At 48.5% G+C, this 124720-nt stretch overlaps 1 protein-coding gene across 2 annotated transcripts; it reads right to left on the reverse strand.

Moving 5' to 3' along the window:
* Nucleotides 1-6949: 6949 nt before the first annotated feature.
* Nucleotides 6950-109350, reverse strand: GAS7 (growth arrest specific 7). Of its 2 annotated transcripts, none has more exons than XM_075110892.1 (14): nt 109053-109350; nt 68556-68676; nt 46039-46110; nt 44714-44799; nt 41605-41658; nt 33071-33160; nt 30529-30644; nt 24238-24312; nt 20921-20999; nt 17210-17338; nt 15099-15222; nt 12631-12710; nt 10254-10352; nt 6950-9523 (listed from the first exon to the last, which is right to left on the reverse strand). In XM_075110892.1, the coding sequence occupies exons 1-14, from the start codon at nt 109233-109235 to the stop codon at nt 9410-9412; spliced, it is 1422 nt and encodes a 473-aa protein (XP_074966993.1). In that variant the 5' UTR covers nt 109236-109350; the 3' UTR covers nt 6950-9409. The 2 variants fall into 2 exon arrangements, with proteins under 2 accessions (XP_074966993.1, XP_074966992.1); XM_075110891.1 differs by having other exon boundaries at nt 68556-68679.
* Between the last annotated feature and the right edge of the window lie 15370 nt (nt 109351-124720).

Here is a 124720-nt window from a genome sequence, read left to right on the forward strand (position 1 = left end):
CGTGCACCACCACCTGAAATAGCAGTCTGAGATTCTTTAACAGATTTAGGCCACTTCGGGCAAGGTGCAAAGACTCTGCTTTGAAAACCATGCTTCCACCTGGAACTTTTTCAGTGTCTTACCTTTTTTCTCCTTTTCTGAGAAGAGTGTGCAGACCTCTGCAACTACTTACCACATCGGTGCGCAAACATGCCACGGAGCTGCGCGAGGCTGTTCTGCAGGTGGTTGCAGAAACTCAATTTTGATGTGAGTTCGAAACCGGACAAATGCTTAGAAGAAAGCTCCACTGAGGTTTATGAGCTGTGTGGATAATGCCGTCACCTCCAAGGCCCCCAGGTCACATGCTGCTGGGAAGGTGGGCTTGTGTTCTGCAGAACCGCAAGCCCCGCTTGCTCTGAGCTCTGCTTCTACAGCAGCATCCCATGCTGGTCACTTCTGAAGACAGTTGTTGGATTAGACGGGGTTTTGGCAAGGCTGATTTTGACTTTGTCAGAAACCTGCCAGCATGCGTGTTAACTCAAATATTCAAAGTAGAACAATTTATTAACAACAACATTTTATAACAGTGTTTTCTCTTAAACTAAGCCTCAAGATGCACATGGAACTTGCAGGTAAAGGACTGACTGGGTGTAGAAGACTTACAGATCATTTAAAGCATGCCCATTTTACAGCAGCTGCTTTCAGACTGATCACAGTCAGCTTGCCTGCTTGTTTAAGAAACAAAACCACTTAACTACAGGCACTTCTTAAATTGATTTCCTAATAAAAATGAAATTTGAGTGACTGTACTCATCTGAATATCATGCAAAGATCTGAAAAGGATGAGTACAAGTAGATTACACCCGAGTGATGTGATTGCAAATTCAGGCTGCGTTAAGCCGGTCTCAGCAAAGCAGTACATGTGCAGATGGAACCCCAAGTGTTCTGGGATGATATTGCATTCAAAAGGTGGGTGGCTTTGGTAGAAGAAAAAGCAACCGGGTAAAGACAATTCCATGCTCAATGTGTCTCTGTACAGTTTATTTTACAGGAGATGAGATGAGCACTGTTGTGCATATAAACTTGCAGAACAATATAGGAAAATACAGTTTAACCATATGAAATTGTTTTACAGTAAGACAGAAAAATTATGTATAGGAAATGCCTTCAACACTGAAGGACAAGATCCACAGCTGACATAAAGTAGCTTCCACCTGACTCTGCCAGTTTACCCGAGCTGAAGATCTGCCCCTTAAATCCTTCCTGCATTCAACGTCTTAAGTTCAGTGATTCCTTCATGTACCCTTATGGAAAAAAAGCCATCCTATAGTTTGCACAATGATCCATGATATACTAGTTACGCAGACAGAGGCTGCATGATATATAAACTATTTAAGGGGTCTATTCAGCCAAAATTTATGGAAAGTTATAAAATTTTGGTTAAACATCTTTAAAAATAAGTATTAGTACTGGCAAAAGACAACTTTCCTAGAAATTCAGAAGTATTTAGCAAAAGTTACACAAAAAGGACCAAATAAGCAACTTCATTTCCATAGAAAACTCTGTTTTAGTGTATGACTAGTGCTCTGGCCCGCCTTTGAATCCCTGCTGTTAGAATGTTTAGAATGCAGAACTGTTTAGTGGATTTTTTGCACTACCTTGGGCTGCCAAAAGAATGGAAACCATCTAAGTAGGAGAAAATATTTGTCCAATACTAGTACTTGCTTTATTCATAATGGATAGAGGTTGCTGTCCTTAAAGAGCGTTTTTGACCTGCTGGAGTAAAAGACTGGTAAATGGACATCCAAATTCCTTAGGCTGTTCTGAAAATCTCAGCCATCACACCAAAGAACTCCAAAGGAACAAGGAATTTCAGGTCAAGCATTCCCAAATCCAAATGACTAAGACTGTCATGTCATGCAGATGTGAGATTCCTGAAATCACTATTCAGCTTTAGATTTCCAGTAACCGAAAATTTCTTCTCAGCAACTGCTTTGAAAAAAGTCCAGTTTTTTTTTTTTATTTTACACAGTAAAGGCCTACTGAGGCCCCAAATGCCACTTACTCAACTGTTTTTATGCAGAATTCCCTGCTTATTCTACTAAGACCCCTACGCTGGAGGATATACCAGAAGATTAGGTTAGCAATGCTCCTTCAATGCCGTTGCTTTTAAGTCTAACCTTTCCAACTCCATCTTCAGCGCTGAGAATTTAGGATGACTGTGCTGGACAGTAAATGATCAGTGAGACAAAGGCAGGTCTCCCGGGTGTGTGGATGTCCTAGGTGAGTGCACGGTGCAGAGCAAGGAAGGAGGGCTGTGAATCCTGCACAGATCCGTGCATACTGGCTGCTCCTGAGGTTTGGAAATTTGTAGGGTGAATCTGTATATTTTACATGCTTCTAGCAGATACAATTTAAAGAGGCACTTCAAGGGGAACTACTAGCAGAATTTTAGTAGGGTTGTGATATAAGCCATTACTCAGTTACTTGTTACATCAGTAGCCCTGAAAGACTGCATATATTCAAAATTATAGTCTTGTCCACTCACTGAACATGAATACAGGAGCTGAAAAGCTTTTGTTCTGAATATCCACTGAGTTAGTCTCTTACGACGCACCCGAAATACTTCAACTTAATGTAAGTTGAGGGAATTAAATTTGAACATTTCAAATTTATATATTTGTTCTGTAATTATTATGCAGTTCACATAAGACTTATTTTTCATTGGTCTGTGAAAGATTTTATCCATGTACAATTCTTAGAACCAGATGCATCATTAGGCACAAAAGGTTTCTGCCTGGAGGAACACATGGAATTAGAAATTTAAGTCAAAATGTGCTATGTGTTGGTCCCTTCAGAAAAAATGTCCAGGAAGAATAAATAATCTGTGACTAGCACAAAAAAGAGTCATTGCACTTCCAAACCCAGTGGCTGATAAGACAAATCCAAAACAAAGCCCAAAACAACCCCTCCAAAAAGCATGCACTTACCACTCTCAGCAAACACCCAAAAGCTTGAAGTTTGGTCAGCCAATTAAAGCAACAGAGATGTGATATGAAAATTCAAAATTAAAGAAAAGATTCTGAAAACTGGTGTGTCTCAGTGACAGAGGGTTGGCTACAGTAACAATGAAGAGAAAAAAATAAGGCTTGAAAGATGCACATTTATATAGATAAGATCTACTGTAAGACAAAGTAATTAATATTATTTATACAATAGCTCTCCTCAGGAAAAGACAAGGATTTGCTGATGGGAATGACTCCATCACTATTATGCAACAGAAGGACTGCATGCTCCAAGCTCCCAAAGGACACCTGCACGCCAGGCTTGACACATCTCCGCCTGACTTACAGTCAGTTCAGTGTAAGGGCACAGGACATCACAGCGTTGCCAAATACCAAAACCTACGCTGGAGTCACCAGTGTGGGGTTGCCACACAGGGGCCTCCTGGCACAGCCAGATGCTAGCTGGAGAGCCCTGTATCAAGGAATAGATAAAAAGGGAACGTTTCATCACCCATTTCATGTGCTAAACAGAATTTGAGAGTGATGAGCCTGTTACTGGACCCATCAGGGTCTGCGGGAGACCAGTGCCTTGTGTCGAGAAGCTCAAATGCTACCAGGGCAGCTAAATGTTTTCCTGCCCTCTGTGTCTGTTTTTGATTTGAATCTGTCTGTGACTATTGCCCTGGATAAGTTCAATGTGACCAGCAAGCTCCTCTGGCAAAATGTCAGGCACCTCTGCCGTGCACGGATGGACGCCCGTCAGCCGTTCCCTGCCAGTGTGAGCATGGCAGGAATGCCCAGGCAGCAGGAACTGTCCGCAGCAACGCTTCGGCAGCCTCTGGGACCCCATTCTCCTGTTCCAATGCATGCTGGATAGCAAAAAGCCTACAGACTTTCCAGACAGGTCTGTGATCAGGAAACCTCGTTATTTTGAAAACTGCCTTTCTGATACTGTCTTTTGAAGACCTAGGTCTCGCAAAGCAGAAATGTGAGGGTGACCAGGACTGCCTCCAGGACGCCAGACTCTGACTGACAGACCCAGCAGGCCAGGCTAGTGCAAAAGAGCACACTAGCTGCTATAAAATAGAAAATATGTTTTCAATTCAGAAGGAAACAATCAATTGTTCACACCAAGAAGTCACATCTACTCATTCCAGGGGGACCTTCAAGGTGCTGGTCTGGATTTCTTAAGGTGCTTGGTAGTGAAGGACCCACCTGGGTAAGCAGTGCTCTTTTTCTCCCTGTGTGTGGGCAGCCTGACACAGGGTCACTCGTGGAGCTGCTGGGAACTGCACGTGTAGCAGCTACATCTTATACATTAAGTATCTGAAGTTCTCATTTCTTAAAGTTTACCTTATACATGTACTCAATGACTAAGGAAGAAAGAGGCTTGTGCCTTTCCATCGGTTAGCCTGATTTTCAAAGTCTCTTATCACCTACACGCTCCTTGTGTTCCAAGAAATCTGAGTGCCAAGCACTTCCAAAGAGCAGGTGAAAAGAACAGTGTATATTTCTACATAGAGAGTCTAACTTGCAGCAAATATTTAAATAATGACATCAAAAACAGGGACAAATTAAAAGATTCTGAGAAGGTCTGAGAAATTACAGCTGCTACTGCCTGTGTAATTTTTCTGTGACTGCTTACAGAAAATTCCTGTTAGAAAAAAAACCCCAAACCCCCAATATAGGGACGATCTGACTGCAGTTCTCTGTCACAAGGCAGCTACACACACCGACATTATAGCATGGGGCTGTCAGTTAAACAAAAAGTAGCTAATTCTGCACCACGAAACTGCACAGATGCATAAAGAATAAAGAGAACCAGAGCACAAGTTTGCATGCTGCCTGTTGGCATGAAAGAAAGAATGATTTCAGCGTTCACTGTAGCTGTGCGACACAAGGGGGAGCACAGCGACCCTGCAGCAGCTCAGGCAGGGCTGCAGATGGGGAAAAGTGTTCTAGAAACGTAACAGGGATTTCCATATGACTTTCACTGGTGTTACAATATTTTAACATTAAAAAAAAAAATTAAAGCTATCTCTAGAGATACCAGTGTCAAATAATGAAATAACATTCCTATAAGGGTACAGCCAAAGCCTTCCAAAAGATGTTCAACACATTGAAGAGATGAGCAACCTGATCTAGTTGGGGATGTCCCTGCTCACTGCAGGGGGTTGGACTAGATGGCCTCTAAAGGTCCCTCCCAACCCAAACTGTTCTGTGATTCTATGATTCTATTCTATAAATCAAGTGTGAGTTACAGATGTGAGTGAATCTAGAGCAGATTGGAAAGCTGAGAATTAGGCCTTTTTGGATGTTGCTCTGTGAAAGCAACTAGAGTCTTGCCAGTGATGTGAAAGCAGCGCACTTGGCCCACGGGGTAAGGAACTCATCACTTCCAGCTCCTGAACTCCAACAGGAATCAGCCAATGGCACTGGATCCAGAAGGAGATCTGTTAGGAAATAAGATGAAAGACTTCCAACAAGGACTCTCTCTTGAGTAAACTGTGCCAGGAGATGGCTTTGAAAACATAGGTGGGCTGATATGGATGATAAATAAAATGCTCTCATTCCGTGCAGTAGCTGTGGTTACAGCTGGGAAGCACCTCACCAGCTCTGGCACCAGAGTCGGGGCACCCAACAGATTTAAAGCCATAGGAATTCACAAAGCCCTTGAGCTCAGACAAGGGCCAAAAGGCTCTGGCTGAAGCACAGATTGCCAGGGCACCAGAGCCTTGACAGCACAAGACAAGTATGGGACAGCATCGCTTAGCACGAGCAAGCTCCGCAGGAGTGTCTGGACTCCTGAAACACAGGCAGCTTCAGCAAAGATGCAGGCAAGCACAGTTACCAGGTAAGAACGAGAGGAAAACTCCCACTAACTGTACCTCTTCAGGTGAAAGCAAACAGTACTAATCGAAAGCTCACCTTCTGCTCTGCGACCCAGAGTCATATGAAGATGTAAGACAGCCTTGTCACTCACAAAGAAAGACTCATACCTGTAGTGACTAAAATAGTAAAAACTTGCATCAAGCGTCTGAGCCCACCTGCCAGACGAAACAAGATGACCCTTAAGCTCAGAACCTATGGAGACAAGAGACTTAGTGTGCTATTCCGATTAATCAGCTACATCGCAACATCCTCATGCTTTTCACATGCTAGCTATTTTAACATAACACAAAGCTTGATCTTGCTCCAAAGGCATTCAGGATGAGCCTATTGCATGAGGAAAGACTGGGTTCGACTGCACTTTCGCAACTCAATGGAAGACGAACAGAGAAATGCCAAAACTCCCAAAGTTACCTTGTTAGGAATGAACATGAGGGCAGACACCCGTGCTTCCCTTCAAACACGCCACTGTCTTTTCTGAAGATGCTGTCTGTTCAGAAGCACAGGGGCTCCGCCACTCCCTGACTCGTAAGGTGTCATACTGTCCAGGACCCATCAGCCAGAGAAGTGGATGAGCCCAGTAACACCGATCCCACCGTCCACAGTGTCACAGCACAAGGGACCACCATCTTTTGCAGGAAATAGCTGGAAACTGTCTATAAGCAACAGCAAAACCTCCTGAACACTTCCACCGATTACCGGAGTGCTGTCGCAGAGGAAGCATCTCACGCATTGCAGAGCAGCACTGCGTGGGTTTGCTGGGCCTGGTAAAGATTAACAGCCTCAGATTATCGAAGTGAAAAGGAGATACAGACTCCATCAAGGGAATTATTGTTCTGTGCAGCTCACACATTCCTACAACAGTTCAAATGGACCAAGAACTAGAAGCAGGAAAACTGTCTGGAAATAAAACAAAAGGGTAAAAAAAACCCCAGAAAATACAACTGAGCATTGAGAGCAGCTTAAATACACCTTAGCAGAGGAACCAAAATACATTTCAGTCCTCAGAGAAACCTGTGCTAATGGACAGTCTTTCCAGTCCAAAACAGATAAAATAACAAAATTCTTTAAAGAAAGAGGAAAAATAAAGTTTAATTGATAACAGATTATTTCACATATTTATTAAGGAGAATACTGTATAAAGTGCACAACTAGCTTGGTTTTGCAAGCAAAACAAGAATGTGGTGAGGTGTTGTCAAGATTGGTCATTTTAATTTACAATACAGCTTAGAATACAGGGGTTGACCTGAGATGCAGCTCTTAAGTATTTTTGGCCAGTTATTTTTGGCCACTGAAATTTTGAAAGCTCACCCTGCACCTGTGGTTTAAAAAAAACAAAAAAAGTAAAAAGTGCCTGTCCTCCAAAGTGCATGGTAGAGATCGGAAAAGCATGCGTTGGTATGCCAAAAAATAGGACAGAGGGTGAATCAATAGGAAGACTGAAGAGGAGAGATCACGATGAAGCTTCCCCGCCTGCACAGCAGAAGAGGAGTCCAGGGAAGCGTAAGTACTTTAACTGAGCTCTAGGTCTACGTGATGCTTAGGCAAACTGTGTTTCTTTGAATTGCAATGGCCTTCGCAGAACCTTAGGAGAGGCTCACATAACAGTGTGCTGGATGCTTCCAACACCAAGAATAAAACAGCGGTTGCAAATTCAGAAGTGAGTAATGGAAGTGCCGTACGGATGGTGCCACACCAAGAGCGGCGATGCTGAGCATGCAGTGGTTGTGGCATTGCACCTGCAAACGTGCAAACGTTCGTAAAGGTTAACGACGCAGCAGAGAAGTGGGTTGCAGAGGCATTTGCAAGAGAGGAACGGATCTATCCTGGTAACGAGATGGTTGAGAAAAAGGGAACAATGGGAAAATGCAACAGAATTCAGTTTGAAATAACAAACCAGAAAAATAATCACTGCATCAATATTAAAAATGTGTTTCAGGCAAGACTTCTGTGTGTCTCAGTTTGTGTTTGTAAAGGGGAATATTGATTCTCAATAGTCTAATTACAGCATTTTGAGGCTAGTGAACAAAAACCTTGAAGAGTGGAAGAACAAAAGAAGGATGCAGTCTCGGTGCTGGGGAAAAAAGGATGGTAACAGTGAGATAAAGTGGAGCATAACTGTGGATCAAATGACATAGTATGGTTTGGGAAATTGTAGACCACAACACAGTAAACACTGAGTAAAGGCCACAGTGGTGAGAATCAAGGTTTCTGCTGGATCTAAAGCAAGAATGTTAAGAATCTTGGCTTTCTATGAAATGCTGAAAAATATATTAACAGCAACACTGAATAATCCATCAGAAATAACGACAGGAGAATAAAATGAATACCTTTTCAAAACCAGTCTCCGAACTACATAACACTACGTGCCAAGAGCAGCAATGAAATTTTTGGTAGTTTGCGCTAAGGGTAACAAAAGGAAAAACCTACGGTTAAGACTCTGATGGTGCAGAAGTGCTGGGCACCTACATCTACATTTAATGCAATCCAGCATCGCAGATTCATGGCACCTTTGAAAATCAGGCTCTGAAACGATAAAACCCACAATTTAGCTGGACCAGCTTGGTAATTAAAGATACCTAAAGGCTGTGATATTCACCTAAAGGAACCAACAAACGGCAATTTAAACTTGGATCCCAAATAAAATGTTAGAGGACTGCCTTTAAGGAGATTCTGTGATAAAACATCTTGCATAAGCAGGACAGGTTTTGAATATCTCATTTATTCCTTGGTATATAACCTCTTTCTGTCATTGAGGGCACTCAGACAGCTAATGAGGTAGGTATAGCACGACCAAGTCTTTCCTGATAAATAACGGTGATGGTAACACTTTCAACCTTATTGATTGGCCTAGAACATAGATCATTATGACAATGGGTTTATGTATCCCTGAGAGGGAGCATAGAACAGGAAGAACAGGAGTCTTCCCCATAGATTTTGGGAGAAGGGCCGTCACTTCACTGTCATGGTAGGAAACTGTGTAATATGAAATAAATGCATTTGCACAACCTTGCTGCGAGATATGCCTGTGTCGTGGATGCCGGGAGCCAGAAAAGTTAATTGACTTGCCTATGGCCATGAAAGCAGTCAGTGACAGACCTGGGATTCATGATGGGACTTCCTTGCCTCTTGCATCATGTTCAAACTGTTATCTACTTGCTGGCCAGAGGCTCACTGCACGGTTGTTCTAACATACTGTATAAAAATAGTCATGCAAGGGATGCAGCACAAAGTCACTGAAGAACAAGAGCTCTCTCTGTACCAGAAAGCAGATTTCTTCTGGAAGCTGCGTGCAATTGGGAACCTCCTGTAGGAAGCACACGTCTGGTTTCTTCACCCTGGAATGTCTGGTGCTTAAGGCTTAGCACAATTAGGACCATTTTAATGACTAAATGTAACAGATATAGCCCATACAGGCATAAATTACAAGGTGTCTGGTAGTGGAACAACCTTTTCCCTATGCTCTTCTGACCCCTACAAGACAAACATTAGCCTGGTTAATTCAGTGGGCTCATCACATACAACTACAGATCAGTTTATATTTCCATGTCCACAGGTCGGATATCTCCAGTTTTGTGTTCTTTTACCCACAGTTCCCTGTCTTTGGCAGGATCCACTTTCCGAAGCAATTGATCCACGAGCTCTACTGTCTAAAATGAACAAAACAAGAATCCAAATGTCAAGGGCACATTTCAAGCAGAGACAGTCATTGCTACGAAGCCTGAGGCAGCTATGGCACGCCTACATTGCGTTTGCAGACAAGTGAGAACTGTGCGTCCACGAGACTTGGTGGACAACAGCCAGATCTGAACGTGAAGCCTCTCAGTGGGAAGGAAAGAGGCAGATCTTTAACATCAAGCAGAGACAGGCTTCCTATGCCAGGCATTGGCCAGTTGTCTCTGACTCCTGTCCAGCAATCTGGACCTTACACCAAATAAAACCATGTACTAGAGTCAGCATGCATCCCCTGTATTTTAGTATTTGAAAACTAGCCAGTTTTTTAATAAGAAAAAAATATATACTCCCTCTCCTAACAGTGAAACTATTTACCGTCTTCCTTGCAAGAAGAGATGACCTCAAGGAGTAAAGCGTCACACCGGGAGAGCTAATAATGGCTCACGGTGGCCAAATGTAATTCAACTCATTGTGTCTCCCCCAGCAAAAAGCTGTGATCCAGCAGCGTGAAACGTAACCAGGATCAGAGAGGCTTCGAGGAGCAGGACTGTAGGGTGGCAGTACAGTATTGCTGCGAAGTAACAAGCTGACCATATACACTTTTCACATCTCCTTTTGACACAGGCCAGTCAGGTCAGGACAGGGACCGTTCTGCTCAGCTGAAGTGCAATAACACTAGCGGGACTGAACAAAAAGCAGACTTACACTTTGGTTGAACATGTCTGTCTCGTGCCGCAGCTGTGTGTACTGGCAAAGATGTTGCCGAATCATCTCCACCCTTTCAACTTCTAGTCTCTCAAGCTCCTGGACACAAAGAAAAAGAGGTCCATATTTTTCTTGGAAGCTGAGCTTGAAGGCCCAGAGAAAGGAAGACACAGAAAAGGCTGCCAGTCAGTGCGAAACTACCCCAGTGCTGCTGGGGCTGAATGCTGTGGTTGCACATCCCTCTGATTTGCAGAGAATCAGACACAGCAAGCAATGGAAGTCACTTCGGCCTGAGCCTCGCAACAGAAAAGAAGGTTGAAACCTTTCCAAAACTGACACAACCAAGGCAGAGAGAGGAGATACCGTCTTCAGGGATGCCACACGCAAGAGGGAATCTGTTTCCTGCAAGAAGCTTTGCATGCTTTGTTGCTAGCTCCAGAAGTTGCACTGATTCCTTGTGGAAGCAGGAGACCATGCTGAGGCTTATGGCTCAGAGGACCTGGCTGCCCTTGGTCTAACCAGACACCTCTAAGTGTAGTTTATATCTGTTTACCAGATGAGGGGCTGGGACGAGGCTCCACCTCATTCAGCTGGCAGTAAGCAGACCCCAGCAATGCTTTAGCTGGAACCTCAGGTGATTTCTAACTTTCCTCCTGATTTTTTCTGCCTCCCTTTTTTCCTGGATTCCCATATTATACTCCAAAATATGCATTTAGTCCCTCCTTGTCCATCAGAGTGGCAGCAGTGGAAGCAGCATGCTATGGAAGTCTGCTGTTAGACACATGCTGTAATGGACCTTGTTGTTTCACTAGAAAGCTCTGTATTCGCTGGGACATCAGTGGGGCCAAATCTTAAAAAATCCTGCCTTCAGAGGGCATTTCTGGTGTCCACTGATTGGTCATCATGGTGGTGTGCAACCTGAGTGTCTGCGAGCAGACAGGCTGCTACGCTGCCCTCCCTGTGCTATCTGCAATTTGCTAGATGACTTTTGGGAAACAGACCCTTCATTACAGCCCCAAAATCTCAGGTGGCAGACTATCTGCCTGAGGAGGAAGAAGAGCAGAGGAGCTTATGGTGTGGACAGGACTGAAATCAACTGAGCTGCTATTGCTTAGAACGTGGAACCCAGCGTGCTAGAGCAGAGCACCACACGCAGAGGTGCCCTGTATCTGCAACCAGAAACTTCATGGAGGAAAGTATGCAAGGAAACACAAAACTGCAGACCTTGACTCTCTAGACTTTGTATTGCATAAGAACTAACCTGTATCTGAGCTGATCAGACGCAGAGTGATTTTCAATTTAGATTTTACATACTCGTGTACCAAGACTTACTTCCAAATGCTTCTCAGCCTGAGTTTCACAACTGACAAACCTGCTGCGCAGCCTGCAGGCTGCAACTTCCCTCTTGCTAGAGTGCTTATGAGTCTTAGTTCTCCGGGAGCAAATATGCAGCTAACATACACCTGACCGTATGGGGACACAGTGGCGCTGGTGGTCAGCGTCATTTTGCATCAGTGAGAAACCACCGGTGAAGTGAGAGGAGAATCAGATCCCTTATGTATAGGAACGGCCAACTTTCTCTCTCTTGTTCTGCTTTTGGGAAGATATCTGCCTAGTGGTTTTCCACTCACCCACCTGCCTTTATTTATTTACTGCAGTTTAAATTGCACTGACACACTTCCAACCACTGAGCAATTTATTACCCTGCTACTTAAAAGGAGGAGTTTACAGTTTTGTGTTTGCCCAATGGGAAAAATACATGCAAAAGACATTTCCTACTTCTGAAAGCAAGTGGCTGTTGTCCAAAAGGGCTCTAAGGAATGACATGAGGGAGGAGCCCTAAAGCCAAAGTACAGGTATTTCAAGGAATACAGCACATCAAAGCTCTAGCCTGGCATCTTGGTGACTAACCCCAAAGGTACACGCCCTTAGGGTGAATACTGTGAGCTGTGTTACCTACAGCGAAATAGAACGATAGGCAATTAAAGTGTGCCTCTTCTGAGCTGGCGACACTCGTGAAGAAATTGTAAAATCATAAAATACAAAAATTCATTAATGTATAAATGGATTCAGTGATTTACCACGTTTTTCCACGCCTTCCTTGTGCATTATGTCACCCTTCCTGGGGACAATTCCAGCGTTCTGGCCCCTAAGCAGCTCTGAACTTGTTTAATGCCTTCTGCAAAGACACAATTATTTCTTCCTTCCCCTAATGATATGAGTTTTTCTTAGAACTGAGAAGGGGAAATACAATGGGAGATTTATCACCCATTTTTTCCCATTGCTTTGCACAGTAGCTAGCTGTGAGCGAATAATGCCGCACGCTTTTACAATTTCGCAGTGCTATACATGTAAGATGCTGCACACAGTTACGTACCAGAGTGGTGGTCACCATTTCCTCAAACCACTTGGACTGGGCTTGATTGTAAAGATCCACACAGCGCATCAGGTCGTCTCCTGAAAAGTTCATGATAGCAACACATTAGTCTTCTCCAGCCAGAGCGATGGAGCTTAGGGGGAAATCCCAGTTGAGGTTTTACATACAGACCCACAGGGCTTGAAGGTCAGTCCTGGTGGAGCTGAAGGCAGAGATGTCACGTGGTATTTGTTAGGTGCAGCAAAATTTCAACAAAATGCATGCACTTGATGTGTGGTGAAAGATCAGGTGTTTGGCAGGAGAAAGAATAAGGGGGAAAGACAAGATTATAAAAGGAAAATATGAACATTAAGTAATATTTTACCAAATGCCCAGAACTATGAAAGCAAGTTACTCAAGTTTTAAAAAAAAAAGGTCATAGACAGAATGTTATATCTGAAAAATAAAGTAATTAAAATAGGAAATCAATAATAACGAGTTATTAGGCTGCAGGGAAGCACTCTGTAGGTGAGACTGCATTCTACTTAAAACAGGAGCAAAGCATAGGCTCAAGCTGTCTGAGGTCGAGGGACACTTATTTGCAACCTCAGCCCAGTTGCTCACTCATGCATTCTCCAGCCTCTAAGGATGCACAATTCCAGTTGAGCTCTGGCTTCCTCCTGTGTTCAGGGCAGTGACACAATAAGCCATGATTATTTCGATTTTTCCTTTGTTGCAGGACCCTGCTCTGACAGAGAGGGAAAGGTGGGTGGAGAATCTGGAAGGCATGTCTCAGAGGTCATTGCTTTCCAGCTAGTAAATTCTCTTTCTTCTTTAAATGAGGCTCAGTTATGCTTTCCCTAATGGTTTGATGCCTTGGTCCAGGGCTGAAATTCATCCTGTTCTTTTAGGTGCAAAAAGGTCTTTATGCATAAACCGGGAATGAATCAACCTTTAGGAGCAGTAGCCCACAGCCCAAACAAGTGGCAAAGACGTAAACGCACCTGGAAGTCTCTCATGGACTTAGACTTGGGGTGGCAACCAAACTCTGTGAGGAAACCATGACTCAGGGCGTACAGCTCGGCAATAGCTTACTGACCCAGATGGGGGATGCCTGGTCTGACACAACAAGTCCAAACTAATGGCCCCCGTGCTCCAGGAGGCTCCCTGGGAGCTATCTGACTTGGGGCTGTCCTCCACCCACACGGGTGAGTCTGACCCACTCTGCAGCCAGGAACGTGAAAGCCGTGAAACACATGAACAACCCATGGGATCAGAAAGCGAATCCACATGTCAGTAACCAGTGGGCTCTGGTCTAGAGCTCTCTAGTCTGATCGTGGGCTTGCAGCACGCCGCAGGCACACTGGCTGGGCCACTGGGCAGCACTGCCTGCGGGACGGGGCAAGTCCTCCCCTGCCACGCGTGTAACGGTGGCACAAAGTGGAGGAGAGGTATGGGGAGATTCACACCAAGCTCTGGGTCACTCTGATCTGACCTTCTGCTCTCCCCTGCTTGTTCAGTAAATATCTATTACAAACAATTTATGAGGACCCAAGAGAACAGAGAGGCTGTGAATTTGGAGATGGATAAGGAGCTTCTCTCACGGAGCCTCCCGTCGCTAACGTGGAACTTTTGTTTCCCCTCAAACAGCTGTCTGTACACATGGTCATGCTGCGAACGGCTCTGCCCAGTTTCCTCAAAACCCAGACAGGCTGTCCTGAAGCTTTAAAAGCCTCAAAACTACGAAGGACCGCTCTGCCAAGAAAGGGACCTATGAAGGGATGAAACACGGAGCCCCAGTTAAAACATATTTTCAGCAAAGGTACTAACAGAGCTGCACGTATCAGCTTTGCAGATCCCAAGAAAGACAGCTCCTGATGGATCTGGTAGAAGTGGTTTGAGCCTCTGTAAACCATGCATAGGCCACATCAAGTAGCTGTGTCCTCAGTACAGTATAGAACACTCTACTATATCCTCAATATCCTTTCAACAGAAATCACTTTAATCACTGAGTAGCAACGGAAAAAAACCCAAAAGTTCACTTTCAAGGAGAGACAGTAATAGGAAGCATAACAGGCACCTGCGTAGTTGTGGGTGACTTTGATTTAGGAAAGAACCAAGGAAGGAACTACATTTTAAGGAATAAACATCCTCAGCTGAGCTTCTTTGAATCTGACTTTGAAAGTTTCACAAACATTCAGTTATCTCAGCACACTTTCACAAAGCAAAAGGACAATTCACCCTCCTTTTACTGTTCTTACTCCAATTATAAAAATGATCATTTTGTGACATCTGACTTGGAAAAACCGACCTTGTTTCTTCAGAGGGTTTAATACCGAACAGATTTGTAGCACAGTTCACTTTGACTTTGTAGCCACTGTATTAAAAACCAGGAAACATGTGGGTGGATGGGCAGTTGCATCCCATCTTGTTGATGCCATCTGTGGGGCTGCGCTCGTCTCCAGCCGCTGACAGACACAGGTACTCACCTGCCTGAGTGGACTTCCGTCTCGCCTTCTTGATTTCCTCTTCTGTCTTGTTGCTGAGCTTCACCTCTAGCTGCTGCGTTTTCATTTCCAGATCCTTCTGTCTCTCTGTCAAGGCTTTCCGGGCCTTGGAGTAATTAAAGAAGAGTCACATATTTTAGAGGAAAAGAGCTGCCAGCTGCTTTCAGCCACCTATGACTCCTTCACACAAGTATTTGTCAGTAATAAGTCAGGGACTCTGCATAAAACTGGGTCCTAACTGGGATTCAAGTTCTTAGGACACCGTGTGGTGTTCAAAGAAGTGGCCTACGACCATACAGAAGTTGCCACCACAAATCACAAAAGGATCTGGACTCCTCATAGGTTCTTAGAAAGGCACAGTACAAAAGGCATCATCAGATTTTCATGTTTCTTAGCAAATTTCTCACTGTTTCTGGAAGAAAGGGGAGATGGAGCTTCTTCTAAATGTTTTAAACAGCACCACCAAGACCTCTTCCTTCTGCTTTTCCTAGGATCTAAATTGTTGAAAGGTTTTCAAGATTTTACAAAAATTATTTTTAAGTACCTTTTGGATTCAGTATACACTTACCAGAATGTCCAACGACAGGAACTTTTAGACTTATTTCAAAAAAATTAATTCAGGTTCACAACAACAGCAGTTTCTACTGTAGAAATCAAGTACCTGAGACCTGGTTACAGCTGATTATTTAAATTACTTTACTTCAAAGCTCTCCAGGCTTTTAAAACCTGATTTATCAGTACTGTTACTGAACATACACAGGCAAATTAGTAACGTGACTTAACAAAGAAGCATCATTATTACCACATATGCATGCTGTCGCCTTATTTGCTGGGATTGCCTAAATACATAAAATAAAACCAACTTGTTTTGCATGGACTAACAAAACAGGCAACTCTTGTTCTTTACCCAGTTATAGTGTTTAAAACTAAATTTGTATGATTATATTTTGTTAACACCTTGCAGTTTTCTACAGTCACAGCAGCCTGCAAGTGACATCACTCTTGAGGCATTGCCTGAACTTTTTCCCTTTGCAGTTTTAAAGACCCTGTGCTTGGTTCAGCAGGTCACAAGAGGGAGCTGCAGAAAAGCAATCCAGTGAGAAGCGGTGCCTTCATCAGGCACACTGCAGGCACGGCTTTTCTCTTTTTTTATTCCTTCTTCTCAAGGCTATCCTAATTCATTCTTTTCAATATCCCTACTGAGGACTGTGCTTCTTTGCAGATATGACTGTAAAGAATTTATTGTTTTGCAGAAAAATGCTTTCCCTGCAAACATACAGTCTAATAACCTTCTGCGTCCCGCAACAATTCTGTCCCTGAGCGAACTTTCTCATGCGTGCTCTCATCTTTAATGAAAGCCCCAACAACCTTCTGGGCTGACTGTGCAGGTACTTTCATTTCCAACATACACCCAGGGCAAATTGCACGAGGACACCGTGTGGCACCAGCGCCTCGGCAGCCGAGGCACAGGTATCCCGTTTCCTGCCAGCTGCTGCTAAGAGAGCACTTTCTGTGAGTGTAACGCTCCCTAAGTCATAACCTCAGCTGCCTACTGGATGTTCATGTTAAAACAGCCCCCAAGACTAGGGAGATGCTATGTTTGGGTTTTTCAGGTGAGGATGTTTGCTGTGAGGCGCAGACACAGAACTGGGAAAGAGCTTGTGACCTGCCGTGCCTTGGGCATCTGCATGAGAGGATACTGAGCCAGGCGCGCCCTTGGCCTGACCCTGCTGATGCTCTAGGGCAAGGCCTTTTTAAATTTTGAGGGCAATAGACGTGACTTCCAGACGCACACTAGGAGTATTTTCGTCAAATGTATTAGAAATCTATTGTCCCAAACTGGGAAGGGGAGGATGAAACAAAAAGCCAGTTCATCGCTAACACGTTATCCTTGCCTGTAGCCTCCAGTTTCCCAAATCTCAGCTAAGCAGGGGCCACATTAGGGGCCTGGCAAAGCATAGCTAATAGCAGAAAGCACTCAGCAGAAACCTTTGTGTTTCTTTGTGGCAGAACAGAAGCTTTTCACGGGCAGCTGCTTTTCTGTCCAAACCAGCAGTATCTCATGAACTCTCCAGTTTGTCCTCTGCTCCCACCTTTTCCACTGCTGTGTAGCGGCTGGCCAGATGCTTCCGTAAGTCTGCAATATGATGGTCACACTTCTTCATGTCTTTCTTAAAGTTCTCTCTGAAGTTGAGCAGGGGCTTCTCTACCTCGCTCTGAAGCTGGCAATGAAAACAAAGGAAGAAATGACGATGAGGAGCCAGGCAGTAATTCCTGGCTCTTCTGCTGAGTGGAGCTCAGGACAGAGAGAAAACAATACATAATACATGCGCTGCAGCCAAAGGCAATGTCAAACAGCAACATTTCTCTTCCCAGAGAGCTCCGCTCCGCAAAACTCAGCTCTTCACAGGACAGCTCTGTTAAAGGAATATTTACTGGAGGGAGCAAAAGGACAGAAATCTTGGTTTCCTCTCTCTCTGTTAAATCATACCTCTCTTCTTACACGTAAGATCCAACTGGAGGCAATGTCCAGAGCACTACTTGAGGTACTCTGACTCTGGCCTAACTGATACCACTTGCTTAAAAAAACAAAGTACACAAGCGAAAGCTGCTACCCCTGACTGCAGTAAGGTGAGTCAGTGGACTGTGGTGACACGTCTGTGTTTCTTGTACAGTGGAAAAAGATCCAATAAGGGTATATTTTATTTATTTCTGCCAGGAATAAGGGAGCCTAAAGAGAAGTCCGAGTATGCAGCTGAAACTCTGTAAGTAGCGGGAAGAAACCACGGAAGTGAACTCAGGACAGATCCATCAAGACTGCACATGTGACTGATCTACAAGCAGGACTTGACAGTTGGTAATACTCAGCTCTGACAGAGTTTGTTGCCTATTGCTCTTTGCCCTTATGATACAGTTTTGACATCTAGGAAATGTACTCTGAAGGGGTACAGACATTTCACCTCCCCAGAAGCAACCAAATACCTCTTTCCTAAGCCCCTCCTGCAGGGTGTTGGACTCCATCAATGCAATGGTGAGTTGGGTCCGTAATCCCCTAACATGGCCCACAGTGGAGCAGTATCAAACACCCCCTGAAAGCAAGTATTTTTGGCCTTTCTTCAGTGTTATTTTAATGGAGAAGGAAAGCTCATTCAAGCTCAGTACAGCCTTTTAATGGAGAGAGGCTACAAAGCCAGCCAAGGTCCTACAGCACACATCCTAGAGAGGTTAAGCAAGCCTAAGGCAGAGCTTATTTAGGCAGAAGAAGTCTGGCACCACAGTGATCTACTATGGACTACAGCTATCTGACGGTCAGCTGCAAGGGTGACAGAACCAAAATCTTCTTAGTAGGGCCAGGCCATATCACAACAGGCAATTCAACTTTGGGAGGTTCAGGTTGAATGTAATTTTTAAAAAAAACAAAAATCACCAGAATGGTAGCTGGGCACTGGAACAGGCTGACCAGAGAGGTTATGAAATCTCTGTCCTTAGAGGTATTCAAGACTCTGCGAGGCAAAGATGTAGCTGACTTGATCCGCTGTGGGTGATAGTCCTGCTCTGGCTGGGAGGCTGGACTAGAAAATTCTGGACAATATTTTTATGGCAGTCTCATCAGGATGGCCCCAGGCAAGCTAATAAAGCCGTGTTCACAACTCTGTGGTCCAGCACGGTTACACAAGCCCTCTCAAGAAGAGGGGTACAAGGAGAGAGCTGTGCTGGGACCATTGTCAATGCGCAATGAAAGAAGAACTGGAACAGAGAGAAGTTCAGGATGGCTTCAATGAACACCAGATGCAACATATTATAATTGATAGAGATGTCTGTGTCCAACTGAGTTTGAAGTAGCTGAGCAGTCTGCATGCTCTTCAGACTGCTCCATTAATAAATGGATTAACCTGGGTAAATGACCTAACAGGAGTCAATCAGCCTCAGTGGAAGAGGCGGCAATGTGACTCATCTGACATAAGAGGCATTGCTGTGAAATCCCCAGGGACAGGGACAGGAGGGCATTCCACTAGTAGCTCTACTTGCCTAGTAGAAAGTAAAGATATTTGTTTATTTCACATGGTTTATAAGGGGACGAGAAATTCTGAGATGCTCATGAAGACGGGAAACGCAGCACCAGGACGCTCAAAATGCCAACGAGGCAACTGCTTTCTCCAGTTTTGCATTTCTGGGAATCAAAGAGGCAGACTTCTCAGTGAAGGCAGTCATCTTTCCTCTAGCATCATTATCCTGCTTGAACTTCCATGTTGCAAGAGGAACCATAAGCTATCAAAATAGACTTACATGTGAATGACGCAGGCTTTTAAGTGTTGCACTATAGTTGCAATAGTTATTGTTTTTTCCTTTATTTTTTTACTAGAAGATCTTGCTAAAAGACTTTCAAATGCATGCAACAGATGAAAAAATCTATAAACTACTTTCCTAAGGTGAAGAGATTTAAAGCACCAGTGTATACATACAACTCTGCCACTTACCCATCACTGAATGGGTGAGATGGGACAGAGAACTGGAAACCTCAAGGAGTTTACTAAAACAAGTTATCAGGTATAGGACAGAGACCCTGTGTCTCCGTACCAGTACGGTAGAGACTTAGGCAGGAAAACACAGGCATAGGGTTAATCGTAGTGTCAGATGCTCATGACCCCCCATGCAACAGTGCCATGGAGGACTGTCACGGGAGCTGTTCAGTGTCTTCATGGCTGGTGTTTATGTTTGAACCCCCTTTGTGTGCTCTGTGCTCTACTGGCTGCTTGTGCCAGCACCGCCTGATTTCATTTGGCTATCAATGAGGAATAGAAATACTTCTAAGAATAACTTCTCTGAAAGTAATAGGAATAATCAATACGTTTAAAAGCATATTCTTTTACTAAAAGAAAGCCAGAACTAGGAACTCCCAAAGCAGGTATGGGAACAGCGGGGAGAGTTCAGCGGATGATACAGGAGTTTCTGTGCAGGGCTTAAGGAAAAGTAAAATAATGAGAGAGTCCCTATGCACTGCCTGCCTGCCTGCCAACACCACTCCGGGTGCATTTCTTCCTCTTCGAAAACAATACAGGAAAACAAGGGGGAGCAAAAAGTATTTCACTAATTACAGCCCTGAAGTAGAAGTTTGAACAGAGCAGTGGGTTACCAAGGCAGCGGCTGGTTGCCTGAGTAACCTCTGCATAATCGCTTACAAACAGTTCAGAGGTATAATTTTCCTCCAGAACATGGCTATTGTGCCGAGATATCTGCCATTGTATTGAACTCGATCACCCACAGAGGTTAACAAATGTAACAGGGTGCAAAAGTATGTCACATGTGGTGGAAAAAAACAGATAAACACCATAATTTGTACAAAGAAACCTCTGTTGGCACCACTTGAGAGAAGATCCAAAAATAACATGAAATTCCCAGCGCACTTTTCAGAAAGGCTAACGATATGAAGAAGTCAGAGTCCTGGTTCTCTTCGTTCCAGACAGATACGGTAGGTTCTTGTTGAGAAGCCAAATATTATTTTTTATCTCTTTCTGTACAAGCTCTATGTAAATTTACTTAAAGAGGCTGGAACTTAAAGCATCTAGGTGAATAACCTCTACAATCAGTTTTCTTTTTTTCTTACAAAAAATTAGGGCTAGATGTGTTTTAACTTATTCATCAGGTAGATTAAATAAACTATGATTTTGGCAGGAAGAATGGACAGGGTTTCAGTAAGTTTGTTCACCAGGTCATTAATCCTTCTAAATTTGTACCATATGCACTGAAGGAAGATCCACATCAGTTACAGGGCAAGAATCTTTGCAAAAGAAAGAACTATTTACCTTAGAAGAAAATTTGAGATGAACCTCTGCTTCATCAGCTAGACTCTTCTTTAGCTGAGCCCAAGCCTCTCCTAGTGTGCTGAAAGAACCGAGAGCAACAGTGATCAATGCCCCGTCTTCTGCACACCCTCCCAGCGAGACCTGTCAGATGGTGTCACACAGATAAGGCACAATGCTTTGCACCGTATCATGCCCAGCAGAAACACGGAAATGGGATAGCAGAAATCTGGGAAGATAACCAACCCCTGTGACCAGAGCTGAATTACATTGCATTGTACATAGTGAATCTTTGAAAACACTGCTTATAACGATCTCCAGTTGCAGAATTGACACAGTCTCCATAAGCAAGATATTTCCATTTCTTATCCTTACCAAAATAATGTTTTTCTTTTCTAATCCTTAAAATAAATCTTCACCAATGCTGTTTTCCCATTGTCTCTTCTACTTTACACCCTACCTTTGGTGAACTGATTATTCTACTTCTCCTCAGAGAAGCCTTTCAGTATTTGAAAATCACCATGTCTTTTCTCCACCTTCTTTTTCATTCAGACAAATTATTTTCTAGATGATGGCAGTTTAGGTACGCTCCTCTAGACCCTCTCCAACAATCTAGCTTCCTCTTACTGAGTCATAACTAAAACTACATAGTCTTCCTGCAGAGGTCTTTCAGTTGCTAAACTGGTAACATTATTTTGTATCAGATACTTTCTTCTCCGTATCTCGGTATGACTGCTTTTTTAGACAACAGCGTTAAGTTGTTGATGAATAAGCTTGTGATTCACTATAGCCAGATCCTTCTCCCACAGACTGTTATGTAACTGTATCTTTCACATCCTGTGAAAGTATAAAACGTGGTACTTTGTCCTCATTGAAATGCATCTTAATTTTTTTCAGTTCACTTCTCTAGTTTAACAAAATAATTTTGAATTGCCATCTTCTCTTCGAATCATACACACCACCTCTCCTAGCCTTCTCTAATCTCTGATTACAGTAAGTCCATTATTTATTCTATCATAAGTCATTAACAAAAACATTGAAAAAAATCTGGACCTGGGACAAACCTTATGGGATCTCGCTCCATAGCCACTTTCTGCACTTTTTGTAAGTAGCAGGTATGATTTCTTACCTAGTTTTGTACCTTAGGCTTTATTTAGGCCATGTTTCTCTTGCCTGCCTACAAGAATCTCCCATTGCAAAAAGCTGCACATAAGAGCTCTGATGCTCACTTCACTGGAGGAATTTGGGTCGGTCTGACATTGTTCTATATGCATCCACAATAATTGCTCATCAGCTTAGTTTTCCGCTGAGTGCTTCTAGAAAGCTTGATGGCTTATTCTTCCGCTTTGCACAGGTTATATAAAGCTGACTGATCTACAACTGCCCAGCTCCTTCTCTCTCTCCCCCATCCCCTTTTCAAAAATGGTCATATTTGTCCCTTCCTGGTAGCCTGAAAAATTGCCTGTCATCTGCAATTTCAAATTACTGACCTGTAATCTCTGATGTTGCTCCAATGAGTTGAGTCCTCAAGTATGGTGTTCATCACAGCTGAACAACCTGAGACGGCTTCACCTACATAAGTGCTCCCAACTCTTCTCCTTCCTAGTCCCACCCTGAGGTCCCCTCCCACTGTCCAGTTCTCACTGGTACTATTTTATCTGACCTATTTAAGTAAAGAAGGCATTTCAGTCTGCTAACCATAGCATCTTCTGCATCTTTGTGGTTGGATGTCCAACCACAATGACTGAAATGACCAGGGATTGGATCATCTCCTGTGTAGGTGCAGCACTGCATTCACAGAAACTTGGGACAGAACCATCCCGATACCACAAATCAGTCCCATCTCGTCACCCTTGTGTCCCACTCAGGTACACGATGGTGGGTCTTCTTACCACTAGAGGAGGGCAGAGGACCCTGGAGGGACAGCCCATGCCTTTGTCAATTCCACAGACAGCTGGACAGCAAAGCTGGAAAATGCTCTGTGGAGAATTAAACCAGCGGTGGTACCTGGTGTGTTCACAGAGCAGTTCGTGGTGTTCCCCAATTCACACCTTCTGAGAAATGAGAGGAAGGCCCTGGCAAGTGTGTTAGGCTGCAGTCCTACTTTTGGCTCCTTCAAATCCTCCTGTGGACTGCTCTTCCTCCCTTGCTTTTTTAAATGGATTCTTCCCTTTCCTGGGCCTCACAAATAACCAGGATCTCCTCATTAGCCTCTTCCTGGTCCTAGCCATTTTGGCCACCACAGCACCTTCCATACCCTCCTCTTGCCACCTCTCCAGGCAGAGCACCACCGAGCAGTGCTCCTAGCTCCCTGCACTCGGCTCTGTGTCCCCTCCAGTTCCCTATTTCAACATTTACGCTTCAGTCCTCATCCCCTCTCTTTTCATCTACTTTCCTCCAGTTTCCTTCCCCTTCATTTTTTCAGGCATTCCTGCTTCTCCTGTTGAGGGTAGGAGAAAGTGGCAGGATGATGTGGAAGAAAGCTGGTTTAGCTTTACTAGGAGCAGGTTAACACCCACCCCTAAAGGGGAAAGAAGAACAGAAACCACCACCAATGTAGGTGCCTAGAGAAGTAACAGCCTAGTTAGCCTCTTGCAATTTCTGTCCTTGCCTACTGGAAGCTGAGTGAACATGTTGTGGTGCTTCACTACCAGGAGAAACATACTGTGTCACAACTAGGGTGAGGATGGTCATCTCCAACCTTGGCTTTCAGTGCTTAGAGGGTTTGTGTTGGAACAGGTAAAGCTAACAAATTCTAATCCTTTAGGAGTGGTGTCTTTTCATTAGTACCAAAGAACTGCAATCTGCTCTGAGGTGCATTGCCCAATACCTTCTTAATAACTTCCACAGTGTGAACATGCTGTAAATAAGGGACAACCTGCTGCTTTTCTTGGAGGGCCAGACCCAAGATGAGGAGAGATGACTTCTTCCTCCCTCTGTCTGCACTGCTCCAATGCTACTGGCCTGAACGTATGCATCTACTATCAGCAGTGCACATATTCTGTATATTCTTCCATATTCAAAGTCATTTAGTGCTTCTACATGCTAATCCCCAAAGGAACTAGTGCTGGCTAGAGCAAGGGTAGCATAAACACGTTCTTGGAATTGCAAGGTTTTATGCAGATATTCCTAAAAACTTACCATCTTCAAAAGAAAAATATTCCAAAGCAATTCTAGCTTCCTCAATACACCCAGGACGCCAAGCTAAATAAACCTCTACTCAATGGGAGAACTCAGGAAAAATACACGTACCTGTGTGGGAGGAATGCCTTTTATGTTAAAATTCTTGTCTTCTGCAAAAGTCACAGAGAAACACTTACCCTTCTTCCTGAGCAGCCAAGGAATTCTGAGACAGTTTGGACAGGTTCTTAGCATATTCCTCCTCAATCTTTATCCTACACACACATACACACACACAGAGAGAAAATAAAAAGACAGCAGCAAGTAAGCTTTTAGGCAGAAACCCACACACATAATTTAAAGAAATTCTCTGCATTTTAACAGATCTTGCCACAGAATTTTTCCTTTCAGTTTCCAGGGCTTGGCAGTGCCAGTTTCAGGATCCATCTCTCCCCTCCATATGCTAAAAATGCAATGGCAAGAGCAGGGATATACGGAGAATAGCATGTGCAACAAAATTAGAAGAAAAAGCTACAGTTCTGGAGAGCAAATAACAAGGACAAAGTGTTTCTACTGTGCAACACGGAGTGTCTGCAAAACTGGGCTCCCTTGAGAGGCATGAGTTTCAGATTGCTGCTAAACGTGAGGTCGCACATCCTCGAAGTGAAGATGAAGGAGTGCAGCGATACAGGAGAAATCCAAATGAGGTTTGGGGTGCTGGAATGCACCTTCCTTAGGAACACAAGTGCTTCCTGCCCCCATTACAGACAACGAAGCTGGTGAAGGTGTGGCAGGGGCTTCTGTCACCAGCACACGGTGGTGCAGCCCCTGCCCTTCACCCGCCCCACCCGCTGCCCTGTCCTTCTCTCTGTTCACTCAGCAGCACCACAGCAGAAACAGGACCCGAGCCTGCCGGCGGCGGGGGTGCACAAGGGGAAGCTGTTGGCACACAACCACTACAGCAGTGGCTGCGGGGAGAAGAACAAGTGTGGCTGTTGAGCGAGGAGATGAGGGTAAATGCTGATTGCACAGCAGGGAGGGAAGGAGCAGCTGCTGGTTCAGAGATGACATGGATCATGCCTGAAACCCGCCTCCAGCTCCCGAGTTCTTCTCCTAGTGAAACCTTTGCAAGGTATATGTGACCCCAACTAGGACAAACAACCAGCTATTCACTGGTTTTCAAACCAACTCCCAGAGCGAGCTGAGTGGCATCCAGGTGGAGCAAGTCCTGAGTCTGTGCTAACTACGTACAAGCAGAGGAGAAACCTGGCTGGAAATCCATCTCCTTCCAGTGAGAAGGCAGAGGTGGGATACTCTTGGCATGCCTGTTGGCAGTAGCTTATTGAGCAGGCACTGTTACGTGTGGCACGTTCGAGACAAAAGGGGTTCCTTGAGACAACTAAGAGGGGTTTGATGTTCTGGGCTGCTGAAAATATGCTCTGGATGTCACTCCATGGGGTGCAGCTGGCTGAGGCCCAAGGTGATACCCAGCTCAGTATGGCACACTACAACTACAGACCTCGCCCAGCATGTGGGGGTCCTCTTCTCCACTTCCTGGGAGAACAAGACCACCCAGCTCCCCACGCCTGCTGTAGAGAGACCAACACACACAGCTGCCCAGCACCAAAGGCTACACTGTGGTTAGGTCCTCGCTATGAAAAGGGCTTTATCCAGGCACATTTCACCTGACCTCCTCTAAATGCCTACTTTAGGATGAGACTAATCTTGTCTCAGAAGCGACAGTTTCTACAACTGGAAAGGGAGCAGCATAGGTCAGCTATAATGAAGATGCAAATGTCTAAATGTAGCTGAGATAAATACCTAAGTATCCAGCCCAAAGCCAGGGCTCACTGCTTCTGCCTGATTTACTAGGAGTTCCCAACCAAAGCTTTAGCCTACAACCTTCACCGCGCAACTTTATTCCTCCTGGGTTTTGGCTTAAGGATGCCTTTGAGTGATTTACTTGTGGATGGCAGGTGTGCAAAGGTGCTATCTGATCTGCTGGCTGTTCTGAGCTGCCCATACAGACAGTCCCACACAGAACCTGTGTCTCTGTCCGTCATCTCATGAACAGAGGAATAACAGGTCTTCCATCATAAAGGTGTGCTGTAAAAATGATGAGTTGAAAACCCTGTGAAGTTCTTGATACTGCTGTAGCTGGGGGAGTATTGAACACAACAAGACAAAAGGAAGCCTCATGATTTTCACAATCACACATAAGACACGCTATTTAGGCTGCCATCAGTGCCTGTCCTAAGTGTGGCACCCTAGCTGCAAGGCCACTGGCTTCGATGGAAGCCGTCCTCACCAGTCCCACCTTTGGCCCAGGCTCTGGGATTTCAAGTGTTACTTGTACTGCAGGTGGACGGCACTGCTAATAGGGCAGACTGCCTTGGCAAGCTCGAATAACAATAAGACAGTGAACCGGTTATTGCTTAAGAGCCCCAGTTATAAGACATAAATTGTTCCACTGGTGTTCTGTCATCATCTGTGGCCAAAACACCTTGAACACCTCAAAAGAGGCTAGAAACCAAGATGAAGATATACCTCAAAGAGTGAAAAAATATATGCCTCCTGGCCCCGGCCTATATAAACACCCAGCAAACTCTGGATCGTGCTGCCTGTGAAACGCCAACACACTGGTACACGAGGACTCCTGAGCCTTGTGAGCCTACCTCCAGAAATCCCAGTGTCTCTTTCACAGCTACTCCAGCCTCACACCGGAAAACCCCTAAGCTTCTTGTTTCAACTAACTTGCCTGAAAACTTTCAGAATTTCGCTCCCTGTGTAGTCAGAAGCATTACAGATTATAAGTGCATTTTGACCCATACTGTCTTGACTTTATTAGTTCTAGTTGCTCTTTGGATGTTTATTCCCTGCTCTCTTACGCTTCTTTTTTTTAAATAAAGTACTTTGTGTGCCACACTCAAACAGTTTCAGTCATGCCATGTTATAATGGATGAAGAAGACAGCTACAAAGGGAGGCAAAGATGATCTGATGTGTCTACCATGCAAGAAGGAGCTAAATAGATTAAGACAACACAGGGAACATGGGGAAAAAGTGATAGAGGATATTTGACAGACATCTACACAACTGTCACTGCGTGAAGACGGTGACTATGAGTCTTTTTACACTATTTCTTCAGATTAGGAGGCCACAATGAAATTATGACAACAGAAACATAATGCCTTTCCCTGTAGTGCATAAACTGCAGAAATCTGCTACAAATTGTTGCACAGGTTGAAAATATAAAAAGACTCAAACAGATTAGACAAACAGTGGAAGATGTTTACAAGTATCTGCTGAACATGGGAGACTTAAGGCAAACTCTGGCTCTGGAAATCCTCAGATTCTGCTTACTGGAAGCTGGGAGGACAGAGACCTCCATGCTCTTTTCTTCTTACGCAATCAGTATTGCCATGGTCAGATTAAAGTCAGTGGGCTAGACAGACCTTCATCAGACTCTCTACAGCTGTTCTCCTGCTTGTGTTTCTTTTCATGTAGTAAATAACCTGCTATTTATTTTAAATTTTCTAAGCACAGACCAGCTCAATTAAAAAGCGAGTGGCCAAAAGCTTAACAGTGCTCCTTTGCTAATAAAAATTGTACTTATACTTGGAGAAACTGATGCTATGCAGGGCAGCGTGCAGGTTTTCTTGGATGTTTTGGAGTGCTTACTTGAATGCAAATGCTGGACCATATTTTCCCTTTTGACTTTAAATAATTCTTTCCTTCTTTCACACTCACGTCCTTGATCTTTCAGTTCAGTCAATTTACTAGTTATTTTCCTCTCTTTCTTGAGGTCTGTCTTATTAAAATTCAAAGTCTGTATTATAACCCTACCTTTGTCAACAAGAATGGAATGAACACATAATTGCTCACTCTAAGACTGCTGTTTACAAGTAGCTCCTCTAAAAGCTTTAGTTTAGCTACTTGACACACTAAATTTAAGTCAGTTGTTGGTTATTTGATGAAAAAATCGAGTTACCATGTCTCATCCCGGCTTCCTATCTAACGCTATTTTTAACTGCCTGAACCTCACCTCCAGAAGGCTGGTTCTGCAGATGGAGAGAATTCGTTTGGACATGAAAACCTCTCGTTAAATATGGTCTTGTATCCCCTGAGCCACCTGATGGTCATCAAGAAAATCTTATCAGTACTTCTTCTCTCTTAGCTGGGAATGTAAAGGTTCCCCTGATGGCCCGAGCTCTCATTTCCATGAGTAACCTCTCCAGCTCAACCCTGTCCTCCTCCTTTTCCACACAGAGCAATCCTGAATCATTTGTTCTAAACAGACAAAAAATATATCTTTTTATAACTCCCATCTAGATTCTCTTCACACTCAATTCCAAACCTTCTTTGTTTCCAGCACACAGTGAATCTTTTCTGTCTTTTCTTCTGTAACATGGCTACTTCTTCCTCTACTGAGGGCAAGAACATGCCTCTTCCCAGTGTCAGAACTGCTCCCTCCTTCCTCTCTCTCATTTCACACCAACTCTCCCTCCCTCTTGCACAACGCTTTCTTTTGTTTCTGTCAAATTTCATCATATATTACTTTTTTGGAGCAGTTTTCCTCCTCTTTTCCTTGGCCACAGCTATCACAACTCTGCCTGCCTTCTCATCTTCTAGCCTAGCAAGACTGCTTCTCAATGTATTCTTCCTTTGCCAGCTGATTCCTTCTTCTCCCTTCATCTTCTGGTCACACTTTGTCATGGATCACAGAGGCAAATGCTTCTCAGACCACCTTACGTCGAAGGCATTAGGAACCACACGTGGATGCTGGGCACCCTGCACCTGTATCGGACTGCCTTATTGCCTGTGCTAATCTCTGCATTTCAGTGCTGCTGCCATTTGCCTAATACTGAAAAAAAGACAAGAGGAAGAAAGAAAACAAACCACAAATGAAAGCAACTATCTGCAAGTTCTGCCCAACCGAACTGCCCCCAAATGCCAGCACAGGTGCCTGTTTGTTGCCCGGTTCATTGCCTCCCCACTGTTGACTGACATGGCACAGCCACACTGTGCCCGCAGCAGCAGAGCAGGAAGGCAGTGCCAGCTCAGCAGCAAGCAGCAACACAGACGCAGTAACAGAGGACAGCACCTCCTTCAGCTGCTGCAGTTGTCTCCAGGAGCAGATACCCATCAGCATGTTCTGCCCTGCTCCCGGGAGTAAATGCTGCTTGTTCCCTACAGGCTGTTCTCAAGTTTTGAGGGTCATCCTCAAGGTGATTTACACTGGCTTGGACATTTGACAAGTAATTTCAAGTAGTAAATACATTACTTATGAGTAACAATGTCACATCATCTCCTGTACATGATTGAACTGAGCATCTACCGACTGCCTGTTTGGCGCTCAGTGCACTTCCCATGTCAGCAGAGCAACAGACCATTAATAGCATTCTGGCATTTTCCAGTAACGATGTCTGCCTTCATGACTTGGGGTTCACTCTAAATATCTGTACGTGTAATTTAGCTCCACAACCAGCTTAAGCTGCAAGCGATGCCTCTTTACATCTTCCCCTGGGAAACTGAGCCTATGCTCCATGTCAACAAACTGCTTCTCTGTTTTTCAGACAAAATATTTCCTTTCTAATTATCATCTCTGATCTGTTTTTTCCATATCCACATTTTTCCCTTGCATCTGGAGCCTAAAATCCTCTTCGTTCCCTCTATCTGAATAGACAGCTTGTGTGCAATACGACTGAGACGGGCACAGGAGGACAGACGAGTGAGTGCTGGGGAAGGCTGGAGCATGTGAGTGGATGTTAAAGAAATAGTAAATGTTCTTTAAGAATTGGTAGCATATTGTCCTGGTTTCAGCTGGGATAGAGTTAAATTTCTTTGTAGTAGCTAGTATGGGGGCTATGTTTTGGAATTTCGCTGCAAACAGCGGTGACAATGTGGAGACGTTTTAGTTGTTGCTAAGTAGCGCTTACACTGGTCAAGGCCTTTTTCAGCTCCCCGTGCTCTGCCGGGTGCACAAGAAGCTGGGAGGGGACACAGCCGGGACAGCTGACCCAAACTGACCCACGGGATATCCCGTACCATACGACGCCATGCTCACGATATAAAGCTGGGGAAGAAGGAGGAAGGGGGGACGTTTGGAGAGATGGCGTTTGTCTTCCCAAGTAACCGTTACGCGTGATGGAGCCCTGCTCTCCTGGGGATGGCCGAGCGCCTGCCTGCCCGTGGGAAGGAGTGAATGAATTCCTTGGTTTGCTTTGCTTCCGCACGCAGCTTTTGCTTTTACTATTAAACTGTCTTTATCTCAACCCATGAGTTGCCTCACTTTTACTTTTCTGATTCTCTCCCCCGTCCCACCAGGGGGGAGTGAGCGAGCGGCTGTGTGGTGCTTGGTTGCTGACTGAGGCTAAACCACAACACATATCTTTTACACAGTTTATGCTATGTCATTAATGTACTGAAGGAATATCTAAGTCAGGAAAAAAAATGCCATAAACAGTTAATTTGTTAGCAAAGTGCTAATTACCTTTCTCGAATGAACTCTGCCATTTCCTTCTGCATTTGTTTCCCTTTAAGTTGCTTTTGAAGAAGAATTTCAAATCCAGACACTGTATTGTTCCCTTGTGAATCCTTCTTGTCAGCCTGGAAAGAAAAAGGAAGTTAAAGAAAAAGATTTGGGTATTGAAACCACCGGCACACAGTTTCCAGCAGCAGCTGCCCAAGCCATCCAAGCAACAGGCTGCGATGGTGTTCCAGGTGCCCTCCTTTGATAACAGCTGATGGTCACAGCACCTCAGCCCCTCTCAGAGGAATAGCCCAACACTTTTTCTTTCCCCCTACTCTTACTCCTTTTTTTTAATTAAAAAAAAAAAAAAAAGAGAAGTGTTACAGTTATCTTTAGCTAGCATAAAGCTATGTTGGGGCCTATGCAGCAGTCTTGCCTCCCCTCTGTCCGTGGCCTTTCCCACCCGATAACGCCCCTGGGCTGGCTCGGGCCAGCTCAGCCCTGCAAAGAGAGCCAGGGATGCTGAGGCCAGTACAAGGCAATGCTTGGGGCAGAGGGGAGGACACTGCCGCTCCTTCCAGGGGTAACGCAGCCCTAAGTGACCTTTAACAGACTGTACAGTTCAACCCTGATTTGCGCTTAGAAAAATGCAGCCAGTCTGCACAGATCTGCTGTGAAGCAGGGTCAACCAGCAACTTGCTCAATAGATTCCTGCCATACTCCCACCTTTCACTGTCTCCTACATAGCCCTTTTCACCTCTTGCTTCACTGACTTCAGGGTTGCTACGAGGACCAACAGTCTTCTCTCTGCTGTCTCTTTTCTCCCTCTCCTCTCTCTCCTTTCCCTTATTTTAGAATTTCATTTCTGACCCTCTTACAACAAACAGGCCCGGAGAACACTTCCCGAAGGACTGTAGGTTTTGCTCCAATACCCTCGGTACTGCCTAGTTGCCCAGAGGGAAATGCCACATCAGTCAAAGCAGGAGACCGGTAGGACACCATGCCAGGCACCAGGCGGCTGGGCACTACCAGCCCGGGACAACAGGAGGAGTGGAGTTCATCAAAGAAGGAGGGGAGTCATGGGCAGACCAAGGCTGAACAAGAGAGAAGTCCTGGGTGAGGACCTATGGGAGGATAAAATTTTGCAGAAGAAAGGCAGCTTTAAGTGGAGTTATGGCCCCAAGCTGCGTCAGGGGAGGCTTAGACTGGAGATTAGGAAAAATGTCTTCACTGCGAGAGTGGTCAGGCACTGGCACAGGCTGCCCAGAGAGGTGAGGGAGTCACCATCCCTGGGGGGGGTCAAGCAATGTGTAGATGTGGCACTTCAGGACATGGCTTAGGAGGCCTGGGGGTGTTGGGCTGGCGGTTGGACTTGATGATCCAAGAGGTCTTTTCCAACCTTAATGATTCTACGATTCTATGATCCACTGACAGTGAGATATGACTGAACCCAAGGAACCAAGCAGTGGCCAAGCATAAATGGAAAGAACCATTTCAATATGAAGCAGGGCAGCAACTTCTGTAAGACATGCAAAAAATAATCCTATACACCATTTGTGATTTATTGTTTGTTGGGATCAGAAGGCTGGAAGAAACTGAAGAAACTTTGATGGTTTGGTAACGTGACCATTTGCAAGTATGGCAAGTTACTGCCATTAGTCCTCCCGCCAACGCTGAGCACGCATGAGGGGAAGGGATGCTGTGCCTCCAGGAGCTACACTTTTTCATAAGTGAAACTTTTTTTTTTTAAATGGAAACACTTCAATAACTGGTAACTGAAAAACATGTGAAATTCATAAAGTCTTCATGGCTGAGGCTGTATTTCTCTCCCCCAAAAAAACAGTTTTCCAGTGGAAGATTTTTTTCGATCAGGTCCACACTCAAAGGACTACTGTATCATTTTAATCTGATTCAGGATCCTGAAAGCGGAGCTAAGCATGAGAGGGCACACACAGGATCAGCCACTGGAGACTTCCTGTGCTGAAGGCTGCACTAAAACTACTCAGTTTAAGAGCTGCTAATAGGCCTGTCCTTCGCAAACCTCATCCTTTAAAAAAAGGCATCTATCATCCATCCTCCAGAACATCCCGTGGGAGTGAGTTTTACAATTTAACGCAACGTTTTTAACTAACTGCTTGGTTTAAATGTGATACCCCCAGCTTCCTTGTGCATCCCTAGCTCTCATGCTCTGGGAAACACTGAAATAATATACCCTTTCAGCCCCCTGTCCCCGCTATCCCTCCTCCTGCGGCACATCTCTTTACGGCTGAGGTATTTTGAGATGTGTAGTTTGTCCTACATACTCCGGGTTTCCTGACCAAAGCTGTCTCCTGACAGCTGACCATGCCTTTCTGGACTCTCTTCTGGTCATCACCCACATCTGAGACTGGTTACATGGTCTCCACCTGACCTTCACTGGCACCCTCAGTCTCCCTGGTGCTGCCCTAACACACTGCATTTCAGCCCAAATTCTTCTTTACCTTGTACCACATATCAAGCTGTTTGTTCCATTTTTCAGAAGCTCAGGAGCTGCAATATGCCATGTGGCTGGCTGCCTACTTACCCAGAAATAATCACAGTAGCTCCACTCTGAAGGTTTTAGCAACTGCTGCTCTGGCATTATGTCAGGGTGGGGGAAAGTCACACAGTTTATCTGTAAATAAAAAAAGGCAAGAGAGAGTTAGAATACTGAAATTTAGCTGTTGATGAGAAATATGCAAATGAAAGGTTATATACATGTGCTTCCAATCAGAAAATCCACAGTGAATGCACGTCAGTGAAGAAAAATTGGTTGTTGCATGGAAACAGCAGCTCAGTATTCCCAGAAAGCTCCTCCGATCAAGCAGGAGTGTTGGCTCAGAGGAAAATAAACTACCCATTTCACATGAGGAAAATCTGCTTGACTTGGAAAGCGCCATACAGGGAGTCCTCCTAGATCCGTAACCAACTGCCGTAACAATCCTGACATGAAACACCCTGAGCATGCCCTGAACACCAGAATACTGCGAGCAGCAGAGAGCACTGAAGGCACTATCCGTGTATCTCATCAGGAAATCCAGGCTATGCTAGTCTGTTACAGGATTACGAAAAAAGATTATTTTTCCAGCGTGCAGCCCTTCCATCTATCCCAGAGACCCTGCAAAAAGGAACAGGGGCTCTCTAAAGTCAGCTGGCCTTCAGTGTGCGAAAGCCACAGCAATTCGTGAGACAGGACTCATCACACAGTCATTAAACAAAGGCATAAAAAAGTACAAGTGCTCGTTAAGTTATCGCAGTATGGCCTGATAAGAGCACACTGGAAGTGAAGAGCGTGACAGCTACAGCAGGACGTGCTGCAGAATGATGCTGGGCACAGCTGAGCCCTTGAGGGAAAGCATCAGCGAGAGTCAGAGCTTGCTGCTGGTACGTAACACTCTCCTAAAATTTCTGCTGGGCAGGTACACCAAAAGCAGTCCCTCTTGTCACCCCCAGATTCGCTGGACACTAAGAGTACTTGTGTATTAATCAGGGAACCAACAGAAGTTGGGGATGGAGGAATCACAAATGTAACTGTGGGTTTTTTGGATTGGTTAACGTTCACAGGAAAGTCAGCACCAAAGCCGTGGGTAGGGTTAACACAGCTGCACGGGCAGAATAAAAGGTATTGCTTACACGCAGTGAATCTGCCTTCAGGCTATTCAGAGAGGATCAAAGAGGACATGGCAACATGCTGAGAAGTGCTAACACTACGCAAACCACCATGCCAGGGCGACGCAGAGAAAGCCTTTAGCTGATACAACACTATTCCTGCAAGCCCACATCAGCTCTGCTGCTGTCTGCCCATGCTGAAGTTCCGGTGGCTGCCCTGTATGTAATACAAGAGCTTTCTCCACCCTGCTTCTTCACAAAAATCACCCTGTCCATGCTTGCCAAGTTCATTTCAAAGCAGGCTGAGGACCCTGTACCTACAGTGTCTTTGGCTGTCACCTCGGCTAGATCCTTAACCATGTGCCTAACTTCCAGCTTCTTTCCAGCTCCCACTGGGCTTCAATCTGATCTGCAGGAGGCCGGAGACCAGAGGTCTCGCTTCACCGCCACTTTGCAGGCAGCAGCTCCGCTCCGGTGAGCCTGCGTCTCCAGCCAGACGTGCCCGAGTAGCCCCACTCAGCTGGGCTTGCCCGTGCTGCAGCGATGGGCCCGTGTTATCCCAGGCTGACCTCTGTCACCACCACAGCCTCCAGCACAAAGCCCCCATGAGGGGCATTTCACTGAGGACACCTTCTGTCTGCTAAAGTTTTCCTCTCCTGCCTCTTCCCTGTCAGCTCATTATCTCGGGACAGCACCGCAAGCCCACCTTGCTCTGTTTATTTGATTAGGTAGGTTGGGTTACCTTCCCTTCTCCATTCAGCGATCACCAGATCTAAAAGCCTGCAAGCAGGTCCCATCCTCCGCTGGAAGCAGCCCAGCCACAGCGGAGGAGCTAGCACCTCTCCCTCTGGGTGCAGCCAGCACAGCAGCGGCGTGCAGAGCTGCTCGCCGGCACTGCAAAGCTCTGGTGCAAGGGGCTGCCAGTGTACACTGGTTCAGCCCCCCATTAGGAGACCCCTCTCACCCCACCAGGAAGCTTCACAACTGATCCATCCAAACATCTTAAAAATACCGGCTAGAAACCTTAAGCCAACTTGCTACTTTCAGGCAGCATCCAGCAAGCACCGACCTGAACCAGCACTGGACCGGCACACAAGGGCAGAGGGAGAAGAGGCTCCACTTCGCTTCACACATCACGAAATCCCACGCCGCTGCTGATCACGGGCTTCGCTGGCACCTGGGCACACCTCTGAGCTGTCACAGCCACACGCTATTTCTCAAATAACACAATAGATTGTAGTTTTGCCTTAAAAAATTGAAATGGCTGCAGAACACATGCACGATTGCCCTGCCACGTATCGCAGCAGGCTGACTGCTTCCCCTGAGCGAGTGACGCCGCAGCTCACCCTCCCTGAGCAGGGGAGACAGGGGGAACAACGAATTGTCAGCAATGACAATGTTACAGGTAACCAGGTGAAGGTACGGGGTGCCAAGACAAGGTTAAACAGCTTTGGCTTTGAGGATTTCTGGCTTTGAAGCTGCATTTCAACACTGAATGAAAACTTGGGTGACAGCCACAGGTCGCTTGGACGCCAGCCGTTCCAGCCCCTGCAGATCTTCCAGCCCCTCCAGCACCTCCAGCATCTCCAGCCTGGCAGCCCACACAAAACACTGCCCAGTGCACGGCTGCTGCGTGCGCTTACACCGCATACCTCATGGGCATCCAGCACAGGGTGCCGCCTCTTGAGAGCAGACTGCCAAGCTACAGGAACTCGGGAATTAGCTCCAGTTAAAAATAGCTAGCAGCAGAAGGTAGAAGAGGTAAAGAGACTGCATGGAAGTCTTAGGGACACTGGAAACGATCACATCTCCACATCAGGAGCACCAACACTGCAGTGGTGAAAGGAGAAGCTGTTCTGGGTTTCTACCCATCCTTTTACTGGTGGTCTTGCAAAGAATGTCTAGGAGTAGGGTTTTGCATTGCCCAAGACAACTTATTTCAACTGAGAAAAGACCAAATGCTTCCCATGAAGACAGCAGTGTTTTCAAGGCACAATACTGTCGCACTGGATAATGAGAAGTGGGGGAAATAGGCATTTTCCAGCTTTCACCAGAAGACGGAGCGTCATCACGCTATGCACCCAGACACGGAGCTGACAAGCAACAGGGAGCACATGCTGTGGCACACAAGTTGCTCCTGCAGCTCAAAAATCTGCAAAGGGAAACTGCAAGGGAAATTTGTATTCCCTGCTAAAAGCGGCACCTGTTTCATAAAAACTAAGCCTTTGTCAGTTGGAAGCTGCTTATTAGCTTTAAGACTCTCTGTTACATCACTAAGGTCCTGAAGACGTACTCCTGGAGCCACTGGAAACGCCCACGCTCGGATGGGTGAAGGCGTCCCAGTGTGATGGACCCACCATGCCACGTCCACGCATACAGCAGGAAGAGAAACACTGATACACACGTCAACAGGTGATGAGCGTAGGGTCAGTTCATGTGTTTCTCAAAGAGTACCATCACACTCAAAGTTTTATGTATAAATCAAACATTCTTCACTTCTCAGAAGCTCATACTTAGTTGTCTAGAGACGATGCTGAATTGTCTGGAAAAAGGCATGAGGCCACTGGGGTCTAGTATCACGTTTAAAAGGAAATTGGTGTCAGAATTAAAAAACTAAAATGCAGAAACTTTTGCAATCTTAAAAAAAAAACCTATTACTTGTGTGGTAAACAGAACTTAACAGAACTTACAGTTTTCTTCAAAAAATTGTAGAGGGGGCATACAAATTTTCAAAACTCCAGAAATATTACTAAAAATTATACATGACTGCATAGGAAATCCTGTGACTCTTTCTCTCCTTTCATCACCACAGATTTCTTATACTTAAAGAAGAGCTCTCAGATCTGTATTTCCAAACATTTCTAAAACCTCTCAGGTTTCCCAGCAGGGAGGGTAACACTGGGCTGGCACTGAGCAGGACATGGCTGCATGCCAGTAGTGGAGCGACCACATCCTGCTCCCCCCACAACCCTCCCCCTGAAATGCCCCTTTTCTTGTTTCTAAAATCAAAGATAGCAAAAAAAAAAAAAAAAAAAAGCTCTCTGATTCACCAGCTTAGTCCCACTGACGAGCTTTTTAACTGATGCTGAAGACAGCCAAAGCATCTCGCAATGACATTGTGATGTTTAACAGCATTAAGTAGCTCTATCGGTCCCACAGGCAGCGATGGCCCCCTCCCCGCGCGAGGGACCACTGCTCCCACTAACTGCATCCCTGGCAGCCGGTCAGGCCGTGTGCAAGGCCCAAATTCAAGCACAGGATAGACCACCGCAGCGCTCATCTCCTTGCACAACGCTGACTAGCCAGCAAGGCCCCAACAAGAGCATGCAGAAGCTGACTATTACAGCTGTAACTGCCAGTAAGAAACAAAACAAATTAAAATACATATCACAGCTAATGATGGGAGCCACAGCACTTTAAGAGAAAACAAGGCGTTATGACCTGCTTTACACTCGCACAGGCTCCACTGGGACAGCCAAGGGGATAATCAGCCTCACCATGACATTAAGTCCTCACCCAGCCTCTTCACCAATAGAAATAATGGCTGTTGTCAGCCTCCAAGAAAGCAACGCTAATGACAAGACACCAGCAAGGTGTACTCCTCCAAGCATAAGCTAAACAATGCCGGAGGAGAGCAGCCTGTCCTTCCAGCTGCTGCTGGACACAAGCGTGAGGCACCTTAAAGCCTGCGTGAGGGAGCCATGGATCGCCGAGGCTAGGAGAAGGTATGCAGTCTGAGAGACACGCTGTGAAAACCACGGTGACAACAAAGCTCAGGGGAGAGGGACAGAAGAAAATCAGACAAGCAGCAAATATTGATGCATTTCTCTTGACAAGCCTGCTGTGCACCAAACTCAATAAACAGATTAAAATACCTTTGCCTGTATAATGATCATGAGCAAAAGCTGTTACACTCTGAGCAGCTAAATACTCTGACTAATATTGCATGAGTACATCGCAGTGGTACATCGGCAGTGATGACAAAATGAGCTGTTTACGCTGTAGGTGACTCTCGATTACGTCTGAGATGCAAAAGGACGGCAGAGGAGTCCCAGGGAGGCAGGTGAGTGCAGAGGATTTGCACAACGGCAGCGTGCACCAGAGCAAGACGCTTGGTTAGGTTGGACATGCACATTAATTTCATGGATTTCAAAGTCCTCTGGAGGCTTTGAAGTTGGTACCAGCACTCACCAGTAAGTGAGGCATTTCCAAGCAACATGAATAAAACAAGAATAATTAGATCAAGGCTTAGATAATCAACTACATGTTTATTACATAAGACACTATATAAGTAAATGAGCAGACAGTGGGTGAGCTTACTGTGCCGTGCTGAAGTGATTCAAGTGGGGCAACATCCTTGCTCATTTCTTCAACTTAAAAATGCAGATTATTTTTTCCAATTTCTGCACATTCACAGCACCTTGAACACAGCACAGCTGTGTCAGACCACCTAACTTCAGCATCTGCTTTACAATTTCAGCTGAGACCCAAAAAGTGCAATGGCCAACTCCACTAGACTGATGAGTTCACCTGCCAAGTGGGACCTTTTGGGCAAGTCAGTCAAATGCCAAGGCTGGAGGAGATCTCAGAAGAGCCTAGGCACAGACAAAACCTCAGGCAGTTTTAACTCTACCCAGACAGGGAAGTGCAAAAATGCCTAAACGGTGCCTAGGTAGCTTCAGCATCATGAGTTTGCACGTGGTTTTAGCACTGGCAGGGTGATGCTGCAGCTATAGTCTGACAGAAGGGGAGAACAGACAACTGAAGTCCTGCGGTCTACCTGTAGAGTCTGCAGTCTACCTGTAGAAAGGTCCAGAGATGATTCGGTCGGTGCCTGCCAAAGCAGGGGACTTCTGTCAGTGTCTGCCATGCAGTCAGCCCCAGGGCAGGCAGGAGAGCGGTGCTGAATGCGCAGCCTTGTACTGTGCTCACCACATTGCGTCAGACACAGAGCACAGCAGCAGAAAATACCAAGTTACCGCACGAAGGCTGCCCCTCTTCCCGTCCGCAGCACGTGCTTGCTCGCGCGTCCAACATACGCAATACAAACCATAGCATTTTCCAAGTCATGTGGTATCTTGACAAGTCACTAGAGCATTCTTCAGAAGGAAACCCACACTCATAAATACCATACTATCAGATTTCTTGCTCTTCAAGTGAGATATAGCTGTGTTCCGAGTCGATATGCCCCTGTACCTTCTCCATTTAACTCTCCCTCACCTGTGGTAAAGGAGTTCCACAGGAACTCACGGCCAGAGAGACAGCTCTTCAGGAAACAGACAGCAAACCACCCAGCCTAAAACTAATGACTCACTGCAAAATCAAAGCAGACCGCAGACCTGCACTGCTGCTTCCTACGTGAGCATCAGTAACTTATGCGAGCAGCAGGTTCGTAGCAGCCTCTGACAGAACCCAGCAGGGGTTTCCCTTCCAAAGAAAACAGACAACAGAGTGTTGGTAACATTAATTTACCGAAAACACCGCCCTCTTCTTCCTGTTGGGCGTATATATAGATGAGAAATACTCCAGCTCCCACCTGACATCAGGATTTCCAGAAGCTGTGCTCCTGAATGGCTACTGGGATGTAGAGGAGGCAGATGTGTTCCTAGGAAGATGGGATTGTTCCCCCACCCCTCTGCTGAAAGCGGTGAGACAGAGACAGCCAGGCTGCAGCCGCTGGTCACGCTGGACATCACCTGTCAGGTTGCCACAGTTTGGGTATCACAGGATTTCAGTCCGGGGGGAGGTTTGCTGGACTGAGTGCCCCGAAGTCAATCACAAAATTCCCCTCTGCAAGAAGAGGTTCAGCCTGAGCACTGCTACGGACAAAGCAGAACCATCTGACAGCAAGCTCAGGATGTGCCCTGCAGCTGTTAACCACAGCATCCCAGCGTAAGCTTGAGTGGCGCTGAATAAGTATGACCTCCTCGGAGATGGGGGAAAATTTACATTGCTTTACAGTTATGCTCCGTATGAGAATGTGTTTTTCACAATCCTTCCCCGATGCAGGCAATGGCTTGGAGCAAACAGCTCTTAAAATTAGCTTGTTTTTGTCTGTCTGATGCATTGTACTTGAAAGCTTCGGACTTTCAGAAACGCACGCCCAGTGACCCTGACATAACACACAACACTCAGTGCTTTGCAGATGCTACCAGATGACAGCGAAAACCACCCTCAGCAAGCGGCTGGGCCCTCACCCCTGTCAGCAGCGAGTACCTCAGAAACACCAGCGCTGCCGCTCTTGTGCTGCGCCCCGCAGCCCAGAGCAGCCTGCTGGGAACGCGCCTAGTCCCTCTGGGCACGACGTTCACCTGTGGCTCCCTGGCCCGGGTGGGCAGGGGGCTGCGTTAAGGGGCTCAGACGCGTTTCCCGCCCCAGCCGTGGCGGCCCTGCAGCTGATTCCCCAGGACACTGCAGATCTGCCCCAACCAACACAGTTACACTTACTTCATGACATGTCACTCTCTCAATACATTAATTAACATTAACAACACATTTTTTTCATTCATAATGACTGATTTTGATAAATTACTTTTTTTTTCCCCCGAGAAAACTGTACCTCCGTGGAATCAACTGACCTGCGCTGCAGTCGGAGACACCTGTACGTGCTCCTTTTGAACCCTCGTCCCCACCACCAGAACCGGGGAACCGTGCCCACCAACAGGCCGCACGTGATGATGTAGACAACCACCTCCTCCCCACAGAAACAGTTAACAGTGATGCATAACGTTAAATTATTCCTTTTGTTCTTGTGGACTTTATACGCTCCCAGTGCCTGCAGCTGTAAGCGTGCTTATTGCCTCTCCTTTATCACTGCAATTCATTTATCTGTTCACTTTTCTTCGTTATTTCAATAAACCTTTCTATTCCCAACCACTTCCATTAATCTATTTTGGTTTCCTTCCTGTTTTTAAACATCTGTCCTGCCCCGAAGAGTCCCAAAGTGCAAACTGTGTCCCAGATGAGGTCACCAGCCATACAAAAGATATTAATGTCTGTAAACATGATACCGAGAACATCATGATGGAGTCAGCTCTATTTAATTACTAATATTAAAAGCAAATATAAGATTAACTTCACACCGAAACCTAAAACCTTTGCCTATCGTTCCCAGCAGAGATCTTCACTTGGACGCTCCAGCACAGAAAAATATCTTCTGACACCTCTTTGAGAAAAAACCACTTAGACTCTGCCCTGGCCGGGGGGTGACCGGCGCCTCAGTTTGTACGCGCCCAACCTCCCCGTGCTCCTCCAAACGCGGCGCTGTGGGGGGCGGTTCCCACCCGAGGTCTCCCCCGGACCCCTGGCTCGCAGGCAGCACCCCCGGAGCACGCGCGTGCCCTGCCTGGGGCTGCGCCCGGCCCCGCCAGCAGAGCCGCCGGAGCCCGCCCGGCCCGGGCATCCCCCGCCGGCCCCCGGCCCGGGGTGCCCAGCCCGGAGCCCCTCCCTCGCCGCCCCCGCCGGACTCACCGTCAGGCTGCTCTCCTTGCCTTGCCGCCGCGGCGCCGCCGGGGACCCCGGGGTCTGTGGAGACAAACGGGGCGCATCGTCACGGCCGCTCTCGGAGCCCAGCATGGCGGGGGCGGGCCGCGCGGCCGGGCGCTAGGCGGACCCCATGGCCCCGCGGCTCGGCTCGGCTCGGCTCGGCTCGGCTCGGCACGGCTCGGCTCGGCTCGGCTCGGCTCGGCTCGGCACGGCACGGCACGGCACGGCTCGGCTCGGCTCGGCTCGGCTCGGCCCGGCACGGCACGGCACGGCTCGGCTCGGCACGGCTCGGCTCGGCTCGGCACGGCTCGGCTCGGCACGCCTCAGCACGGCACGGCTCAGCACGCCTCAGCACGGCTCGGCGCGGGAGCAGGAGGCGGCGCCGCCGCCCGTCAGGGCCGCCCCCCCCGCCGCCGCCGCCGCCGCCAGCCCCGCGGCCAATGGCGGGCCGGGCCGGGCCGGGCCGGGCCGGGCTCAGGGACCGCTGCAGCTCCTGCTCCGAGCCGGGCGAGGCGGGCCCGGCCGTGCCGCCTGCGGCCAAGCCCCGGGGCGGTTCCGGCCCCGCGCTCCGCCTCTCGCCGCCGCCGCGAGGTGCGGGGGGCCGAGCGCTGGGCTGTGCGGGGTCCGCAGCCCCGCGTCCCCCAGCCCCGCGTCCCCCAGCCCCGGCACCGCGCCCCAGCCGCCGCCCGGGGCGAGGGGGGCACGGCCCGGCCGCGCAGCGCCCGCAGGAGCCGCCCCGAGTCCGCTGGGGCCGCGGCAGGAGCGGCGGCGCGCCCAGGGCCCGCAGGCGCCGGCCGGGCAGCGGCGGCCCCCCCCGGGGCGCCCGTGGCAAGCCGGGCCCGCGGCGGGTAGCTGCTTTCTAGGAAGCCTTGGCCGAGGCCTGGCCCCGTGCCCAGCACAGTACAGCCCCACGTTGTTCTCAGTTGTGGCTTTTCCCCCTTGACCTCTTTCCAAGAAACGTGGCTGAGTTTGCCTGAGGGACCTTGCCAGCGTTTGTTTGCACCGTGGCAGCTGCCCAGGTCTAAGAAAGCCTCCTGGAGAACGCCTGCAAACTGCTCTGCAGCAGGAGCCAGCCTGGCAGTCAAGGCAAAGCAGCTTGGGATGGCCCGAGACGGGCAGGTAGGACAGGGACTGGCCAAAGTGTACCAGAGCTTGAGGGTGTGGAGAACAGCTCCTTGCAACCAACAGCTTATTTTCAGGTATTTTCCTTCCTAAGGACGCTTCTGCAAAAGCAGCCACAGCTCCTGGGAAGAGCAAGCTCCCAAGCGGGCGTGGACACAAGCTGCTTTTAGAATTAATGGCACCAGCAGGTAGTTTTAGATTCAAAAAGTAGTTACAGGTTCAAAGCAGGAATGGAGCTAGGACTTCAATTTGGAAAACCCTGTAATAAAGAAGGATGGAAAGAAAGTATCACAGAGGCTGTGGAAGTGAATGAGAAAAGCCATGAAAGGGATTTTTGTCAGCCTGATGGTTGAGTCAGCTGAGAAAACCAGTGCATGGCCGTGGACCCCCCCTTGCATCTCAGGTGTGAGTTCGACCAAAAAGGCAGCTAAAAGCTTGAGTCAGACTCGGCACCGTAAAAATGGAAAGTGGCAAATGTTGTACAGAGGAAGTTCTGGGGCAGTCAGTTAATCTGACCTGTGTGCCAAGCCAACGGCAAGAACACTGTGAATCAGATACCTTGAGAAATGAAATTTGTTGCACAAGGATTAGTGTAGGGTTTTTCAAAGGAAGTCACAGCCTGCAAGTTTATTTGGGTTCTGTGAAGGACTTGCAGCAGTTGCGTGGACAGGGAGTCTGGCAACGCACTGCATCAGCTCCTAAAACGCTTGTGACCTAGTTTGGGTGCCTACATGCTCTGCCTCCAGCCTGTGCAAATGGCTCGGAGAAGCAGCAGCACAGGACAGTTCAGTGCAAGATGTTTGATGTAGATGTGGAAGGAACAGGGAGTCCAGAGCACTGGACTGTGTCACGGGAGATGCCAGGGACCCACTGGTGGGCAAGCAACACCAGAAATGCTGACGTAGCTGAAACAGCACACATGGGGGCAAGGCTGAGGGCTACTACCTAGGAGGCAGTGGGAGAGAAAGTGGGTTGAGGCAAGGAGGGGCAGTTGGCGGACAGCACAAAATTTAGATCAAGAAATAGGGGACATCAGAGGGATGCTGAGAGCGACAGGCAACCCAGGTCAGCGCAGGAGCAGCACACGAACCAAACATGCATTCCACTGAGTAGTTAAGTAGTTGCACTGCAGAAGAACCTACCAGTTAATAGAGAAGTGAAACAGAGAACTCGGGTCTGGTACCGCCAGGGGAAAAACACCGGCTGGCAGGGAAGCACAACCCGACGGGAGTGCAACCCACCCGCTATCCAACTGTCGCTGTTTTGGCAGGCAGCGAAGAGGTTCATGGGGGAGCTGGAAGAGGCCCTGTGCTGCATCTGCAGTGCAGCAGGGAAGGCTCCCAGGGACATGAAGGGGTGCAACAAGAAGTGCCGGGATATTTATTGAAAATATGGGTAAACAGGCGGGGGAGAATGGCTGTCCATGAGTCAGTGTCTTGAACCCTACCCCGGGGATGATGAGATGGGTGAGGCACGGGCTATGGAAGGCACAGAGGAGGGCCTGTGAAAGGACATGCAGGAATGGATGAAGTAATTGAGAAAAAAGCTTTGGACAAATTCTTTGTGAATACTGTCTTTGGGAGGGAAGGCTGGAGCTGCAAGAAAATACAATGAGATACAGAGATGGGCAGATGTGCAAGTCTAGAGAGAGGACTGTGCTGGAGACAGGCCCAGGCTTCAGGCTGGAGTGGCAGGAAAATTTGTAGGCTTGTTAATAGGGACTGAAGTGGCCTGGTGGATTTTTCAGAAAGGAGCGATAGGGCAAAAAAATCCAAAGTATTTTGGCATTTTACACTGTTTTACCAGCTGGACACAAAGACTAACTATTCTAGATGCAACAAATCTGTCTGATCTGACAGTTTCTAAAAGAAAAGGCCTCTTGATCTCCTGCTCTGGGCAGATGCCTAAACTGCTTCAGTTGAGACCCATTTATTCGTGGGTACTGCTGTCTGGCTTTTTCCCCATAACTTACCTGGGGGTCCCCACTGGCTTTTCGGAGGCTCATGTGACCAGAGTCGAGCTGGTGTACTGGGGTCCCAGAAACATGGTAGCCATTCACTGTAAGAACAGACGGGGAGTTAGCAGGCTTGCTGCCAGTAGCAAATTAATAATTGCACATTTTAAAAACTAATCATGTAATTAAATACACAGACACAAATCATGGTGCCTTTTTCGAGTCACCAGTGTTCACTGCCTCCAGCCTAAGAAGCTACGGATGCTTTCCCCACCCCAACAGGCTGGCAACGTGATGTGCTAGCTCCAACCCAGAAACACCCTGGGACCAGACCCTACAGAAGCTCAGCCCATGGGCCCGCTGCAGCTCAGGATCCTGCAGCAGGCTCTTATCAGAAGTTACGACAGGAGTTACTGAGCTAGAAAGAGCTAAGAAAAAAGAGACCCCCAAACTCAAAACAGTTCCCCTAGCACTCTTTGGGGAAAATGATGTGCTTGAAGAAGCAGGGCATGTAAAAAGCACAGGTTTAATGGAGATGGGCTTTTCATGTCAAGAAAGCAAGCCTTGTAAGATGTTTGTGGTTCATGTATACAGCTGTAGAGTGCTTTATTTTTTAAATATTCTGAGCAAAGAATAATGGTCAAAGTAGGGTTAAAACAAGATACACAACTACATCACAAATCCTGTGGTCACAACAAAATGTGCAATCTTCATGCAATACTTCCCACTCAGCTCTGCCGATAGAGGGGCATCAGGTCGAAAAAATTCTGTGAAAAACATCCTTTAGACTGCATTATTTACAGTCAGCTGGCAGCAATGGCCTTTATATGTAACACTTTTTATTCTAGAGTAATTTTTGCTTTGTCTTTCTGCAGTACCCGAAGCTTTTCAGGACAGTTATGCAGCTGATTCTCTGTTACTTGATTCCCTGCACCTTCAAGTCAGAACAGAGGTGAAGCAGTCAACCCTGTAGCTACCACTTGCTAAAATGCTTCATTGTGCACATGTGCTCTGCGTGGAAAAGCTGTAGCCAGCCCACATCCCTCTGAAGCTTTTTGCGTCCCCTGCCCCGGCAGAAAGCAGGACTGGGAAAGGCAGCCCGTCCTTCCCTGACGTGCTGGGCCACCATCTGCCTCTGTGCTCTGAGGAAGGAGCCATCTCAGCCCTGAGCAGGCACTTCAGATAACCAACCGGCCAGGAAAGCCTCACCATGTCCACTGTGCTACACTCACATGTACATTAAATACACCTCCCATGTAATCACAGCATTTTCCTTTGCTCGGCTGAGTGGTAGAGAAGCAGATTCACTTAACGCAGTGTTCAGGCACAGCATCAAACAGTACCTGCAGAACTCTTCTGTGACACAGGGCTCTTTGGAGTCCCAGGCACGCTGCTTGGCCACTCCCAGGTCGTTTCTGTTGAAGGGAAACATCAATGTGAGGGTGATGGAGGCCTTGCACACACATCAGAGTTACGTCTGTCACACACACACAGTCTGACCCTCAGTGTTCTCTGAACCAGGTTCTCACCCTGTGAGGAAGGTGCCTGCACCTCCCTGCACTCCCCATCTCTTCCCATCTCTTTCTGCTGTTCCCAGCCGCTGCTCCCTTGGCAGCCAGCTGGGATGGGTGGGAACAGGGCAGACTGGGAGCTGCATCACTGGTTCTTCCAGTGCAGGTCTGCCCCAGGGCCGTGCTCAGGAGAGCAGGGGTACAGCTGTACGCACAGATCACTGCCTGTAAGCTGCTCCCATGACCTGCATGGACAGCGTTTCCAGGTGTAGTTAAATCAAGCCCAGCGCAGAGTCTGACCTGCAGCGTACTGCGGACGGAGCTGCAGCAAAGCCAGTCGGGACCCTTACCCTAGGAATCACAGAATCACAGACTGGTGGGGGTTGGCAGGGCCCTCTGGAGCTCATCCTGTCCTACCCCCTGCTTGAGCAGGCACACCCAGAGCAGGGGCACAGGGCCGCGTCCAGGCGGGGTGTGAATGTCTCCAGGGAAGGGACCCCACAGCCTCTCTGGGCAGCCTGTGCCCCTGCTCTGGCACCCGCACAGGGAAGGGGTTTGTCCTCATGTTCAGGTGGAAATTCCCGTGTTCCAGCTTGTGCCCGTTGCCCCTTGGCCTGGCGTTGGGCACCACTGAAAAGAGCCCGGCCCCATCATCCTGACACCCACCCTTCAGATATTTACAGGTATTGATGAGATCCCCCGTCAGGCTTCTCTTCTCCAGGCTGAACAAGCCCAGGTCTCTCAGCCTTTGCTCACAAGGGAGATGCTCCAGTCCCTTCATCATTCCTGTAGCTCTCCGCTGGCCTTGCTCCAGCAGTTCCCTGTCCTTCTTGAACTGGGGAGCCCAGAACTGGACGCAGCACCCCAGATGTGGCTTCACTGGGAGCAAGGACCAAGCGGTGGCAATGCCTTTGCCCTTGCTCTCCGCATTAAAGGCAGCTGTGAATCACTCAAAGATGTGGTTTTTGTGACATATACACAGGCCACAGCATTTTTTCCCCCTCAAAAAAATATTTCCCTGGCAGATTTCCTTTTTTCCACTTGGGTCCTTTAGCAGCTGGGATATGCACATGTATGTCACACCAGTTTTGATACTCAGAAGACTGCTGCTTCTTTTCCCCTCTCAGTTTCCTCTGTAGTTTAACTATTCTGCTCATTTTCTCAGCAAATGGAAAATTATTTTGACCACATGGTGAGTACAGAAGCTTTAATTGCAAAACTTTGTAAATGTTGCAAACAGCAGAAAGTGGAGTTGGAGCAGCAACTTCTGGAGAAGTCCAGCTAGAAAGCCCCAGCCACCATTGCTATTGAATGAACATATTGGTACCAAACGCAATAAATAATACTGACTGCCAATATGAAATATGAAAATAAGCAGGTTAGTGTAATCAAGTCAAAGGACTGCTTTGGCCACTTTTTATGGAACTGTCATTCCCCAAATCCCAACCAACAGCCATCTAAGCCTGCCGAACCCTGAAACCTTGCACTCTTTCAATATTCTGGATGGACACGGTCAAGCTGTAACGGGGCTGGAGAGGCTGAGAGAGCCCTTGGGCAGAACAGTTTAGGGGCTGGCTGTCAGGGCTTCCATCAGGGCACAGGAGGCCTCCTATCCTGGGTAAGTGCTTATGTGAGCAACGAACAGGATGCTAACGTGCTTCAAGAGCCACGAAAGGCCCTTGGGCAGGAAGGGAGCACTGTTTTATCTGCCCACATACACATCCATGCACATATATACGCATACCGATGTCCCCAAGGGCTGCATTAGGTTCCTTATTTCAGGAAAGGGCTCAGGATTACTCAGGGAAGGTGCCACCCCCCACACCCGGGATGCCCAAATCCTTGAGACACATGCCCTGCTTCCCACCTCCCCCGCTCCCCTTCTTCCCAAGCCACAGCAAACTTTTGCTTGCAAAGGAAAATGCTTTCATCTTTTTTTCCCTTGCAAGTGCACAACCTGGTTAACTAGAAGCTTTGATGGATCATAGGGAAATAGATAAATTTTACTCAGATTTTTGTGAATTGGGTAGTAAGCTAATAAATTCCATGCTAGGTCAATGAGGAAGAATTGAAACATGTTTTAACTAAACAGAAGGAAAATCAAATGCTAAGGGTTGTCTTTTATGAGTCAGCTTGGCTGGGCTTGAAATACACAAGCGCATGGTCAAATAAAGACAAATTCTTATTTACATTTATTGTAATGCAAAGGTAAACAATAGAGTGTGCTACCCACATTTCTGGTACATTCTTTTTTTAATAATGTAAATTGTTGAATAATGAATAATATAAGTGAATTGACTTGAAGACAAGTGTCTTTAAAGACCCTGTCTTTAAAAGAACAGCTTTTGGAGATCTGTGTGGAGGAGTTGCGATGTCCACTCTTGCTATGCCCAAGCGCAATCGGTGGGGTAACACGTTTTTGTCAGAACTGACACTGACATTAGCAGTAAATACTGTTACCTTCATACTTGGCTTGGATTTTTTTATGCAAGCATATCTGTCTACAATATTTTTGCATTTTTGAGACCGTACAAAGGAAAGTACCTAAAAACCTAACAAATATATTTGAAATGTAATTAATCAGTTAAAATTACCAGCTGCTTCTTGTAGCTGATCTCGACTTTGCCTGCTAGCTACTGTGGAGCCGGTGCGAAGTACCTAGTGCTTCCCCTCTGCCAGACCGAACGCCCAGATGCAGAACTTGAGGGCAGAGATTTTATAAATAGAAGAGCAGTGCCCAGTGGTTAGCATATTTGTGAATACAATCCAAAACACTCACTGTCTTCGATGCATTTTCTAAAATAAAGTAATTGTTGAGTTACGCACATGCAAAAATAAAGTAAAAAATGCTATAATAATGTGTAAAATAGAAATAACATCTTTTACTGGATAGGAAATTAAAAGAACAAGAATGGTTTTAACCCCATTTATTTTGAGTGCTCAGAGAAAAAAAATTCCGCTGTACAGAATAAGATGGGGATTATTCCTGCAGCCCAAGCAGGGATAGGAACTAACTGACCTCGGCAGGACTGCTCTGCTGGAATGCCATCTACTGGAAGCAACTAAAATTGCCAAGATAATACTGTAACATTACAATTTCTTTGTAGCTTAGTCATCATTAGAAGTGAAGGGGGTGGGGGGGCTGTGCTGTTTTTTTCCACAATTAGAAGAAACAAACAAAGTACGGGCTAGGGGCAAGGGAAGGAGTTCACTGCAATGTTAAAACTTATAACCTGGCCCAAAGGGACCAGGGTGGAGATTGTCATGGCTATACCCTTACATTGTTGTAACCTGTGATTTGAGTTGCATGTTGTAGGAACCACCTGAACCAACGGAGGACAAGCCTTTCAAGAAGCAGTGCAAGTGCAGCAGTGACCCGACCTCAGCTGGCTTCAGTGCCCAGTAACTCCACACAACACACCACCTCTCCTGTCCTGCGTGATCCCCAGAACAGATGGAGCCCAAAGCCGTGGAGTGGATGAACTCAGGGGACATTTTGTGGACATTTGTGGACATTTTACAGACATTTCACAGGGGTGGTCCATAGACTACGGGAATGATATCTGTGTGTTTTGTCAAAGGATGGGAAGCGGGGTGGTGGTTAATGAGAATGTATTGGATAGTGTGGGACCTGAGCGTGACATAAATGGTATGGAATAAAGGGATGAGAATGTGCTGCTTTTGGCTGTGATAGAGTTAATTTTCTTCACAGTAGTTAGTGTGGGGCTAGTTTAGTTTTGGATTTGTGCTGAAAACACCGGGATGTTTTCATTACTGCTGAGCAGTGCTTACACTGAGCCAAGTCCCTTCCTGCCCCTCACCCCACTCCACCAGCGAGGGGGGTGGGGGTGCACAAGAAGTTGGGTGGGGACACAGCTGGGACAGCTGGCCCCAACTGACCCCAGGGATGTCCCACACCACATGGCATCATGCTCAGCACATAGAGCTGGGGGAAGAAGAAGGAAGGGGGGATGTTAGGAGCGATGGTGTTTGTCTTCCCAAGTCACTGTTACATGTGATAGAGCCCTGCTTCCCTGGACATGGCTGAACAGCTGCCTGCCAGTGGGAAGGAGGGAGTGAATTCCTTGTTTTCCTTTGCTTGTGCACATGGCTTTTGCTTTACCTGTTAAACTGTCTTTATCTCAGCCCACAAGTTTTCTCACTTTTACCCTTCTGATTCGCTCCCCCATCGCACCAGGGGAGCGAGCAAGCGGCTGCGTGGGGTTGAGCTGCCGGCTGGGGTTGAACCACAATAGAAGTGAATGGGGGGGTGTGTGTGTGTGTGTGATTTTTTCCACAACTAGAAGAAACTAGAAAAGGCTTGATGAGAGAAAACACCCTGTTTGATACAGCCAAGAAGCCAAGACGGAGCCTCCTCTTGGAGTACCAAATGCAGCCATTGATCCTGGTGCTTGGAAGATCTGAAGACTACTTGTAACCCTGTGGTAAAACGATGACAGGTATCAGACAAGATTTTATATCCTGCTTAATTTTCCAAAGAGGATGTTGGAGACAAGATAAAACATCTCACCTGTGAGAGTGTAATTTAGCACTGGCAGACCAACACCGACAAGTTCTGTCCTCCCTTATCAGCCACGTTAATTATTCTACTTAGCCAGTGAGGGGGAGGAATAATCAGTTGCTTCCTTGTCACCCTCTGAACTGTGCAGGAGGTCTGTGAACAGAAAGAAGTCCTGCAACCCTGGGAGATAACTGGGAGTGAGTTACTAAACAGTAAGGCAATAGAAAGCCATTTGTTCAAACTGAAATTATGTAGTGTGAGGAAAAGTAGTTACAGGACCCAAGCGGTATGTGCCAACAGAACCAAAGAGGGTTTTCACAGATGTGGTTAAATATTTCCTCCCAAAGAAAAGCGGAAACCTGTGGTGTTTGGGGTAATAAAGTTCACTATGCATCTGTTTGGCAGAATGAGAAATGTCATGATGTGTCAGGCCTTCAGAGAGCCACGCACTCCGGGACCTCCTGTTAGTCAACAACCACAGCTCTGAGCAGGTCCTGATGCTGACAATATTTGTGATCAAAGTGTAGCAGCTGAGGAAGGAATTTTGTGTCCCTTCATGAATCCAGCAGCACTCTGTGGTCAAAGCAGCTGCTTTCCAGTCTGAACACAGAACATCAGCCAAACATCAGGCCTTTAAGGTCCAGCGTAATCCCTCCCGAATGTGCTTATATTGCTTTCAGGAATGGATTTAGTACCTCTGCACGGTATCACGTGTGGTGCTATTTTAGGAGGTAAATGCTCCATAATTTCATTGGCCAAACTACAAGCACAGGGCACAGCAAGCCAGAGGACCAGTAAGCCACAGGTCTGCTTACTGTGCAGAAACTTTCCCTGGTCTGAAGGATCTGTAGCAGCTACATGCCACCCAACTGCTGGTGCTATCTCATGACTTTATAAATAGGTTTGGAGTTTGCTTTGGTTTTAACAACAATAAATCTGTAATGCTGAGCAGCTCCAAACCCAGTTTCTGCCCTGAATAACGTGAAGCTGTGCAGGCTCACAGGTCACTCTGACATGGATGAAAACAGCAACAGAACAGGTTCCTCCTCAATGACACAAGAAGAAACCCTGCTGCTTCTCCCAAACTATTCCTGAAAACATGCAGAATTAGAAGTGATATTCACAGTAGGGTAGGACAGGCCCCACAGTCTTACCTCATCTTATTTGGATGCACTTTGCTCTTGCCAATGGCACGTAGGAATCACCCGTATGTGCAGTTGTTTACAAACCTCGTAGCCTCCCTTTGCTGCTCCACTGCATCTCCATAGGCTTTCAGCAAGGTTTGCTGCCTGTCCATGGCCCCCCAGAGTGCAAAGATTGGTTGGACCTGTGAGTTGAAGGGAGCGCAAACAGCCCTGCTTTGAAAACAGGCTTCCTTTCACAGCGCAATACTGCACTCCCCAGTCCAAACCTCTGGGTTGCTTGAAGCCGCCACACTCCAGCTGGCTTTGCTGGAAGCAAACCTCACCTCGCCAGCGGAAAACAAAGTGCTGTCAGTGCTCTCGCACCTTATCTCTCATTTCTTACTAAGATCATCCCCACAGTTGTGATGAATCAGAAAGGGTTTTATGGCACTTCATTTCTTGATATTGTGTGTGGGAGAAAACAGCCCAGAGGAGAGGCAGGGGGAGTGCGTGGGTTTGTGCACGTAAGGAGGGGAAACCACTTGCAATGCCCTGAGGCTGGAGTAAACCACTCAAAACTTTAGAAGCAGGAGTGGGTGAATGAGAGTACAATTAAAATGTTTTACTCCTGTTCCACAGAGGATGCGTAGCACAAGGATATTTTGTTTCACTGGAACAAGGAGGTCTCACCTCGACTCCAGGCCAGGAAGAACCGTCCTGGCTCTCCCCTCCTGGCCTCCTGCAGACCAGAGTCTGAGGGCTCTCCTGATTCAGCACAGCAGCTCGTCTTTGTGCTCCAGCGTTCTGGTTGAGTGAGCCCTGCAGTACTGGGGTCACCCACAGCAACATAAGCTCAAAAGGCCCAAACAACCAGCCCATGCACGTGCTTCTGAACTGATACAAGGTCCTCTACAGGGTGTTGTCTCATTGCATTGCGAGGCCACACTCCTTTGTGGGCCCCCCAGGGCCCTGACCTTTACTTCTTACTTTCATCCTCATACCTAATGAGACACGAAAAGCAGGCAGAAGTGACAGATCTCTCTGCACCTGCATGAAACGTGAGATTCAATCTCACAAGTGCTGAAACCAGAGCACCATGTAGTGCGTGAACTAGTTCAGCAGGAGCTGCAGTGTCAGAGCTGAAATCCAGCTCCATCCCACAGGCAGTTCAATAAAAAAGAGCCTGAAGCTGCCGTACAGCTTTTATCCTCGGTCCCGAAACAGTGCCATGGAGACAGGCCCCATCCAAGAGTTCTTGAAATATTCTGTCCATGTGTTGAGGGTAGAGGTGCTTCCTGCTACCTCAACAGCATGGGAAAAGCTGCTGACAATAGTCCTTACCTGATAGTTCAAAATGAGCATCTGTACCAGCCCCTCCTTCTCTGAACACCATGCGACAAAAGTGAGCCCTTCATTGCAGGCTTAGTAGTGATAATAATGCTATTTCCAGCACTTTCTGAGACACACTTTGCTTTCCAGGTTTTAGGCCACTTTACCAGGGCAGGTTTCTATACCACGCTTTAGCTAGGGCATCCTGTATGAGAGGGAAACTGTCACTAGAAAGTTTTATCTGTACAAGAAAAAATGTAATAAAAATGCTTGACATCTTAGGTGTCTCCAGAGATGACTTATTATTTGAGCTGCAGTTCACAAGTTTAGTTGGAGTAAGTGTTGACCGTAGCTGGTGAGATATGAAAGAAAAACCTCAACCCACAGACTAAATCCTTCCAAGCTCCTTAATTGATTCAGAGAGGTGGAAAAACATTAGGCAGAGGAAGTACTAGAGTAGGTTGCGGTTATATTCCTTCCATCCACTGATCCCTCACTTCGGGTCTAGCAAGTGCTTCAGAAGAGGCAAGAATTGTTGGCAAGTGGTGAACTTCCTCGCTGCTTTCCAGCATCACAGCACTGGTTGTCTTCAAGGAGAGACCCCTTTAATGCGTCTGGCTTCCCTGAGCCCCAGGCTGACATGGGCACCCTGGCTCTCAGGGACATGACAAGGTGTGCTGGGCGAGAGCTCCAGCAACATGCCAGTCTACCCAAACTACTGGGTCATCTCTCTCAAACAAATGGCATGCTTTCAGCTCACCTTGAGGTTGCTTTCTAATCAAGTAAAGATAAAATAAGTCTTGTTTATCCTCTGAAGAAAAAGAATTCAAGATTTGGTAAAGGTTGGAGGTAAAGTTACGAAATGACCAACTGTTAGTAATAGCCTTAGCGCCACCCTTAGCCAGATTCATTCCAGGCTGAGCTTGGGCTGCCAGGACAGATCTCGTGTGCATTTCCTCTGGAGAACTGGCCACTCTCTGTATTCACCCAGCTCCCTTCTCCACTCACAACAGCATCAGTGAAAATGCAAATATCACTGTGTGATTGCAGGGTAGGAAATTCTCTTGCTTAGTCTGTTGTCATCCTCCAATTACCCAGTGAAATGCAGCATTATTGAAATTGCTTTCATATTCTTGATTAAGGTCTGGCTTATGATGGTGCAGTAGGGAGGTTTCCTTTGCACCTAGGTGCTTCTTAATTTAATCCTTTTTATGAGCTTACAATGCTTAGAAACTATGTGTCTTAGGAAAGAATAGCTGAGTTTGCAACATACTGACGTTACAGTGCTCTTGGCCCTGGCATTGTGTAGAAGCTATGAGACATAAATGTAGTGAATGATATATTTTAGGATGGAGAACCTCAAAACACACAGAAGTCCCTTCAAGTTTCCGTGAGTGTCCTAATGACGAAGGTGTTGCATACAAGATGACCACAACCACCATTACCATCTCTTGTCTGCCCATGGTTGTGCCAGGCACTGCCGATGACAACAGCCTACGGACAAGGCACAAGGAGGACAAAGACTGGTGGAGTTTCCAGCTGTGTTTTCCAATGGGGCTTAGACATGTCAGCGCTTAACCACTCAGACCAGGACGTTTTAGCAGATACTGGTTTGGTGCCCTTGGGAGTTTACTTGCAAGACAAAGACAGTACCCCGCTGGATGGAAGGAACCCAGCTGCTCACTAGCCATAGGATGTTTAAGGTCTCTAACCACTAGGTTTGAGAGGGAAATGCAGTGCGTTTATGGCACTACGTTTTCAGCTTTGTTTGGGCACCGTCTAGAAAAGCACGATCTGTATTTTCTGCTTTTCCTGGGATCAGTAGGCAGGCTGCGGGTTGCAGTGGTTGCACAGAGACTTGTTTGGAATTAGGAACTTCAGAGGAAGAAAGGTGAAGGGTAAATCAAGATAAGCAGGAAAGGGTACCCGAGGACAGAAACAGAAAAGCTGGCTGGTGGTACCAGCAGGAGACTAAATAATATATATTTTTTCAGGCAGATGAAGAAAATTTTCCTAAAACTCTGAAGTGCTGGGCTTGAGATTCCTTTCAAGGAAACGACCACTTTCAGCTATGCTTTCCAGGTCTGCCTGAAAGTCCATGCCTCAGAGCTTGCTGTTCAGATGGCATTTTACTAATAATTGTGATGATGAGAATATATGGACCTTAATTAGGATCAAGGTAACATGAAAGCAGAATTCCTGCTTCCCAGGAGACAGAAAGCTGTTCAGTAATAGGAAGAACATAACACCACAGACCAGAAAAGCCTGGAAATAAGGACGCATCATGTAAGGCTGACTTCAGCTGAGAATGCAAGATGGCAGCAAGCCACATGCACACTTGTGTCGTAAGTATATAAGTAATTTTTAATGTGATGGACAAGGTAGCTGGAGTGCTATTGTTTGACTAATTCAAGAGGTATTACAGCTGCAGCACATCAGAGAATTGCTTCAGCATAATAAAATATTTTCCTGCTCAATCTACCACCCACGCACAGTTGTAAACCACTCCCAAAGACACTGCGCAACCATATGGTTAACCACATAGTAGCTGTACATTCTGGGCACATGGTACTTTTGAACTCAGCATGGCAGTATAATCCTAGGGCTCCCGTTTCAGAAAACACACCAAGGCCACCCTTGCCGAGCAGCCCAGAAACTTCCGCACAGTCCAGGTTATGTGTAGTATCCTCCGCTCTGCTGGTACCGTTCAGTCATGGCTTACAACAGTCTTGTATCTGAAAAGATGATTAACAGGATGTCAAAGCAGAGGAGGCTGCTCACCCCAGTCTTCTTAAAGATGGATAAGTACTTTCCATGCACAGAAGATGGTTTTAAGAGGCTATGTGAAGCATACAATTCTTTACACCTCTCAGAGACTGGCTAGCATCTCTATGCTCCCACCCTGACTGCTTCTCACCTTCTGTGCGCCTTCATTTACCTGCCCTACCCTATGTCTTTTCGTCCTTCCCCAACATTTGTGCCCAGAGTCATGTCTCCTGTCATTTGCAGTCATGACACAGAACCACAATTATTATGAGAAGAAAATGCCATACTAGGGAATTACTTTAGAAATATACGTTTGTTTCAGATGATGCCAGTGTAGTCCTGGGAAAGGGGAGAGGCTCAGCCCTAGGAAGCTGCATGAAGTTGCCAGCAGTCCTGGCACTGCCTGAACCAAATATAAAGCGTAAAGAAGTGCAGGCAGGGGAAAGCAGTGCTATTTTCCTTGCTTTGTGCTCTGAAAATGCCAGCTAGAAGTCTGCTGCTAACCCCCCAGAACAGCGGCAGGTAAATAGTTATTTCACAGGGACTGTCAGGTAGGAGATATCCAGGGCAGAAGTTATTTCACCTTACCTGAACCTGCCTCCAAATGACCCACAGGTTGTCCAGATGTACTCAGGGCTGAATGTAAACACCAGAGCCCTGTCTGTCTGCCCTCTCTCCCAGACAGGGTTTCTCCCTATTCACAGTCTTCCCATCAGCTCATATACATGAAAGGTTTTGAAAGCTTCACACAGGGTGATTTTGCAACCCAGACCAGCCTGGGGACATTTATTTCTTGAAATTCCAGTGGAACAACAGAGCTTCTCGCTGACTTGCTGCAATGGCACCTGCCTTGGGAAGGGAGCAGACAGGGCCACTGCTGTGCACGGCCAGCCACGGATGCTCTCGGCTGACCTGTGAAACAGGCGCAGGGGCCCAAGCACTCCACGTAAACGGTTACTGGCTTTTCTCTAGTACGAGCACACACAACAGCCCCTCACCTGAGTCCAAACGGATGGAGGAGTGTGCATAAAGCACAGGGGTATTTGTCAGGCTGGGACTTGAGCTAGCTCACTTGAAATACAAAGGCCACAAGGTAACTGGGTTGTCTGGAGGCCTCATTTCATGTTTCTCCAAACAGGTTAACACTGGAGCTGGCCTCTGAGCCCAAGGAGAGAGCAGACGGACAGTGGGCCTCGAGGTTTGGAGCCCACCACTGCTTGCTGAGGGAAAACCAACAAAAGAGCCGGCATGGTTCTGGTGAGGAAGAAACAACAAAAGCTTGTGTTTGTACTTTTTTTGAAGAAAGTAAGGCAAGTCAATGGGCAGCCACATTGGTTCAGAAGAAGCATGGAGGCTGTGCACAAGGGTGTTTTACACACTCCCAGTCCTCCTACACTTTTTTCAAACCTTGCCTGCAAAGAGGACCCCTAAACCCATCAATCTTGGGATGTACAGACCCCCTTCTCCCTCAGCCCTTCAGCTGCCATCACTCGCAGCTGCCAACACCCTTCCCCATCCCCGGAAAGCAGAAGCAGCCATCTCTACAAACCCCTCTTGGCCACTGGGAAGAGTCAGGCCAGAGAGTGGTGGGTTGCACACCATGCCCTCCCCGTCCAGAGCCTCAAGTGCCATTGCCTCAGCCCAGACATCCTCTGCAGGGCAGCAGGAGCTTAAGGAGATGGCAACAAGAGATTTGGGCTGCTTACACACTTCAAACAGCCAATTCCTCTTCCCTTGGCACATGTAGTGGGTGTGGGACAACATGGGCTGAGCACAGGTCCTAGAGCACTTGTGGCAGTGCAAGGGACTGTGTGCTGTGGGTGGTAATGCTGAGGCTGGAGAAACTGGGGAAGCATGTGCATGGCACATGCTTCCCAAGCACTGGCTGGGAGGAGATTCTAATATCTAAAATTTCATGAGTAAAAAATCCAAGGCAGAGTAGTATTAATCACGGGCACAGGGACAGACTGCTGAGGAACAGCCAATACTGCAGGTCTGGGAAGGACCTTCTCACCCCTGAAGAGTTACTTCTCAGAGTAATCACTGGTCTCCCAGTCATTGCTCCAAACAGCAGAAAAGTATTTCCTCTCCATCTGCTGAATCAAACCTATGAGTACTGCACACATAAATGTAATTTTTCTGAGCTCAGACCTGGTAGTTTCTAGCTCATGGAAAAGCTTCCTGTGGGGCTTACAGCTCTGTAACACTGAGCTGCAGCTTTGGCCAGCTCTAACCCATATGCTGTGGCTACCTTGAATGAGGCCAAATGTGCTATGGGGAAGGTGTTCTCCATCCCTGAAGCTGTTCTTGCACAGCCTGCCTTTCCCTTGTACTGCCTTCCTGCCAGCCCCCACAACACCTCCTAGGTTCTGCTTGGTACTTCTGCAATTAAGGTATCTAAAGACATATTTCTTTCCTCAACCACTGCTATGCCAGCAGGCCATATTTCTGATATTTCTAACATTTCCTAAACCTGTCAAGGCTTCCTGCCCCTGGATAAATATTTTTGCCCTGGTCTGACTTGCAGAGCTGTTGGTCTGGCCTTCCAGCTCCCGTTATTCAAGTAACCCCCAGGAATACTGCAGCTTCTCAGTGCTGAATCTCCCCCAAAGTGCTGTCTGTCTGAAGTGTGAGTACACGTGCAGATGTGCGTTTGTGTGCATGTGTGAATGCGCCTGGGTGTTCGCAACGGCTGTAGGAACTAAGTGTAGAAATGGGGTGCGGCATTGTACAGATGTCCTATGCATCCTACGCACTGTTGGGGAAGAAAGCCAGGGCGGATACTGTGGGTGCGACGGGAGGTGTGCTCACCATATGACCTCACAGGAAGAGACTGTTTCACTTGCAGTCCTTTCTGCAGGACAGGCTGACGGTGTCAGCAGTCATGCCTGCGGGCTCCACCATGGCTGCATTCTGCTATGGGGGTAGTAAAGGGCAGTAATCCCTTGCAAGGAAACTGAGGACATTTTTTTACATTCCCTTTCAGTTCTAGGCTGTAAGATCAGCTCCCCAGTGGGATCACTACAGCCAGCTTTACCTGTCTGTGGAGTTGGTATTGTCACTGAAGCTCTCCTTAGAGTCAATGACGAGAGACTGGCACTTACAGGGTGTAGCTCATGTTAGCTATTTTAGACACCTACGTCAGGACGACAACTGAGACGTAAAGATAATTATTTCTTTTCATGGATAGATAGTGAGATTGGAAGATCCCATTCAAGTGGAGTTGTCCACCCTGCGGATGGTGCCTTTGCTGGGTGAATCAAACCCTGCCCTGCTCAGACTGCGATAGGGATGGTGAAACCTGAGGGCACAGGAGTGAGCATCCTAGAGGCCAGTCAGTGCTGGGGACGCTGATGGGTGGCAGCCCAACACCCAAGAGCTCCTTTGCACACACTTCTTTCCAGTTTATCATCCTTGCTTGCTGGTGTCCTGATTATAAAGAGAGAGTGCGAACATGCACTTAACCCCCTAAGTCCCAGGAGGGGTATCCTGACTGTCCTTCCAGACAGCCCAGAACTCCCTGCAGAGTTAATGATGCAAAATGAGGACCATGACTGCTACAGAGAGGGGTCTTCCAGACGCTTTAGAATGGCTTGCCATCTCTCTCCTCTTTCTCATGTTTTGACATGACAAGCTTCGATGTCTTTGTATGTTGCACAAGATAGACGCCAGGCATCCTGACTCTAGCATAACTGATGCAGACTCAACCTTCCTACATCAGGCCATACTGTGAAAACAAATTTTAGGTACATTGAAATTCTCTCAGGCTTCATTCTGCAGACCTTTTACAGGTCAGAGGCCTTTAACATGGTTTCAGGATTGAGTCCAACCAGTTTCAAAGGATGATAAATGTGGAGTGTTTCTCTCATTGGGCCATCAAGTGGAGACAGGGAGGAATGCTCTGTCTTCGTCAGCTGGCTCATTTACCTGTGCAAATCTGTTTGTTCCATACAAAGTCACCCCAATTCTTTCATTACAGGTTTTTGTAACATCTTTTTTCCACATAAGGCTGCTGTCTCTTAAATTCTATTTCTTTCCAGTTAAGAACCAATTTCCATGGGTTTTTCATGTACAGACAATGAAAATTAGATCACACAACAGCACACACGGTGGAGATACTATTGTGATCAGATAAGAGGTATGGATAGCACAGGCAGATAATCACAATGGGGAAGGACACAAACCACTGGAAACGGATGGCAATACTATTAATGCCTCACAAGGGAGGAGGGTTCTGTTGTATTTTGAAGGCTCAGAAGAATCAAGGTGTTACTTGCCCCTAAAATCCCATTTCCCCTCCCCAGGAATGGGAATACATACTTGACTTCCCACCTCTGAACAGCTCAAGCACCAAGAGCAAAAACCCTATTTAATCCCCAAAAAAAGCTTCTGCACCATGTGAGCAAGGAAGCAAATGGTGCCAGTTGCTGGGTGAAGCAGAGATGGTGCAGTGCCAGGCATGTTCAGAAAGGGAATTTGTTGGACAGACCGGTCACCCAACACCTCCTGTTTTCAGAAGGAGGGAGCAGAACTACACAAAGGGTTCACTGGGGAGCAGCATATAGCCCCGCTGCACCAAAACTTGTACAGCTTTTGCTTGTTGACCTTCTTCAAAGGCCGTGTGACCTCCCTGCTCCCAGCTGTGCACCACCCCAGCACGGCGCAGAGCCCTCCAGCTGCCCTGCGCACTGCTGGCTAAACCTGCTTTTCCCTGGGGAGCAGCAGGGCAGGACTGTCCCGAAGCACAGTGGGAATTTTCAGCAGAGGTGCATGTGGGTAAACATTAGATGAAGCACAGTAAATGTTCCTCTGAACCCATATTAAGATTCTGTGACTTAGACAACCAGAAAAAGCAGAGCAGAGATTGAGTGACGACAGCCTAGTTTGATGTGATGTGTGTAAAAATTGGGGAAACACAAAGATACCAAATAAAGAACAACTCCTATGTGAGTCCCAGGCATTTGTCATCCTTTACATTGATAAATATTTTTCATATAGGTTAGGCTTTAAAGGCTGAAAAAACAGGCCTGACAGGGATTTCAGGAAGTCATTTTGTCCCCGCTGTGCCCCAAGCAAGGCCAAATGTGATTTTTCATGGGTTTGTGTAACCTGCTCTTAGAGACCTCCAGTGATACAGACTCCCAGGCAACTCCCTACGCCCACACTTGACTGTTACAGAGCTGGGAAGAGCTGGAGTTGTCCTTGTGGCAGCTGACGTGTGTTGCTGTGTGGCACTGGTAGTCCCACAGGCGCTGCAAGCAGTCGACTCCGCAATAGCATTTTATGTGCTTGAAACCTGCTTTCTTAGGGCAGATAGCCCCAGTCTCTTAACATTTGCCCACAGGCCATGTTTGCCACATCTCCCGTCATTCTTGCTGCTCTCTTCTGGGCTTTTTCCAAGCCACGGATGTAAGCCACATCTTTCCTGAAGTGTAGAGCCCAAACAAGATAAAATATTCCAGCTAAGGCTTTATAATTTCCTTGTAAAGTTGGAGGCTTACTTCATGCCTTGCAGACAACATTTCTATTTATACAACAGAAAATGCTGTCTGTTTTTGTACTAGCACAACACTGCTGGCTCACACTGTTTTAGATCCTCCAGAGCCTCTACGTCTTGGTCTGTAAACTGCTTGTCTTAGTCACTTAATTATTTCTGATGAAACCTCCAATCTTAAGTGCATCTTTACTGAACAGCATCCTGCTCTTCCAGCGTGTGCCCTCAGCTGCAGGATGATTGTGAATTCTGAGCCTTTTCTGTGCAGCACACCATGTTCTCTCCCAGCTTCAGTTAAAGTTAATGTTTGAATAAGTACTCTCAATGTCAACATGCCATTCATTACTGGAAATACTGACTAGAACAAAGCCTCGGGCAGATCCCTGCAGGATTTCCTTCAGTGCAAACTTCTCTTTGACAAGGGACCATTGATTACCATGCTTTGAGTATGATCTGCCAAACAATTTTGCGCCATCTCATTGCAATTTAACTATGGCCCCCTTTCCCTTTAGTTTGCTTTCCCTCCAGCCAGCTTTCAAACTGCCTTTGCTGCTTTTAAGACCTGTCTTCCTGTAAATGAGCTGCCTTTCCTGGATGCAGGGCTCTGCTCTCAGCCCTGCCCGGAGGCTGCGTAGATGTTTAGCCACAATCCTAACACAGGAGAGGGCACGCACCCTGTCCAACCACTGCTCAGCGATGATGGGGGTGCTAAAACTGCCATGAACCTGCCAAGAAAGCCTGCTCTGGCTAGCACCCACTTTCAGAGGAGCAATGCTTTCCCCTGCAGCCCCAGAGCCAGGGGGATGCTTTGTTGTGCTCTTACACAAGCCAGGGCTCAGCCCCAGCCCTGAGCTTGGTGAATGCCCCCCACCCTGATCGGCAATGTGCCGCCCACTGGCTGGTTGGGCATGCAGGACAGCTGGAGGGCTGCAAGAGAAGGACATACCACTCAGAGGATGTCCAAATACAACATTTAAAAGAACAGACAGTGAACCCAGTGCCTGGAGCTTCCACATATGCTTAGCATATGGCTGAGATAAGTGATTGTCTTCTGCCTCATGCATGAGAGCCGTATGATGGAAGGGACAACCAAAGGGAGGATGCATGATAGCAATGCCTACGGGATGTGTTACATGCGTAAAAAGAGCAAGAGCAGGGGTTTGTGGGCTTCAGGCTACAGAAGACCTGGCAGAGCGCTGTTCAACCAAAAATGCAGTGCTGCATTTGCTACCTGACATCAGCCCTGAAGGAAGAACCGCAGTGTAGCACTCTGGCAATTAGCTGAGTTTAGTGGCAGGCCAAGCCTGGGTACTTCTGGACTCTGGAAAGGGTGGGAGGATCAGAGAGAGCTCCTGCAGCAGTACGCAGCTAGTGGAGGCTCAGCAGCTGCACCCTGGGGTGGAGGCGGCTGCACAGGGTCCCCAGGGTGCATGGGGTGCATGGGCAAGGCACAGCTAGAAGGAACCACTAGCAGGGCTCCAGCTGAGGAGAGCTGAGGATACTCCTAGATGCTCTGTGTCGTGGAGAGGAGCCCTTCCTTCCTTCTGCTCACCGTCTGGCTACTCTTCCCCCCAGATCACTACCTATGAAAGAGCACTAGCATCTCCCACTCTGTCCACTGAGCAGCTCTGTGCTTCTCCTAGCTATTATTAGTTTCTCCTCTCAAATTTCTGCATGCTTGAGTAGAAGTAGACAGCCTCTTGCCTCTACTTCAGCTCCACTGCCTCGCTCTGCCTCAGTGGGAAGAAGAAACACAAAGCAAATAATACAGAAAAGCTTCAATAGGAGGGAAATTCTAAGTCATTTAAAATAAGAGGGGAAAAAATCCATAAAAAAGTATCCACAGCAGCCAGAGGGACCTGCTGTAAACTAGAAGATTAACCGGTCACATTTATCGTCTCTGAAATCAATTGTCCTCTCGGCAAGCACAGCTCAGACCATGGTTGAGATATAGAAATCCCTTCCTGGAGTAAAAAATTTCAAGGGAAAAAAAAAAAACCCCAAAGACTACATAAAGTACAAGCCGCTACAACAAAGCTGAAGTTGTACAGTCCCTTTAGAGAACTTGGTGCTTCAGCACCTGGAGAAGACACCCTTGATCTGGCGCAGTGATTCTGATCCAGGTCCAGATTCTGCACCTGGAAGCGGAAGGAAACTCCACAGAGCACTTCAGAGGAGCCTGGGAGGGACCCTACCTTTGATCGATGACAGACAGCAACCACAGGGCCTTTCCAGGACAACTGCATGTTTCTTCCTGTTGAATAGGAAGCTTTGTAGATCCCAATAACAGGAGACATGAGACATACGTAGGGACACGCCTAAACTGCTCTGAAGTCAGAGCCTCTTTCCACTTTGGGACTGAAAACTGAAGTCTTCTCTGACGGAAGACTCCAAATGGAGAAGAAAAACTCATTTTTCAGCATAGCCCAGTGTAACGAGGTCCCTGGAAACCCTTACAGTCCAAATAAGTGTCCCAGGGTTTTGCTGCATGTCAGAGGGTCCACTCCTCTGGTGCAGCTCTCCACCTGCTCTATGCAGCAGGAGGTCCTGGGAGTAGCCAGTGTACTGCCTGAGGTCCCCCAAGTGAAACAACTCTTGTGAACAGTGCCTTGCTGTTTTCCAAGTTTCCTTAAACTCACCTTCCAGTGCAGCTATGTTAATGTACAATTCTAATAAAGTACTTTACTCACAACATTTAGTTTCAGCAAACCAGTTACAGATGCTTGTGAAAGGCAGAAGCGGAAAAAAAAAAAAAAAAAGAAACCCACAATTAAACCACTTAGACTAAAAATAACCAGAAAGTTTTTTCAGATTCCCTTATCACCCTGAAATGCTGTCTTCTCCTGGAAGGGTGCTACACAGACCTTCCTTCTCTGAGCACACCTTATGCCTTGTTGCATCTGTTAAGGAGTGCCCTCCATGAGAAAGTCTGCATCGTAATGTACACTCATGTGACAGCTCTGGCAAGCTCCTTGGAAGCTCTTTGGTTTGGGGAAGGCTCCTTCCCAAGCCCTTTGAAGGGGGTTCAGACAGATTTAATCTTTCACACTGAATCTCACAGTACTTACTGCTTGTCCAGGATATAATTTGGCCATTTGTCTTCATTTAAATAAGGACTGCTTCACTTCCTTGGAAATTCCTTCCTCGGATGGGTGGGAACGACTCTGTTTGACTGACTGGTTAACACTTTGCTGCCTTGAGGAGTTCCCTTTTCTTCCCCCTAGTGACTCACTGGCACATTTAACTATGAAATGTATCTTACACAGAATCTTGTATTTTGTAATATTCTGTATGTTAACAAGTGTACTTGTTGCACACATCTATATGGGATTAATGCATGTAGAACATCGCTGGCATTTGGCTGAGACCAGACACGAAAGTAGCTGGGCGGGTAATCCCTAACATCTTTCTCTCCTAGGAGACTCAACAACCAGATTCAGCTAGGTTGCATGGACCGATCCCAGAGTTATGCTATGTTACTTCCCAAACTATGCTATATTCCAAAAGACCCTACACTTCATCAACCCCGCTGAAGCTGGACCTCTCTCCAGCAAGAATTTATCAGTATGGCTTGTCAGGATGTGCAGTGTCCTAGCACGAGGAGTGCTCGTGCCCTTCCTGGACGCACTGTTGCCATCAGCATCCAAAGCAGGATTCCCTGACCCCTCAGTCTCTGCTGCATGTGTGGGGCATGAGAAAAAGCCTCACTTCATATCATCTCAGCTGTGGAATCAGAGGGGAAAGACCACAGGAAAGCAATGTGCACAGGTTCTACAGTATTTCCTGGTGGGTTAGCAATATCCCTTCTCTTTCAGCTGAGACCAGATGTACATTCTAGCAATGGCTGTCAGCCCTACAGCGGTTTTACAGCAAGTCAGCCTGCAGTCAGCCAGTGAGTCACTGCGTGAAAGCGGCTGAACACCCAGACTTCCCCGTGGTAGAAAAAAAAAATTGAGATAATTTGTGAAGAGTGTGGAGGAGGTCTCAAAACACCTTCATCCATCTCAGTAAAGAGATGACTCGTCCCTGGGAGATCTGAGAAAGGTTTATGACCTTACAAACCCAGAGTTTACATCAACTGCTGCTGGTGGGTAATGATGAGCAGAAGACCTTTAACTACAGGGACCAGACTGAAGGCGAACCAGCTAGCTTCCACTGCCCTCTGAGTTTCCATGCTGTGCACTGAACAGTGGTATCTCTGAAACGCTCCAGCATACTTTCATCATCTGGTGATAGCTATGATAAAAAGAGAGCAACCAAGGAGTACATCTACACAAATAAGACCTTGATGGAAAAGACACCTAGCTCCTGCTGCTGAAACAATGGTGCTATGGAGGCAAAGCAGGAAGGAGGCCCAGGAAACCATGTGACAGAGATGTGTGCTGGCACCATGTCCCATGACAAACACTGCCAGGGTTTATCTTGATACCCCCAGCAGCAGCTGCACCAGTGACAGGACAAATATGCAGTTACAAGTCAGCAGGTGCAGGCAGCGAACTGTCTGGTCTGAGAGACTTGCGATAGACGTTACCCACACCGATGCAGCTCTACCATAGGAAAGATGGGGACTGCAGTTTTCCAGCATATTGTCACTGACTTATCATATGGCTTAAAGCCAAAGAATACTTCCTGCGTGTCAAGGTGCAACCCCTCTGTTAGACAGCAAGCCTTGCATGCCAAGTGTGACGTTATGGTGACTGCACGGCTCAGTGGGTCCAACTTTGCAACACAGTCATTGAAGAAAGTGCGTATCCAACATGAGAGTGGACAATCTGCCTAAGGACAGTCCTGCACTACCAGTTTGGCAGGCAGAAAGGTCAGGGCCAATCCATCAGAGTAAATCAAAACAGTGTCCAGAGAGATGCTCATGCCAGGGCTGGATGAGGCTTCATCACACACTTTGACAGAAAGGCCTGGAGGTTGCTTTCAGCTTCTGCTTTGTCCGAGGCCTAGATGACACCACAGGTGACACTTCTTTGGTACATAATGCACTTCAAGGAAGCATAGGAGTCTGGGATCTGAATCTGATAGTGCCAGATAGCCTAACTGAAGCAAAATACTCCCAAGCAATATCATCAAACTGATGAAGTAGCAAAAAGCAGTATCTACACAACTAGAAGACCTTCTGGCAGCATATCCTAAGTGAGCAGGCTGAGAGAAACTGAGCTTGCCAGGAACACCAGCTAAGTTGGAGGAGTGGCCCTGTACACGCTGCAGGAGAATGCTGGTGTCTCACAAAAGGATACAGGCCTCATGGAAGATGTGGGAGGCATAGAAATGCATTATCCTTGGGTCCAGCACAAGAAACAAGAGCAGTCTAAATTCAAAGCCAGTTGGCCTTAGGATGACTCTGTTGAGGAGTTTCTCATCTAAACAGAACTTGAATAAGTGCTCCCTAAAGCAAGGACCAGAACACAGAAATCCCACTTCTACCCTCTCTTTTATTCTTTCTTACTCTGAAAACCATATTTCTTCCTGCGTAGGAATCCCACTGCAGTACCTGAGAGCACAACCATAGGTGGTTTGGGCATTTTCCCAAAAAGGACTGGTTGGAAATTACCTGTGGAAATCTCCAGCCCAGCTCCTCACTCCGAGCAGGATCACTGCTAACAACAGATCAGGCCAGCCACAGCTTTGTCTAGCCAGGCTCTGGGATCTCCCAAGGATGGAGATTCACCACCTCCCTGGTCAGCCTGTGCTAGGGCTATCCTGCCTTCCTAGAGAAAATAATTTTCCTGATTTCTGACCTGCACCTACCAAGCAGGACGTGGCTATTGGCCCTTCTTATATTGCCTGTAACTTCTGTGAGGAAAGTAAAAAGCTGCCTGACATTATGGAGAAACTGAGTCCAGGCCACCTACCTTCCTGGGGTAGGGTTCCTGTGACAAGAGCTTTTATCACATAAAAACCAAGCTCTGCCTTTTACTGGTTTTATATGACCTCAGCCTAGTGTAGGTGAGTAAGGGTCCATCTCCATGATGGCTCGGGACTGAGTTTAGTCACCCCCTCACCCACCTCTGAATTGCAGTGGGGACAGAGTATCTAACTGCTACTGATCTCCCTGGCCATGCAAGGGATGCTGCCCATGAGCCAGAGCAGACTATGCTTGAAGACAGTGTTTAATGGTAATGTGCCTTCTGGAGGGTCCTATGAGAAGTCAGTGCGTAACACTCAGGTAAACAATGACTTGGGCACATTCTAGGGCAAAGACCACAGAAATAAAACCCATCAGCACCTGAATGGACTGTGAGGCATGTTGTGACAGCCCATGGCTCTCCTTGCACTGGCAGTGAGTCAGAAAGAGGAACGCCAGTGCTCATTCCTGATGGCTTTGACTGCTGTGAACAAGGTGAACTCCTGCTGTCCTTTTCTCCCCTGTCATTCTGTCATTCTTTCTGCTAAAGAAATCTCGTTTTGCTGGTCACAAGTCTCTGTTTTGCAACACTGTTCTGAGGTCAAGACACGAAAAGCAGGTAGACAGAGAGTCTTAGGTAAGCCAGAGGTGGTTCAAGTTTGACAGGTCTCAAGCAGCTGATAAGATCTTGAGTCAAGTCTGCTTCTCCATGAGCACGACAGCGAATAAAACACACAAATATAGACTGAAAATTCTGTCTCTGATGTCCCATTACATGTGTTTTTCTTCCCTTCCGTGGGCAAGCTGAATCTGACTGGACCAACTTTTCAATTAGCTAATTCTGTTTTCCCCTAACAGTGCTGTAGTGATACCCGACATTCTATCAAGCTACTTTACACATATGTACATAGGTAAACATAAATATCTCCAGCTAAAGGGAAAGGAAATAAGGACGTGGTAAAAATTATATCCTTATCGGTGTTTTATATTCTAAAACATTTATGGCAGGGGTGTTTCTACTTTACATTCTCTGTCTTTTGTAAAAGCTTCCAATGTCTTCTAATGGTCAGAATTAAGACGACAGAGGACCAGAAGATTAAATCTTCTTATAATTATTTTCTTTCATATGCTGGCAGGGTCATATTAGTGCCTTTGACTCTAGGCCTACTTTGTAAAAAAAATCAACTTGAGAGACAATTTCCTGCAACAGATGTGTACTGCTATGGTGACATGCTTACTGGAGCCCCCACACCCACTTACCGTTCGTGAAGGTGTTTACATAGTACCTTCGGCCCTGGGGAGACACATAGCTCTGCCAGCCGGGGGGAAGATGGCCGTTCAAGGTATCTTCTCCTGTCTGAGGAGTTGCCTTTCTGGGTTTCTGCTGAGAAAAGAAAAAAAAAACCCAACCTATTAAGTCAATATCTATGTAATGTAAAGTCTAACCAGACACACCTCTGGAAAGGGACCATGTGGTGGCATTCCAGACACTGCAATACACCCAAAGACTTTCAGTACATCTCTCCCCGCATCTGTCCTAGCTTCATGCAGAACCTGAAGCAACCTGCCCTTGGAACACTGGCTACACAGAACATCCTTTGGGAGAGAAATTAAACCCCTCTGTATTTGATGTCCCATGAGCACCTCGACCTGTCCAAGAAAATGACTCTCATTAAGCACTAAAATGCAAAGCATAAAATAATCAAGTGTCTGAGAAAGAAAGGCATGCATCTGGCACTCATTTACTTTCATGAGGATATACTGGTGGGTCAAAGCACTGGTCACGGAGGTGCTGCCTCAGTTTAATTTGCAGGGGAAACACCACCTTCAGACATCTGCACGAAGAAACACTGCAGAGCCATGTTGCCTGTAGGAGTAGTGCGCTGAAGTAAATTTATCAGTATGCTGATTATATCCTAATAATGCATGTAATTAGCAACGCATACATTACTGATCTAGATGTAATCTGGATCCATATAATCCAGATTCAGGATCATTAGGACCCAGATTACTAGGAGTGATCCAGATCATCAGGAACAGCTGGAAATGAGCATCATGCCGTCAGCTGCTCCCCAGGCACACACAGAACTGCTGCCAGGGTTCCAGTGCCACCTCAGCTGTGCATCTCTTCACCAACCCAGTTGCAAGCCTCAGTGCAGTTTTAGGGTTCAAGGAAAAGAAAGAGGTGAAGCTGAAGTGCAAGGAATTGTCTGCACTACATTGCATCAGCTGGACTATTTCCATACCCTGGTAGCTTGGGTGGTTCCTTCGTAGCCTGGGATTTAGAGCACCTGCTTGATGTGAGACTGGCAAAGAGGGCTTCATCCCAGAGGAGGCATGAACCCCGCCTGGCCCCTTCAGCCGGAACACTGACTAAGGCAAAGGTAGCGAGGTAAGATGCATGGCCAAAGAGTGCCAGCTGCAGCCCTGCAGGGCTGCAGCTCTGCACTCAACAGCCTCCTCCTGGCTCACACCCAGAGTGCCCCACTTTGCCTTTCCACGCTCCCTAAGGCAAACGAGGCATGCAATGTACTCATTTCTTGTTTGTTTGTTTGCATTACTTTCAAAGGCAGAAATACAAAAGAACAAGGAAAAATGTGTGAAATTGAATTATTTGTCCCAGGGAAGCTAATCTCTATCCAGGAAATGCCTTCTGACACGGTGGAGACAGGTCTGAAGTGACTGTATACGATTCACAAGCAGCCACATCCAGGGGACAGGCAGAGTTTCAGCATCTGGCTGCATATAATGTTCAAACATTGACAGACATATGAACAGAAAGAAACCTGCGCTGCGTCCTTTTCCTACACATTCAGTCTCTGAGTGAAATTCCAACTCTATTCCAACCCAGAATAAAAGGGACGTTTAATGATTTTGGAGCCAAAAGTCCATTTTTTTGTTTCTTTTCAGTTTCAGAAAACGCTGATTACAATGGCTCTCAGGAGGCACTGAACTTGAGAACAATCTTGTGTTCATGCCTCCTCAAGCGTACTTGCACAGGCAGGTCATAGGCTGCACAGCAGCCATAGGGACCCCAGGCCAGGGTGAGATGGATGCTGTCCACTGCTGCAGCGCAGATGGAACCCGTGCTGGTCCAGGTTTTAGCTCCTCTCCTTGAGCAAAGATACAGCCTGGGAGACTCAGCTGGCCCAACAGGGATTTAACAAGTTAGCTCGGGATATACTAAGGGACTCTACCAGGTTTATGACTCGAACCCCATGCTCTGCATGTCTGTGGCTAGCAGGGTGGTATGCAGAATTGATCAGCAGGATTAATCTCTGCCATCTATTCCTATCCCCTGTTTCTGCTCTCTAAGGTTTAATCAAATCAATTTACAATTCCGCTCACCCTGCTGCACATGTGAGAAAGCAGAAGCTTTCACAGTTTATATTACTATTTGATTTTTTTTTTTTTGCTGATCTCAGCTTAGGATGCAAGTGAAAACTTCTCTTACACATTAGCCTGCCTGAAGCCACGTGTTCTCATCATTTTCAGTGTTATACTATTGCCTAGAAGTGCACTAAATGAAATTCTTGTCTCAGTGGAGCTAGCACAGCCATGCCTGTTCTGTGATCACAGGGGCGGGACCCCCCCATACATGCCACTCAAACACCTCTCTGCTTCATAGAGCTTTCTGTGAAAGCTCTGAATCCTACTAATGAAAGCATTAAACCTCATGACTATGACAGAAAAGTTAAGCTATCCTGGTTTTACCTCTGGGTTGTCTGAGTTTGTTTCCAACATGATATGGGTGTTTATGGAAGTGCCCGTTTCACCATGCAATGCTACTGCTAACATGGCTCTAACAACCACGTACTTATTTCCAATTCTTTACAGCCACGTACCGGCACCACCAGAAACTTGCTCACGCAGCTGTGACACCTGCAGTATGGCCCTAAAATCCAGCATCACCCTTTTGTTTGGTTTTAGTCTCACTTAGGACTGAAAACTCACTGCAGGCTTCCCAGGCGTGGCGTCCCTGGAAGCGTGGCATTGCTTCTGCAGGTGATGCAGACCAGTGGACGGGTACACGGCACTGACACATACTTTTATCACATGGACCCTACAAACGCTCTTCTGTGCAAGCTTCCTTTTGGTCCTGTTCAGCTCTTGTGACCTGCCATACAGGAGAGCTTCTCCATCTCGCCTCTCTCCTGGACAACCCTCCCTACCATTTCACTGAATGTAATGAAACACTGGGAAGGAAAAAGAACTCTTAGAAAGAGTTTGTCTGACCAGTGCAGTCACTCCAGTAACTGCAGTAGCAGCTAAGAAGGCTGGTTGATGTCTGTCTCCAGGACTAGCTCCTGAGGGGCTGCCCTTGCACATCACCCATACACAGGCCTTGTCCAAAACACGGGTAGGTCTGGTGAGAAAGCCAGGGCTAAAAGGCATTCAAACGTTCGGGATTGAGTAACGTATGCAGAGAAGATCAGATCAGAGGGGAAAGCATTACAGCCCCAACTGTTTTTTGAACCATGAAACCAGTCTCTCGCACAGCACATTCCAAGGGATAGCACAGAGTGCTGGGACAAATCCTGGGACAGCATCTAAACTCTCCATCGCAGGGTTAATGGCCCCCATTACTGTTTGCAAAAGCACACTGAAGGAAAACGAAATTCTGAAGCATAGGAGCACACCAGCTCATGAAGAATTTGGCAGCAGGTTGGGTCCCCTAGCTTCACTGCACAGATCTCTGGCCTTGACAATAAAAGGTTACACCACACTATCTTTGCTGTGCATGCTCACCCCATAAAGAGGAATTTGGGATAATCCAACTCTGGGTTCTGTTCCAGAATCTAGAATCATAGCATCATTTAGGTTGGAAAGGGCCTTTAAGATCACTGAGTCCAACCATTCAAGAAGGTATAGAATTTCACACATTTTTACTGCATGCTGATCATTTCTGTCCTTGACACCCTCTGGAACTGAAGTCCTACCCATTCCCACTACCTCTTTTTCTTAATATGGCCCTGTAGTGATACCATATACCAAGTAGGTCAAGAATAGGTTCAGCTCACTTTAGGGGACCGTGGTATTACTTCATTTCACATGGTCTGCACCAGTACCCTGCAAGGACAGATAGTGCCGGTTTGCTTAAGGGAAGCTCTGCAATTGCCCCAACATGCTTTGAGTCACTTTTTCAGTGTTTCTTCAGGTCTCCCTGGTGGACTGCAGGAAAAGCAGAGGTCTTTTACAGACAGGTGCCATGGTTGTACTCTTAAACCAAGGCTATGCCAAGAGACGGATGTGGACAGCATAGAGTGGACACCAGCAAATTGTATAAAAACCAATGTTTTAGCTAAAGTCCTGCCAAAATGCACATCACTTCAAGAGATCACACAAGCATTACGTTTTGCACTTGATACTTCTATTTTTGAGTTACTAATATTTCTACTTTGCTTCTGATTTTGTCAATAAGGAAGTACTGTGAGCACAGTAATCCCGATCATCAATGATGGCCAAGAGGACTGAATATAAGGGAAACCCCAGCACTTTCAAATGCAGAAGTTCTTGTAAACAACGGGGCAATGGTTTGCTTGGATCTGCATGGAGTGTGGATGTGTGGGTTGTTGTGTTTTAGAGAGGAATGATCCTAAACAGCAGCCCACTCATGGGCAGGACTTTACCCTCCCATGGGGCTGCAGACGAAGATCTTCTGGATGCTGGGACCACTTCTGTGTTAGAACCCCTAACTGGTCCCAGTGCAATCCCCTCCCACACACACTTGAACTCCCAATCCTGTGGCAACTCTGCTCTGAAATGATTGTTTATGGGGGAAAGAGGAACTGAAAATGGCATAAGGGAGGACCTGAAGAAGAAATGAAACTTGGCTTCATCCTCTACTGCTCACCCTCCTACGACCACTGAAGCAGAGATTCCAGGAGGCTCTGGGATAGATGGTGGGGGCAGTAGCATATGGGGCTGGGCTCTATAATGCATCACAGATTAAGTACCTTGTAGTTTTGGTACACTCAGCAGCTCATCCTTTCAGAAATGAGAGTGCTACGGAGGCCATGGTGGCAGCACGTCATCCCTTCTCTGCCAAAACAGGAGATCTGAGTAACAGGAGAGACTCCCACTCTGTTTTTCTCGGCAGACACAACCCTGTCCTAGCCAGACCCTCTTCAGTCCCTTCTAGCATCAGCACAGTTAAACTGGAGTCATGTTTGCACATCCATATGGGAGCATTTCGGGCTAACCTGGCATGTACTGATAGGCAATCCTGCCGCCAGTCCACCGATACAAGACAGACGGGGGCCAGGAGACAGCACGGAGATGGAGGTGACCGGCAGATGGGGTCGAAGAGCCCAGCTCCACCGCTGGCACAGCATGGCCAGGGCGGCTTCAAGCCTCCGCAGACCCAGCTCTTCCTAGGACGCACCCTGTGCCAGCCACATGTCACAAAAAAAGTGAGGCACTTCTGCTTGCACACCTCTTCCTTAGACAGCTTGGCAAGACTCTGCTATTACTTTCATCTCTTGTTCCAGTTTTTAGAATTATTGCCAGGATAGTTTATGAGAATGGTAAACCACAACAGAGGACTGTCTACATGGAGAGGAGGTTTCAGTGTCAGCAGAGAGCATTATGAACCAGCAGAAACAGAACAGCAGACAGTGACTGGAAGCTGAAACTAGACAGGCTCAGATTGAAAAGAATCTGCTAGTCATGAGGATAAGTATCGACTGGAACTGCTTACCAGGGGACTGGGCACTTCTTGTAGTTCCTCCATCGAGATTAAGTGCCTCTTTCTAGACGATCTGTTCTATTCCTATCAGACAAAAGGATGGAACCCTGAAGCCCCTGACCCGGCTGTGCAGCTCAGTCTGGGTGGACAAGCAATCCCTTCTGCCTTGCAAAGCTCGCGACTCCCACAGTGCCTTTGAGCCGAGAGAAACACGCCACTCCCCTCACTGTCACTTCTGGGAGTGTCACTAGCTGCTTTGTGGTGGTGGCCAGGCAGATCTGGACCTGAAAAGGATGTCTGCAACACACCGTTGAGGAAATAGGAAATTTGAACAATGTGAGCGGAGCACAGAATGCGTGACCCCAGTGAAATCCTCCTGCAACTACTTTTGCTGCCTGGAAAAGGGACCGAAGTATCTCTCAAAGCATTCAAAACCAAGAGCAGAAGCACTTCCCTCCTATGAGATTTCCTAGGATCGGCAGTCTCTATGGCAGGGGTACATGCAGGGGTAGGCAAGAGCCAGCCACCCAACAGGCCTCATTCTCCATGGTGAATGATGGTTTTCATTTTCTGTCTGCAGAAACACGGGGACAGGATTCTACTGATGCATGCACAGCAGAAAGGAACCAGAAACGAGCATCAAATGCAAAAGGCATCTCAGAGCAGGAAGGGCACTGGAGCTCTTCAGGAGCAAACCATGCGCCAGGGAGCTAGCAAAGGCAAGCCTATGAAATAAGTGCAAATCTGTGGGGTTAACCCGCCTAGCCCAGGACACCAGCACTGACAAGAGGCAAAAGGATTTTTAGGTCAGAGCACATGAACCTGACCATTACCTGTGGCCCATTCCCCCTGCGTCCACAGGCGTTGGGTTAGGGATGTCCCAGAGAGGAGGACAACCAGTGCAGGCAGGACACCCACCCCACAGTGCCAGAGGCAACACTCTTGACCAGGGAACAGTGTTTCATCTGTGTGCTGTTAAGCACCAATTGTCTGCAAGCGTGTCTGGAGAGAACGACAATGGGTCAAATGCCCTGGATGCTCTGTGCAAAAGAAGAGCACCAGCTATGGGCTGCATGTTGAAGCCCTGGCACTCGCTGTCTGGACAAGCCGGCTCACAACAGGGCAGCCTGTTCCACAGGGAGGTCGTGGGGGTGCCTCTCCCACTCCACCCCCTCTGACCTTCTAACTATTTGGTTTTTTTTTTTTTCTTGCTCTTCTTGATCGAGTTAGCAGCAGCCCAACTTATCCTGTTCCTTTGGAAGACCACCTGGCAACGTGATCCCCTCCCAACGGTGGAAAGAAAGAAAGAAAGCCAAAAGGGGTTTTACTCAGCAAAGTGAGGCAACAGGCAGTGAAGTACACGTTAGTCCATCCCACGCTGACTGACCCCCCGAGACAAGTTCAGCCTTTCTCAATAGAGCAAAATCACTTCCCATTTTCAAACTGCAGGAAATCCCCATTCCCCTTCAAAGAGGGATCCTAGGGAGGAAACATCTGTGCGCTTAAAAGCCTGAGCTCCCTGAAGATGTGCCAGCTCCCACTGCGCTCCAGCAGAGTGCAGCCCAGAGGCTCTCCTGAACACACAGCCCAAGGGAATGCAAAACAACCCCAGAATCACAAATGCAGGTCCTGGGCAACCTGGTCTAACTCTGAACAGGGGGTTGGACCAGAGACCCCCAAAAGTCCCTTCCAATTGAAATTATTCTATGATTTTATAATCCTATTTCAACAAAGCATCCAGCCTTGGAGCAAATGAAGAGGACACCTCCAGCTGTGGTAAAGGTTTGAATTAAATGCAGTGTCAGGACACTTACGTGCTGTTGCCACTTGCTCACGGTCACGCTGCACTTCTGAGATGCAACAGCACAAAGAAAGGCTACAGAGTCCAGCTAAGCAGCTCCCCTGCAGTTTCCTGACCAGTGCCGGAGGATCACAGGGGACAGAAAACTGAGCAGAACATGCAGGGGAAACTCCCTGCAAATAATGCAAGGACGCAGCAGAGGAAAACTGCCACAGCATGAACCTGCACCAGAACAGCCCTCTGTTCTGCGGGGAAAAGCTTGCTCTGTACTGACATTACTGAGCTTATGTTTCTGCCTAACTGCAGTTCTCACAAATCCCTAGCTTGGCAAAGGTGTGTGCCAACCCAAGGGTATGAAGCAGAAATAAGGCAGACATGGTGCAAAGAAGAGGGGTCTGTGTTTGAGCACAGCTGATGCTGCAAACAGGATCTGCTAGCGAGAGAAGTCCACAGAAGACCCTTCGTGGCCAGGACGCCCACACCAATGCTCCTGTCCATCCCAAATTTTGCACGAAGACCCCAGCACTGAGAAGTGCCACAGGAGCCTCACCAGGCTGGGCACAGGCATGCCCACACTAATGTGTGCCCTGGCAAGGGGGAATGCCTGGGGCAGCTCTGAACCCCTCTGGCGTTACCCACCATCTCTCTCTCTCTAGTACTTTGACTCATTCTGTATTTTGTTCATTTTTATGCAATCTTTCTTGCTCAACATTTGGTTTCCATGGAGTCACATACACTGTGTGAAACAGATTTATATTTAGAAAGTGGAGCGGGTCATATGAGCTGTCCCAGTTGTCATAGCAACCAACACAGCTCCCGTTCGCCTGAATCTGGTGGCACACGGCTGCTAGGTAAAAGTCGCCCTCCCTGGCCGGCCCTGTGGGCACCACTCCTGCAGCATAAACATGGCAAGACGCTGCCAATGCTGGCATGGCCACTGCCCCTCCAGCCCCACAGCCCGGCCGCGGGCACCATCCCTGATCTCTGGCCGCCTTCTGTAACAACAGCCCTCTGCCTCGAAGAGAAAAAGCCTCTTTGCCTGTGCCAAGTGTTGGGGCGTCTCAGAGCGCTGCTTGTGTTGCCAGGCTGGAGCCGTGAGGCGAGCTATGCCCAGCACAAACTCCACATGCAGTCTAGCAGGACAGCTCTCGTTCTTCCCTGCCCTAATAAGTCTCCTCTGTGCTACACCAAAGTCTTCTTCACCCCTTCTTCCTCCTAAACAACTTCAGCATCTCTGTGTTGCTGCCGTTTCCTTGGACGCAACCTCTGCCACCTTCCGACTAACCCGCCGCAGCTGTGACCAGGAGGAGGCCCAGCTGGCCCCTGTGCATGGGTCTCTGCTCTGGGGCCACCCCTCCCCTAGCTCCGCACCCCGCTAGTTTGCATTTGGCTCTGAAAAGCAGTGTGCGTGCTTCCCACCCAGCGCTACCTTCCCCGCTGAGGGCCTGCCTCCCAGCCAGATCCACAGCTGCCAAAATCCTCCCTCCTCTCCCACCCAGGACCCTGGCTGCAGTGCAGGCATGTGCCCAGGATTTTGCTTTAAGGTAATACCGTGAATAGCACCGTGTTTGCAGAGAATTAGCCTTCTGGAACTGGTCTACTTTTGTCTGCCAATACCCTAAACTAGGGGAAAATAAACAGTTTCTGAAGGATACGTGACCCAGGGAGACAGACTGGGTGTTGTTTTCTGACTCAGTGCTGCGCAAGAGACCAAAATGGGTGGGAAGAGACCCCTTTAGAATGGGGGCTGTCGAGCCAGAGGTGAAAAATCTGAGTAACTCCAGTGCAACTCAGCCCTCTCCCTGGTGCACACAGCTAGGTAAGGGGCCAGACTGGGAGAAGCCACGGCACTGAGCCGCAGCTGAGCCTGTCACCTGTGCTGGGTCTCACGGGACCTCTGGCACCAAGACTGTCCTGGTCCTGCCGCAGAAGGTGCTCAGTCCTCAGCAAAGCGGCAGTTCAGGGAGGTGCTTGGCAACGGCAACAGACTTTTTTGGCTGAGGAAAGGGAAGCGGGGCAGGTGTGACGAGTAGGAAGGATAAATAAAATGGCGGGGGAGGTGGTGGTGTAGATTCAATGTGGGGAAAGAGCATGGGAGTGGGGCCCTGATTTGGGGACGGTGGTTGGCAATAAAGAGACCAAAAGCCTGTGATGGCTCCAAACTTGGGGAGCAACAGGTGTGGCAGGAGGGTGAGCACGGTTTGCAGAGGAGGACAGGCTGGCTGCTGGCTTCTTAGCGTCTTGCTCTCCCTGAGCTCCTGGCACGCTTCCAGGCGAGTTCATCACTTTCCTATGCTCCCTTTTCAGTGTGCTCAGAGCCGGTGTGAGTGCTACCCTGCGACGATATTTAGCACTATCTGACAAGGGCGTTGAGTCCTGGCCCCAAATTAGCATCCAAGAAAGGGGAAAACACCCTCACCACAGGCGCCCTGAACAGCCAGATGGGAGAGGTGTCTGCTCTGCGTAAGAAAGCCTGTCTAGAACACAGTGACCATGGCTACACCCTGCAAGTATAACGCATATATACCCACAGGGAGCTCAAGAATTGCTCCCTAGGAAAATACACAGTTGTTTTTCCTTTCCATGCTAATGGACAAAAAGTCATTTAATGGACAAATGTGTCCCACTCCCTTTGAGCAGCTCCTCCCGGCTAGTGTCATCCAGCCAAGCTGTGTGTGGAGAGGTGGTGGCCCAGGTGAGACTGGATGGGAAAGAAGCCGCAAGCAGTCACGTCAGGGAGCAGTGAGGAGCTGGCACTGCTAGGTGAAGCTTCCCCAGCATGGCGTGGGGAGGCCAAACGCACACTTGGTCAAGGAGGGGTCAACCAGGCAGATTGCTGAGATGAAGAGCTCAGCTCCACGCACAGTGGAGCACAGAGGAACATTAACAGCAAGGCAGAGGGACAGTCATGGGTGGGGAACCCAGATAACCTAATCCCACAAACAGAGCACCCTGACTGGAGCCTCCCTCTGCATAAGAGCTATCAGCCCCATTGTCTGGGGTGAAAACCATCACAGTGAGTCAAGGGAAAGGCTCTCTAGATCATCTGATACTGCTTCTTGGGGCATGTGACTCATTATGGGATGTAGGCAAAGAGTGTTTTGGGATTATACAATACAAGGGATGGTTAGGGGAAAAACAAAGGTGTCGGAAGGGAGGAAACCAGTGTAGGAAAACAGAGGGATAAGGGGATGAAAGGAGCTAGTCCCATGCAAATGGGCAGCTGGTCATCATATTTGTCTGTCCATGACCCGAGTCTGATCACAGCAGTCCATCCTGTCTCCTTAAAATCCATTTCTAACTATTTTCCTAGGTAAAGGCCTCTCCATTCAGTATGCATGTGTATGCATGGGATTTAATTAGTGCCTGCAACTGGAATAGGGACCACAAGTCATAGGGGCCGGTGTGTTTGCAGTGCCAGCAACCGGAGATGCCGGAGTACTGGTGTATCATGTGGGTGCATATCACGCTGGACTAGCCAGGTATCGAAACAGCCATAAGTCTTGGCCAGATACTGGAGACACCAGAGGGTCTTTGAGCTGCTACTGGAGGGACCAGGAGACCCACGCAGCTGCTGCAGGGACCATAAATTCTGGTTGTTGGCATAGACCCATTTGTTTATGCATGTCTGTGTGTGTCAGCTGAAAGGGTCCACGGCTCAACTGCCAGGTAGATGGGGTATCTAGGTCTAGTTCCTGGAAGGATCTTCAGTGTGTGTTTGTCCATGTGCCGGTGTGTGCAAGGTGGTCTGTGCACCAGCAACTGGAGGTGGGCTGCGTGATCAGGTGCCAGCAACTGGGGAGAGTGGGATCCAGGGCCCGCTCCTGGACAGACTGTCTCAGGCCAGTTACTGGAGGGCTCCACATTGTATTTATGTATGCATTCTCCACTAACAGACCTTTATCCTTTTTCAGCCAGAAAGGGGAACAGGATGAGGCTGTTGGTGTGGTTTGTGGGAGTGCTGAGTGTTTCTGCCTGTGTTGATCTGAGTGGCTGGCCATGTGTGTACGTATAGAAGAACCATGCATGTGAGTTTCTGTTGTTTGCCTACTGGGAATACGTGCTTAGCCTCACTGCTGTCTGGACAGCAAAGTGGATTGAGAACTGGCTCAACCACAGAGCTCAGAGGGTCATGATCAATGGGGCAGAGTCTGGATGGAGGCCTGTCACTAGCGGTGTTCCCCAGGGGTCTGTGCTGGGGCCAGTCCTGTTCAATATATCCATCAATGACCTGGATGAAGGGACAGAGCATCCCCTCAGCAAGTTCGCTGATGATACCAAGCTGGGAGGAGCGGCTGATGCACCAGAGGCTGTGCTGGCATCCAGCGAGAGCTGGGCAGGCTGGAGAGCTGGGCCCAGGGGAGCCTCAGGGAATTCAACAAGAGCCAGTGCAAGGTCCTGCCCCTGGTGAGGAAAAACCCCCCGCACCAGCACAGGCTGGGGGGGACCTGCTGGAGAGCGGCTCTGCTGAGAGGCCCTGGGGGTGCTGGGGGGCAGCAAGGTGACCCTGAGCCAGCACCGGGCCCTTGGGGCCAAGGAGGCCAATGGTGTTCTGGGGTGCATGGAAAGGAGTGTGGGCAGCAGGGCGAGGGAGGTTCTCCTCCCCCTCTGCTCTGCCCCAGTGAGGCCACATCTGGGGTGCTGCATCCAGTTCTGGGCTCCCCAGTCCAAGAAGGACAGCAATTGGCGGAGAGAGTCCAGCGGAGAGCTACAGGGATGATGAAGGGACTGAAGCATCTCCCTTGTGAGGAAAGGCTGAGAGACCTGGGCTTGTTCAGCCAGGAGAAGAGAAGCCTGAGGGGGGATCTCATCAGTGTTTATAAATATCTGAAGGGCGGGTGTCAGGAGGATGGGGCCGGGCTCTTTTCAGAGGTGCCCAACGCCAGGCCAAGGGGCAACGGGCACAAGCTGGAACACGGGAAGTTCCACCTGAACATGAGGAGGAACTCCTTCCCTGTGCGGGTGCCAGAGCAGGGGCACAGGCTGCCCAGAGAGGCTGTGGGGTCCCTTCCCTGGAGACATTCACACCCCGGCTGGACGTGGCCCTGTGTCCCCTGCTCTGGGTGTGCCTGCTCAAGCAGGGGGTGGGACAGGATGATGTCCAGAGGTCCCTTCCAACCCCTGCTATTCTGGGATTCTGTGATTCCCAGAAATTAAGCTGTGGCAGCCTTGCCTCTGGTGGGCTACCTTATTCAGCAGCCCCTAACACAGTGCAGATGCACTTCCCAGCTCTTGGTATTTACCTTTCCTGGTGCTGATGTGGAGGACAGTTAGCGAAGGTGGAATAATCCCCATCCAAAAGAAAATAAGCAATGATGAAGAGAAATACCTCACATGTGCCTGTCCCCTGTTATAGTCCTGGGAGAATGGGGGAGCATTGCTGTATATCTCTGTGCTCCTGCTTTCATGCAGAAGCTCATCCCTGCAGCACCAGTTTAAGAAAAGCCTTCACACACTATGACTGCCTAAGCTCTAAGACACAGGGTGCTGAAGAGAAAAGAGGCAGATCTCAGCATCGACATGTGGCCTTGGAGAAATCAGTCATGGGAAGTCAGCATATGTACCATACCGAAGTTAAAAGGCAAGTGCAAGAATGCCAGGAAGGACCAGGCTGGTACCTCCCCCCTGCTCAAAAGCACAGCTGTCTCCAACTGCCTCCCTCAAACATGGAGCAATCCCTCCCAACAGTCTGTTTTCCTGTAGCAGCCAAGCAGTTTCTCTGAAATATCTGTAATTCTTTTTCTTCTTCCCAAAGAGAAATAGAGAAGTTAGCACTCTCCCATTCCTCATCCTCCTTTCAGCACGATTGTTTCTTGCTGGTCAGAGTTAACATTTGGCATCTGATTTGCTAACTAGCAGAGCTGATATGGACTGTGGGGGTCTGAGAATGGTTCATCTGCCAATCTACAGCCAGCTTGGGTCACCAATAAGCAGCGCACTGAGTGCTCTGCCCTGTTACCTTTCTGTTATTAGGAAAGAAGCCACGGTGTCTTCCCACCATGTCTCGAAATAACAGGATGTGGCCAGCTGGGACAGAGCCGATTTCTCAAGAGATCCAGAGCTGCCAGTACCACAGTTTCATGTTTCTATACCCAAGCTCTGCACGCTGCCTCGCACACTCAGCCCTCTAGGATATGACAAAGTTTGACATGAGCTACTTGAGTCACAGCCCCAGCCCCTCAGTAGGAATCACGCCCTGGAGCTCTGCCATGAGCTGGCTCTCCTGGATCCTAAGACTTCCCCAGGCAGGAGTTACCTCAGCATGGCTTGGCAAGATGGGAAGGGGCAGGAGAAGGCAGGGGCCTGGGGGTGAGGCAGCACAGCATGCTGGGAGCTCCAGGATGGACGTGCCCGGTGCCAGGGTGGCGGGCGGAGGCAGGAGCCCTGCCCAGGAGGGATGTGCCCCTCTGCCTCTGACATCAGCATCTGGTACGAGGCAGAGCACCAGGGCCGAGCGCTCTGAAGGGCTTTGTTGCCCTGGGCAGCCACAGACAACAGGGCTATTGTTGAGCAAACCTTGTACTGTAGGAGTCACCCCCTTATGCCCAGAGAGTCACAAGGCCAGGTCAGGCCAGCTGCAGCATTACTGCTTGTCTCCAGTTTGAAATGACACGCTGCCCAGACACACCCCTCTCTGAGTGACGGCAGAGTGTGGCACACCAGCAAGATGGTCAGAGGCCCAAGAGGCAGCCAGGGAGCCGGGGGCATGTGCTTGCTCCAGGTGCTCTGTACTGGAAAGGTGGCTGGAAGCAGTTTAAAACAGAAACTTCCCACAGCTACCTAAATTCGTGGTCTGACCCCTCTCCCTTGGCTGCTGCATGGAAAAGGGAGGCAGAGAAGTCACCCACAGCAGGCTTGAGGGCAGGCAAAGAGCTGGGCAGCACGGCTCTCTTCTGCGCTCCTAGGGACCTCTGAATGCAGCTGATGTTGGAGAAATGAAACATCTGGGAATAATGCCAAATGTTTTTATATGGGGCCTCCAGCCTGCACGCTGCGGCAAAGCTCAGTCTGGCGAAGCGCTCTCTGCCATACACGCTGACAGGGCACGCTCTTGCCAGCCTGGGACGAAGCCCTAAGGCTACCCATGCCCACCTGCACGTGGGAACGTGCCCCTGTCTCTGGCCAGGGCCGAGAAGCACTGATGGCTTCATGGAATTAGATGCAGTGTCAGTTGGATATTTCACTAGATGTTGCAGTGAGCTGCAAAATGCATGGACAAAGACCTGGAAGGGAGCCCCAAGCCACTGTGGTCTTTGTGGAGATACGCCATACCCCCTCCTGGCATGACCGTCCCCAACCAATGCCACAGGGTTTTATCTGAAGACAAATGTGAAGAAGTAACTTCTTCAACAGGAAAAAACTTGAACAGAAACTTAGCAGAAGTAAGAAGAGGTGATAAAGAAACCTGTGACTTGCCCGCTGTGCAGCTCTTTCAGGTCCGCTCTTGATGCCATGCATGGACTTTCTGCATTGCACCACACTTCGCATCGCCCTCTTGGTCCCTCCCTCAAACAGAATCCCTCCTGGGGGTGTGGGCAGGGAGCCCTTGGCCCCCATGGGCTCCTGTGGGCTGCCCAGCCGCTTGTTGACCTCTCTACCAGGCCTGGCAGCCCGTCTGCCTCGAGTGTGCTCCACAGCTCCCAGGAATTACAAGCACCCTGTGCCCCAGCAGCACCGCCTGACCCAGAGCACAGCAGACAGGTAAACCAACCCCAGCTCAGCCATGGCAGGAACACGGTAAAAGAGCTGTCCCCAGCAGCAAAATGGTCCCACTCCAAGTCAGATTGCAGGCACGTTTCACCCGGGACAACATGAACGTGGTGCCATCGCAGGAGCTGCAGGCTCACTTGCTTTTGTGGTTTACACGAAACTGGAACACTTTCCCCTCCAGCAGTGCACAAGGTGCAAAAAGAAGAAACTCTGAGTAAAAATAAAACAACAAAAAACATACAAATCACTATGAAAGAAACATGTTTCTCTCAAGGGTACACTACCTATGCCATGCACCTCCACAAACACACGCCACGTACAAGGGGCTGTGCCAGGGCATGCCTTTACTCGCTTCATTTCTTGTACATCACTATGGGTTTTTAACTAGCATGATTTCACTGCCATGTTCTGCCATTTCCCACACACAATAAAATCACTTTGTAACAACTAATAATTAGTGTCTGTTCCTTTAGGAAAGAAGGGATTCTCCCTTCAGGTATGTAGGCTCTCTCCCCCATGCACACACAAGCGTACACAGCGAAGCTAAGGCACGGCAACATCCACCTCTGCTGCAGCTATCTACCGAAAACGGCTATTTACAAGAACATGTTGTAGCGAATAACACATAAGTTAGAAAAGCAACTAAAAGTCTCATAGAAGAGGTTCTGGTCAGACCTCCATTCCTGGTGTATTCTCCTTCTCAAGAGAAGTTAATGAAAGGATATTTTGAGATTGTCCAAAGAATAATGCGGGTTAGTTGTCTGTATTTATCTTTAATTACTTTTCTAAAGACTTTAAATATCCTCTCCCTTTGAGGAAGAATGTTGGGACCAGGTCCCTGAGAACCTTATGTTAATGATCTGCATTTCTAATAGGATTTTTATTATAAATATATCAAAATCTATGCAATTAAAATAAAACTGGAATAGTTAATCCAGATTCTGTTCCTGGCCCCAGGCCTTAAGCAAAGCTATTAAGGTTCTGGCATGTTGCAGCTACATTTTCCTGCACGTTAAAATTACATTTTCTTCCCCCTGTTGCTGTGGTAGGTCAGGATCCCCAAATAAAACTCTGAGCTACTTTTGCAGGCAGCCTGGATGGGACTTTTTATTTACAACCGTCCTCAATTTTTCTTGAATGGTGTTTCCCTGCAGAGAAAAATCTATTATGCAGCCCCAGCCTAATATTCCCTGGGTTAAATGGCCCTCCACGACCAAAACTTTGGGAACCTCAGATGCAGAGAAAACAATGAAATGGCCAAGATACAAAGTGCTGCCAGATGCACATTCCTGCGCCCTCCCTCATAATCCCTCTCAGGCGTGGGGAATGTAACTGTTGTTGCCTGTAACTCTACAGTGAAGCACACTCAGACAGACACACGGTATTTAGTTTGTATTTTCGCTGCTGCTACAATTCTTAATAAATGAGCAAACAAAAAAAAAAAAAAAAAAGAAAAAGCAAGAGAAGGCGGCCATTCCCACAACTCGCCAAAGCCGAGCGGGGCTGCTGGAGCCCCGGCCAGAGCCTCTGCACAGAGCGTGGCTCGCCCTTGGACCCCTGCCTGCTGCTGCCGTGGCCAGACAGGCGGCCACGGCCGGAGCGGGGCTGCTGTGACGGCCCATCCCTGCTGGGGCGCAAGGGGAGGCCCGGGGGCTTTAGGGCTCCCCCCTTGCAGCTGGGACACGGGCCCCCTGCCGGGCACAGCGGGCACACCCTGCGGGGAGAGCCCTGCTGACACAAGCTCTTGCTGCATTTGCAGCATTCTTCCACTGGTCCGTTCTCTAAAAACACAAACTGTGCGACTGTCTCCGTGCCCCGACAGAAGACTGAGATGTCACTAAAGCAAAATCCTCCTTCTCTGCCAGGCTCAACGACCCTGGAGGTTGCTCAGGCAGGACATGGTGAGCACGACCACAAGGATCTCTGCCTCGTTGCCTTGTCCCCCTCCCACAGGAAGGTCTGGAGGAGCATGACAGAGTTGCCTGCTACACCACAGTATGCTGTGTTCATTTGCAAGCTTCTTCGCACTACAGGAATGGAAAAAAGTGCAAATGCGACATACAGGTAATACAGTCTCATCAGCTGCAGAACAGCAGAGGATCTCTGTGCTGTGCAAGGGCTGCGTGCTCTCCTCTCCCCCCTGCAACTTCTGCTGCTCGTGGGAAGGCTGGCACTGGTTTGCACCGACTGGCAGCACGAAGTGCTCTCTGTAGCGGCTCTTCCCTCCCTGGTGCCCTGCACAGGGGCTCTGTTCCTTCTTCTGGCCTTTGTGATTTGAGGACACCTTCAGAGGACACCGGTGCCTCTCCCCCACATGCACCCACCCCCGCCTGTGAAGTGAGCCATCATTTCCACAGACAGGGCAGTGCTTGGTCATGTGGAAGCCTTTTGCCTCTGACATACCACCAGTGATGTGACAGGGTCTGTTCATGTTTACTTTCTAATTAGCGGCATACCTTTGAGCATTTGAAAAACCTCAGTTTCTTGTCCTAGAGCTCCTGCTCCCGGCCCTCTGCATGCTAAAGGGAGCTCAGAGCTCATTTGCCCAGTTCATCTCTTTTTAATGAAACTCCATAGTACAAGTATTTCATCTAAAAAGAATACCCAGGTCACCACATTTGTGCAGTGAAATTTATTTAGTCCTGGGGTGGCTCATATACAGGAACAACATTCAAGCCAGCACAGTGAAGTCGGTGGGAAGGACTGCGGAGAAAAGGGAGGACAAAGGCAGACCTCAAGACAAGTGCTGGGAAACAGCACAGCTGAACAGGCCCAGGACAGGGAGACTCATCGGTCGGAGGTGATCAGCCGCAGCCAGGACAGACGCATGCAGCAAAGTGGAGCAGGCAGTAATACAGACAGGAAATATCACAACGATTTTCAGCTTGGAAAAAATGCGAGTACAAGAAAACAACCCAAAAAACAGCCAGTGGGAGGGAAATCCCTGGAAACGGTTACTGATTAATTTTAATTCGCCCCACCGGTAACTGAGCATCCTCAGAAGAACACAGCGAGTGTCACTGGGTCACCTCCCCGCTGCTCTCTTTGCCCAGTCACTCCGCAGAGCAATAACACTGGTTTAGAGGAAATGAATTTTAAAATTCCATTTTTATCCATTTTAATTCCATGCACCTGTGCCATTTAAAAAATGCCGCATTTCCCTTCTAGACCCTCCATTCCAGGGAAGGACCATTTTGGGTTCTTTCCAGGGTGAGCAAATGACTGATGGGTCAGGCTCAAAGGGTCATAGTAAACAGGGTTACATCGGGCTGGTGGCCAGTCACTAGCAGTGTTCCACAGGGATCCATCTTGGGGCTGGTGCTCTTTCACCTCGTTGTTAATGACTTGGGTGCAGGACTGGAAGGAATACTAATGAAGTTTGCTGATGACACAAAATTGGGAAAATCTATGGACACTCTGGTGGGCAGAGAGGCCCTGCAGAGGGATCTGGGCAGGCTGGAGAGCTGGGCAATCACCAACCGTATGGAGTTTAACAAGGGCAAGTGCTGGATTTTGCCCCTGGGGCGCGGCAGCCCTGGCTGTACAGCCAGCCTGGGGAGCGAGGGGCTGGGGAGCAGCTCTGCAGAGGGACCGGGGGGCTCTGCTCGACAGCAAGTTGAACATGAGCCACCAGCATGCCCTGGCAGCCCCGAGGGCCAGCCGTGCCCTGGGGGGCACCGAGCCCTGCATCGCAGCCGGGTGAGGGGGGGGGATTGTCCCGCTCTGCCCCGCGCTGGGGCGGCCTCACCTCAAGTGCTGTGGGCAGCGTTGGGCGCCACGGGACATTGAGGGTATAAAGGTACTGGAGAGTGTCCAGAGGAGGCCACGGAGTTGGGGAAGGGTTTAGAGGTGAAACCATGCGAGGAGCGGCTGAAGTCCCTGGGTTTGTTCAGCTGGAGCAGAGGAGGCCGAGGGCAGCCCTCATGGCGCTCTGCAGCTCCCTCCCAAGGGGAGGAGGAGGGGCAGGGCTGGTCTCTGCTCTCTGGTGACCAACGCCAGGCCCCGAGGGAATGGCAGGGAGATGTGCCAGGGGAGGGTTAGGCTGGGCATTAGGGAAAGGCTCTTCCCCCCGAGTGTGGTGGAGCTCTGGAACAGGCTCCCCAGGGAGGCATCGCGGCACCAGCCTGGCGATATTCCAGAAGCACTTGGACAAGGCCCTAAGAGACACAGTGTGAATTTGGGGTTGCCCTGTGAGGGACAGGAGTTGGACTCGATGGTCCTTGTGAGTCCCTTCCAGCTCAGGACATTGATTCTATGATTCTATGATTCTCTTCAGACATTACCAGACTTCAAGCCCCCAGCTGCATGTCTGTGAGGATGCATCTTTGCTTCACATCAGATTTGTCTATGCAGCAAAAAGGATGGAAGAAGTTCTTAAAGAAAAGGCCAAGTTAAAGCATGATTATGCCAATGGTCAACCAATACTTGGGTGATATGCATAGGAAATTTAGAAGTTTTGCCGGGAGGTGGTGGCTGCTCCTGGCAGGACCTCCATGGGCCCTGGGAACAGCAGGCCAGGTTATAAACTGCAATGTTGACACATCACCAGAGGTTCCCTTTCTTTCTCAAGCACAGCTATTCTGTGACACGCACCACTGATGAAACAGGTGACTATAACCCTCTGACATGGGATCTGTCACAGAAGTGCAGAATTCAGCACTGAACTCACTCCCAAATATCATTATTTCTGTGTAATTCACAACTTCTGCTGTTCCAGAAGAAGTAAGCTTCAGCCTGAGCATGGTACCTACAGAATGAGCAAGAACAGAAGTTGTGTATTACCACAACAAAAAAATTTAAATGTAATTTTGGCTTTGAGTTACTGCAGCTACACAAAGCGAGCCAGAGGCATCAAGCCTGTATAACTTAATTGCCATTACAGATAAAGCACATCGCAGAGCTGAGAACTGAATGTACTCATCTGGAAGAAGGCTGGCCCCTGAACCCCTGGGACTGTCCTGCATTTCCAACATGGTCCAGGCACTGTGACCTGCTGCTTGCTGAAGATGCATCCCCAAGCCATGCTGTCTCTCAGAGCAGACACAAAAAAATCTATTTGCTTGGTTGTTCTAATATCAAATTCAGCATGTCAATATACATCTTCCTTTTACATCCATTGGATATAATTACCTCTTACTGCTGCAGTGAATTTCAATAATTATAACATGGAAACATCAGAACTCATTGGGACTGGGAACCCTTTATGCCTGGTGCTATGCATGTATGGAAAGGAACCTTTTAGATTGCTTTTAAATGAAAAATAAGCTGCCAGTTACTCATATGACAAGTACAGAAGTGTAGGTGCAAGAGTGGATAAAATCAGCAGAAAAGCATTAACAGTAACAGGAAATGTTCTATAAATATAGTAGTATTAAGAGGAAGACCAAGTAAAGGCACCAGTTGCAGATCTGCAGAGAAGGAGAGCTACCCATGGATGACCATGTTCAGTACCTTCCACAAAAAGTCATCAGTTAACGAAAAAGTCATCCATGATCAAGTGGCTGTCACAGTTAATACTAGCAACAAAGTTAATACTAGCAACAAAGGGTTAAGATCTCAGCCTGCAATAGGGAAGGAATAAGTTGGAGAACACTGAGATTGATTAATTCATCCTAAGATTTTCAAAGAACTGGCTCATAAACCTCAGAGCTATTGCTAATGATCTCTGAGAATTCATAGAAAGTCAGGGAGGGAGAGTTCTGGCAACACAGAAAAGGCAAAACATAGTGCCTAGCTTGGAGAAATGGGAAAAGAAGGAGACACAGTCATGGAACAGCCAGTTGAACTCCAGTTCCTAGAAAAATAATTTAATAAATTATAAATTATTAACAATGTTTTAAGGACCCTGAGAAGACAACAAGGATATCATTAAAAGCCTATACCATTTTGTCATGGACAGATCTGTTGAACCAATCTGATCACGGGCATGTGCCTGAACACTAGCCCCGTGGTGGAGTGGGGCCGTCGAGGCATCAGCAGTGGTACCCTCTCCTAGAGGGACTAACATCATGCTGGTAAGGAAAACAAAGCAGCCTGAGAGACGTGGCCCTGGTAAGACCTCAGCTGGAGCTATACGTCAAGCTTTGAGATTAAGAACAAACTGGCTAGTCCAGAAGAGAATAAAAAACAGAGATCTAGAAAAAAATGACCTTAAAGGAAAGGGGAAAACTTGTTTAGTACAGAGCAGGAACATGTGAGAGAGGGGAGTGTCTCGAGCATGTCGCAAAGCTGCTGAAAAGAGAAAAAGGATGGTTTATTTTCCCCTCCATCAAAGGTGGAATAAAAATGGATTTAAATTGCAGGAGGGAAGGTTCAGGATGGAGGTGATATTGAAGCCATAGTATAGCTTGGGCTTCTGTAAGAAAAGACCAGTTAACTGCTTATAAGAAATGTTGTAGGTATTATTGAGCCTTTCTTGGAGCAGAGGAATGAGCCTATGACTACAGTATGACACGTGTATGTACCCTGGGTAGTTGGTTTTGAAGATCACACTATGCTAATGTTCCCTGAGGTGGCTTGGAATAGATGCATTTGGTATGAAAATGGAAATATTATTTAAACTATGACATCATGTATTAAAAAGAAAGCAAAATCTAATATAAGAAAATGCTACTTAGAAAAGAAGAATTGGAAGAATTGGGTTGGGGACTATGAAATCTTTCTGACAGCATTCACAACACAACCTTTAATAACATTATCACAAATCATTTTCTTCCACAGGCCCCTGATGCTTGAGTTATGTGATTACTCAGAAACTGCTTAACTCTACCTCATTTCCGTCCTCTGGTGGGCAATTTATTAGAAGGGTAATGGACTCAGCTGTAAGAGCACCAATTTGGACTGACAGCAATTGGGAACAAGGCCCTGGAGACCATCCTGACATGGGTTTTACCTTTCCTTTGTCCTGATAGTTAAGATCAGATACGAGTCATTTAACTACCACCAGCCAAACCAGTAACATCTCCCTGCAGACACCCACACCAGGCCATTTTCAAAGCGGTGTGGGAGGCCTAGGTCCAGTTTTATTCATCAATCAATTCTCACGTTCCTCTTGCATTCAGACAATTCTCCCTCCATAAGCCGAATGCAAGAGACTTCTCCCACCCAGTCTGAATCACGAAGCCAGATGAGCTTCTGGACTGATCCAGCATGCCATTAAAAATGTCAGTAAAAAATGAATGCACTTGAATGGCAGCAACACTAGGTCATTGCTTTTGAAAAGACCTGATAAAAACTCAGACAGAGGTTGATGTGATCACAGATCCAAGCCTGTGCCGTTCTATTCAAAGGATTCTGGAGATCAGTGACCTTGGATTTGTACAAAGTAAATTGGGCAGAATAGTCTCTGCCAAAGCCCAGAGGCACTGCAGCACACACAGGCTTGCAACATCCGCGGGTTTCTGCAAGAGGCTGAAATACAGAGCTGCCTGTTTCCCCCTCCAGCCCAGCACTGCAGTGGAGGTGCCATCCGGCAGCCCTGCGCTCTCACATCATCTGCTCTTCTCAGCATGTGGCACTACCTCTGGTCTCATGTATCATTACCTCAGAGGCACAAAGGAACAATTCCTAGACTATAAACTCTCTCCACGTGAACCACTGCAAACTTTTGCATGTGAACCACAGCAGTATTTGCAGTGGACGTATTTTGAAGCCTGGGACTGCAAAAAACCTGAACCTGGGCAAAGCAAGAAAGTTCTGATGAGTGTGCCAATTATATTCCACTGCTTTAGATGGGATTTTTAAGGCCATGGGATTTTAAATTCATGTGTTTTGGTGGAAAAGGTAAAATTATATTTTTAATCTATACTTGATGTAAAAATAAAGGGTCAGAAATTTCCTGGTAATGAGCTGCTACCCTGTGGAGAACAGAAAAAAACAGGAGTATTGCAGCACAACTTTCGGTACAGCTAATCCAGGAGTCATGGAAACACCCTCTTGAAAATACCCAAAACCCCAAGCTCCTGAGAGGTAACCTCTGTCAGGCGCTTGCCTTGCTCAGGGACCTCGCTATCTGTACCGCTTGCATCCTGAAACTTCCCGCAAAGTCCATAGGCCAACCTCCCCGTGACATCTGTGGGGCTGCACTCAGCTGCCTGGATACCTGTGTGGCTCAGAGAGACACAGGCAGGAAAATACAGCATTTAGATTCTAGGAAAATGGTTTTAATTCAAACCCAAGAGCCAGTTTCTGGCTTGTAAAAACCGTATTTGCACCTTCCTGTTCTGCTGCAACAGCCCCGTTTATGGAGGAAGGAATCGGGAGCCCTAGCACAGCCTTGCATCTGCAGGCAGGTCCCACCTCCTCCTGGACACCAAACACCAGCCTTGGCCTCACGCCTAGGAAAGAAGGAGGACGATTCAGAACAGATGCTGAGTTCAAACTACAGATTGATAACAACACCCCCAGGCTCCTGCTCTCTGTGTTAGCAACAGGAAGAACATTTTGGCAAGACATGAAAACTGCATTTCAGTGTAGCTCTTCGTGGAGCTGCTTTGAGTGCAGGACATCCGTACGCAGAGCTGGGCAATGCTCCTGCCTCTGTTCAGCACTGCAGAGCTCACCTGAGCAAGCGCAGGTGCCCATGGCCGAGCCAGTTGGGCTTGTGCTCTCTGATCACCAGGGACAAACAGCAGAGCCGGACCCTTCAGCCTGGGCGTCTGAGGCATCATCAGAGCCTGACCTCAGAAGCACCTCCTCCTCAGCTGGCTATCAAGGAATCTGAGTGACTGTTTTGACTCTCTGAAGTAAAGAAGAACTTGTTCCTTGCTGTTGGCATGCTGAACTGAGAGGTTTCTACTTCAGGACAGCAGAAACAATCCTTGAAGCTTTGAGAAACTGCTACCCCCTGACTTCCTGTGGTCGCTCCCTGCCCACGGGCAGCCTCCACAGGGCAGGAGGACATTTGTGGTGCAGCCTGGCAGCCTACGCGCTCGCCAAGGAACGGAGGAGCACGCACTTGACTCCACAGAGTACGAGGAAACCAAAGCCGCATCTCCCACTTCCTGCACAAAGCTGCCTGCCTGCTCAGGAGGTTGGTGCTAACGGCCTCCTCTCCCCATGGCGTTTCATGAGCCGGTGGGCGTCACACAGCCCTCCTGCACAGCCCCACATCGCGCACCGCCACTGCCAGGAGGAGCCTCCTCACACCACCCCATGGCTTGGCCCTTCTCATGGGTGAGCTTTGGGCAGCTCCTGCTAAGCATAAACCAACACTCAGTCCCCTTTGGAGAAGGCAGCATCTCCCATGTTGCCTGTACAAAAGGCCTGGATGCCCGCCTCAGAGGGCAGATAACCGGCTCGAGCAGCACACCTACAGGCTAGCGACCAGGTGGAGCTCTGGCTTTGGTGCCACCTGTACCACCTTGTGATCTGTGTGCTCAGACTGATTCACCCGCCACCAGCCCAGTCTCAGAGAGGCAAGGGATGCGTTCAGCATCCCTGGAGACTCGGCTGCTGCAACCACAGGGTAAAACGCCAGGGAAGGTACTGAGGTGCCGCGCAGCAGGGCCCTGCTCCCATCCCCGCCCTTGACATTCACCTTGAACAGGCCCTGGTGCTCAGTGGCCCCATGAGCGCACCCAGCAGAGAGGCCACGCCAGGATGACGGCGAGCTGCCGGCGGCTGAGAGCTGGGCCGGTTCCTGGAGACGTCCAACAGGGTCATCAGAGACTGCTGTGACTGCAGCCAGGGGTGAAGCAGCAGGGGAGGACTGAAGGGGAGGCCAGACCAGGCCAGCTCTCCACCTTTGCCAGAGGCCTTCATCTGTCACAGCCTCAAAGTCCTTCACATTGCTTTAAATTCTGCCATGCCCATTGCTGGACCAAAACAGCAAAAGCTTACGGAGAACGCAGGCCCAGCAGGACCCGTGTGCCTGTGACCCCTGCTTACGTGCCGCCTTCCTGTGCAGCCAAGCCCGTCCCCCTGCCCTGCACGGTGCTCCGGAGGGTGTCAGCAGGGCAGTGTGTCCTGCCACAGCAGCTCCATGCCATCCATCCCAAGCTCCTGTAACTGACTGGATTAAGGGGGAAAAGTCGGCCTGATTACAAAAGGAATTTCCCTGGTGAATCTTGCACAGCTGCAGGATCTCACCATGTGAAGAAAAACAAAACCTGCTTTATTTGATGGAAATCTGGGAGGTTATCATGGTTTTGGCCTAGTTCTAGTAGTCATCTTGCACACTTAAATGCATTGAATATGCATCTAATTAATCATACACTACTACACTATGGCAACACGCTTAATATTATTGCACTTCAGAATAATATTGGTTAAAAATACAGAGAACTGCAACTTCGCTCTAACTCATGGTTGTTGTTCCTCAGACCGTGATCCTGAGAGAGGGAATGTCTGGGGCTGAAAGGTGTTTTCTCAGCATGCTCCGAGCAAAAATAATGAATGTGACATTTCATGATCTCCACTGAAAGAGAAAAGCCTTTCAACAGGAAATGGTCTGAGATCAAAATTAGTGTTACAGGAACAGCTTTCAGATCTGGCTTGCTCTTTTCTGGGGTGATATATTTAACTCCTTCAGCTGAAGAAATTGTCTTTCTAATGCCAGAGCTGAAGCCTGGCAGACAGAGGAGAAAACGCTGAAGAATGTATAAATTTATAACTTTATATATTTTATTTATTTATCAATGAATTTCTCACCTTGAGAATAAAATGTGGAAGCTGTCAAGGAAGACAACATCATAAAGGAAAAAGCTTACAACAGAGGAAAAAATTGTGTCTACATTGTAATGGTCAGTGATTCAATTCTACTCCTTGGAAATATTCTGATAAGGCAACTGAGGCATTTACACATTACATGACAGAGATGGACAACTGCTGCTCTCCATGGAGTGGAATAAGACCTCTTAGGTGTACAGGCTCTATGAGAGGTCAAGCTGTAACCTTATTTGGTAAAATAAAAGTCTTTTTAAGGATTTTAGCTGCACTGCATTGCAAGAAGCTGGAGGATATCTGCCCTTCAAGCTGCATGCCACCTGAGCAAAATGCAATGACAAACCACGACCTAAAAACATTTGCTATGTGCTGTCCCTGGCAGGCAGAACCACTCATGACAGTTGTCTGCTGTGTCCAAGACAAATGGTCCTGACGATGCTAATGCTGCTTTTCTCCACAAGTGTGTGCCCTGGGCAGGCACCTCCAAGAGGTGCTGGGAGCCACACTGTGAAAATAAGCAATGCAAGACCCACAAGGCCCCCATCACACTGAGCAAGGCAAAGGTTATTAGTCAGCATCATTGTTATTTTCTGAAAAAGGACTAATGACTTGGATTGGTTTTGATTCTTCCATAGGTGGTACGTATCAGAGAGGATGAAGGCACATGACAGTTAAAGCATGAATCCTCTGAGATGAGAACAACCAGCAGAAGACTGCATGAGCCTCTCACTTGGTGGTGAGGAGGAGACACCCCATCCCAGCACAGGGAGGGAAAGGCCTGAGCACAGCAATTCAAATCAACCTCCCCAAAATGCTTCCCTCCCATGGGGACCAGAAAGTGGGCATTCAGGCATGCTTCCCTCTAACAACAGGCAAACATTGGATCCTCCAGCAATGAAAGCAAAAGCAAATCCCATACCACAGAAATCAATATTGAGATTCATTCGCTCCAGGGGCTGGCACTGGGGTTGGAAACAGACTGGAGTTCCTGAGCTGCTCTTCACCAGCTGCCAGGGCACATCCCCTGACCCATGCGGTGGCACCTGAGCTCAGGAGCAGTCTTGCCCCCAAAAGGCTGCAGGATGGGGAAGGGAGAGTGTGTGGCTCTATGAGCATTGCATAAATGAGGGACACACACACACAGAGCACCAATCACTGCTAACACAGGGACTGCATGCACTCCTGCTTGCATATTTCTGATCCTAGAGTCACAAAAGAGCCATTTCCAGAGATCCACGTCTTCTCCAGCAAAAAAAGCCACTCCATTCAGTGCAGCTGGCTTCATTCCCTGTGTTACAAAAATCGCTGTCTTTCAGCCGTTAAGTGTAGGGTCCAAGGGCTGCTGCTTTGCACAAGACCCAGTGCATGGCACTCAGCTGCCCCCTCATCCGCACCAGCACCTCCCCCCATTCTGCCAAAACGCTGAAAGACATAAGAAAAAGCCTATTCATTGTCAACTCAGAGGAAGGGATAAGACCCATTGGCTGCAGAGACTCTGAGCCTAATGCAAAAAAAGAAGCCCACTGAGGTCAACTGAGAAAAAAAAGGTGAAGCCGAAGAGCCCTTCCCAAGAAGAGCCCCACGCAACTGAGGCTGTGGCAGCAGCCTGCGCCAGCCCAGCTCTCCATACAACCCACCTGCAGGCAAACCAGCCGCCTGCTGGCCCAGGAGTGCCAAGGTGTGGGCAGCTTCCGTGTAACATCCATGCAAATGATATAACAAGGCGATCTGTGTATCTGAAATGATCCACGCTTGGCTGCAAACTAGCAGCCTCTCAGCCCAGAAGACATGGATGGAGCAGCTCTTGGCCTGCAGCAGGGAACTTAGGGAACACAGTGCCATTGGGAGGTGTCAGTCCCCATACTCCGCAGACCAGACTGGAGTGGTCCTCCCTTGGACACACAGCAGGTTTTGTGCGTGGGTGCAAGCCTACAGGGCTGTGATAAAGAACTTGCTGGGCATCTCTGGGTGGGGCTCTGTGATCAAGTTCCCCAGCCTATACAAGTGAAAAAATGCAGCTGGAGTTGTGGCATTCAGTTTCTCTGATTCGCAGTGAGGGCAGCAGCCCTCAGCTTCCTTCCCCTTTCATGTGCTGCTTGGGGCTGGTGGTCTTTATCTGTGTATTCCTGCCCATGGGCTCCAACGTGGCCAAAGACCTCCTGCCCTGCACCAACAGTGTGTCCCACGTCTGAGACGTGGCAGGTCCCACCTCACAAATGACAAGATGCCAGAGTGGGGGTCATTAATCTGGAATATGCTGGAAGGTGCCCTGTTCTCTCCCACTTCCTACAGTGATGAGGCAGCAGCATCCTGCTTGGTGCACACTGGACAGCACAGAGCACCAGCCACGGTGATCACAAGATGCCGGGACCTGTGGTTTGCACCAGCTCTCTCCTCCGCACCACTTCAAGCACAGCCAGCAAGATGCACATCAGAAGACTTTGCCATGGCCCCATCCCTGAGCAGAATTAGAGCCAAGATCATGTCTCTGGCCAGCACTGAGAGAAAGCTTTGTCTCTGCCCAAAGATCCATACTCAGACTTGCTAAATTGTGGTGGCCAAGGGCAGAGGAGGGAGCAGGAGCGAGGGAGTCCAGCAAACCCTGGGGCAATGCAGCTGAGGTAGGAGCTGGGCGCAGGGGCTCACTGACTCCCTTTAATTTCAAAATTATTTTCCAAAAGGGACCCATAGGTAATTTAAACATGATTTCTTTTGCAAATACCTGCAGTTCTATCCTTCATCCCATAACAGACTGAGGTTTAATTCCAGTCTTCATTTGGTGCCAGTTATCACTGTGATAATCAGCAGTTCACAGCACAATGAGACAAGTCACAGACAAGTCACAGGCTCTCCTCTAAATCTTGCTGTTGAGAGTGATTACTTGGCCTTGGGTAATGAATTAGTCCTATTATACAGCAGCTGGCACAGGAGAAGCAAACCTGCTGCTCAGCAGTTCATTACATGGGCAGGGCTGGAACTGCTCAGCCATGTGCTCCACACACAGCCCTCAGCAGGATTTTTAAACTGAATACTGCAGACAGTACACACATTTCTCCAGGACTGCAAAATACACTATATTCACCAATCCAGTTTCTGGCTATTCCTTTCTGAGTTAAGCATTTTCCCTCCCCTTGGAAATAGATTTCCTCTTCTGCGCAATTTCTGCACGGCACTTCGCTGTATCAGTGTAAAATTCAAACTGCGTTAATTCTTCATTCTCTGCCACCCCTTGCAAACTCTGTCACTCCAAATCTCCATTTTTCTCCTCCAAAACTCTTCCATACTAATTATTCCTTCTCCCCCACTACCAAAAGCTTGCCATCTCTTGATGTTGCCTCTTCTACAATGAAGCCTCACTTCTGCAGCAACCGAAAGTGCTCCTGTCACGCACCAGCGCGTCATTCTGGGTCTGGCTTTGTGGCTTTGTGGCACATGGCTCAAGGAGCAGCACGTGGGCACACAGCAACTGCAGGGGTTTGTTTTGGAAACATGAATAATGTGCTAAATAAGTGAATTGGAAAGGATCAGGAAGACAAAGCAGATCCAGCCAGGCAATTCATAATAACATTCTGAAAGTGCTTATAGACTACCAGAGGGGAAAAAAGCAGAACAGCAGAATACACTCAATAGCAATGTTACAGCCATGGTGGCCTGAGCATGTGTTAGGTACTCTTGGGAGTGCTGATATCTTCTGTTAGACCAACTATCACAAGCATGCCTGTGAAAAGATAAACTCCTTTTTGTGTAGACTTTAGAAGAAAAGAAGCAGTCAAGGAGTGAGAAAACTACTGTGCAAAATAAAAAATTGATAAGCCAGAGAGCAGAGAGCAGAAACAAAAAGAGCCTTCCTCAAGTCAGAAGTCAACCACAATGGCCACTTACTCCTCAAGTAGTTCAAGAAGAGGAGAGTGAGAAGTGTGCTGTAAATAGGGGCAAGTTATACATAATTTTTTACATGAAGCAAAAGCCTGAATAGCTTCAGCAAGTTGTCAATAAACAGGTAACATCACAGCCAACAAATTACATTAGTGAAAACCACAAAATATTACATATGGAAGTAATAGTTGGAATCCTACATGTATCTTTCATGTCCCAAACACTGTCCATCAGCTCAAAGATCCTTGCTCCCTCCCTCTGTCTTCCACAAAAGCTGGTCCTTTGGCAGCCCAGGGAGCTCTCAGGAGAGGGGAGATGCTTTATTTTAACCCCTTCCATGCTCCCCATTCAACTGCTGTATTTTTCCTCAATGGTCTCAGGGCTGCTTGACCATGTCTCTGACTGAATGTGTGTGAGGTGACTCACGGAGGCCGTGAGCAATGTTGAAACACCAGAAAGCACCCTGCAGGTTCAGTAAGAGGTCAGATTTAGCCTTGAGCTAACAGATCTGCCTCTGGAAGCTAAGGAAGATTTTACAGGGTTTTCAAGTAAAAGATATGGGCAAATATGGGAAGATAAAATGAGCAGCTTGGGACTTTTAATTATGTTGTGATGTGTCTCTGCTCCCTGCTCACACTTGTGTCTTTCTGCCTTTTACCCATTCCTGGACTTGCTGAGTGTGAGAGAGCATTTCAAAGACTAAGATTCAGTGCTAAAGGTACAACCTGACAATTAGAGGCTGCTTATCCACCCCAGAGCAAGCTGCTGCCTTCTCTCTGACTGCTGTGTTAAAGCCATGCAGCGTTTCCCCTGCTCTGGCAGGGGCCCTGGGCCCGGCATCGCAGCGGGGCTGGGCAGACCCTCTGCAACTTTCATGTCAGCTGCTTCAGAGCACTCTGTAGGGCAGCCATGGGAAGCTCACGTGCCTTCCTTATGGACCCTGGCCTGACCCATCCTCTCATATGAACATCCCAGGTCTTCACAAGGCATTTTATTTTTAATTACCTTTTACTGAGCTTTTTTTCCTCCCTGGAAAACCAGCTGATGGGGCAGAAGAGGGAGGCGCAGAGCTGATCACAGAACTGACCCAAAGTGACAGCAGACGAAACAGTTAATTTTGAAGTTATTTTGTTCCTAGCGTATATCCTGGAAGCTGCAGTCCCAGAGGTGCGGAGGGATAGCGCAAGTTGCAACCAAGCTGGGAAAGCCCTGGGAGATCTGTGCAGTAAACAAACTTGGTGCTCAGAGCAACACTGGAAGACCACAGAGCTTTTGCTGCCAGCATCACAGTGGGAATATCTGTGGCTCAAGAACAGCCTGGGCAGCCTACTCTTACCAGCAATGAACGTAGGAGGAAGCGCCAGACAGATCTCAAACAATGTCAAAGAAAGATTTTCAACCTTTGGGTCTGCACCTGCCTAGGAGTTCAGAGATCAGTGACCAAAGTCACTTGTCAGTCAGCCTAAATTCTCTCTGATGTGGCCCATATCAACAGCTGAGTACTGAGGGGACTGTTCACAAATGCTGAAAATGTGTACGTTAAAAGATGTGGGACTGTTCCACTGCTAGGTGTGTGGAGTGGTAGCTCCTGAGTAACCCATGGCACCCCCCTTCTGGAATCTGCCAGCAAAAAAGCAAACCAGAGATGTACTGGGCTAATACAAAAGCTATTTTGATAGCATAATGTGGAAAACTGGATTACTAGCACGAGCAAAATTTTCCTCTGCTGTTACATACACTCACAAGAGGACTGCTCCTCAGGACGGTCCCCACAGCGCGTAAAAAGAAAGCACCATGGCAGGCAGAGTGTTCCCAGCAAATCTACAGCCTGTGGCGTAGAGCCTGCTCTCCCCCTCAACCACTGCAAGTGTGCTTCTGCTGGTATGGCAGGTATGCGAGGGGCTCTTGCTGGCCCGGCCCTCTCCCATGCCTAACCCCCGTGCTGCACAGGCTCAGCCTGCCTGCCTGCACTGCAGATACGGTGCAAATCTGAAGAGCTGATAGCACAGGTTTCCTGCCACACACCAACCCCTTACGTGTAGTCCTCTTAATAGGTAATGTTTTACACAGTGGCATGACAAAAAATTCCAACTACGCTAAAGCACACTTGTATTTTTCAAGACAAACACTTGTTGAAGCACCCTGTTCTTGAAAACAGTGGCTAACAACCTGTTAGCCTTCATTTTATGCAGTTCTGCTCTCTAAGTGGATCATACCAATAAAAGAGTGTGACAAGAAATTAAATATGGGCAACGACGCTTCAAACCGACGTAAACTGATGACAGTGTGCAAAGCACAGAGCGGGGACCATCAAGCCCATTGTGCTTCTTTCAGATTTCCCAGGTCCTCCTTCCCCATCTGCAAATGTGGAGCCATGCCTGGTTACCGGTACAGCAGGGAACAGCCACCGCAACACAGCCCAAGCTTTTGGGAGGCTTCCAGCAAAGCTGCCATGTGTGCATAGTGAGCGAGGCACATCCCATAGCACTGGATTCTGAAAAACCTGCTCGGAACAAGTGCTCCCTGGAAGTGTCAAAAATCAAAGACAGAAATACCAGTGCCTTATGTCAAACATTCCAAGACACAAGCTAGAGGTGCTGCCTGCCTGCTATGCTCAGCAGGCTGGCTCCCCATGCTCTGCCGATGGCACGAACAGGATGAACACACGCAACGTGAGAAATACCACTCTTGCTGCCCCGAGTTGTAGCATGGCCACAGCGAAAACAACTGCAACAGTCCCAAATCCTTCCAAAGACAGATACTGTCTGCAATGCTGCAGAACCACATACTTGCTCCTATTATTGTGCAACTTCTCCAAAACGGAAGGATGTCCCATCTTTGGGATCGCACTCGCTGTTAGTAGTCAGTGAAACAATGAAAACAAGTCCCGAGTACATACTCAGACATTTAAGATTCTGGTAATGCAGAACTAGGGTGCATTTCTGATAATAATGTGTTCCATGTGGCATAAGCAACCATAGAAGATATGGAACCATGGAGAATAAAGCAAAGGTTTGATCTGGTTATTTAAATGGCCAGTTAATTCTACCTGGTCATTTATTATCACGCAGGCAAACATGAAATAAGTAGAGGAAACCAAACCCCACCAAATCTGCCAGAATCTTCTGGTCTTGGTTTCCATTTTGGACACCAAATTAAAGGCATTTTTTAGAAAATACTGAGTATCCAGCATCTTTTCATTATTCCTGCTGTGTCTTTTTAACTACACATGGTATAAAGTACCCTGTAGTACATTCAGCACGTTGTGTGCAGCGCAACACTCAAGACATTGAAGGTGCATTTTACTCCCAAGTTGGAAAGTGAGGCTAGAGTGCCCGGTGCCTATCACTGCAGAAACCACTACTATGTTTGTCCGCAGGATGTGGGTCCAGTTCAGAGCACAGAATGAACAGGGAGCTCGTTAGGGAACTAAGTGATCTTCAAGTCAGTCTTTAAATGACCCACATTTTTCATCTTTGCTGTACATCCAGCCCTAACGTGCAGGTGCGTGGCAACTCATTTAATCTTTAACATCGACAAGGCAGACATCTGCAGACATTCATCTTTTAGCTAAGGATAAAGAAAAGCATCTTTAAAAATTCTGTCTTGTGCAGTTTCTGCAAGGCCACCAATGTGATTGTTCTCACCTGCTACAGGTGCAGCATCCATAAGCCCAGCTTCTGCAACACCCCAATTTGAGCAAGGGACAGAACAGCTCACAAAAAATGCCACACCCATGAGTAAGACTCTTCCTTTCACAAGTTTTGGGTATTTATTGTACTATTCAGCTTTAAAATTCTACCTATAACTTCAACAGTCCAAGACAATTATCACCAGATGCACAAGAAACGGCACTCTTATGAGCAAAGGATTGTCAACTGTAGTATCACGTCTCCTTCACATTCTCACGGGGCTTTAAAATTCCTCAGAAACCTTGGTCAAAAAGTGATCTTCTGGCAGCCAAACATAATTTCCTCACCCTTTTAATATGAGAAAATAGATTATTTCATTTCGTTCACATTTTCCAGAAATGTCAATGGTCAGATGACCAGAAGTTTCAAGTCTGAAAAGTTACAGCTACAGAAAGTCACAGATAGAAAAATTGCCACTCTGAAACTCAGATGAAAAGCAATACCACCGCTATCTCACCAATGCCCCACTTTGGACAAAAGCGTGCTGTCAAATGCCACAAAGCAGACCAGCCTCAGCAGCTGTGAGCACTGGATTTTGAAAACTCTGCCCTTCTCCTGAGACAACACCCACAGCAGCCTCCATCTACAGCCTTGTGTGTCTCCCTCTTTGCCTTCCTTGGTCCTCCCCACAGTGAGTCATCCCTGCACCGTGAGAACCAACACCTCCCTTCTGTGCCTGGAGGAGACGCTCCCCCTCATCAGCCACGGTTGCTGCTCTTCCCCAGCACCATCTCTCAGTGTCAGCAGAGCAGCTGGGAGGCTCAAGACGGTGTAACAGGCATCACCGGGCAGGTCAGCAGGAGACAGGTGTACCAACTCCAGCCTGGCCGTTGCTCAGCCACGTAGCTTAACTGCTAAGCTGGTAGCATCAGATGCTGAACACCATCCATGTCTCCAGAGCACAATGCCATGCTCACTCTGTAGACCCTTAAAAACCACAGAAGGGCTCAGCACCCACAGCCTTATCACACTGGATTAAAGACCAGATTCCTCTCCCATCACACAAGACGATGTACTGGAGCATTGCTTGTTCCACAGAGTATCCTTAGAAGAAAGCAGAGGTGGCAGTCGCATTTGTACCCAGATTGTCACACATCCCCTCGGTCTTTGATGCTCTCCATGACTTTTTATGTTGAGCTGATTTCTGAGTGGGGAGATGGAGGTACAAGAGGGTGTGAGATAACAAACTCCGGGATGTAGAAGAACCTGCCAAGGACGCAAAGAACCGCTGCTGCATGCAGGAGGTACTGATGCCATGTACAAAGAGCCCAGGCCTCAGGTACTTGCAGCCAGCCAGGTACTTTCCATCCACAACCTCATTCTTTGTACGGTCATCAGGAAAAGCTCTGTTGCAATAGGCACCGATGTCTCCTCTCTTCCAAGTGCACTGTATACATTATACAGTTCCCATGATAGCAGAGAGCAGCTCCAGCAGCTGCTCATGCCAGCCCTTGCTGTGGCAGCACGCAGCATAGCCGTCAGTCGTAGCACTGGCTACAGTAATGCTTATTTCTAGGACTGGCTGGATATTTTCTGACAAGATCTCTCAGGGTTATTCTTGGTCAAAATACACTCCATTACTAATGTGAAGACAGAGAAATATAAACCACAGGTTTTTTCTCGCTAAAAAGAGGGGTTTCATCACAATACTGTTCACATAACTGTTTGGAAGTTGAATTTTGTCATGAAATGGAACTCTCCTTGCTCATTGACTGGCACCTTCTAGTTTCACCTTAGGCACGCTGCCTCCTTGAATCATATCAGCTTATGACAAGGTACAGCTTGGCACAGAAATCCTCTACACATTCTCTGCTATTACAAAATAAATTAGAGGCATTATCGTTTCTATGAATTCCTTCCATCCTTTTTCTCCATGACTACCTGGGCGCAAAGAATGAAGTGGTTTGTGCCATGCCACACGTCCTGCAGCTGAACGCGACACAACTTCCAGCCTCAGCTGTTTGCACTTGTCATTGTTCGTGTGGCAGATGTCGCAGGTCAGGTTGGGTGAGATGAGTTACCCCCCAAATATTACACAGCAATGGAAGTAACGCACAGTGCTGTCTGATGCCTGCACGTGTACCACACATCAGGGAGACGCGTGCAATTCTTTCCTCCCAGAGTGCCTCGTGGTTCCAGTAAATCAAGCTGTGAAAGCGCAGACAAGATCAGTGGCAGCTCTCAGTCCTACTCAGTCCAGCTCGCTCAGTCAGATTCCAGAGCCACCTCCATCCATGCTGGAGGCACATGCTGTGCTTTATACAGAGACTTACATCTGTGGGATGACTGAAGCTATAAAAAGTGCTGACAATTTTCAGCAAATTTGCATATGTTGCTACTGCTGCTGCTTATATAAGAGATTTCTAGCTAACCACAAATACAAAAAGCAATGCCCAAAATAGATTTTAAAACAAACCGCTTGCAAATGTGACTGAATGACACATATCCCCACCCCTCTGAAAATCACTTCTCTAGAAAAGGCAGACGCAACAGCCAGTGCTTCCTCTGAGCGTCCCAAGCAAGGCACCTCCTGGAGCGCACACGCCAGGGGTCAGACACCACCTTGCCCTCTTGACATCTATGCTCTCCCGCACCAAGAGAGCTGTTGACAAACTGGGACACACCTGAGACTTGCCCTAGGCTGCCCTCTGGTCTGGAGCTGTATAGATCTTTCTACACACATCATCATCCCAAGCATCTCTGATGCTGAGGGGGTGAGGAGGCAGTCAGCCTCTGGGTAGGAAACATTTTGTTACCTTCAGCTGGTCAGAAAACCCCCACTGTAGCGCACACCGCACTCTGCCTGCTCCGTACCTGAGCTCAGCATGGCAGTGCTGGCTGCAAGGACTGCTCATCGCCTGTGTCTACACAGAGTCCTCTTTGCACCAGGCTGGGAAGGACAATTGCTTAACCTGGGACTGCAGCTGGCTGGTGCAGAGGATATCTGCACGGTTCTGCTCAAATGGTCAAAGGTCAAGCAAAAATATAAAAGTAGGCATGAGGGAGTAAATGGTCAGAAGACACAGCTGCTAGTCCCTGACTTTCAGGTCTCATGGCTGGCACAGCTATAAATGACCAAAGGAGGAGTGAAGGTTGAAGCTGATGGTGCATCTGCTCGATGGGATGGATCACAAGCAACATCTCTCCTTCCCCAAGCCCCTGAGTTTGCACAAGAGTGTTACTTGCTCACAGATCAACCTCGGCCAAAGCAAAACCATATGAATTTGGCAGCATTCCTTTGGATTCCTCTGGTGTCAATGGATTCTTATGTTCAGGAAATATTGGAGGGGGGCTGTTTCTCCATTAGCCTACTATCTCCAAGAGCACAAAAGTATAAGAAATAGTACTTGGCTTCCCAGCACAAGGAAGCCAAGGACATACTGGAGAGAGTCCAGCAATGGGCCACAATGATGATTAAGGGATTGGAGCATCTGTCATACAAGGAAAGGCTGAAAGAACTGGGACTGTTTAGCATCAAGACAAGAAGGTTTAAGAGGGATGTTATCAATGTGTATAAAAACCTGCGGATGGGACAGTAAAAAAAGCAGAGACAGACTGTTCTCTGTTGCCCAGAAAGGCTGTGGAGTCTCCATCCTTGTACATATTCAAAACCTGACCAGACACGGCCAAGGAAGCTGCACTAGCTGATCTCCAGACGTCCCTTCCAACTCAGCAATTCCGTGAACAAGACCGCAGCAGCCTCCCTGACTGCTGCCAACCAGCCGCACCTCAGGGAACCCAGCTGGAACTCCATCACGGCGCTAATACACTCCCCTGCTCACTTTGCTCTCTGTTTTTGATAGTCTTTTGGTTTATGCTATCCCTTTTGCTCTGTGACAACCACATCCTCTCCTGAACTCACAGAAACATCTTGTTTCTGGCTTATCCCTACCAGTGCCCCTCCTGCCCTCCTCCAGCAGACAATTGTTTCTATCATTGCCATGAACAGGAGCCTCCAGCCATCACTGCTTTCTTCTAACCCACTGCTGTGGGCTTGCAGGATCCAAAGGGTGCCAAACACCCTTACCTCTTTACCTCCCTGTGTCTCTCTTGCCCCACATTTATGACAGCTTTGGTCCTTCCCTTCATCTTCTGTGACGAATGAATTGAAAACACATTTCTGATAGCACGAGAACTCGGGAGGCAAAGGCAGTAACCCCTCAGGGTTGCCCATCCCTAGTGTTTCCCACAAGCCACCTTCATGATATTCTCAGAGTTGTCCAACACCACATTTGCCTTTAAAACCAGCTCTGGTTAAATACCACCTATTTTCCTTTGCAAGAGCCAAGAGCTACCACTCAGTGTGAGTGCTGCCGAGGAGGAAGAGCCTGCCCCCGTCCTTATCCCCTGGATAAGCCAGCACGTAGAAGATCGGCGCTGGCACAGCCTCGGCCTGGCTGCCTGTGAAGAGGCGCAGGTGCTGCAGGCGCAGCACGGTTTCCTCTCGAGTCAGAGATAGCATCGGGAACAGTCATTTCTCCTCCTTTGTCCAGCAGGACCAGCACATTGCAGACTAGCTGCTAAATAACCACTCAGGGGTGGAAGAGACTCCCCCCAGCTGCTGTCTCTCATACCTTTCTCGCTCCCCTCTTTCAGCTCAGGACCAAAGCTCAGTGAGGACTTCAGAGCAGCGCCATCAGAGGAGATTTCAGTGTTGGCAAAGATGACGTGGTATGAATGAAAAACCCCAGCCTGGCTGTCCACACATAGTGGCTGTCTTAAAGTCACAAAGGCTTCAGAAGGCGGCCACCTCCTTCTGGTAGCACCCAGCCACCTGACAGGCTTTGCTGTGAGGAGAAAGGGTGCGTGCGGTGCAGGGCCAACCCTGCCAGCCTGGCAGGCCTTGGACAACGCCACGAGCTACGTTTATTCACTGCTGTGGCAGAAAACGCAGCCAGCTGTCCTTTGGGACAAGGAGTTGCAGGGCTCTGGGGAGAGGAGCACCAGGCACCTGCTGGAGTGAATTGGGCATGGCGAAGTGAGGGCAGGACAGAGGGAGGGAATAAACACCTTCCTCTTTCAGCAACGAAGCTCAGCTCAGAGCATATCACTGAACCTTACCAAAAGCTGCAGGGCCACCCAAAGCCAACGTAAGTGCCAGCTGGCACTGAAAGGAGAATCGTGTCCACGGCCCCATCTGGCTGTGCATTGCCATTGCCTCCCTCGTGCCAGCTCCAGTGCCAGTGTGGCTGGGCGGGCGCCTGGGCCACAGAACGGAGAACAGAGGAGGAGAGTGTTTCTATCACGGTGTCTTTCAGTTAGATCTGGTCCCTGAGCAAGCCAGCGGCATTCCTGCACACACGAGAAAGGCTGCCTGCACAGAGCCATACACACAGACCTGTTCCCTTCCCACACATCTGCTCTGCTGTCATGTGTGCCAAGTACCTGTGGTCCCGTAAATTTGGTTAATTTGGTTAATTAGCTCTCATTTGACATATTTAACAACTCTGGCTCATAGTCCTTATTAGGCACCACCTCTGGAGAAAAGAAACACATGCCAGTGAACACCGCTTGGCACTTGCCGTCTTTCTTCTCTCCAAAGGTCTGCCCAAGAGAAAGGAGGCTGGGCTGTGCAGACTGTGGGTCCGCAGCAAAGTTTTCAGTGCTATACGAGCCAAGGGTCGGAAGGGCACATCTGAGGGCTGCAGGCAGTGATCTGAGCACAGTGCACCTTGCCCAGATTTCAGTAGGAAAAGAGGAGTTTCCATGAGGGAGATGATAGGAAAGCAGAGTTACGGTGCATGCAGATGTGATTTCCCACTGCCTTTGCTGAGCAGAGTTTGTCTCATCTCATGATACACTTTGCCTCAAACAATTCCTAAATTGCCAGTTAGATGTGTAAATATTTAGCAATGTGTGAAACCACAAACATTCACATATCGCAGTGAATGATCCTGTAGGTGGCAAAACTGACAAACAAAAGGACTCCCACATTCTTACACTAACAAAAAGATCCCAAGTGCTTTAGTGGCACAGAAAAGTCCTTGGCCTCACTCTTGTAGCACTGAGTGGGGAGATTTTGCTTCTGCTTTTGTCTTTCCAGATAAGAATGAGAAACAGAAACTCAATAGAAACATCACGGACTTTTAAATTCATTTAGACTAGAGAAACCAAAAGGCAATGCCGGGCCTACAGGCAAAATGTCGTTTTGCGCAGAACCTTTAGCTCACGGGACATTGCTCTGCATGCCCCTGGTGGGCCTGGTTCTGCTCGGGGCTGCGCGCCCTGCCACGCTGGGCTCCCCAGAGGGGGGGCACGGGAAACCTGGGGTGGGTACAGCCTGCCCCGCATGTAAGCAGAGTGGGCTGCCTGATTCTCCTTAGAAACCTGGAGGACAAGCAGAGGCTGACGCGAGACACATTGTGCTGCTAACCACTTCAGCCCAGCCACTTGCAAGGACCCTGCTTCAGGAGACCACGTCCACACCCACATCCTGGGTTAAGTTCCCAATGGCCACGAGGCATGGCCAGCGAGGGGAGGACCGACGGGCTCACGGCAGGTTCTTGCTTTGGCACACGAAATGTTTCGGATTTCACTTTCAGAAGGGCAGGGGTTGTGAATTCACTCTTCATGGACACATATTTTACACTCGCATTGTGTCTTGTTTGCATAGGAGAGAAAGTAATAAACAAGTTCAGACACAAGCAGTCCTGAGGTGGGAACACAACTGTTGCCCCAGCGCTCAGGGCCCTGGAAACAACTGGAGCTAGCAGAGCTTCTCAGCACCCTGATGGAACCCTCTGAGTCTGGGCAACCGAGTCTAGCTCTGCTGGGGCTCCCTGGGTCAATGCCACACACGAGGCACCTCCAGCTGGCTGGGGAACCCTTGCAACATAAGGGACGTATCCGAATTGCCTCTTCCACAACATAAACCCAAGAGATGTTCAGTGAAAGGAAATGAGAGGGAGAGGGAAGGGGAGAGGAGGAAGGAGAGGAGGGAGAGGAACTTGCCCAGCATCTGCCCCACATGCGTGGCTGATAGGAGCTCTGTCACCTCAACCACTGCCTTCTGCTGCTGTTCAGCAGTTGTGAAAACACGAATACCCGGAGGAGCCCGCAGATCGCCATGCGCCCTGGCCCCTGCCACCCGCGGCCGAGGGTCCCGCGGGGCCGGGGGTCCCAGGGGCCGTGCAGGCCGCTCCCCCTCCGAACCCCCACCAGCGCCCGGCCAGCTCCGGCCCTCGGCACAGGGCAGAGCGATGCCGAGCTGGGTCCCCACGGCCACGCCGCTGTGCGTCCCCGCCGGCACCGGGGGCAGCCCCGGGCCCAGCGCCGCGCTCCTGGTCGGCTGCGTCCCCCGCCCGCCCGCCGGGCCCCTCTCCTACCTCCAGGAGCTGCACGTAGCTGGCCGGGAACCAGCCGCGCAACCCGTCCTCCTTCTGCCCTTCCCACCAGCCGCCGTCCGGCACCTGCAGCACCGTGATCAGCTCCCCCGCCGCGAAGCGGAGCCCCTGCCGGTGCCGCTCCCCGGAGAAGGGGTACAGCGTCTGGCAGCGCGACCCCGACATCCTGCCGGCGACGGGCACGGGCACGGGCACGGGCACGGGCACGGGCACGGGCACGGGGACACGGCCGCGCTTCGCCCGCAGCCGCCCCGGCCTCGGCCGCCGCTCCGCGCCCGCCCGGGGCGCCGCTGCCCGCCCCGCGGCGCGCAGGGCTGCGGGAGGGCCCGCGCTGGCCGCGCCCCCCGCCCGCCACGCCACGCCCATCCCCGCCCCGCCCCTCGCTCGCCTCGGCACGCCCCAGCGCCGCCCCGCCCCTCGCCCACCCCTGGGGCGGGGCGGCCGCCGAGCGCGGGAGGGGGCGCGGGAGCGGGAGCGGGAGCGGGAGCGGGAGCGGGAGCGGGAGCGGGAGCGGGAACGGGCGCGGGCCGGGCGCCCACGGGCACAGCCGGGGCGGGGCGGGGGAGGGGGTGGAGGGGGAGGGGAGGCCACTTGGGTGCGCTCCGCGTGACACCCGCGCCGGCGGCACGGCGTGTGCGTGTGGGAGCGAGTGAGGGACGCCGTGCGCGTGTGTGACGCGAGAGGCAGGGCGGGAGGTGAGAGACACCCTGTGTGTGTGTGTGCGAGGGCGCGAGAAACACCCTGTGCGTGTGTGACTGACGCTGTGTGTCCGAGGGACACTGTGCGTGACACCCGTGTGCTCGGCAGCCCTGCTTGTGTGTGTGTCACCGGGGGGGCAGACGCTGTGTGAGCCCCGTGTGTGCTGATAACACCCAAGTGTGTCTAGTGAGAGGCACCGTGTGTGTGACAGCGTGTCCGTGACACCGAGACATCCGTGTGTGCCTGTGAGAGGCACTGTGTGAGAGACACTTGGCGTGTCTGACGCATATGAGACACTGTGTGTCTGGCACCCATGCGTGTCTGCAGGAGACGTTGTGCGAGGCCCCCTGTGTGTCTGTAACACCCGCCTGTACGGCCCAGGGTGTCTGAGGCACCGTGTGCACCTGAGACACTCGCGTCTGTGTCAGACATGTCTGAGTCACCAGGTGTGTATTTGTGACACACACCCAAGTGTGTGAAATCCATTTTGCCTGAAAGGCATCGTGTCACATACCCAAACATGCATGAAACATGCATGTGTGCGTGGCACATCCCCAGGTGTGTGTGTGTCTGCAGCCCTCAGAGTGCACAACTCGCTCCACGTCTGCATGTCCGACTGCAGCATGTGTGTCAATTGCACAGGTGTGAGACACCTCTGTGTATGCGACACCCTGGTCTGTGTGACAACTGCGTGTGTGTGTATTTTGTTTATGAACACCCACTCCGTGTGCACAGCCTGCTCTGGGTGTGCACGGCTGACTCACCCTGCAGCATGTGTGTGATTCCTCTGTGTGTGCTTAAGGCACACCTGTCGTGCACGCAGGTGTGTATGAATGTGCGTGTGTATCTGCCCACGTGTGCACACCTGACTCACTGCACGTATGTAACGCGGTACCTGCCATATGTGTACGAGCACTGCTGTGGATGTGTGTGTGTGAAGCCCAGGCATACACGTATGTGCAAGTTGGTGCAGGGCAGGCTGCCTGACCTCCTCGGGGGTGTGTGGGTGTGGGTGAGAGTGTGTGCACGTACAAGACTCGTCGCATGGCACCTGAGACCTCCACGTGTGTGTGGGCGTACCTGGAAGGCCGGGCACGCATACCTGAATGACTGCACTGCGTCTTGGGTGTTGCTTATGGGATATGTGCGTATGTGTTTCTGTATGAGACTGTCCCGCAACTGCGTGTGAGAAACATCCTTGCATGAAGGTGTACGTATGTGCGAGACTCACTGGTGAGCCTGACTTACCGGGGTGCCCGTGAGCGTGGACCGCAGGCTGAGCTGCGTGAGTCACACCCACGTGTTAGCGTATGTGGCTCCCCCTGGACGGGTGAGGCTGGCTCATGCGGGAGACTGACCTGCATGTGTCCTACGGGAAACCGTGAGAGACCCAGCTGCACGTGAGTGACAGGGTGTTTGTGTGTGTGCGCCTGTGCATGCTGAGAGCCTCACTCCGGAGCGCCCGTAAGAATCGGTGACTGGTGCGACCTGCTGCGCCACAGGCGTGCATGAGGGTCTCACACATGTGCAACCTGCTGCACGCATGGTACCCATCAGTGGCGCGTGTGGCACGGGGCGGGGGGGGGAGAGGCTCGCTTCCGTGTGTGCAAGATTCTCGCCAGTGTCCGTGTGCAAGGGACAAAGTATGAGGAGTTGGACCGGCCGACAGGCGCCACACAGCGTAGCCAGGCCTGCCGCACAGCACCCTTTTGTCGTCAGTGGGCGGAGAGGGGGAAGGAGGCCACGAACCTGCTGCTGTACTGACATCGGTGAGGTGAGTGGGTCCTTTCCCCACTGACGGATGGGGGCCACACGTGCCCAGGGACCCATCCACGTCTCCTGTGATGCTCGCTCTGTTGATTGCCTCCCAGGCACACTGTGTCCACTGTGGGTGGTGTCCACATCCACATCTGTGGGTGTATCCACACCCAGTGTATTTGTGAGACCCTTAGGTGCATGCAAGGCTGTGAGCACTGAGCTCTGCATCCATGCATTTGGGAACCTCGTTGGTCCACAGGAGAGGCTTGCTGCAGTACAGGGGTGCGCAGCTGACTCCAGAATACACACACACACGTGTAAGAGTGCGCTTGTCTGTGTGTGTACACATCATTCATTCCAACGTGTGTGTGACTCAGTCCACTGTGACCGTGGCGAAAACTCACGATGTGTGCAAAATTCGAGACGTGTGGTTTGGCTCAGCCCGGCGCGTGGCACACAGCAGTAGGCACACACTGCATTTCTCTGCCGCTTGGTGAGATCCTTCACTCAGGATGGTTTGAGACGTAGTGTGCAGCTATAGAAGCCACAGCATATTCACGCACACTACTCTGGAGAGCACGAGATCGGTGCCAGTGATTCCCCCGTGTGCATTACAGACGTATACCCGTATTCCAGTACGTCACTAACTCCGCTGAGCTTTGATTCCTCTTGCGCGCATCAGTGTATGCGCACGACTCAACCGCGTGTCCCATTCTGTTACGCAAGAGCGCCTGCATGTGTGCTGCACCGTCGGGCATGGAGGTGCTCCCGTGACCACAACTGCTGTGTGACGCCCCTTGCCTGTTTGCAACTCCCTCGACTTGAGTGCGTACACGGCCTACCACAGTGCGTGCAAGTCGGCTGTTCCAGCTGTCTGTGCCCCCCCATGTGTATCCGCAGCCACGCGCTTGTGCAGCTCACTGCAGGGAGCGGGTGCTGTCATGGGTCTCGCACTTCGAGGCACGTTCCTCAGCATCAGGTGCTTCTGTGAGGCACTCCAAGTTTTGCACAATTTGTGGTGTTTTGCTGTGAGCTCAGTCCTTTCCACAGACCCCTTCTGACGACAGCTCCTGTAAGGCCTGTCCTGTTTCTGAGATTCAGATTCCTTTCTCTTCCATTATTCTCGTAGAGGAAGAGCCCCCCCTTTTCTCCTTTTGATTTGTTCTTGCTTTGCAATCAGTAGTGAGGAGCAAGTTCAGAACAACTACCCCCTTTTGTGCCCATAATGTGTCACTTGTGAGACATCATCGTGCCTCCCGGCCTGGGGCTGCACTGGCTTTTTATTTATGTGACACTTACTAGAGTATTTTTCTCTCTCTCTTTTCCTGGAATTTTACGAATTTGCAATGCCTTTTTCTTCGAAGTGAGTAATCAGGTAGCCTGACTGTAGCCTTTCTCCTGAACATTTCGGAAGGTGGCTTCCAATGTAGCTCATTTAGACAGGCTAAGTAGCAATCTGAGCTGAGCTCTTCAGGGTTTTTCCTTAGGATTCTTTCAACAGCTATCAGACTACTTTCCACAGTTCTATTTTTAATCCTCTGAATTCATGGTAAATTGCTTAAAATCATCCCCTTTTGATAAGCATTTAAGCTGATAACTATTGAACTATGATCCATTATGTGTTATTATCACACCAGCTGTGCCTCGCTTGGCAAAAAGCAACAGACCTGATGTCATGGCACACATCCAGGTACATCTATCAGCAGTATTCTCTAACAATGCCACTTATAGAGGGCAAGAACTGAAATTGAGCCAAAACCCCCGTATTTTTCTCCAGCATATACAAACCCAGCTTTGCCTATGTTGGAACACAGGCCCAAATAGTTTAGAGCTTTCATGTACAACAATGAATTTTACTCTAAATTTTACTTTTCTTACATTTAATGTTGCCAGAATACTAAAATTTTTTTTCTTTGGTTTATTCTTTGATCTTTTTTTCCTCTGCTATTTTTATACTTCCAACTTGTTCTGCTTTCTGATATTTTTGCAGGCTTTTGTCCTTCTTTGCATGAACTTTCTTGATGAGAAAACCTCTAGCATGGCTTCAGTCCTAGGGTTGTCCACTTTACGAAGCAATTACAAACTTCAGCTTTTCAGCAAGCAAGCCCAAATATAAACGCTAACTTCATCCTTATTCTGCATTTTTTTTCTAACCTTGTTACTACAGCTGCACTTTGGGGTGTCTGCAAATGCCCAGTCTGTGAACAGAAGGGCTCCGTTCCTGTCAGAGGATCCCTTTCAGCCACGGGAGGGATCTCTTGAACAGGTCCCATAAATAATCCTCATTTCATTGTGCAGGTAATTACATGGTTAGTTTCTCTTGAGATGTGTCTGGTCCTCCTCAACTTGCAAAACAGCTTTCCTTCCTGCACAGAGGGCAGCTCTTTCCAAAGCCTTAGACCCATGTTTGCTTCTGCATCATGTATTGTCTTTGTGGCGAAGGATGTTAAAGGGTGACATGTTCACTGTCTATGAGAAAAGTTATTTCTCAGGATAGAAAGCTTTTTTATCTAGTATAAGGTATCAAAGCCAGAGTCACTAGATGGAAGATACAGAAGCCATCCCAGAAACATGCAGATTTGCAACCTGAAGAATACCAGGCATTGAAATGAACTGCTCAGCTTTCAGTCTCAGCCTTGTTTTCCGCTGTCTGCTCCAGCTTAGCTAAAGCATCTTGGCTGGATGCAGGTGTTCGCTGGCCGGTATTCAACAGGTCTGACTGACTGAGCAACACAATCCCTCTGGCTATAAGATCTCTCCAAATTTATTTTCTGAGCCATCACAACTGTCATACTCACTCTGTCACCTGTTCTAGGAGGGTATTTGAGCTGGTTTTGGCTGGAATAGAGTTAATTTTCTTCACAGTAGCTAGTATGGGGCTGTGTTTTAGATTTGTGCCAAAACCAGTGTTGACAACACAGGGATGTTTTCGTTACTGCTGAACAGGGCTTGTACAGAGGTGAGGCCTTTTCTGCCTCTCACCCTACATATCATGGTTTTAGCTGGGAGTTTATTTTCTCCACTGCAGCTGGTGCAGTGCTGTGCTTTAGACTTCGTATGAGAATAATGTTGATAACACACCGATGTTTAGTTTTCACTGAGCAGTGCTTACACTAGGCAAGGATTTTTCCAGCCTCCCATGCTCTGCCACGGGCACAAGAAGTGGGGAGAGGAGGGGGAACAGCTAAGAGAGCTGATCCAAACTGGCCAAAGGGATGTTCCATGTCATATGACATCATGCCCAGTATATTAACTGGGGAGAGCTGGCCGGCGGAAGGAGCGATTGCGGCTCAGGGACTGGCGGCGTTGGTCGGCAGGTGTTGAGTAGTTGCACTGCTTGTTTTATTTACCCTAGGTTTCATTTTTCTCTCTCGTTATTTTAATTTTTGTTCTTTTATTATTACTACTATTATTATTATAAAAAACATTATTATTACCATTGTTACTATTACTATTTTATTTTCATTATTAAACTGTTCTTATCTCAGCCCATGACTTTTCTTGCATTTACCCTTTCAATTCTTTCCCCATCCCACCAGGGGGGAGTGAGTGAGTGGCTGCGTAGGGCTGAGTTGCCGGCTGGTGTTGAACACGACTCTATACCACTTAGGAATGAGAAACCAGTTATCAAGATAGTGTGACATGAACATATTCTGTGTTAGGGTGAGGTGAATCTCACCTTGAAAGGACCTTTTTCTCTCTGTCTTCTACCGAAGTGTCTAGGGTGAAGACCTCAGTCTTAAACATCTAACTTTTTAACAAACCTTAGTGTCACTGAAATGCTTTCTGTGAATGAGAAAGAGCCAACGTCATGTAACACTGTAGAGAGCCCCAGTTATGGTTACCCAGTCAGAGAGAATTTATTCTGTGATTTTACAGATTATAGCTGGAGCTTAAAATGACACCACTAAAACAAGCCCTGTGCAGATGGGCAGATTACCTGAGGAGGGACCTAGGAACGTCTTGGGAGTAACAGAAGAAAGTTCACATCTGACAGCTGCAGAAGCAGCATGATCAATGTTTTGTTTGTTTAAAGCAACATCTGACAATCTGTCTAGCCCATGGAAAAGAGCTGAATTACTCCTGCTGCCTTCACTGAAAAGATCCTGCAGAGCTCAAAATGAGAAAGGGTTTGCATAGGTGCATGGGAGGGGTTTAGTCACGATGGACTGGAGATTCACATGAATAACTGATTGGCCATACCTGTTTGCAAGACACCCAATGCCAAGAGATGTCCTGAGGCCAAGGGCCAGGAAACCACACGTAGCTCTGGACCTTTAACTGACCTTTGAAGTCTAAATAACTAGTAGAAATTAGTTCTGTTGCTGGAGAGAAAATGATCTGAGCCTTGTACACAGGAGATACTTCCAGTTGTTAAAATGCTTAAAACCGATAGATTTTGACGGAAGGGACCATTCCCAATGCTTTGAATAGCCAAGACGTAAGAACAGATACAGGAGCTCAGAACAGAATTTCATCTAGTCTCCAGTCTTCTTTCTGACAGCAACTCAAAGAGAATGCATAGAGTGGAGTAGAAGAGCAGGTCAACACGCAGCAGTGCTTCCCTTGAATACCCTCCCATCGTCCATCAAGCTCCAGTTTAGGGATTTCCTAAGCCAGATATTATTATCACACTTGGAAATCTAGGCATTCAGGACCTCAAACATTCCAAGGAGTGGACTCAGAGTTATGAGTCATGTTCATATGACCAAATATGTGATTCAACATAATTAAAAAAATGCACTTAATGATACAGAATGGCTTTACATTTGATTTCTGCCTTTCGGAGTGTTTCTTGTAGCTCTCCTGACCTTGGAAGTCCCCTTGTACAAGGTCAATTCTGAAAAGAAGATCAGATGTGCAGTGCCCTGCCTGGCTGTGGCCTTTGTAAAATTTAGTGATGTTCCAGGGCAGGTTTAGTCATCTTTGTCGTAACAGTGCCCAGAGCTGTACCTACTATTTTAGAGACAGACATAAACAAACGTAGTCTCTGTCTATAAATGGACAGCGGTATTACATGAACGAACAGCTTGTGGTGATTCACCTGAGACTAAACTGGATTTGCCTGCCGAGATAGTTCACCTGGAGAGCTGACTGTTTCCATTCACCTCCTTTCTTGGAAGCAGGCTGAGAATAACACACTGTTCCGATAACATCAGCCTACTTCCAGTCAACTTATTTCCTACTGAGAGGCAGGGCAGGTCTCACCCTGTTACATGACAGGCACATAGTTGGTCATACAAATGTGACTCATAACTCTGACTCTTCGCCTTAAAGTTAGGTGTCAACAGCAGCCATTTGTCACCAGCCCCTTGTCTGAAATGGTGATGCCATGCCTCGTCTCCAGCAGTTCAGTGTTCACCCCTCTCTTCCTGGGGCTCTGGAAAGCCTAAGTCACAATAACGTGCTCCTGTCAGCCTGCTGCAGAATTTCAGGAGACAACTTCCCTCAGTCCATCACTGCTATTCCTCTTCATGCAAACTAAATATGCAGGGCATATCCAGAGCATTTCATGGTGGTCAGGTTGCTCACAAAGAGGACAGGCCTGACTCTAGGCCACCTCAATGATTCCTAAGCATTTATATTGATTAGAGCAGATACTGTAGCCTTGTCCTCTCTTTCTCTAGCTCTTAAACACTAGGTCACACAGTTTTATTTATTGAATGTTTAACTACATGCTAAACGGAAAAGCCATTGAGAGGAAGAAAGGCATCGTCTATAAATCATAGTTTCAGTATCAGTAATAAGCAAGCTGTGGCCATTTGGGTCTCAACTGCTAAGTGTTATACAACAGCATAAGACAAATAGTTCTGGATCAAACCACAGGTCTGATTTACTGTCCTGTTTCCAGCAATATCTAATAGCAGAAGTCTGGGAAAAGGACAGGTGCAGAGAGATATTTCTGCAGAACAGCCTCTTGATTTCCAGCAAGTGATAGCTCAGATCTTCCCCAGTTAAGAGGTGGTATCTTGTATTTAATAGCTTGTTGCCATTACTTAGCGCACTTATTTTCTGAGCCCTTGCAAACTTTTGGCATCCATAAAATTCTGTAGCACAGGTTTCCAGTGCAGGCACTATATTTTGGAACGTGTCCCTTGCCGGTTCCATCTGAGGCAGTGCTGGCCCACAATCACAGGCACAACCCACCCACAGTGACCTTTGTACTGTCATAGTTGCACGGATGTCCAAACCTGAACCACTGAATTGAAAGTTACCTGCGCGCGGAGATGAGGGCATGAACCATCTAATTCAAGGGTCTTAAGGGACTTGCCCAAGATCACACGGAGAGGCACTGGAAAAGCAGGAAAACATCCCAAGAGGGCTCTGATGGAAGCACCTAAATCTTCCTTTAAACCTCCTTCTCTTTGGCTTAGTATCAGTCTTAGTGGTGTGATCTGGACTTGCCAGATCATCTACAACAGCTTGCTGGGTCCCAGAGCATCTGATCTTTTCTTTTAATCCAACAGAGGACTGGGCTTCTGGCCAGCTAAGAAGAGCAATCCAGCTAGGCAGTCCTCCAGCCAAACTCCCTCTGGGCATGCTAGCTTGGACATTGATATTTCACTGACACTAAGCTTCCCACTTCAGCATGAATTGCTCATTACTTGAATTCCATCAGGGATTTCTTATGTCATGAAAGAGCAGAGATTCTGCCTGAACACACTGAGCAGGACTGACTGCTTTCTGTGGATAAAGTTGCTGATCTGTGTATATGTGTGTGCCTATATCTGCAGGACATAGATGTCTCAGTGTTTTCCTCTCAATGGTGTCTCTGTTCTGCAACCATCTGTGTATAAAGCTGCTATTCTCTCATGAACAATGACTCATACAGGAAAGTCCCTAAGAATTAGGCAAGAACTGTGTTCATCCTGAGTAGTATGGCGATGAGGATTCAATCCCATAAACTCTTGGAAACTCAGCATTACTTTTCCCTTGACAGCTTTAATCTTTAAAATCTGCTGTTGCTGACACACATTTACAAACAACAGGTTGGCAGTAAACTGTGCCTGCAAACAGGCGCTGCAAGTCCACCTCTTGCTTCTGACAAAGACCCAGCACGGCACTGCTCACTGTGGCCAACCTTCTCCTCGCACCATTTCCAGTGAGGATCCACCTAGTGACTCTTCCACCTCCCACATTCTCCTCTGCCCCCACAGATGACTCTCTCTGGCCCTTTCCCTTGTATTTCCAGGCTACTCTGCATCTCTGCCAGCTGCAGTGGGTGAGTGAGAAAAAGTAGGGTCACTGCTGCTGGTGCCCTGCAAGCTACACCTGGAGCTGGCGCTGCCCAGAAGACTGTGGGGTTGGCTGTAGGGACTGTCTGGGGCACTGGGGCAGTAATCCACAGTGGTAACCGTTTTGATATTGGTATCAGAAAATCACAATGATCCTCACTTCATGTATCTAGTGAGGTTTGGGTACTTAGGAAATAGAAGAAAGAAAGGAAATATCCAGAAGATTTTATTGGAAAGTCTCCTGTGGCCCAAATGAGTACAGAAAGAACAGTTTCTGAAAATCAGGTGAGCTTGTCTGGCTAGTGGGGAAGGTTCTGCTTTGTGGCACCTTGTCCAGCGCTGTGGAAGGAAAAGGTTGCAGGGTTCTTATGTTCTCCGCTGACCCAGAGATATAACAGTCTCTGGGGATGCAGAGTAAGATGATCAAGAAAGTTTAAAACAAATGGTGACATATCCTAATAATGTAATTGAAAGACAACAAATAACCCCAGATATTTAGACCATACCCAGAAAACATGCATACAATAAATACAATTTTTCACTAGGATTAGAATTTTAATTAGAAATTTTATTCTCAAATTTTAAAATTTATCTCAGATGTTAGGTGATAAGCAAGGGTTAGAAGTGCTGATACACGAGAGGAAACATGCTCCTGTGAGTGAAACTGGGTGGCTGGAGTTGGGCAGAATGTTAAAATCAACAGATAAAATCAGAATCACAGAATCACAGACCGGCTGAGGTTGGAAGGGAACCTTGGAGGTAATCTGCTCCAAACCCCCGGCATGAGCAGGGACACCTAAAACAGGTCACCCAGGACCATGTCCAGATGGCTTTCGAATATCTCCAAGGACGGAGATTACAAATCTATGCTGTAAAAATATCATGGGTTTTCCCATGGGTTTTCTTTGTAGAGTTTGAGACTTTATCCCTGGAATCACCACTCTGAGGACTCACAGGCTGAAGGAGGTGATTTGATGGCTCACTTGGATGGTGCCCGAGACAAAGGCATCATTCCCATGCTATCCTTTCCCAACCACCACCCTTCCTGCTAGCTGTACAGCCCTGACCTTTCTGTGTTCCTCAGCCTTTTTAGTGAGTTGATCAGTCTTCAAACAGCAAAACTCAACTTTCGTCCTGCTGGATTAGTGAGTTCAACTGAGTCAGTGAAAAATGTAGACTGGAAGGCATGTCAGAGGCCTTGAGTCTAATCTCCAGAGCTCGATGAAGTTGCTCAGGACCTTGTCCACATGTATTCTGGAAATCCCCAAGGATGGAGATTCCACAACCTCTCTAGGCAGCCTGTCCCAGGGCTGCACTGCTCTCATGGTAAATAATGTATTCCTTTTGTTGAAAAACAAATGTCCCTGGTTTGTAACATGAGACCATTGCTGCTTGTCCTTTAACTGTGGACTTGCAGAAAACGCTTGGATGCATCTTAATTCGCAACCCCCTTTTCAGCAGTGTTAGTCCGCAGTTAGATCCCGCGCTGGCCTTCTCTCCTCCAGGCCAAACGAACCCAATTCCCTTCGCGTCTCCTCATATGGCACGTGCTCCAGCTGACCGATACTAGGGGCTTTTGTCGGATCCTCTCCCGTATGTCAACATCTCCCGTGTGATGGGGGACTGTTCCCAAAACTGAACACAGTGTCGCAGATGCGGCAGAGGGGAATAATCACATCCCTCCACCTGCTGGCTGTTTGCCTCCTACTTACCGGCTACCGACTAACACAATCCCATGACCGGGTAGCATTATTCCTGCAGGGGAGCACTGCTGACACAGGCCCAACTTGTTTTCCATCAGAATCCCAAGGCCTTTTCAGCAGGGCTGCACCCTAGCAGTCAATCCCCAGTCTGCACCGATGCATGGAGTTGTTTTGTCCCAGGTTGAAAATATAAAGAGGATTTATTATGCCATAGAATTAGAACAAATGTATGAGGTGAATTAGACCAAATTTATCACATGATTAGAAAGGGTCAGACCTTGAGTCCTCTTGTGCTTGCTAATACAAGCAAGGAGCAATGGTGGCACACGGGCGCCCAGTTTCATACCTGAGAAACCTCGGTTTTCTGCAAAAAGTTTTTAGAGCTCTGCGAGGCCTGATGTCAGTCACAGACATAAGCAAAGGGGCTGTAACTCTCAGCACAGTTTTTCCTAGCAAAAGCCCCTGCAGGCTTGAAAGGGAATCTTGTAGGGCACTGGAATGAATCCCACTTCCAACCGTTCCCCCAGGACCTCAAAGGAGCAGCAGGCACCATGCCTAGAAGGGATGAGCTTTGTGTGTGCATGGTGTGTTTTTAAATCAGCATTTTAATCCTCCTTCTGACTTCACAGATAGGCAAACTAGTAAGAGTTATTCTTAGGATACATCGAGGTATGACACAGCTCCAGCTCTTAATAAGCTTATTTGTTACTGATCTAAAATAAAGAGTCTGTCTTTTTTTTTCCCTAAGTATATTTCATGATACCTCTGATTCAACTAAATGAAAATTAGTACATTTCTTGTTCTTAAATAAATAAAGCTTGTTTTGAAAACCTAGCAGTTATCCTATTTCAATTTCCTTCCATCTTTCTGGTCTTATTTTTGGAGGGGAGGGGTTTGTCCCCTCAGTCCCTCTCCTATTTTACAGAAACTGTCTGCTTCTCTTCAGAATGCTAATACGTGCCTGCGTGTCTAATAAATTTAGTGGCAAGACCTAAGCAGAGAGATACAGAAATACAAACGTCTCTGAGCTGGGAATAGTCTAGAGTTGCCCACTGGAACCGGGCAGTACAGACCTGCCTTCGAGTCCCTGCCAGCCTCTGGAGGCTCAGTGCCTCTCTCCTGTCTTCTCAGTCTCTCTCTGAGTGGAGATACTTGGCTGAGCTGTGAGCAATTTTTGAGGAGCAGATGACACGGATGTTCGCTCTCATTTCCACATTTATAGCTAAGGTGAATGCATGGCCTCATTTTATTTTTTTTCATCAGCCTAAGAGCAAGTCAAGCCTTTGGCCTGAGCATTGTTCAAACCATCAGCCTGGACAGTGCACTCTGCCCCTTCGCAGAGGTGCAAGTAGCAGAAAGACCTTCACCTCTTCTGCCTCTCTCCCAGAGCTGTCTTGGGTGAGCAAGGAGGCATGTTCTGTGGTCACACAAGGAAGGTAGTTATGGTAATGTATGGCCAAAACACCTAGCCGACTGTTTTACTGAAATACTCCTGCAGAGAGACAGGCGATCACATGAATCTTCCTACTGCTGAGCATCATGCCAAGAAAAAGCCAGTGCTGGTTGAGGGGTAATGCTCACACATCTGCTCATGCCATTACCACTCCCTTCCCGGTATGCTGGGACAATCAGAGGACTCAGAGGGCTCTGTGGATCTCATAACAACTACAAAGCATATCTAGAAGCTTCTGAGAGTGCAAAGAAATTTTCAGACAAAGGCTTTTATTTCAGCTTTATAAATATGTTTGCAACCATCATCATATTAAAGAAAAAATAGCCTTAAAAACCACTCCTGCAGAACAAAACTCCCATGCAGGAGCTGTTTCTCATTCTTTCAATTTTACTTCCTTTATGTCCAGATAAGAGTACTGAGAACAGGTTTGTACTCAACAAAAGGATAAACCCTGCTAATCTACTGATTTGCCTGCTAGCGTTGTGCTTATCGCAGCAGTGCACGGTGGCTGGGGCAGACGCGGTCCTAATGCACGCAGCTGTGCAAGGACAACCCTCTCACGGCGTGTGAGAGGTGGGCAGCCCCAGCCAGCTTCAGGGGCTGGACCCGACGACAGGTCAGGTCACAGGCTGCTGTGTTTGTGACCGGGCTGTCTGTCCACATCCACCTCTGGCAACAGAAAATGCCATGCTGAAGGATGTGCAAGCTAGAGCCAAGGGCGGCAGGTAGCCATGGAGCAGGGGAAAAGCAACAAGAAGATGATTTTTGTCAGCTTGACAGGCAGTGAGGGCAGACCACGGCTGATGGGGCGTTAGCAGGCAAAACATTGGAAAGCTGGGCCTGTCATGAAACACCCTGAACATGAAGGGGAGGGTGACGGGGCGGGAGGGACGTGGGATGCCGCAGCAGTGGTGGCAGGGTATAAAACACAGGGGAAGGGTGATGGAAACCCAGACGGAGCACAGTGTCTGAGAACATCTGGCGCAGGTGAATACACAGGAGAAGAAGGAATGCCGTGGAGGTGAGGAGGAGCAGGCCACTGCGCACTGCACGTAAATGGGAGGAGGCAGGAGCCTTGACAGTGTGACCGGCTTGCTTGTAGTGATGTGTGATGGTGTGATGACGCATGGCGATGCGTGATGGTGTGATGCATGATGGTGTGGTGATGTGTGATGGTGTGGTGATGCATGATGGTGTAGTGATGTGTGATGGTGCGGTGATGCGTGGTGACGCGTGATGGTGTGGTGATGCGTGATGGTGTGATGGTGCGGTGATGTGTGGTGACGCGTGATGATGTGGTGACGCGTGATGGTGTGATGGTGCGGTGATGCGTGGTGACACGTGATGGTGTGGTGACGCGTGATGGTGTGATGGTGCGGTGATGCGTGGTGACACGTGATGGTGTGGTGACGCGTGATGGTGTGATGGTGCGGTGATGCGTGGTGACACGTGATGGTGTGGTGACGCGTGATGGTGTGATGGTGCGGTGATGCGTGGTGACACGTGATGGTGTGGCGATGCGTGATGGTGTGATGGTGCGGTGATGTGTGGTGACACGTGATGGTGTGGTGACGCGTGATGGTGTGATGGTGCGGTGATGTGTGGTGATGCGTGATGGTGTGGTGATGCATGATGGTGTGATGGTGCGGTGATGTGCGGTGATGCGTGATGATGTGGTGACGCGTGATGATGTGATGGTGCGGTGACGCGTGGTGACGCGTGATGGTGTGGTGACGCGTGATGGTGTGATGGTGCGGTGATGTGTGGTGACACGTGATGGTGTGGTGATGCATGATGGTGTGGTGACACGTGATGGTGTGATGGTGCGGTGATGCGTGGTGACGCGTGATGGTGTGATGGTGCGGTGATGGTGTGGTGATGTGTGATGGTGTGGTGACGCATGATGGTGCGGTGATGCGTGGTGATGGCACCTGTGTCTGGAGGCAAAAACCAGACGGAGGAAAACGGCCAGGGGCACTGGCCGTCACCTGGGCACGACTGCCCAGCTGAACTCGGCCACCAGGCAAGGTCCGGCTCTACAGACGTTTTATATATAGACGTTTACAAATTAAAAAACTGAGGCTGTTGATGTGCTCCAGAACATTTCTATCTTTCAGAAATAGACTCTTTTTTCACGTAGACAATGACGAGCAGCTCAGCAGAGGCCGGCGAGACAGCGCAGGGCCTCCCCCCGCGTAAGGGGCTACGGGCTCGAGGGGCTCCGGCCGCGGGGGCTGGGGCGGCGGCGGGGGCTGGGGCGGCCGCGGGGTAGGAGCGCAACGCCCGGCGCCTCGGAAGCGGAGGTGCTGGGCCGGCAGAGCGCTCGGCAGGGCGGGGCCGCCCCGGCGCGGCGCGGCGCGGCGCGGGGCGGGCGGGGGCTCGGCCCTGGCCCCGCTCCGGGAGGGAGCGGCTGGGCCGGGCCGGGCAGCCCCGATCACCGAGACCCGGCCCCGCACACCGAGACCCGACCCCGCGCTCGGTGCGGCCGCGGCAGCCCCTCGGGGTCCGGGTGGGGCGGGGCGGCACCCGCCCGCTCGTCCCCGCTGCGGCCGGCGCATTCGCGGCTCCCGCTGCGGCGCGGACCCGCCGCCTGCTCGCTGCGGACGGGGGGCTCCGAGGGGACGGGCAAGGCTGCGCCGCCGCCTGCGGGGCCTAGCAGGGTCACCCCCTCCGCACATGGAGCGGAGCCCCCCCCCTTCCCCGTACACACTGCGTGGGGTAGATCCCCCCCCTCCCCCAACCCCCCGCACACTCTGCGTGGAGCCGATCCACCCCCACCCACCCACACTGCGTGGAGCCCCC

The sequence above is a fragment of the Phalacrocorax aristotelis genome, chromosome 16 (assembly GCF_949628215.1).
Source record: "Phalacrocorax aristotelis chromosome 16, bGulAri2.1, whole genome shotgun sequence".
Lineage (NCBI taxonomy): Eukaryota > Metazoa > Chordata > Aves > Suliformes > Phalacrocoracidae > Phalacrocorax > Phalacrocorax aristotelis.

Coding starts and splice junctions, on each gene's coding strand:
- GAS7 (XM_075110891.1), bottom strand. CDS start 109,235: ATGTCGGGGTCGCGCTGCCAGACGCTGTACCCCTTCTCCGGGGAGCGG. Junction 33,161..41,604: donor GCAAGGAGAGCAGCCTGACG/GTGAGTCCGGCG, acceptor TTTTATTTACAG/ATAAACTGTGTGACTTTCCC. Junction 9,524..10,253: donor CAGACATGTTCAACCAAAGT/GTAAGTCTGCTT, acceptor TGTTCATTTTAG/ACAGTAGAGCTCGTGGATCA.